The 144,179-nt window shown below is 46.3% G+C and overlaps 2 protein-coding genes across 3 annotated transcripts in view; both read left to right on the top strand.

Annotated features, from left to right (window-relative positions):
* PTP4A2 (protein tyrosine phosphatase 4A2) overlaps nucleotides 1–43,277 on the top strand; it is a 45,732-nt gene extending 2,455 nt beyond the window's left edge. Inside the window, exons 2-6 of the mRNA XM_029619350.1 lie at nucleotides 20,721–21,331; nucleotides 21,657–21,749; nucleotides 33,682–33,812; nucleotides 35,273–35,347; nucleotides 41,468–43,277. Coding sequence (XP_029475210.1) covers nucleotides 21,236–21,331; nucleotides 21,657–21,749; nucleotides 33,682–33,812; nucleotides 35,273–35,347; nucleotides 41,468–41,579 — 507 coding nt within the window. The 5' untranslated portion in view covers nucleotides 20,721–21,235 and the 3' untranslated portion in view covers nucleotides 41,580–43,277. The remainder of the gene's footprint in view (nucleotides 1–20,720; nucleotides 21,332–21,656; nucleotides 21,750–33,681; nucleotides 33,813–35,272; nucleotides 35,348–41,467) is intronic.
* Nucleotides 43,278–60,751: 17,474 nt separating this feature from the next.
* On the top strand, nucleotides 60,752–122,168 carry SPOCD1 (SPOC domain containing 1). Of its 2 annotated transcripts, none has more exons than XM_029571914.1 (13): nucleotides 60,752–63,122; nucleotides 74,651–74,797; nucleotides 75,063–75,186; nucleotides 75,613–75,760; nucleotides 94,927–95,086; nucleotides 105,728–105,844; nucleotides 106,769–106,894; nucleotides 109,156–109,324; nucleotides 114,823–114,943; nucleotides 115,359–115,497; nucleotides 116,048–116,137; nucleotides 117,013–117,199; nucleotides 120,554–122,168. In XM_029571914.1, the coding sequence occupies exons 1-13, from the start codon at nucleotides 61,047–61,049 to the stop codon at nucleotides 121,579–121,581; spliced, it is 4,632 nt and encodes a 1,543-aa protein (XP_029427774.1). In that variant the 5' UTR covers nucleotides 60,752–61,046; the 3' UTR covers nucleotides 121,582–122,168. The 2 variants fall into 2 exon arrangements, with proteins under 2 accessions (XP_029427774.1, XP_029427773.1); XM_029571913.1 differs by having other exon boundaries at nucleotides 75,610–75,760.
* Nucleotides 122,169–144,179: the final 22,011 nt, after the last annotated feature.

The following is a 144,179-nucleotide window of genomic DNA, read 5'->3' as shown; positions in this document are numbered from 1 at the left end:
AAATTTATTGCATCGTCCCTTTAGGGCCCTAATATTCTAAATATTTTCCCCCCTAGACAAAGAATGAGGGAAAACCTTTAGTAAATTGGCCTCCAAGTTGGTACCTGAGGCAGTGGTGTGTGAAGTGATTTGCCCAAGGTCATAAGGCGTAACTGGGGGATAGAGACAACATGTACCTGGGATTTACATGAAAAGCCATATGAGATGAAACAGATGGTCCTGAATATGTATTCCCTGCAGAGGAGAAGATACTGTGGAGATATTAATACCTTTCAGGTATTTAAAAGTCAGTATTATAATGCACAAGAATCAAACCTTTTCTGATGGAAAGGAAGCTGTAGAACTAGGGATTATGATATAAAATTCCAAGTGGGAGAATAAGGAACAACATTGGGAAATATTTCTTCACGTAAAGGAGGGTGGATGCATTGCATACACTGCGGAAGAGGTGGTGAAGACAAAAATAGGTGTGGGATAGACACAGAGGATTCCTAGTGAAGAAAAGTAACCTGGCGTAACTTTTCTGCATGGAGGGTAACCTGCATGGTGTGGAAGTTACTACTCTAAACAACTTGGTGGGCAGCCCGGAATGACCAGCTGGGTCTTTATCTTCCATCGTTCCCTGGTTTACAGCTCTAACCTGCACTCCGGATCAATTTTCTGCCTTTTTGAATGAATTCCATTCTGCTTGTCTGTGTTGAATAGATTGTAAGCTCTATGGATAAGGCACTATACACCTATAGAAATAAGTAGCCTGATGCATCAACACCCCTTTCTCCATCATACTATTGCTGTAATGTATTTAGGGACTTCCATTTTCAATTTTTATTTTTTTCCCCAGAAATTTATCAGTATTTATTAGAACAAACAAAAATGGGAGAAAATTCATTGGAAAAATTGACACTTTTTTTCCCTCCCATTTTTGTTAGTTATAGTAAACACTGATACACATTTCTGGGAAAAATAAAAACTGAAAAGGAAGCTCCCTATGTGTATTCTATGATTCATTTGTATTTTCTGGCAAATGTCATCTCTTGCTCTGATTTGCTCATTCTGTTTAGTCCTGAGGGAAGGGAGTGTTAAATCCTGAAGCAATTCAAGAAATGTATTACGTTAGTCCAATACAAATGCATTACCCTGTATATTAGTTTTTGTTTGATAACCTTTTATTTCCATGCATCATTTTGCAGAAAGAAAGTGTTTTTGTTTTGTCAGCAGTTGGGTTCTGCAGAACCAGATGGTTTTATGCTTCGATTTTGTGTAAGGGTGCAGTTTTATATTATTCATACATTGTACTTTGAACAGGGTGGCTATTATTACCATCTTCTTTTATATTTACAAACAGGTTTCAGATCATTTTCAGGGGTAGGGATTTCTGGGTGCAAGTGTTTGTTCCAGCAGTTTCATCCAGTAGCTTTATGTGACATTTTTATTTTCACTTAAGTTTATATAAGCTTTGCATTGACTCCCTGTCCTGGTTCATGCACTGTTCAAAAGCTTGATACTATCTTCAGGGCTTTCCAAGATTTGGGTCCAGCCTATTTGAGGGAAAATCTAAACCTCTAGAAGCCAACCAAAAACCTGTGCTTGTCCCAAGGTGTCTTGTTAGAGCTACCACTAGTTAAAGCACCAGGAGTGGGACCTTCTGTAATCATGCAGGCCCCAAATCCTGGAATGATATTCCTAGGATAGATCTTTTAGAATCCTAATCTCTTTAGGATCTCCTGGCTTCTAGAAAACATTTCTGTTCAGGACTGATGTGTAATGCCGGCTGCTTTCACTTTTGTACGAAGGTGCTGCATTATCTCAGCCTGCGGTTCTGTTTCAGATGTCCTAGGTCCAGGGGGAAGAGTATGGTAGGACTGGAGGGATATTTTGCATGGGGGGGGGAGTATAGCACTTTTGGGATGATTTTATAAGGTCATTGTCCTGTCTTCTCACTTTGTGTGCTGGCTTGTAATTATTTTCTAAATGGTTGATGGTTTTTATTTTATTTCATATCTTCTTGTACACCATTAAAAATTCTCAGTTCATAACTCTTTGAACATTGCATTTTTTAATGAAGCAAAACAGAAATGTCAGTAAATAAACTATATTATCACAGGACAGCTGGTTAGAGTCTCTCTCTCTCTCTCTATATATATATCTATATATAGATATATATGATCTGTGCTGCCAAGTGATGTATGGGATGTGCACTATATTTTTATCAGATATTTTTATTTAAATATATATTCTGCAAAGAGAACAAACCATTACAAGATTTACATGTGAGAAAATTTTGAAAGCATACATTATATACATTTTGTCAGGTACAAATGCAGGGCCTGATTTACTAAGCATTTTCCCCATAGACACAGAATGAGAGAAACCTTGTAGTAAATAAGCCCCTTAGACTGAGTCCTCTGGGGACAGGGAAAATACTTACTGTACCTGAATGTAAGTGACCTTGCGATAAACGATTTAGTATTCTGATGTTGTAGGAGAGAACCTGTTGCACAAGAATTCTAGCTTGCAGTACCACTACTTGCTTTCCCCATTCCAAAAAACTAAACACATTTCATGCTGGGCTACTCGAAGAATAAGAAAATTGCTGTGTGGCCTTTTTCTGTTATTTCTTGGAGCAGCGATTGTTTGCTTTCCCATGAAGAGAGATGCCAGATGCTCCTGGTTACTTTAAAAGGAGGTGTGCTATAATTCAAGCTGTCCTCGTGACAAATTTGAGTTTTCCTGTCAATAAGAGCTGCTTTTATTTCCTCTTCCCAGTTTTGGCTGCAACCTGACTAGAAAAAGCAGAAATATATACTGAACCAATAGTTTTGCTTCATGAGTGTTCACAGAAGAAGGATTTTATTTATTTATTTATATTTTGCTTTTCACACTTTTTACAGCACTTCAAAGTGGATTACATTCAGGTACTGTAGGTATTTCCCTATCCCCAGAGGGCTTACAATCTAACAGGCCGATACAGTATAGTATCTGATGGAGCGCACTGTTAACCCGCCACTGGGCGCTCGTTTTCCCTTACCCCTTATTCAGTAAGGGGCCGAAAACGCACGTCCAACCCGCGGCACCTAATAGCGCCCTCCCGCACGATACAGAAAGTAAAATGTGCAGCCAAGCCGCACATTTTACTTTCAGAAATTAGTGCCTACCCAAAGGTAGGCGCTAATTTCTTCAGGCACCGGGTGATATTAAGTCGGAGGTCCCGAAACTTTCCAAAATTAAAAAAGAAAAAAAAAATTTTTGAAGTCGGCCAGCGGCTGTCGGGTCAAAAACCGGATGTTCAATTTTGCTGGCGTCCGGTATCCGAGCCTGTGGCTGTCAGCGGGCTTGAGAACTGACGCCGGCAAAATTGAATGTCGGCTGTCAAACCCGCTGACAGCCGCCGCTCCTGTCCAAAAGGAGGCGCTAGGGACGCACTAGTGTCCCTAGCGCCTCCTTTTGCCCGTTTTTACCGCCAGGGCCTCATTTAAATACAGAATTGCGCGTACAGGAGAGTGGCTTGTGTGCGCGCCGGGAGAGCAGGTGTTCGCCCACTCTCCCACGGACTTTACTGAATCGGGCCCATAAGTTTGTACCTGAGGCAATGGAGGGTAAAGTGACTTGCCCAAGGTCACAAGGAGCAACAGTGGGACTCGAACCCAGTCTCCTGGTTTATAGCCCCCACTGCTCTAACCACTAGGCTACTCCTCCAGGATCACAAATATATGGCAGGAGTACATGTGGTAGAAGACTATTTATTTAAAAAACATATATTCTGCAGATCCACAGTTCTCAGCAGATTACAAATCATATACACTCCATTTACATAAGGGCTCAGGGGCTGGTCTGGGATTATCCAGGGGTCCACATCCATTGGCTTGCAGGATTCCTGGAGGCACAGCTTATCCCGAGGCACTCCTAAGGGGGAAGGATCTGGACTTTCCTCAGTGTCTAACTTCAAGGAGAAGGGAGCTTATTCCTCTGAGGAGTCTTCCCTTATCGTGGATGTGATGGCAGTCTTCTCATTTCCAGTGGTAAGAGGGGGGAGACCATGAATTATTTGGTCCCCAGAGACCACAGAAGGCCTTTCTGCTACATGAGGCCCTAAGAAATAGAACCACAACAACCTCAGGGTGGGCAGATTATATTCTCTGCCCTTGGAAGAAAAATAAATTGTTTAGAATTCCCAAGGTGGATGCCCTAGTTTCTGTGGTCACTAAGAAAACCACTGTCCCGATCAAGGGCAGCACAGCGCTCGAAGATCCACGCGATAGGAGGATTGAAGCAAGGATTCACCTCTAGCGCTATGGCCATCCAAAATCCACCCCAGCGTTGAGCCGGTAAACAGCGCCATTCCACCTGGCGCTGAGGCGGAGGGGGCTGCCCACCAGCACCGGGCACTTTTGAGAAAAGCTCAAAAAAAAGAAAAAAATCAGCTTTAAAATGTGAATGGAGATCGCTATGAAAAAAAACAGTGAGCATGAGGCCCGCCCCCTTGTGATGTCATCCAGGCCAGCGTCGAGCCGGTAAACGGCGCCATTTCACCTGGCGTCGCGCGACAAAGGGGCACTCCCCTTTGTGCACCCCTTCGTGCAACCCTTGTGCAACCTTTTTTGTTTTTTTTCTTTTTAACTTCTATGTTTCTTCCACTTTTGTTTACCTTTCTCCATGTTTTTCTTAGTTGTTATCCCTTGTTAACAATTTTCATTGTTATTAATGTTAAATGTATTTGACAAAGGTAACTTTTTTCCCTGCATCTCCTGTTTTAATGTAAACAGGTATTTATTTTATTTATTTATTTATTATTATTTTTATATACCGACATTCGATCTCAATCGAGATATCACATTGGTTTACATTCAGGTACTGCAGGTATTTCTCTATCCCCAGAGGGCTCACAATCTAAATTTTTGTACCTGAGGCAATGGAGGGTAAAGGGACCTGCCCAAGGTCACAAGGAGTGACAGCGGGACTCGAACCCTGGTCTCCTGGTTCATAGCCCCCCCTGCTCTAACCACTAGGCTATTCCTCCTCCAATACATACAAATCCGGTATGATTTGTATGTATATTTATTCATTTATTTAAAATCTTTTCGGTACCGTCACAACGGTTTACAGTAAGGCACATAAAGTAATGCAATTAACATCTTTCAGTTTACATAGGTGCCATAAGGTTCGGTAACATAGTTTTTAATAAATGTAAATTGATAAATGTGAAAAAACATCATGTCCAGGTCAATTCTATAGCAGTTTTGAGTACAAGACTCGTTTTCTAATTGTAACTTATCCTTTAGTGATGCGCTCTCTATTAAAACAAAAACTGCACACTTGGTGATTACTGTTGTGTGTATGGGTGTTCCTTGCGCTTCCCTGGTTTCTATTCTCCCTTCTCTATTTGAAAAGCTTGTTTAAACAGCCAGGTTTTTAGATTTTTCCTAAAGGTTTTGTTTTCTCTTTGTAACCTTAACTCCAGGGGCATGGAGTTCCATAGTATGGGTCCCGCTAGGGATAATGCTCTCTCTCTTACCTGGGTTAGTCGTGCTGTTTTGACTGATGGAATAGTTAGCAGTGCTTTGTTGGCCGATCTTAAGTTTCTGTTGGGGATGTGTACACGAAGGGCCGTGTTTAGCCAGTCTGCGTTTTCATTGTGTATTAATTTGTGTATGGTGCATAGCGTTTTGTACTGTATTCTTTGTTCAATGGGAAGCCAGTGTAATTCAGCCAGTGTTTCGGTGATGTGGTCTCTTTTACTCTTGCCAGTTAATACTCTTGCCGCTGTGTTTTGCAACATTTGTAGTGGTCTTATGGAGGTGTATGGTAAACCCAGTAGAAGGGCATTACAATAATCAGTGCTTGCGAATATCAATGCCTGTAGTACTGATCGAAAGTTGGCTGTTGTTAGAGGTGGTTTAAGTTTTTTGAGGACCATGATTTTGGCGTATCCTTCCTTTACTTTTAGGGATATATGCTGTTTTAGGCTTAGTTCTGTGTCGATTATTACTCCTAGATTCCATACTTTCTCTGCTAGTATTATTTGTTTGTTGTTATTGAGTGTGATAGGGCTCTGTGAGATCTCCATATTTTTTTTTCCGTTCTAAATGTAGGAATTCTGTCTTCTCTTTATTAATCATTAGCTCCATTTGGTTCAGTAGCTGCTTGATAATATCTAGATACATGTTCGCTATGTTTAATGTATTTTCAATTGTATCATCAATGGGTAATATTAATTGAATATCATCTGCGTATATATAGTGTGTGATTCCCAGATCAGCTAACAGGTGGCATAATGGTAGCAGGTATATGTTGAAAAGTGTAGCAGATAGGGCGGATCCCTTTGGTACTCCTGTATGGAGGTCTATTTTGTCTGAGATAGAATCCTTGATTTGCACTTGAAAGTATCTGTTGCTTAGATATGATCTAAACCAGCTGATTGTTTTGTTGTTTAATCCTATTTCTTCTAGTCTATTTAAAAGTATGTTGTGATTTACCGTATCAAACACTGCTGAGAGGTCTAGCATCACTAGAATGTAATGTTTACCATTATCAAATCCCCTCATGATGTTATCTGTTAGCGCAAGTAGGAGTGTCTCTGTGCTATAGTGTGTTCGAAAGCCATGTTGTGAGGGATATAGGATGTTATTGTTATCTAGGTGTTCTGCTAGTTGCTTTTGTATAGTTTTTTCTATTAATTTTGCAATTAAGGGTAGGTTTGATACTGGTCTGTAGTTGTTCAGGTTAAGTGGGTCGCTGCTTTTCTTCTTTAAAATCGGTTTTACTATTGCACCTTTTAGTGCATCTAGCATGGATCCTTCCTCTAAGGATAGATTAACGATCTTTGCCAGTGTCTGGGATACAGTGTTGGCTACTTTTTTTTATGTCTGCGGTTGTTATACAAGAATGTCGGTATATAAAAATTAAAAATAAATAAATAAATACATCTAGAACAGTTTGGCTTTAGCAGAGGTAGATCGCTGAACAGATCTGATAAATTTCATTTACTAGGTGACCAAAGGTACTGGATATGGTCTATTTAGATTTCAGGAAGGCCTGTGCTGGAGGCTTATAAATAGAGTAGCCTACGGGTGAGTCCTACTTGACAGGATTAGAAATTGTTTAACTGGTAAGATTGCAGAGGGAGTTTTTCCAAGGAAAGGGAGGTTAGAGATTTTGCCAGTGTCCAGTTCTGTTCAATATTTTCACAAGTGATTTTGCTGCGGCATCGGTAGGAAAGGTTTGGCTTTTTGTAAATGATACTAAGTTCTGCAACAGAGGGGACACGCCAGATAGCATAGAATAGATGAGTGATCTAGGAAGGCTTGAGGAGTGGCCAAATAATTGGCAGCTATTTTAATACAAAAAAAGGATAGTCATGCTTTTGGGGTAGAGAATTCTGAGAGCAGAAAATGGGACGTGAGATATGATGTGTATCAAACAGGAGAGAGATGGGATGATCAAAACAGTGTGACAAGGCGATGGCGGGAGCCAGAAGAATAGTAGCGTGATAGGGCAATGTATTAGTAGAAACAAAAAGTTGCACACAGCTAGCTAATGGATCCTACTTTCCTGGACATTTGCACATCGTACCCACAAGACCCTTGACATGTCCTGAAAGAAAGACATACCCAGATGTTTCATAAGGACCTAATTATGTATTCTCTGTACGTACCCGAATCAGTCCAGACTCCTGGGTTTTGCCTCCCTACCAGCAGATGGAGTCAGAGAAGTTTTGACCGACTCTGCCTTATATCCTAAAGTGCCACCTACAGTCCCGTCAGTATTTTTCTGTCTCCAGCCGATGGTGGAGGTGCAAAGCCTGCAGTCTGGTCTGGTTCCTTAGTTTAAAATAATATTCTTATATTAATCTTAGGCAGCTAGGTAAAAAAAAATAATAATAAACAAGGAAAATGTAAAGAAGATTCTGATCAGCATCCCAGGGGGTTGCTAGGTCCTGAGGGGATCATCCCCCCTGGTTGCAGAGGCAGCTGCGGCTAGGACCTGAGAGCTGTTAGTAGCAGCGCTGGGAGTGAAACCGGGGAGCCCGGCTCACTCACCCCAGACGGTACAGGGCCCACAGATGACCGGGCAAGTTTTCACTTACTTCAATTTAATTGGTTGATTTAAAAAAAAAAAACCAAAACCAAAACAAAACGTTCAGTCTCTCTTTCGGACTCTCCTTTCCCTCGGGGTCGCAGACAGGTTCCATCCATTTTTTGTTTTTTTTTGGGGGGGGGGTGTTACAGCTTTCATTTGCAAAGAGGAGATTTTCTCTCTTCTTTTCTCTTATTTATTTATTTAAAAACTCTTCTATACCGTCGTTAAGTTAGATAACCATCGCAATGGTTTACAGAAAGGCACAATAAGGAAAATTCCAAGTGGTATAGATTACAAATTAAGCATGTGCCATCATAGTGCGGTAACATATTTTAATACAATGAACTATGTGTTTAAGTTAAGCCTATACGTTAGTAAGGAAATTGTTAAGCGGTTCCACGGAGGTCAGCCTGTCGCGTGCGCGACTCTCTAAAGATGGTTTGTGCGGGGGAGAGGGAGCCTCCACAGCCCCCGGGAGGGTCGTGGTTTGGGTACAGATGGTCACTGGAGCCTCCTTCTCTGGGTCCGTTCCCACGCCATTTTCGATCCCGTCACGTCAGCAATGAGGTCAGCGGCGCTGGCGGGGGAGGGGATTCTCCCGCTGGCCTTATCTCCCCAGCAAATGGCCCCTGAGGGGGGGCAAATCAATGGGGATTGCCGCTAAAACCACAGAGGACTGCCCCGAGGGGGATACTGATTCCTCATCTTCTTCCGCCTTTTCGTCGGATTTTGTCTTATTGCATAAAGATTTTAAAGCCAGAAAGGCAGGTAAGAAGAGGTCAGCTGATAAATCTTTGTTTGCTGAACCGCTCACCAAGCACAGAAAAAGGTCCAGGTGAAGGGAAAGCACCCCTGACTGGTACGGATACATCTTCAGAGGTTTCTGACCAGGATGATCCACAACTTCCATCCCAGCCTCCGTGGGGGGGGGTTGAAGGGGATATGGACCAGACACATGGTGCTGCACGGGGGTCTCATGCGACGACCTAACGGTGGATCGCCTCTTCCGAAAGGAGGAGCTAGGGCCCCTTATTCCCTGTTATACGGGTTCTGTTCCCATTTGGGGTTAGTGATCCATGTTGGTTTAAGGGTCAAGTGTATATAGTTATTTTGCTTCTGTACCATTCTGCTTTAACACTGAGTAATACTGATGGACTGTAGGTGGCACCTTAGGATATAAAGCAGAGTCGGTCAAAACTTCTCGGACTCCATCTGCTGGAAGGGAGGCAAAACCCCGGAGTCTGGACTGATCCGTGGTACTACAGGAACGAAAATTAGCAGGTAAGAACCAATTTTCTTTTCTGTAGTCAGAGGATGCAATAGAGACATTTGAATTCTTGGTCAGAAGGAAGGAAATTGAAAGGGCAGTGGATACATGGAGCAGGCTCCCAGTGGAGCCGGTGCAGTGGGAAACAGCCTGGGATAAGCAATAAAGCAAAAGGAAAGCCAGAGATTGGGGTTTTTGGACAGTTCAGGTCTCATGTTCCATCAAGGGCTGTGTTTGCCTCAGGAAGGGATTGTATAAACAATTTAGGGAGATGTATGTACCTACATGTTTGTTTATTTTATCTATTTCCGTGTTGTTAGTAGCTCCCAGCGAGGAGCAGACCCAGTCCTAAAATCATGGAATCAACTAATACCCCCCCTTCCGGTTTACTTTGGTGCGCAGATAAGAAGAGCCACCTCAGAGCTTTTCAGCATTTATGGGATCTAAAATGTCCTCCTTGCAGCCTGGAGGGGCACATGCTCACCTGTTTTTCAGGTTAAGCTGCACTTTTGACCTAGTATTGAAACAGAACTGTGTCTGGCCTGCTGGGTCCTAGTGCAGTGAATTTCTTTTCTTTATACATCTTCATTGGTAATTTTGATCTCTCACTGTGATGGCAATATTTCACATGGTTTTGGGATTTTGCAGCAGTTTGGCTGGGCTCCCCTTTCCTTATGTTTGTAATACCTTCAACTGAGCTGTTTAACATCCTTCCTAACATCAGGTATCTGACTGCAGGGGTTCCAAAGGAACTCCAGCATTTCCTATTCATTACAGTAACAATAGAATTCATGCTAGTCTTACACTTTCAGAATTATACCAAATTAATCATTTGAATTTAACCCAGAGAAGAGGGAAACGTGGTTCACAGAATCCTCCATCCCATGGAAACGACCTTTCGCTCTATAGGACTTCACGCTGAATACAAAAAGTGTGGAAGAATGAGATCTGAAAACAAAATGGCAAGCCTGCGATATCTCTGCAGCGCCTTAGTCACCACTGGACTTCCACTTGAAAGCTGAAAAGTTTTGATTGTGCAACAGGAGCATGTGACAGAGCACTGAGAGCTTTAACTTCCTTGTGAAGACACCGTGCAATTATGCAGACTACAGCAAACTTTCATGCAATTAACCCGAACAAACAGGCCGATACAGAAAAACCTGCGGGAGAGCTAGCGAGTGCCTGCTCTCCCGGGCGCGCGATTCAGTAAAAAAAATATGTAAATGAGGGCCCGCGGTAAAAGGAGGCGGCAGCTGTCAGCGGGTTTGACAGCCAATGCTCAATTTTTCCGGTGTCGGTTCTTGAGCCCGCTGACAGCCACAGGTTCGGAAAACAGACACCGGCTAAATTGAGCGTCCGTCTTCCAACCCACGGGCAGATTTTACATTTTTTTTACTTTTGGGGCCTCTGACTTAATATCGCCATGATATTAAGTCAGAGGGTGTACAGAAAAGCAGTTTTTTATGCTTTTCTGTACACTTCCCCGGTGCCGGACAAAATTAAAATGTGCGGCTTGGCTGCACATTTTGCTTTCTGGATCACGCGGGAATGACTAATAAGCCTATTAACATGCATTTGCATGTTGCGGGCGCTATTAGTTTCGGGGGGGGGGGGGGTGACGCGCTATTACCCCTTACTGTATAAGGGGTAAAAGTAGCGCGTCAAACGCGGGCTAACTGCGCTCCGCTGGAGCGCACTTTACTGTATCGGCCCGAAAGTAAGCATGGGCTAGGCATGAGGGCATAAGGAAAACAATTGTTTCCCCATCACGCCTGCTTCTGCTGGTGACTGTGAATGAAAAGTGACCCAATTAGTTTTCTACAAGACTGGGTAATGACATATGTATCCTTCCTAAAGAACCGGAGGTACCGAATTGGATAAAAGGGAATGTGTCAATATCAGATGAAATACATTTTATTAAAGAACAATCGGATTTAAACCTGGCAATAATGAGAGAAAACAAGCTCTCACGTTGGAACAAAGATTATTGCATCAAAGCTCTAAGTCTCTTGCAGCAGTCTCTGCACATGGGTTCTATGCCGGTAGGTGTGAGAGAGGATTGCGCAGTGGATGCCTGGCTTCAGTTGCAGCTGATAAGAATGCGCTGTACATTATAGAGATTATAGCTGTGGCACATGCCCGCCTGACTGAAGCCACGTTGTGTGGCAGGTACTGGGACAGCGTGAGGTCACAGGGCAGGGAAATGAACCCCAGGCTGAAGCAGATACAATCCAGCTAGTAGCTCAGATCTGGGAGCTGCTCCTTTAGCTCCGTTATGGGCTTTGATTTGGAGCCAGGTAATTGTAATCTAATAAACCATAGATTTATACTAAAGAAAGAGTATTGTAGCTGCAATATTCCTTACAGCAGCAAGGAGCAGTAAGCACAACGTTATCATTTCAAGCTGTTAATTTTGACTTTTAAGGCTTTGAAATTGGTTGTCCCTTCTTATTTGGCTTGTAAACTGGGCTGATAGCATTAGGCCTTGCATTCGTGCAAGAGAAATGGCTGATTGTTCCTATTAGCTGGGAAATTCAGAGCTCCAGAGCTCAGGCTTGCTTGATTCTTGCACGGCCCCATTGTGGAATAAACTACCTCGCCTTGCAGGACCTCGAGAGCTGACCTGCTTATTTGGGAGGAAAGTTTTTTGGGAGTTGGGTATGGTTAGCAGCAGGTTACTGACAGGAAGGAGTGATGTGGTTTTTTTTAATTGTATTTTTCTTTCGCTGTACATTTATTGTTATATGCTATGTTGATCTGCTTTGTCCAAGCATTTTCTTGTAAATTGCAGAATACAAATGTTGACATTTAAATTAGCTGCTGGTTCTCTAGTATATTTTGAAGGGGTTTTGCTCTGCGAGGGTGAAGACATCTTGTGACTTCTACAGGTATTTCATTAGATTAGTGCTGAATAATTATTGGAAAACAGTTATAAATTAGATCCCTGGTGATCTTGGGTTTCTTCCTATAGAACTATTTCTATATTGAGAATCAGAGGTGGATTAAGGGTGCCTATAGACCCAAGTGGTACTATAGGGTTGGGCTCTAGGTGATTGTCCCATCTGCTGTATCTGGAAAGTGGTGGATGAATGGTGGAAAGGATTAAAGCTTTATTTTCCAAGGCTGGGATTATTTGTGAGTTTCATAGCTGGGAATTGAGATTTGCAGGGTCATACCAAATAAAATAGCATAAGATATGCCATACTGGGTCAAACCAAGGGTCCATTAAGTCCAGTATCCTGTTTCCATCTGTGGCCAATCCAAGTCACAGGTACCTGGCAAGTACCCAAACATTAAATGAATAGATCCCAAGCTACTATTCCTTATTGATTAATAACAGGTTATGAACTTCTGCACTAGGATATTATCCAAACCCTTTTTAAACCCAGCTACACTAACTACCGTAACCCATCCTCTGGCAGTTAACTCCAGAGCTTAATTATGTGTTGAGTGAAAAAGAATTTTCTTCAATTTGTTTTAAATTTATTTATTTATTTATTTATTTATTGTTTTTGTTATACCGAGTTTCATGATAGGCATCACATCAACCCGGTTTACAAATAACAAGGAGTGTAAAGCATAACGTAACGTAAAAAACAATATTTTCAATAAGAACCTTGAACTTTAAATACAGTGAATCAGAAAAAGGGAGAGGGAAAGTTACAAAAAACAAGGAAAATAAACTTGGGATGGAAGGGGAGAAATTGAACAGCACAATATTTACATTTCAGCCTATTGATACAAATACAAATACATTTCAGCCTATTGATACAAATGAGCTACTTACTAACTTAATGGAGTGCCCCCTAGTCCTCGTATTATCTGAAAGTAAATAACTGATTTACATTTACCCATTCTAGTTCTCTCATGAATTTATAGACCTCTATCATATCCCCCCTCAGCCGTCTCTTCTCCAAGCTGAACAGCCCTAACCTCTTTAGTCTTTCCTCATAGGGGAGCTGTTCCATCCCCTTTATTATTTTGGTCGCACTTCTGTGTACTTTCTCCAGTGCAACTATTTCTTTTTTGAGATGCAGCGACCAGAACTGCACACAGTATTCAAGGAGCGATACAGAGGCATTATGACATTTTCCGTTTTATTCACCATTCCCTTCCTAATAATTCCTAACATTCTGTTTGCTTTTTTGACTGCCGCAGCACACTGAGCCAACTTTCAGTGTATTATCCACTATGACACCTAGATCTTTTTCCTGGGTGGTAGTTCCTAATATGGAACCTAACATCGTGTAACTATAGCAAGGATTACTTTTCCCTATATGCATCACCTTACACTTGTCCACATTAAATTTCATAGAAACATAGAAACATAGAAATGACGGCAGAAAAGAACCAAATGGTCCATCCAGTCTGCCCAGCAAGCTTATGGTAGCATTGGCATGCGTACACATACCCCATAAAGGTATCATCAGGGGGGTGGCATCTGCCTTGCAAGTTACCCCCCATACTTATTTTCCCAATCGTTAAACCTCAGGGCCCTTGCTGGGTTCTGTCTGAGTCCAGTTCCCTTTCATCTCTTGCCATTGAAGCAGAGAGCAATGTTGGCGTTACCTCACAAGTATAAGGCTTATTGGTTAAGGGTAGTAATAGTCACATCAACAAGTTACCCCCATGCTTATTTGTTTTCCCAGACTGTAAAATTCATATCCTTCTTGGTTGATGTGTGAAATTAATTCTCCTTTTCTTCTTTTCAACTGCTGTTAAAGCAGAGAGCAATAATGAGTTGTATATCAGTATGATATTTGGATGCCCAATCTTCCAGTCTCACAAGGTCCTCCTGCAATTTATCACAATCTTCTTGAGATTTAACTACTCTGCATAATTTTGTATCATCCGTAAATTTAAGTACCTCACTTGCGTACCTCTTTCCAGATCATTTATATATATATATTGAAAAGCACCGGTCCAAGTACGGATCCCTGAGGCACTCCACTGTTTACCCCTTTTCCACTGAGAAAATTGACCATTTAATCCTACTCTCTGTTTCCTCTCTTTTAACCAGTTTGTAATCCACGAAAGGACATCACCTCCTATCCCATGACTTTTTAGTTTTCTTAGAAGCCTTTCATGACGGACTTTGTCAAATGCCTTCTGCAAATTCAAATACACTTCATCTACCGGTTCACCTTTGTTGACATGTTTATTCATCCCTTAAAAAAAAAAAAAGATTTGTTAGGCAAGACTTCCCTTGGGTAAATCCATGTTGGCTGTGTCCCATTAAACCATGTCTGTCTAAATGTTCTGTGATTTTATTCTTTATAACAGTTTCCATGATTCTTCCCGGCACTGAAGTCAGGCTCACTGGTCTGTAGTTTCCCGGATCGCCCCTGGAGCCTTTTTTAAATATTGGGGTTACATTTGCTATCCTCCAGTCTTCAGGTACAATGGATGATTTTAATGACAGGTTACAAATTTTTACTAATAGGTCTGAAATTTCATTTTTCAGTTCCTTCAGAACCCTGGGGTGTATACCATCCGGTCCAGGTGATTTACTACTCTTCAGTTTGTCAGTCAGGCCTGCCACATCTACAGGTTCACCGTGATTTGCTTCAGTTCATCTGAAAATCTCCGGAATGGGTATCTCTCCAACATCCTCTTCAGTAAATACCAAAGCAAGGAATTCATTTAGTCTTTCCGCAATGGCCTTATCTTCCCAAAATGCAGAAAATATTACTTGGTTTGCTTTTCAAAATAGTGTGTTGCAAAGACTAGTCATCCTAGCAAATTCCAAAGAAAAGTGTCCCACACTCTGACTAGGGGTGAGATATACTCCGCTGTTCTGCTTTGCTAAACTCCAATAAAGATGCTATTAGAAACACAAAGTTAAGTTTTGCCAAACATAATCCCCATGCAGCACCTTTCACCCTCTGTCTAACTTACGGGACACTTGCTGTCCAGTATTTATAGAGCAGGAGTATATACACTGTATAATCGCTTTAATTTAATGCTTTAACAAGGTCTCAATACTTTCAGCTCCATTACCTTGACATTAAAAAATAATTCAGAAACGCTTCACCTGCTGCTCTGTGTAACTGTTTACCTCTAGATGCAGAGACAGCGTGTGTAGAGGGACTGGAGCTAGGAATAGCTCATTCTTCCTCTGGCTAAGTCAGAAGTTTCCCATGAAATTGGGACAGACGTGTAGATGTGGAAAACTGGGATTTTCCATCCAGGAGCTTAGTACAGATGAATTGTAAAATTGCTTTCTCTCTGTATTGTACACTTACGACGCTAACTTTAAACCAAGTATGCGGGCACCCATACGCTGGAATTCTAAATCGTGTACGTACCCGAGTATGTGTGCTCCTAATTTTAAGCCATTACTCGAGCAAACGTATTTCGCATATGTTCTTCGGACTTTGTCAGCTTCAACACTGAGGCAAGCAGATTTTAAAACATGCGCGTGAAGGACATTCCCAGTTTTACCACTTAGTCCACCAGTTTGCCCAGTCCGTGTTGCGGTCACCCAGAGCCCTCTAGTTCTTCAGCTCGCACTGCCTCCAGTTGACACAGACTTACACTTCCGCGTGCTGCAATGCCAAATTTAAAATATGGATTTACACATGTAAATTTTGGTCATGCCCCAACACACCTCCAACTCCGCCTTCACACATATATGCGCGTAATTTGCAGCTTTTAAAATGTGTGCTGCTCGTGCGTAGCCCATATTGTCACGTATATGGGCCTTTCAATGAGAGCAATGCTTTTAAAAGTCACCCCTTAGATTTTAGTGTTTTTCAGAAATTTAAATAGCGCTGTTATTTTAAGTTTGAGTTGATATCCGGTCATCTGTCTGTCCAAGGAGCTGAGCATGGTGCTGGACAGCAGGGAGCCTGGTGGAAATGGGTTGGAATTGGCAGGAGATGATGGGCATGGATAAGGCTGGGGGGGGGGGGAGGGGAAGTTGGAGGGTTACGGTACAGGCTGATGAGGGGGAAGGGCATGGATCCAGGGCTGGCCTTTTGGGGCTCATAGGCAGAGACGCATAGCAATGCTCCTTTGAGGCTCTGCCAGCATATGGCCCTAGAGCAAGCAGAAACAGGCTCCAATTTGGCCCAAATATTTTGTACCCTCAAAATCTGTTGCCTAGGCATTTGCCTATGTCTAAATCCAGGCCTACATGGATCGCGCTAGGCTGGGTGTGTGTGGATCAGTCTGCTGGTAGTGGTGATGGTGGAGGGAAAGGAGTAAAGCAGAGATGTAGATTTAAATTGAGTAAACTGCTAAATTATCTGCAAAACCTGCGCATTTCTAGATTTATTTTCCTTATATCAGGGTTTCTTAATCCAGTCCGATGGATGCTCTTAGCCAGTCAGCTTTCAGGACGTCCATAATGAATATGCACAGGATGGATTAGCATACAACGGAGGCACTGCATGCTAATGTATTTCATGCCTATTCATTGTGGACATCCTGAAAATCTGCCTGGGTTGGCAACCCCTGCGGTACATTAATAAATGGAAAACGTTTTCCTTGAGCAGCTAGTTAGCTAGTTACCTCTTGGAAGTCTGCCAAGTGTCTAAAAAGGCTTTGTGTGAAGTCAGGCAGCCCTCGGATCAGCAGGAGCTTCCTAGAACCCGCTGGTGAGATCTTGTTTCTCCCTCTTAGCAGCTTGAAGTTTGGAAACTGATCTGCCTTGATTCAAAGTTTAAGGATTTATTAAACTTGATATATCACTTGTATGAAACAAACCAAGTGGCTCACAGGATCTGCTGCATGTAACTTGCCTTGGGATATCCTAGTTTTTTCTGTTCTATTGTCAGCAGTGCAGTGTTTCTAGGTGACATCAAGGACGAGCAGTGCCACTATGGAGCTGAGACGAGGCCTGCTATGCAGTTTATTTAAAGCTAGCACAGAAGTGTGGGTTTTCATTTGTTTATTGTCTTTTTCTAGGACCGGTGCATCTCATGAGTACACTGCTGCAAACAGGCTTGAATGCAGAAATTCAGCCTTTGTCAACGTTTAAAAGAATACCTTCCTTCTAGAAATGACATACATTCATTGTACTTTTACTATTTTTATTTGGTTTTGATGAGCTTGCTATGTACTTTGTGTAATATTTCAGTCTGTACACTGCACTGTGCACGGCCAAGCTTTAAATACCTGTTAGCTCCTGAGAGAGGCGCCTTTTCTGGTCTTTGATGCTGACCAGCAGGCTGAAGCTCATCCGATACTCGCAAACTGGAATCCTATTTTGCCTCCTTGAAAGCTTAAGCAAGTCACTTATTTAACTTTATAACTCGCTCCTCCCCAAAGGCCCAAGGTAAAGATATGTAACATGAAACATAACCAATAATACAATAAGGTCTAACCATGCCCAATGCTAAACAGCAGAAACCTGAAAGCTGATCTGGCCTGGTAACCAGTTGTGCAGCCTTCATAGCCATGTGTGGTTTGTTCTGTTTGCTTGGAGTTTTTGTGCAGAAGAATCAGATCAGACACTTTTCTTGCTTAAGTTGACAGCTATGATGATTCCTGTGAGCAAGCCTTGCCATGGGATAGATTATATAGTGCAATCAATGAGTGAGAAAGCAGAGGCATTACAGACCATGGTGGTGTGGAGATGAAAGGTCACAGCTCGGAGAGCGCTGGAACTCAGGCGGGGCACATTTCATAGACTACAAATGCAGGCAGTATACTGGTGGTGCTAGCAAAGGATTGTTTAATTGGATGTCAATCAATGACTTATGGGCTAATCACAAAAACAAATCAGGAAATCGGCAACATTGTAATTGCAAACTAATCATGTTTCGGTCCACTGTATATGCACCTTACTGGTAGGGGCTTTTCTGCAAAATGTAAAATCCTGAGATAAACTCCTTCTAGCCTAGCCAGTCCCAGGCTCTCAGCAACTGCACTCATTGTATTCGTTTTTATAATCTTGCTCTGTGAAAAACTCACTGCTTCCTTCTTGCCTTCTTCAGTCCAGTAATTTGTATTAGCTCTGCAGGAAGTAAGTCTCAAATTCAATCAATTGAAACTTATACAAAATTCAGTTTTTTTTTCCTGTGGGTTTTAATGGTAAATAAGGGTTGGAGAATGGTGTTTTGACACACATTTGGTATCTTTGAAGCTCCGCTTATTCACCTCAAGGAGGGGGTGCGATAGAGCTTGTGACTGAGAAACCAAAATTGATGCTGCCTGCATTAACATGTTATAGAGCAGGGCAGCAACTCATGATGCTCATTTATGTATTGATTTGCCCTTTGCGAGTGACGCAGCTGTACACAGTATACATGTGTGTACCTCATAACTTGTACTCATGTATGTATTGTTTCATCCTTTGAGTGATGCAGCTGTACACAGTATACATGTGGGTATCTCATAACTTGTACTCATGTATGTATTGTTTCATCCTTTGTGAGTGACGCAGCTGTACACAGTATACATGTGGGTATCTCATAACTTGTACTCATGTATGTATTGTTTCATCCTTTGTGAGTGACGCAGCTGTACACAGTATACATGTGGGTATCTCATAACTTGTACTCATGTATGTATTGTTTCATCCTTTGTGAGTGACGCAGCTGTACACAGTATACATGTGGGTATCTCATAACTTGTACTCATGTATGTATTGTTTCATCCTTTGTGAGTGACGCAGCTGTACACAGTATACATGTGGGTATCTCATAACTTGTACTCATGTATGTATTGTTTCATCCTTTGTGAGTGACGCAGCTGTACACAGTATACATGTGGGTATCTCATAACTTGTACTCATGTATGTATTGTTTCATCCTTTGTGAGTGACGCAGCTGTACACAGTATACATGTGGGTATCTCATAACTTGTACTCATGTATGTATTGTTTCATCCTTTGTGAGTGACGCAGCTGTACACAGTATACATGTGGGTATCTCATAACTTGTACTCATGTATGTATTGATTCATCCTTTGAGTGATGCAGCTGTACACAGTATACATGTGTGTACCTCATAACTTGTACTCATGTATGTATTGTTTCATCCTTTGAGTGATGCAGCTGTACACAGTATACATGTGGGTATCTCATAACTTGTACTCATGTATGTATTGTTTCATCCTTTGTGAGTGACGCAGCTGTACACAGTATACATGTGGGTATCTCATAACTTGTACTCATGTATGTATTGTTTCATCCTTTGTGAGTGACGCAGCTGTACACAGTATACATGTGGGTATCTCATAACTTGTACTCATGTATGTATTGTTTCATCCTTTGTGAGTGACGCAGCTGTACACAGAATACATGTGGGTACCTCATAACTTGTACTCATGTATGTATTGTTTCATCCTTTGTGAGTGACGCAGCTGTACACAGTATACATGTGGGTATCTCATAACTTGTACTCATGTATGTATTGTTTCATCCTTTGCGAGTGACGCGGCTGTACACAGTATACATGTGGGTATCTCATAACTTGTACTCATGTATGTATTGATTCATCCTTTGAGTGACGCAGCTGTACACAGTATACATGTGGGTATCTCATAACTTGTACTCATGTATGTATTGTTTCATCCTTTGTGAGTGACGCAGCTGTACACAGTATACATGTGGGTACCTCATAACTTGTACTCATGTATGTATTGTTTCATCCTTTGTGAGTGACGCAGCTGTACACAGTATACATGTGGGTACCTCATAACTTGTACTCATGTATGTATTGTTTCATCCTTTGAGAGTGATGCGGCTGTACACAGTATACATGTGGGTACCTCATAACTTGTACTCATGTATGTATTGATTCATCCTTTGTGAGTGACGCAGCTGTACACAGTATACATGTGGGTACCTCATAACTTGTACTCATGTATGTATTGATTCATCCTTTGTGAGTGACGCGGCTGTACACAGTATACATGTGGGTACCTCATAACTTGTACTCATGTATGTATTGATTCATCCTTTGTGAGTGGCGCGGCTGTACACAGTATACATGTGGGTACCTCATAACTTGTACTCATGTATGTATTGTTTCATCCTTTGTGAGTGACGCGGCTGTACACAGTATACATGTGGGTACCTCATAACTTGTACTCATGTATGTATTGTTTCATCCTTTGTGAGTGACGCGGCTGTACACAGTATACATGTGGGTACCTCATAACTTGTACTCATGTATGTATTGTTTCATCCTTTGTGAGTGACGCGGCTGTACACAGTATACATGTGGGTATCTCATAACTTGTACTCATGTATGTATTGTTTCATCCTTTGTGAGTGACGCGGCTGTACACAGTATACATGTGGGTACCTCATAACTTGTACTCATGTATGTATTGTTTCATCCTTTGTGAGTGACGCGGCTGTACACAGTATACATGTGGGTACCTCATAACTTGTACTGATGCTGTTTTTTTTCCCACCCTTTAGGCTTCCTGTTGGAATATCTGTCGCACATTTATGGCGATTTTGAGCATCAGGGCAGACTTCTGCCAAGCGCAGCACAGCATTGTGGCTGACAAGTGAGCTCAGGGTTCCCACGTGCCATTATTACTTTGCCTTGAAGTTTTCTCAGCACACCAGAAGCAGCATCTAAGTATCTGAGGTTTTTATATTTTTGTTTTTTCCCTCTTTTTTGTATTTTTGGAATATTTTTCCTGATTTTTGCAAGTTAAGCATCAGGAATCAAGAGTGGAGATCTGCTTTGCACTTGATGTTGTCTCCACAGTGCCTGCGTGCTCTGAGATTTCCAGGATATGACGCATAATATCCGCTACGTTTGAGACCTGAGAGTGGAGGTGGATCCCACCCTAGAACCGCTCCATCCATTCGTGAAGCAGACAGGAGGAGAATAGGAGGGGAAAGATTTTGATGTTCTCTGCTGTGAAATTTTTTAAAGTTTTTTGATTTTCCACCACCCTTTTTTCCCTCCTCCATTTGCCATTATGAACCGTCCAGCTCCAGTGGAGATCACCTATGAAAGCATGCGGTTTCTAATTACCCACAATCCAACTAATGCCACACTGGGCAAGTTCATAGAGGTAAGTTCTGCAGAAGCTTTAGTAGGCTGCCTTATAGAAATTAAAAATAAATGAGGGGGTGCAAGTGTTCAACATTTCCACCTCCCTTCCCTCAAGCACCCCTGTCTAGGTCTGAAGAAAGAGTTGGAGGCAGGCCTGCAGGTTTCCTGGCTCTGTGCTCTCAGTGGGCTCCACACTTCATTTACTGGGATCCCTTGATTCTATTCTTGAAGAAGGAAACTTGCATTATTATTGTTAAAGGGTTTAATTTTATAATTAGCATGTTTACCTCTTTGACCTCTCAAAAAAAAAAAAAAGAACAGTTTTTGTCTCTCTCTCTTTCTAGGAGCTGAAGAAGTATGGTGTGACTACTTTGGTGCGAGTTTGTGATTCTACTTATGATAAAGCACCTATAGAACAGGAGGACATCCAGGTTCTTGTGAGTATCGGCATTGACCATGCAGTCTGCCCATTTAACAGTTTGTGTGGATTCTTGGAAGGAAATGTCAAGTTGGAAGTCCTGTGCACTGTCTGGTATAAATAGAGCAGTGGTGCCGATCCCTGTCCTCATCCTTCCATAGCCCGGGTCTGCTAGTTTGAACATAGGACATGACGGCAGATAAGGTTCCAGCTATGAACTGAGGGGAAAAGAAATGAAGTAACTAGCCAGCATTTATGCAAGACTTTGGAATATTTTGAAGGTTTACAATACAGAAGAAGAAGTAAGCTAGCATGCCTGGCAATTTCTTTAAGGGATTGTACCTGCCACAAAATCTGAGCAATGCTGTCCATGACAAATGAGGTTACCCATGAAGTCAGTTGGCAGGGTGATCTGACCGGCATGGCGCAAAGTGCCAGGAAATTTAGCTCTACCCCGCTTTGGAGAAGAGGCTGCTGGTAGATTACAGTAAGAAACCAGGCAGGGATTTAGAGTGGGATCAAGGCCAGCTCTTTAAATAGAGGTCACACCCTGAGAAGCGCATGATTCTCTGATCACATCACCCTGTCCGGTCTGATACAGGGGAAGGCATCATGGTGCCAATAATCAGCACATAAGCTCTATAAAAAAAACCAAAAATACCATCCTAAACTCTGCAGATTCAGAAAGACAAGTGACATGTGATTGTTAATCTGTTCCCTTTGAAACAGTAGGACAAGCAAAAAATAATAATGTTAAGATATCAGTTCCTTTTATCATTCTGACTTTTAGTCTTCAGGACATTTTAAAGTTTTTGAAACAAGAGGCCATTGTGAAGATCCTCATCAGAGCTCATGTAACCATCTGAAGTGACTGATGGGCAAATCTGGGGAAGGATATTTGGAGAAATATAATGAAGTTTACCCTTTCTTTCCTGTGTAAGAAGCTAAAATATAAGAACAAGACTGGAGGTGGTAGGAAGTGGGCGACTCTGCCAGTTGAATAATGGTGAACCAGAGAGTGTACGGATTGCTTCCTTGGCAGGGTGGCAAAGGAATTTCTCACCTGGTAAATGCAGCTGAAGTTTTCTTCAGAATAACTGCAACCAGTTTCTAATTTGTGGGTAACTGAAAGATGTTTAAGCTGAAGACATGTTATCTTTTCACCAAATAAGTGTCTGACGTGCTCTGCCTCTTTCTGTGTAAGCAGCGGAAAGGCCTGTAATAAAGCGCCATTATCTTAGGTTCAGTCAGCTTCACTCGATCTTATCGAGTGATTTTTGTTCTGAAGACACTGGACATCCACAAGAAATGAGAAGTTTCAGTGATTCTAAGCATGATGGCCACCACTTAGGAAAGGTGGTTGATAAATCCAAGTCAGTAAATGAATAAAATAAAATAAACGGATGTGCGCTTTCCCTATTAAAGGTTAGAAAATGAAGTTTGTCGATTTTTCTAGTGGCGTGCACCAGGGATCTGTACTGGGACCAGTGTTTAATGTATTCATTGATATGGAAAAAGGAACGACGTCTGTAGATGATGCAGTGATTCAGAGTAGTTAAAACATGAGCAGACTTTGAGGAATTGCAGGAGAGCCTTGCACTTCTATACGCAAGTGAATGTACAAAATTGCCAACTTGGGCCATGTAATATCCAAATATTGCAGCACGTAGAAAGAAAATGACAGCAGCTAAGGTCCATCGGATAGATCTAGACTGCCTGTTCCACAGAGCCTGCCTAATCTCAGGCTTTATCCTCACAGCCAAGAGTATAGCCAGGGTGTCTGGAATTCTGTTACACATGATCTCCAGCGGGAGGCTGGTCCATGTGTCCTCCACCCTTTTTGGGAAGAGATAAGTCTCTTTTTCTGAGCCTACCTCCTGGTGAGATGCTTGCTTCTTGTGCATTATTTAGATCTTTCAGGTATTTGAAAGTCTCTCTAGTGCCCCACCATGTCCTCTTCTAGTGTACATATGTAGGTGTTTAGGGTTTATGATGCAGACATGCTCAAAGTGATGCACATAGAGAGGAAGAATGCCAAGTAAATGTACTCTGTGGCGGTCTAGGTTTATCTACTTAACCTTTTAGACCATGTTATCATTTGTAGCCCATAATGTTTCCATGCAAGCAGTAAAATAATCGGCTGATTGTGTAGCAGCAGTGAAATAGAATGTTAGGAATTAGAAAGGAACTGAGAATAAATCTGAGAATATCGTGCGCAGTTCTGCTGGCCCCATCTCCAACTAGAAACGATGCTGACGGGGATGGAATGATTCTGTTATGAGGAATGGCTAAAGAGGCACGAGCTCTTCAACATGGAGAAGAGATGATAGAGGTCTGTAAAACTGTCTGTGGCACTCCATGAAACTAGCTGGTAGCAGATTTAAAACAAATTGAATTGTGTTTTTCAGTCAACACACAATCAAGATGTAGAATTTGTTACTGTAGATGTGGTCAAGGTAAGTATTATAGCTGGGCTTTAAAAAGGTTTGGACAAGTTTCCAGAGGACAAGCTCATTACCAGCTATTAGGCAGGTAGATTTGGGGATCAGCACCCCTTTTGGGAGTGAACAGCAGGGAATAGATCTCCCAGGTATTTCCAACTGACTGTATCGGTCACCTTTTGGAGATAAATGCTCTGTTGGTCTGACCCAGCATGGCACTTTTGTTCCCAGAAATACAGAGCACGATGGCAGATAAAGACCACACGGCCCATTCAGTCTGCCCATTTACATCTCCTGCCCAGCTTTATAGTCTCCCTCAAGAGATCCCCCCCGTGCTTGTCCCCTGTCTCCACCACCTCCACTGGGAGACTGTTCCATCTGTAAAGAAATATTTCCTTACATTACTCCTCAGCCTTACCCCCCTTTCACCCTCATCTCAATATATTCTTCCAGAGTCTCCATTTTGTTGAAAGAGGCTCGCTTCCTTAAACATCTCTATTATATCCCCCCTATCCTGCCTTGTGGGGTAAGTCTCTCCATATATTGTATTATGAAGACCATTTCAGTAGTTATGCTCTAGACTGACTCTCTTAAATTTCTATCCTTTGCTCTCTAGAGTTGTACACAGTGCTCCAAATGAGCTGGCACCAAAGACATACAGAGACCGTATCACCTCCCATATCCTACTGGCTATTCCTTTCCCTATGCACCCAAGGAGCCTTCTGGCTTTTGTTGTCACCTTAGCTGCCTCTCTTGTTTTATGCACAGAAAAACTTCACTCCTATCCTGTTCTGCTCCCTTGGGTGTTTGCAGCCCAAATGCATGATTGAGCATTTTTAGCATTAAATCTTAGCTACCAGACGCTAGACTATTCCTCAAGCTTCACTAGATCTCCCCTCATGATTCCACATGGTATCAGAATCTGCATAGAGGCAAACTTTTCATGATAGCCCTTTCGCAATATCATTTATTATTATTTAATTTGATTAACCACCATTCCATACAGTATCATCAGCAGTTTACAGAATAAATACAATAATTTACATAAAATACAATTGAAAACAAACAAAATACATGCATCTAGCCAGACCAATCCAGACATACTGGTTATGTCCACCAGTCAGCAGATGGAGACAGAGACTTACCAATCCCAAAAAACTTTTCATCAAATAATTATAAACTGATCAACCAATATTCACAAGGCCAAATTTATTCATGTATGGAGGATAAGGTCTCAGAACCAAGCATGTATTGTTCTTTGAACCATATAAACATGCTATAGAAAATTAAATCAGTGGTCAAAATACCTCCAGGACGTCCCAAAATTTAATTATTTAAAAAATATTTGGTTTTTTTTCTAGTTATAAATCTTATCTTATTAGACTGTGCTCCTGAATTTAAAGCTCATAGCTGCTAACGTTGGCCAGCATTTTGCCATCGTGGTTGTTTCAGGACGACATCTAAAAAAAATAAACTTGAATGAGTTTCAGTTCAGCGAACATGTTATAAATTCAACAATACAATACATATTCACTCTGCTGTAAGATTCAGCACTTCCTGTACATGGAGCAGTGTGCTTCCCTCTGACGACATGCGCGGTAGATACATTCAACAATACAATACATATTCACTCTGCTGTAAGATTCAGCACTTCCTGTACATGGAGCAGTGTGCTTCCCTCTGACAAGACAAGCGCAGTAGATACATTCAACAATACAATACGTATTCACTCTGCTGTAAGATTCAGCACTTCCTGTACATGGAGCAGTGTGCATCCCTCTGACAAGACATGCGCGGTAGATAAATTCAACAATACAATACATATTCACTCTGCTGTAAGATTCAGCACTTCCTGTACATGGAGCAGTGTGCTTCCCTCTGACAAGACATGCGCGGTAGATACATTCAACAATACAATACATTTCACTCTGCTGTAAGATTCAGCACTTCCTGTACATGGAGCAGTGTGCTTCCCTCTGACAAGACATGCGCGGTAGATACATTCAACAATACAATACATTTCACTCTGCTGTAAGATTCAGCACTTCCTGTACATGGAGCAGTGTGCTTCCCTCTGACAAGACATGCGCGGTAGATACATTCAACAATACAATACATTTCACTCTGCTGTAAGATTCAGCACTTCCTGTACATGGAGCAGTGTGCTTCCCTCTGACAAGACATGCGCGGTAGATACATTCAACAATACAATACATTTCACTCTGCTGTAAGATTCAGCACTTCCTGTACATGGAGCAGTGTGCTTCCCTCTGACAAGACATGCGCGGTAGATACATTCAACAATGCAATACATATTCACTCTGCTGTAAGATTCAGCACTTCCTGTACATGGAGCAGTGTGCTTCCCTCTGACAAGACAAGCGCGGTAGATAAATTCAACAATACAATACATATTCACTCTGCTGTAAGATTCAGCACTTCCTGTACATGGAGCAGTGTGCTTCCCTCTGACAAGACATGCGCGGTAGATAAATTCAACAATACAATACATATTCACTCTGCTGTAAGATTCAGCACTTCCTGTACATGGAGCAGTGTGCTTCCCTCTGACAAGACATGCGCAGTAGATACATTCAACAATACAATACATATTCACTCTGCTGTAAGATTCAGCACTTCCTGTACATGGAGCAGTGTGCTTCCCTCTGACAAGACATGCGCAGTAGATACATTCAACAATGCAATACATATTCACTCTGCTGTAAGATTCAGCACTTCCTGTACATGGAGCAGTGTGCTTCCCTCTGACAAGACATGCGCAGTAGATACATTCAACAATGCAATACATATTCACTCTGCTGTAAGATTCAGCACTTCCTGTACATGGAGCAGTGTGCTTCCCTCTGACAAGACATGCGCGGTAGATAAATTCAACAATACAATACATATTCACTCTGCTGTAAGATTCAGCACTTCCTGTACATGGAGCAGTGTGCTTCCCTCTGACAAGACATGCGCGGTAGATACATTCAACAATACAATACATTTCACTCTGCTGTAAGATTCAGCACTTCCTGTACATGGAGCAGTGTGCTTCCCTCTGACAAGGCATGCGCGGTAGATACATTCAACAATACAATACATTTCACTCTGCTGTAAGATTCAGCACTTCCTGTACATGGAGCAGTGTGCTTCCCTCTGACAAGGCATGCGCGGTAGATACATTCAACAATACAATACATATTCACTCTGCTGTAAGATTCAGCACTTCCTGTACATGGAGCAGTGTGCTTCCCTCTGACAAGGCATGCGCGGTAGATAAATTCAACAATACAATACATATTCACTCTGCTGTAAGATTCAGCACTTCCTGTACATGGAGCAGTGTGCTTCCCTCTGACAAGGCATGCGCGGTAGATACATTCAACAATACAATACATATTCACTCTGCTGTAAGATTCAGCACTTCCTGTACATGGAGCAGTGTGCTTCCCTCTGACAAGGCATGCGCGGTAGATACATTCAACAATACAATACATATTCACTCTGCTGTAAGATTCAGCACTTCCTGTACATGGAGCAGTGTGCTTCCCTCTGACAAGACAAGCGCAGTAGATACATTCAACAATGCAATACATATTCACTCTGCTGTAAGATTCAGCACTTCCTGTACATGGAGCAGTGTGCTTCCCTCTGACAAGACATGCGCGGTAGATAAATTCAACAATACAATACGTATTCACTCTGCTGTAAGATTCAGCACTTCCTGTACATGGAGCAGTGTGCTTCCCTCTGACAAGACATGCGCGGTAGATACATTCAACAATGCAATACATATTCACTCTGCTGTAAGATTCAGCACTTCCTGTACATGGAGCAGTGTGCTTCCCTCTGACAAGGCATGCGCGGTAGATACATTCAACAATGCAATACATATTCACTCTGCTGTAAGATTCAGCACTTCCTGTACATGGAGCAATGTGCTTCCCTCTGACAAGACATGCGCGGTAGATACATTCAACAATACAATACATATTCACTCTGCTGTAAGATTCAGCACTTCCTGTACATGGAGCAGTGTGCTTCCCTCTGACAAGGCATGCGCGGTAGATACATTCAACAATACAATACGTATTCACTCTGCTGTAAGATTCAGCACTTCCTGTACATGGAGCAGTGTGCTTCCCTCTGACAAGGCATGCGCGGTAGATAAATTCAACAATACAATACATATTCACTCTGCTGTAAGATTCAGCACTTCCTGTACATGGAGCAGTGTGCTTCCCTCTGACAAGACATGCGCGGTAGATAAATTCAACAATACAATACATATTCACTCTGCTGTAAGATTCAGCACTTCCTGTACATGGAGCAGTGTGCTTCCCTCTGACAAGACATGCGCAGTAGATAAATTCAACAATACAATACATATTCACTCTGCTGTAAGATTCAGCACTTCCTGTACATGGAGCAGTGTGCTTCCCTCTGACAAGACATGCGCAGTAGATAAATTCAACAATACAATACATTTCACTCTGCTGTAAGATTCAGCACTTCCTGTACATGGAGCAGTGTGCTTCCCTCTGACAAGACATGCGCAGTAGATAAATTCAACAATACAATACATATTCACTCTGCTGTAAGATTCAGCACTTCCTGTACATGGAGCAGTGTGCTTCCCTCTGACAAGACATGCGCGGTAGATAAATTCAACAATACAATACATATTCACTCTGCTGTAAGATTCAGCACTTCCTGTACATGGAGCAGTGTGCTTCCCTCTGACAAGACATGCGCGGTAGATACATTCAACAATACAATACATTTCACTCTGCTGTAAGATTCAGCACTTCCTGTACATGGAGCAGTGTGCTTCCCTCTGACAAGACATGCGCGGTAGATACATTCAACAATACAATACATTTCACTCTGCTGTAAGATTCAGCACTTCCTGTACATGGAGCAGTGTGCTTCCCTCTGACAAGACATGCGCGGTAGATACATTCAACAATACAATACATTTCACTCTGCTGTAAGATTCAGCACTTCCTGTACATGGAGCAGTGTGCTTCCCTCTGACAAGACATGCGCGGTAGATACATTCAACAATACAATACATTTCACTCTGCTGTAAGATTCAGCACTTCCTGTACATGGAGCAGTGTGCTTCCCTCTGACAAGACATGCGCGGTAGATAAATTCAACAATGCAATACATATTCACTCTGCTGTAAGATTCAGCACTTCCTGTACATGGAGCAGTGTGCTTCCCTCTGACAAGACATGCGCGGTAGATAAATTCAACAATACAATACATATTCACTCTGCTGTAAGATTCAGCACTTCCTGTACATGGAGCAGTGTGCTTCCCTCTGACAAGACATGCGCGGTAGATAAATTCAACAATACAATACATATTCACTCTGCTGTAAGATTCAGCACTTCCTGTACATGGAGCAGTGTGCTTCCCTCTGACAAGACATGCGCAGTAGATACATTCAACAATACAATACATATTCACTCTGCTGTAAGATTCAGCACTTCCTGTACATGGAGCAGTGTGCTTCCCTCTGACAAGACATGCGCAGTAGATACATTCAACAATGCAATACATATTCACTCTGCTGTAAGATTCAGCACTTCCTGTACATGGAGCAGTGTGCTTCCCTCTGACAAGACATGCGCAGTAGATACATTCAACAATGCAATACATATTCACTCTGCTGTAAGATTCAGCACTTCCTGTACATGGAGCAGTGTGCTTCCCTCTGACAAGACATGCGCGGTAGATAAATTCAACAATACAATACATATTCACTCTGCTGTAAGATTCAGCACTTCCTGTACATGGAGCAGTGTGCTTCCCTCTGACAAGACATGCGCGGTAGATACATTCAACAATACAATACATTTCACTCTGCTGTAAGATTCAGCACTTCCTGTACATGGAGCAGTGTGCTTCCCTCTGACAAGGCATGCGCGGTAGATACATTCAACAATACAATACATTTCACTCTGCTGTAAGATTCAGCACTTCCTGTACATGGAGCAGTGTGCTTCCCTCTGACAAGGCATGCGCGGTAGATACATTCAACAATACAATACATATTCACTCTGCTGTAAGATTCAGCACTTCCTGTACATGGAGCAGTGTGCTTCCCTCTGACAAGGCATGCGCGGTAGATAAATTCAACAATACAATACATATTCACTCTGCTGTAAGATTCAGCACTTCCTGTACATGGAGCAGTGTGCTTCCCTCTGACAAGGCATGCGCGGTAGATACATTCAACAATACAATACATATTCACTCTGCTGTAAGATTCAGCACTTCCTGTACATGGAGCAGTGTGCTTCCCTCTGACAAGGCATGCGCGGTAGATACATTCAACAATACAATACATATTCACTCTGCTGTAAGATTCAGCACTTCCTGTACATGGAGCAGTGTGCTTCCCTCTGACAAGACAAGCGCGGTAGATACATTCAACAATGCAATACATATTCACTCTGCTGTAAGATTCAGCACTTCCTGTACATGGAGCAGTGTGCTTCCCTCTGACAAGACATGCGCGGTAGATAAATTCAACAATACAATACGTATTCACTCTGCTGTAAGATTCAGCACTTCCTGTACATGGAGCAGTGTGCTTCCCTCTGACAAGACATGCGCGGTAGATACATTCAACAATGCAATACATATTCACTCTGCTGTAAGATTCAGCACTTCCTGTACATGGAGCAGTGTGCTTCCCTCTGACAAGGCATGCGCGGTAGATACATTCAACAATGCAATACATATTCACTCTGCTGTAAGATTCAGCACTTCCTGTACATGGAGCAGTGTGCTTCCCTCTGACAAGACATGCGCGGTAGATACATTCAACAATACAATACATATTCACTCTGCTGTAAGATTCAGCACTTCCTGTACATGGAGCAGTGTGCTTCCCTCTGACAAGGCATGCGCGGTAGATACATTCAACAATACAATACGTATTCACTCTGCTGTAAGATTCAGCACTTCCTGTACATGGAGCAGTGTGCTTCCCTCTGACAAGGCATGCGCGGTAGATAAATTCAACAATACAATACATATTCACTCTGCTGTAAGATTCAGCACTTCCTGTACATGGAGCAGTGTGCTTCCCTCTGACAAGACATGCGCGGTAGATAAATTCAACAATACAATACATATTCACTCTGCTGTAAGATTCAGCACTTCCTGTACATGGAGCAGTGTGCTTCCCTCTGACAAGACATGCGCAGTAGATAAATTCAACAATACAATACATATTCACTCTGCTGTAAGATTCAGCACTTCCTGTACATGGAGCAGTGTGCTTCCCTCTGACAAGACATGCGCAGTAGATAAATTCAACAATACAATACATTTCACTCTGCTGTAAGATTCAGCACTTCCTGTACATGGAGCAGTGTGCTTCCCTCTGACAAGACATGCGCAGTAGATAAATTCAACAATACAATACATATTCACTCTGCTGTAAGATTCAGCACTTCCTGTACATGGAGCAGTGTGCTTCCCTCTGACAAGACATGCGCAGTAGATAAATTCAACAATACAATACATATTCACTCTGCTGTAAGATTCAGCACTTCCTGTACATGGAGCAGTGTGCTTCCCTCTGACAAGGCATGCGCGGTAGATACATTCAACAATACAATACATATTCACTCTGCTGTAAGATTCAGCACTTCCTGTACATGGAGCAGTGTGCTTCCCTCTGACAAGACAAGCGCAGTAGATACATTCAACAATGCAATACATATTCACTCTGCTGTAAGATTCAGCACTTCCTGTACATGGAGCAGTGTGCTTCCCTCTGACAAGACATGCGCGGTAGATAAATTCAACAATACAATACGTATTCACTCTGCTGTAAGATTCAGCACTTCCTGTACATGGAGCAGTGTGCTTCCCTCTGACAAGACATGCGCGGTAGATACATTGAACAATGCAATACATATTCACTCTGCTGTAAGATTCAGCACTTCCTGTACATGGAGCAGTGTGCTTCCCTCTGACAAGGCATGCGCGGTAGATACATTCAACAATGCAATACATATTCACTCTGCTGTAAGATTCAGCACTTCCTGTACATGGAGCAGTGTGCTTCCCTCTGACAAGACATGCGCGGTAGATACATTCAACAATACAATACATATTCACTCTGCTGTAAGATTCAGCACTTCCTGTACATGGAGCAGTGTGCTTCCCTCTGACAAGGCATGCGCGGTAGATACATTCAACAATACAATACGTATTCACTCTGCTGTAAGATTCAGCACTTCCTGTACATGGAGCAGTGTGCTTCCCTCTGACAAGGCATGCGCGGTAGATAAATTCAACAATACAATACATATTCACTCTGCTGTAAGATTCAGCACTTCCTGTACATGGAGCAGTGTGCTTCCCTCTGACAAGACATGCGCGGTAGATAAATTCAACAATACAATACATATTCACTCTGCTGTAAGATTCAGCACTTCCTGTACATGGAGCAGTGTGCTTCCCTCTGACAAGACATGCGCAGTAGATAAATTCAACAATACAATACATATTCACTCTGCTGTAAGATTCAGCACTTCCTGTACATGGAGCAGTGTGCTTCCCTCTGACAAGACATGCGCAGTAGATTTTATGTTGCTTATCCTCAGAGCCTGCACACATTCTTGTTGTTCGTCAGTGTCAATCACACAGACTTAACTGACACTATCAAATTAAAACCAAAATACAGAATGCTAAGCAAAATCTCTGTGGGGGGGAAGCAGCAAGGGTGCAGGTGATGCCCTGGCTGGAAATGATGGGGCGCCTGATCCCTACGCCCACAGCCTTGAGGGACGACAGTTTTGGCGCACATTGCAGCGTTCTAAAGATTCCTGTTTTCATCAAACTCCTGATCACGTTCAGAAGAAGACCGGGTTCGCTGCTGATATATCACCCCAAACCTTCTGACAAATTCAGTGGTACGAGATAACCTCCATACATGCATAAGAGATATTTCATAGAGCCCCTGATGCAGCCCCAGTGTGAGGGCAAAACTCGGCCTGAGTCGGGCTTTTTTATTGCATTAACAAGTCTCCAAATAAAGATTCTGCACAGACATTCCTTGGCATCTATCGATTGTGTTGCTTTGTTAGATCGCCTACTTCCTTGTTTTATCAGCCCCCTCATTCAGAACTGCAGTAGTTTGTTGATAGAAAAATTGTAGTGTTGCTGTTATAACTCATAACTGGAGGTTATGATTTCTGCATTTCTCTGAGCAGCATGGCAGTGGGATGTGCGTATCAAACCTTTCTTAATAAGAAATAAGCAGGGCTTATGTCTTAACCTTTACAGTAAAATCTTCATAATGCAAAACTGTTATTTGTTGCTTTGGAGCCCTTTGTGTAATAGATTTGAGATTTGCAGAGATCCAGAGGTTCTTCTGTTTGAAAATGGCTGTCGTTTGGACTGAATTTCCATTTTAGTCTACTGTGTTAAGTAAGCAGATTATTGCAGACAGTAATGCTCTTTTTCACCCCCAAGGATTGGCCCTTTGATGATGGAGCCCCACCCCCAACTCAAATCGTTGATGACTGGCTAAACCTCTTAAAAACCAAATTTCGTGAAGAGCCAGGATGCTGCATTGCTGTGCACTGTGTGGCGGGCCTGGGAAGGTGAGGCATCTCTTTCAGTCTGCTAGCCTTCATATTCACTGCACGGCCGTGCACTGTGTGGCGGGCCTGGGAAGGTGAGGCATCTCTTTCAGTCTGCTAGCCTTCATATTCACTGCACGGCCGTGCACTGTGTGGCGGGCCTGGGAAGGTGGGGCATCTCTTTCTCACAGGACAAGCAGGATGGTAGTCCTCACATATGGGTGACATCACAGGATGGAGCCCAATCATGGAACACTTCTGTCAACCTGGAGTCGATGCATCGCCTTGTCAATGGCCTCCTGAACCATCCGGTCCAGTTCTTCTCGGAGACCTGGAGCAAGCAGCCCCGGCTCTGGAACAGAAGGAGGAGGCAGAGGCATAGCCGGAGGGACCACCGTTAAAGGCGGGTGAGGGTCGCCTTGGTGACCCGGTCGCCGAAAAGGTCGGTGCCTTTTCTGGACGGGGCTTCTTCGGCGGCTCGGACGATGGCGAGGTCGATGATTTCATTCCCTCGATGGTCCGAGACTTTCGATGCCGGTGGCGATGTTTATCTCTACGATCCCCTTGGTCTTGAGGGGGAGTAGAGGGTGTCAAAGGCCGAGAAGTCGTCGATGCCGAACGGTCACCAGCCGGAGGTCAATGCTGGCGCGAAGTTGACGGTGCCGGTTCGTATGACGTTGGGGTTTGAGCACGGAAGAGAAGTTCCATCTTCTCCATTCTAGCCTTGCGACCTTTTGGTGTCATAAGGGCACATTTGGTACAGGTTATGGCATCGTGCTCACATCCGAGACACATTACACAGACTTTGTGAGGGTCTGTGATGGACATGGTGCGATTACAGTCCGGGCAACGGTGGAACCCCGACGCCATGGCCATGAAAAAATTGAGCCACGGTACGGTCGACGGCCAGTAGGCCGCGAGGGCCAAACTCGATGGTAATCGACGGAAAACGAGTAAAAAACTTACCGGAGTACCACGACTTGAAAAAGTTGAAGGAGGGACCCCTGTGGGGTAAATTAAATTTTAGTAATTCCGTCAGGAAAATTCCTGTCAGGAATCTCTGCAGAGCTCCTTAACCCGCGTGGCTACTGCTGTGCGGAAAAAAGAAGACTGAAGGGGGACCCCTGCTGGCTGCAGGGTTGGTGCCACGCTGGGCATGCCCGGTAGGGGCCAGTCAAAGTTCTGGAAACTTTGACAGAAGTTTTCCATGATTGGGCTCCATCCTGATGATGTCACCCATATGTGAGGACTAACATCCTGCTTGTCCTGAGAGAACACCTGTTACAGGTAAGCAACACTTGCTTTCAGTCTGCTAGCCTCCATACTCTCTGCATTTAAAAGATTAGCATAACAAGTTCTTTGGTCAGGATTTACTTTAAATGCTGTGTTGCCAAAATGTGTTGGATGGATGTGGGTCTTTCACACAGCAAATTCCTCTGGGGCTCCAGGTGTTTATTAAACCCAGCTTAACTCTCTTCTAGGGCTCCGGTGCTGGTTGCACTTGCTCTCATTGAGTGTGGCATGAAGTATGAGGATGCAGTCCAGTTTATAAGGCAGTAAGTATAGTGACTTACATAGAATAAAACAGCAGATAAAGACCACACAGCCCATCCATTCTACCTATCAGCATCTTCGTTCAGCTTTAGAGTCCTTTCCTCTCCTTTGGGCTTTTTCCACGTTTTCTTGAATTCTGATATTGTCCTTTTATCCACCACCTCTACGGGGAGGTTGTTCCATTAATCTTCCACCCTCTCCGTAAAGAAATATTTCCTTAGATTACTCCTGAGTTCCTTTTCACCCTGCTGCCATGACCTAGAGTTTCCTTTCCACTGAAAGAGGCTCTCTTCCTGTGCATTCATTCCTTGGAAGTATTTAAAGGTCTCTCATAATCTCCCCTTTCCATCCTTTCCTCTAGGGCAGCGATTCTGAACTGGTGTGTCGCGACACAGCAGTGTGTCGTGATGCACAGTGTCCCCTGGCCCCAGTTATGCTTCCCTGCTCCTCAGGGGGGGACTGGCCTATCAGGGGATTGATCATCCCCAGGTGGGCTGATGCAGTTAATAGATGAGTAATGCTGCGAACCGCCTGCAGGGCCTGAAGAGCGGAGTCGTGATGCTGTGCCCCCCCCTCCGGAGGTCAGGCCGGCGGCAGCTGAAGAGCAGAGTCGTGATGCTGTGCCCCCCCTCCGGAGGTCAGGCCGGCGGCAGCTGAAGAGCAGAGTCGTGATGCTGTGCCCCCCCCTCCGGAGGTCAGGCCGGCGGCAGCTGAAGAGCGGAGTCGTGATGCTGTGCCCCCCCCTCCGGAGGCCAGGCCGGCGGCAGCTGAAGAGCGGAGTCGTGATGCTGTGCCCCGCCACCGGAGGCCAGGCCGGCGGCAGCTGAAGAGCGGAGTCGTGATGCTGTGCCCCCCCTCCGGAGGTCAGGCCGGCGGCAGCTGAAGAGCAGAGTCGTGATGCTGTGCCCCCCCTCCGGAGGTCAGGCCGGCGGCAGCTGAAGAGCGGAGTCGTGATGCTGTGCCCCCCCTCCGGAGGTCAGGCCGGCGGCAGCTGAAGAGCGGAGTCGTGATGCTGTGCCCCCCCCTCCGGAGGCCAGGCCAGTGGCAGCTGAAGAGCAGAGGATGGGCTTACTGGGCCAAACAATGAGAAGAGGCTCCATGTGAGATAGGAAACTTGCTTTTGTGTGGGGTAGAATGGGTGCCTGGGTGCGTGAGTGGCAGCTTTGTGGATTGTAGTAGAATGGGAGCAAGAGCATTTGTGTGTGATTGAGAGAGACTGGTCAGGGAGGTGACGTATTTCTGAGTGAGAGAGACTGGTCAGGGAGGGAACATGTGTGTGACAGACTGTGTGTGAGTGACTACTTGTGGGCCCTAAGGAAGAGGACTGTGAGGACAGAGCTTCAGCAGCCACTGCTGCTTCTGGTGCGTGCTTTTGGCCTGGAAGGGAAAGGAGTAGGAGAACTGCTGGAGAGGATAAGTAAAGGTGGCTTTTTAAGTTTATTTTTCTTGATTGACTGCCATTTTAATTATTGGGTATTATGTGATGTGTCTGCTGTTTTGAAATATTTTATTGATATTTGGACAATTTTTAATAATTTTTATGAGTTTTAATTGTTGGATGTTATTCTGTTCATCAGCTGTTTTGAAACATTTATTAATATAGTTTTACAGTTATTTCTGTGTGGGGATCTATAGCAGCTTGGCTTGTTCTGTTTTCCTAATAGAAGGTGCATTAGTGTTTAGGACCTGATTTAATATTTGTAGTGTTGCCTTTTCATAGATAGGGTTGTTATGTGATCCATAATGCAGGTGTAACTTTGTGCGGGTTAGTTTGTGTGCATTATTGCAGATCCTGGGACTGTGTTAGGTGCTATATTTCTCTTTCCATTTATCCAGGGTTGCACTGCATGCAGCGTGGCTGTTTTGGTTTTCCATTCCAGTTTCTCTTTCCATATTTATAATTTGTGGTCTTTCTGTACTTGATCAAGGTCAGTTCTGGGTGTGTGACCGAGGTGAGGTATTTTACTAGCATGGAGGCATTTGTATCAATCTTATTTGTTGAGTTTTCTCAATAGGACATGCATTAGTGGTAAATTACTGTCTTTTCATAAGGAGGGATATTGCGCCTGGTAGTAAAGGGAGTTTGTTTTGCTTTTACTGAGATGTCATCAGAATCAGAATATCTTTTTTGTATGGTGAGCTGTACGGGTAATGCCCTAGTTCTGCTCTGCATCCATTGTTGGGGGTCCAGGGGGCTCCTGAGGATTCAGAATGTATATTTATATTTAGCCACGTGACGGTCATATGTTCAGTGTGTCACGCATGTGAGAACCATCTGTCAGGTGTGTCCCGGCCGAAAAAAAGGTTGAGAACCACTGCTGTAGGGTGTTCATGTTTAGATCTCTAAGTCTATCCCCATGTGCTTTAGAATGAAGATCACTGGCCATGTTAGCAGCCTCCCTCTGGCCCAACTCCATCCTGTTTCTATCCTTTTGAAGGTGGAGTCTCAGTATTCCAGGTGAGGTCTCACCAGGGACCTATACAGGAGCAGCATCACCTCCCTTTTTCTGCTGACCAGTCCTCTCCCTATGCAGCCAAGCATCTTTCTGGCGTTTCATGTTGCCTTGCCTGTGTTAGACACCTTGAGGTTATCAGATATGATCACTTGTTTTGTGCACTGTTCTCCCTTGAGGAATGCAATAACACGGGCTGCTGCTCAGGCTTGTTAAATTGCATATAACTTCCTTCAAGCAATGCCTTGTTGATTTACACTTAAAAAAAAAGCAAACTCTGTAATAGAAAACATAAGTTTCAGGTTTAGGAGAACAATGAGTGAAATTAGACAGAATGCTCTTTGCTTGGTGATGCACAAATTTACCTTTTCCACATTCTGCTGTCAGTGATCAGTTCATTTAAAAATAAGCTGCAATTCATCCAGTACCCAGACTATAACTGATAATCTTGCTAGCAGCTGTGCTTCCTGCAGTCTGCATATTACCAGAGAGCACGCAACATGGCACTGTGAAGAGATGTCGACAATCACTCTGACCCTGAGCGGGGGGGCCAGTCACAAAACAGGCGAATACTACTGCTAACATGCCGTGCTGGACAGACACATTTATTTATTGCTTCCGTCCTTAGGAAAGTGCTCAGGGTGGGGTACAGTAAGAGACAGTCCCTGTTCCAAGGAGCTTGCAGTCTACTTCAGACACAGACAAGACAAATCTGTAGTAGTCACTTCACTATTATAGTAATCATGTTTAGAGTGAGATGGATAAGATTTGAAAGAGTCAGCAGTTTTGGATTTAAAAGCAATCTAAAAAAAAAGTAGGCTTTTAAGTAGAATTTGAAAATGCCCAGAGCACGAGCAAGATGCATTCCCTGTACGTAAGCAGATCATTCCAGAGTCCTGGGTTTTGCCTCCCTTCCAGCAGATGGAGACAGAGAAAGTTTTGCAGATACCTCCTCTTAACCCGGTGTGCCACCTGCAGCTCCTCAGTATTTCTCTGCCTCCAGCAGATGAAGGAGATACAAAACCTGCAGTTCTGTGCCTAGTTAAAAAAAAAACCCCCAGGATAGCCTTTGGAAGGATTCCCTCCCAGGAGGTTGGCAGGTCCTGGTGGGACCATCCCTCCTGGTTTTAGAGGAGGATGAGCAGGGGCTGGGGACCCTCCGGTGCTCGTGGATGTTCACTGATCCACACCGGGGGTAACAACTGGTGGTCCAGTTCCCTCACCCTCGAGCCTGAAGAGAAGCCTCTTCTACCTTCAGATAAGTCTTTAGATAGTTTTCTGCTTTTTCTTTTAATCCTGGTTGCTAATGTTATTGGGCGGGGGGAAGGAGAGAAGGGAAGACTTGGGTTTTTTTTCTGTTAGCTTATTGGAACTGTTCCCTGATTGTGGCAGCAGTTTGTGGGGAGGTAGGCTTTCGGTGCGCAGGCTTTTCTTTTGGGGAGTCTCCCAGGTGCGCACTGGCTCTGCTGGGTGCCGCATGGTCAGCCGTTCACAGCCATGCCGGGGGCCGGAAGATGTGCTACTTGTGGAGAGAGTGCCGCATGCCTCTCAGGCCGGCCGCTGTCATTGATGCCTCTCAGACAGGCCGATGCAGTACAGTGCACTGTTAGTGTGTTATTGGACACACGTTTTCCCTTACCCCTTATTCAGTAAGGGGTAAGGGAAAACGCGCATCCAACCCGCGGCACCTAATAGGGCCCTCAACATGCAAATGCATGTTGAGGGCCCTATTAGGTATGTGCGCGGGATACAGAAAGTAAAATGTGCAGCCAAGCTGCACATTTTACTTTCAGAAATTAGCGCCGATCCAAAGGTAGGCGCTAATTACTTCCGGCACCGGTGCCGGAAAAGAGGCCTAGCGAAGGGTTTATCCTTTAGTTTCCTGAGAGTGCAGGTCTCGGCCTTGGCTTGCTTGTGGGGCAAGGTTCGGTGTCTCCCTCCGGATGTGGTGAGTTTTCTCCCGGGGGGGGGGGCGGGCGAAGCATTTGTGCCTCCCGTTTGTACAGTGTGTCCTCCTTGGAACCTTAGCTTGATCATTAAGGTGTTGTGTCAAGCACCATTTGAGCCTCTTAAGAGGGTCACCATAAAGGATCTCACTTTGAAAGTGGTGTTTTTGGTAGCAAGGTGTCTGAACTTCGGGCCATGTTGTGCAGGGATCCATTTTTGCAGATTTCGGAGGCTCTTTGCATATGGTCCCGTCTTTTTTGCCAAAGGTGGTTTCGGCGTTCCATTTAAATCAGTCAGTGGAGCTTCCGGCCTTTACTGATCTGGAGGTGGGGGTCTCCTCATGCGAAGGAATTAAGACGTCTGGATGTCAGAAGGGCTTTGTTGCACTATCTAGAGGTTATGAACAGTTTCTGATTGTCAGATCACCTTTTTGTGCTATGGTGTGGTGCAAAAAAGGGACAAAAGGCTTCAAAAGCCACAATTGCGAGGTGGGAAGGAAGCTATTAGTTCAGCTTACTGCTGTCAAGGTTGTCCTATCCCGGAGGGGTTAAGGGTTCATTCTACTTGGAAGTCTTTGTATACTTTTGGCAGACACTACCAAATGGACGTCCAGGCCTCAGGCATCAGCAATTTTGATGCAAGTGTACTTCGAGCGGGACTCTCGCAGTCCCGCCCCGGTTAGGGAAGCTTTGCTACATCCCAGGAGTCTGGACTGATCCTAGGTATGTAAATGGAAAGGAAAATTGGTTCTTACCTGCTAATTTTTGTTCCTGTAATACCACAGATCAGTCCAGAGTCCCACCTGATGGTAGAGAAAAGAGTCCGTTCAAGAGTTTATAATACTGATTCTGAGGATTTCTGAAGAATGGCATGGGTTTCTCATGGGTGTTTGTTTTCAGATACAAAGTTTTTCCTCTTTCCTCTGCTCGTTCTGGGGAAATTTCTTAATAGGTCTGGTTATAATAATTTTGCTTGGGTACTGAGTAATACTGAGGAGCTGCTGGTGGCACACCGGGTTAAGAGGCAGTGTCTGCAAAACGTTCTCTGTCTCCATCTTCTGGCAGGGAGGCAAAACCCCGCAGTCTGCACTGATCTGTGGTACTGCAGGCATGGAAATTAGCAGGTAAGAACCAATTTTCCTGTATCTGGGGAAAGGCTTTTCTAGCATGTGGTTCTGTAAGACATATAAAATGGAGTCCTGGGAAGCAGGAGTTTCCTTCTCTGTGACTTCATACAAGGAAGAAAGCACAGCGGAAGGGAAGAGGTGGGTGGTGAACTCCAGCTGAAGCAGGTGAACCTTGTCATGAAAGAAATCAGCCACTGGGCAGAGAGAAAAGGGGAGGAGAGAGGCAAAGGTGTTTGCCAGATGGATATAGTAAGTTTGCTTAGCAAGTGTAATAGCAGACTGGAGGGCGCCAAGCATGCATTAGAAATGCAGGAAGCCAGCCTGTAAATGAACGTTAGCCAGGGATGCTCAGCAGAGCAAACCGATTGTGGGGCGAGCCAAGGTCTTACAGAACAGGGGAGCGGTGAGGAGCAGAGCTTTTTACCACAGTCTGTATTTGTTGGTTTATTGGTGATGTGGGCGTGTAATGGAGCAGAGCAGAGCTCCTGGGTCATGGCTTGGTAGCACGAGCCTTCAAGAGAGCAAGCCCATGCACTGTAAGAGCTTTTAAAGCAGAATTGCAGGGGCTAAAACATTGCATTTATGTGTGATTTCAGGAAGAGGAGGGGAGCCTTCAATTCCAAACAGCTGCTGTACCTTGAGAAGTACCGACCCAAGATGCGGCTACGCTTCAGAGACACCAATGGTGGACACTGCTGCGTCCAGTAGAAAGGATTGAAAAGCAAAGGCTGGGTTTAACCTGGCTTCTTTTTTTTTTTTAATGTTTTTATCTTTTAGCGCCTGGAAATGTGAATCTGAGATTCAACTGCAATGTTAAATTGGTGGTGGAGTAGGGGGTTGCTATCCTCTGTCTCACAGATAACCTCAGCAGTAAAAGGAGAACATCCAAACAAAAAGACAAAAAATAAAATAAAACCATTGTTCAAACCATGTTTCAGTGAAGGATTGTTTGCTTTCAGTGTTACCATGGAACACAAAAATGCTTTTTCACTTTATAAAAATGGAATAAAGTACCTGCGGGATCTCAGGATGGGGCACCTGGACTGCCCTCGGTCATTGCTGCGTTCCCGAGTGGTTTTAGGCAGCTGATTGACCACTAGAAATGAAAATAAAGGTGGCCTTTGGGCTCTGTGCATAATGTGAAGTAGCCTTAAACCCAGATTGGTGTCTTACCTTGCAAATCTGCTTTCCAGTTGCTGGTAGCAGGATGCCCTTGGCAAATGTGTTTATCTAAGGAGTTACTGCTGTATCTGCTGAAAGCTTTTAAATACTGGGGAGTAAGAATCCTCCTCCCTTCCCTGCAATCTGTGCTTCCAGGATAGGGACCTGCTCCTCAGAAATAAAAAGGCACAAATGCTCTCCACGTGCTTTACAGTGGTAAGGGGAGAGTTTTGTTCTGCAGCAGCGCACAAAGTGTGGGAGAATGTCTGCTGGGTGCTCCCACTCCACAGCTCCTACTAAGAGTGGTTTCCTTCCCTCATTTTCTGACATACTGCCCCCCCCCCCCCCCCCAAAAAAAAATAAATTGGTGGTTAATCAAGAATCTCAACAAATTCTGTACAAATGCTTTGCATTCACATCATGTTGTCTCTATTTTTTTCAACTATAATTTAAAAAACACTCAAAACAATAAAGCACATGTTATTGTGCAACAGTTCTTGGTCCCTGCTGGACAAGGTCAGTCGTTAAGGGTCCTTGGCTTTGTTTTAGCTCTTCCGCATTGCAAGAGTGTCACGTCCATCCAGGACCGTTTCTTACCTGCTGCATATTACGCACGACATGCGGAGGAGGACTTGTGGGATGAGGCTCTGTTAGATGTGTGGTACACCCAGAATAATCTGGCACCAGGAGACTTACCTTTAAGGGTCTATGCTATTTTTTTTGTTTAAAGCCGGTGAGAATTACTGGTACGTCCGTTGCTCCCTTTAAGGCAGGGTGCAATGATAACCTTTGGGACTTGCTTCACTTGCATGCGTTGCCATGCACAGGTAGAGGCCCCGGCTCAGATACGATGATGCTGTAGCAGCAGATTGTACAGCCCAATAATGAATCTCTTCTTATGCTTTCCTCCTTTTAACATGCTTTGTGATGTATAAATGGGGGAAGAGTAAGCAACCAATACTCTTTTTAAGACACACAGCATATATCTGCTGTTGGATTCTGGGGTTGTGACGTCTGATGCTCTAAGTATCTACCAGAGGTCAGCTTCTCACCTGCAAACTCATCTTAATAAAAGTGTTCTTACAACTGGACTATTGTTGCTGTTTGCAAAAGGAAAGTAGATATTTTTGGAGCTGTTTTGGCAGCTAGTGAAATAGATGTCAGGTTTAAACAGATATGCAACCTGAGAATAAAACAAACCAACCCTGAAACTTTCAAAGAATAACAATAAAGTATTTTACACAACATGTTTGTACGCTTTTCTTGTTGCCTGTCTACATTCTACGTGTGTGTTTCCAAATCTGCCTTACATTAAACAGACCAGCTGTTTGCAAAGGGGAGCAGCTCTCTAGTGAAAGTTTTAGGCCTCATGAATCCCGTGTTCCCCAGGCACTACAGCGGAGAATTTTTAAATGCATTATGACACACTGCAAGGAATCAAACCTCCCTATAAAGCATCAATGATCATGGGTCGATCCGCTTGAAATCAAATAGCGCAAACTTGTAACCCCATTATTTGCTTAGGATGGATTCCTGGTTATAAGGGGCAGGTCTGAGATGAACTATTTTAGAAGTCAGAAGTTCAATATATGACTTTGCTATCAGAATACCGTTTTTTGTTAAAAAGGAAATCTTTTAGTTGACATTTTAATGTTTATTTTTCTACAGGAGGCCAATATATTTGTGACAGAAGAAATTTCTTGAGGATGGAGAATTTTTTTACTGCAGTTATAACAATTATATTTTATTATTGTGATTACTTGGTACTGCTAATGCCTCCTTATACGTTTGGTGGTATTTTGTATTTTTAATGGCTTCAAAACAGAAAATAAAATTGGTTAAATGTGTTATCAGGGTTCCTGTTTGTATTATACCAGCTGCAAAACATTGCTTTATTTTAGTTTTTCCACCTTTCAGTGCTAATATTGCTAGATATAGTTTTGAGTGTGCTCTCTGGGTGCAGACTCGAAAACTCTGCTGCTTATCCAACAAGGTCCTCTAAATACCATGTAACAGAAGAGACCAGGTGTTTTCAGTTCACATCAGGTCGTCTCTCTGTATTTTTTAATCTATAATTTGCAAAAAAAAATTTTGAACAATAAAGCAAATGTTATTTTTTCCTAGGACAAGTAGGATGGTAGTCCTCACAGATGGAGCCCAGCACGGAAAACTTTTGTCAAAGTTTCTAGAACTTTGGCACACTGAGCATGTCCAGCATGCCACTATCCGCGTGTCCAAGCAAGGTCCCCCTTCAGTCTCTTTTTTTCCCCACAGTGTTAGTGGCCTTGTGGTTTGGAGCTCTGCTCTTATTGGAATTTCTTTCTTCACATTTTTCCCGTTTTCAGGGTCGGGTCCCCCTTCTCCAATCGTTGTGCCTCTGCCAGCGTGGTAGGTTTATTTTTACCTTCTTTGTGGTCTATTCCCAGTGCTTCACTCCTCAGTGGCCACCAGCCATCGACTGCTCGCTGGTTGTTTTTCATGGCATTGTCTGTTTTTTGGCGGTGCCTCCAGTGCCTGCGGACCATGTCTATTACTAATCTGCACTAGGTTTGCATTCTCTGCCTGGGGGCATTGCACATGTTCGAGGGTGTCAGCTGTGCGATCAGATGACCCCCAAGGGCTGTTGTGCTTGGCTGGATAATATGGAGAAACTGTTAGGTTCCAACAGTTTACCTATTTGTACAGCATTACCTTGGTTTCCCTTATCCTTCTTCCCCCCTTCCCCTCCCCCTCACTAGTTCTTTTATCAGTTTCATTGTAAAGCCCTGTTGGCTACTTTTTGTTCCATGGAAACCGATGTGATGTTTTCTTAACGAATGTCGGTATACAAAAACTTTAAATAAATAAATAAGTCTACTCCATCCACGCCGGCATCGGAGACGTCTACGCCTAGGGGCCGCTTAATATCCTGTCCCTATCCACTCCTCCAGCAAGTTCATCCAGGAAAAGGGGCTGCCGATAGGCCACCTCTGCTGTTGACGCTCTCAAAGACATTGGGATCTTCAGCTTCTTTGGCACCGGGGAAAAACTGGGCCGAGCACTGCGAGAAGTCCCGCAAGCACGGTCACTGGTCTGTGCACGGCTCTGGAACTGGGTGCGGCACCGGCAGCTGCTGTGCCACCACCAAAGTGACCCTATGGTGAGGAGGCCCTATCCTCTTTCAGACCTGGGAGTCCCAGGCATTCCCCATTGATATCGGTACCAGGCTCAGAGGAGGTTCCAGTGACACCTCGTCCTCCTCCATCTTTCCTAGTTTCACCAGACTTTCAGGAGAAGTTAGACCGCAGGGTACAGAGTGTGATGCTCTGAGCCCTGCGGGTCATCAAACCACTCCCAGTGCCGGAGCCTGCACTGTCTCTGTTGGTGCTCCTGCTAGAGTGGACGTCCTTCTCGGTGTCCTTCCAATGCAACTGGTACCTCGGGGACCCTCAATTCCCCAACGGCCACCGATGCCCTCCTCTGGAGCAATTCCCATTATCGCGGCCTACGAGGAGGAAAACTTGTTGCAGCTACCAGCACCGTTGGGTCCATTGGTCTGCAACCAGAGTTCCCTGATCCCGTGCCTGGGGCATCGAGAACCTCTTTACCAGCAGTGCCTTTGCCTCCCTCAAGGCTACTAGAACCCTCGGTGCCCAGACCAAGGAGCTTGGACAGGGCCCACTCAAGCAGGCCCCCCAGGGACCTTAGCAAGGAGGAGGGCCTATATGACCCCTAGCGAGATGATACTTCAGAGTCTTCTTCTGAGGACCCCGGTGATCTCCTATCAGAACTTTTGCTGCCAGATGAAAGGGGTAGGTCTCCCCCGGAAATCTCTCCTTTGCTGGTTTCATCCAGGCCATGGCTGAAGCTATCCCCTTCCAGCTCCTCACAAAGGAGGATGCTTGACATAAGATGCTGGAAGTGTTCCAGTTTGTCGATGCCCCAAAGGAGATAGTGGCTGTCCCAGTCCATGATATCTTTTTTTTTTTTTTTTTATTGAAGTTTCAATTGCAAATACATTGAAAACATTGTTAAGAGAAAATAAGTGAAAATACAGGTGACTCAAATATATAAATCAGGAAATATGATTAATTACATATTGTAAGAATAGTGGGAGAACCAAATAACAAGTGGATTCACAAGCAAGTAATCATAATAATAATAAGCTGTATCACCATGTCATGCAGCAGATATTTTCATAAACCAACCCCTCATAGAGCAATTTAAGAGTGTGAGTCCAAGTATACGCGTAGTTGTGAATCTGAAAAGATATATTTATCATTTTGATATATCAGTATACACCGACAAGGGAACCTTAAATAGAATTTGGCACCCTGCGAGAGCACCTCACTTTTCATTGAAAGAAAGGACTTCCTTTTTTCCTGCGTCTTTTTTGTAATGTCAGGAAAAACTCTTATTTGATATCCATAGAAAAGCTGTTGTAGTTTCCTGAATGATGATCTCAGTATGTTATCTCTGTCCAGAGCCTGCATAAAGGTCACAAACAAAGTTGCCCTTGCTTCAATCTTGGCTTCTTAAGATTTTTCCAAAAAATCTGTGTGATTATCATAAGCAGTATTATTCCGTTCCTCTTGTTGTAGATTTACTTCCTTGCCAGGGAGGTAATAGATTTTGGAAATCTCAGGCAAATTATTTTCTGAAAAACCCAGGATATTGGTTAAATAGCTTTTAAGGAGATCTTTGGGTTCGCCCATTTTGTTTTAGGAAAGTTAAGAAATCTTAGATTATTTCTCCTTATCTCATTTTCCAAGAAATCCATCCTCTTCGTTACCAAATCCTCGAATTTTATTAAATTAAATTGAACTTCTCTTATATCCTTAATTTCCATTTCAGCTTTATTTAGAGACTTTTCAACCATCTGTAACTTATTTTCCAGGTTATGTGTTACCTCCATGTTACATTTTACAGCATTAGTTAAATCATTCATAGAAGTATTCATTTTTGTAAGAACTTTCCAAATTTCAGCAAGGGTTATTTTGTCCGGCATTTCCAATGCAGTATTTAATACTACTTGTATCTCAGTCTCCTTACCTCTTGTCTCCATGAGGCCCTCCTTGCCTAGATCCACTCGCCGTGCTTCATCCTTGTTCTCCCTGGAGCCCAAATCTAGCGGGTTCTCCGAAGTCGATGGAAAATTCCCATCTCTTCTCTGGAAGTCTCCAAGGCTTTTCAGATGGTTGTAGCCGCGGCGGTGTTCTTAGATGTTCCATCTCCCCTTCAATCTGGGGCCTGTAGGACAAGAAGGGAACTGTTGGTGCACCGGGGCTGAGTGTCACTTCCTCGGCCTGGGCGTCTGACGGCCGCTTCCCGTCAGCAACACCAGCGGCCTCGCCCTCCATGTGTCTGCTGCATGGTCTGAAAAACCTCTTCTATCTGCGTTTGTCGCATGGAGGCATCAGGAGTTGAGGTAAGGATCTCACGAATCCTTGCCTTTCTTTTCGAGTGAGGCATCAGAGAAATAAAGGCAATATACAACAAGGCAGGGATTCTAACAAGAAAACCCGCGGAGCAGAGAGGCTTCTGTGCTTATGGTGCGGCAGCCATCTTGGTTCTCTCTCAAGTCCACGATATCTTTAAGGAGCTTCTCCGGATTTGGGAACATCCGGTATCAGTTCCTCCAGTAAACAGGAAGGCAGATGCCATCTATTTGGTCCAACAGGCACTGGGATTTGAGAGGCACCACCTCCCTCACCAATCAGTGGTGATAGAGTCCGCTCTCAAAAAGCCAAGCGTTCCCGCACCTATGCCTCCGCCCCTCCGGGCCGGGTTCACAGAGCACCAGATGTCCTAGGTAGAAATGTATTTCAGGGCACTATGCTCATCACCCGCATCGCCTCCTATCAATTGTATATGACCCATTACAACCGTAAGCTGTGGAAGCAGGTCCAGGAGCTCTCAGAATGCCTGCCACAGCATCAGCAAGATGCATTCTCTGCGGTGATATAGCAAGGTCTGGAGGTGGGAAAACATGAGGTGAAGTCCACCTACAAAGTTTTTGAGACAGCAGCAAGAGTAGCTGCAGTGAGCATTGACGCTCGCAGGATGGCTTGGCTCCATGCCTCAGACCTCTGGCCGGCGGTCCAGGAAAAGCTAACTGATCTACCCTGCACGGGAGAGAATCTCTTTGGGGACAAGGTCAGGGATGCGGTATCCCAATTGAAGGACCACCATGAAACTCTTCAACAGCTATCGGCTAGAGCTTCCGATGCGCCATCCTCTGTCAGGACGTCCTCGCGACAAGGTTTGAGGAAATCCTACCGTCAAAGGAAATATTACCCTCCTACCTCCTCGGCACATATACCTTGTGCTGGTTCCAGGGGTCGTTCTCGACAGCAACGGACTACCAGCCCCCCAGCAGCGCCCGCCATGGGGTTTTGACTGGGGACAAGGGAGCATGCCATACCTCCGCCATCCTGTCCTCTAGTTGGAGGCAGGCCACTTTGCCCACCACTGGCCACTCGTTACATTGGACCAGTGGGCTCTCTCAATCATCCACCAGGGGTATTGGCTGAATTTCAGGGATGTCCCTGTGGACTTTGCCCCATGTCCATCGTGGCGTTCATCCGCTCCACAGGAAATACGTTTGACAGAGCTCTCCGCCCTTCTAATGGCAGGAGCAGTAGAACCCGTTCCCCTCTGCCAATAGGCCGAGTCCTCATACCAAAGAGGACTGGGGGCCTACGCCCCATTCTCGACCTCAGAGCCTTGAAAAAATTCCTTCAGAGGGAAAAGTTCAAAATGGTCTCTCTGGGCACCCTGATTCCACTCCTCAGAAGAGGAGATGGGCTCTGCTTCCTTGACCTGAAGGATGCCTATGCCCACATTGCAATCTTCCCAAGTCACAGGAACTATCTTCGCTTTGTGGTTGGAGAAGCTCACTACCGGTATTGAGATCTACCGTTTTGACCTGGCCTCAGCCCCTCGGGTCTTCACCAAGTGCCTAGCAGTGGTGGGGGCACACCTCAGATGTCAGGGGGTATATGTGTTCCCATACTTGGGACGACTGGCTGGTCAAAAGCAACTTCCAGCAGGGAGCGCTGCACTCTTTAAGTCTGATCATGTGAGTGCTGCAAACTCCGGGGTTTGTCATCAATTACCCAAAGTCCCACCTTTGCCTGTTGCCCCGCCTGGACTTCATAGGAGCCAGACTGGACACGATTCAGGCCAAGGCATTTCTGCCTCTTGATCGGGCGCTTGCCCTGTCATTGCTAGCGAGATTGGTCCGCAACCAACGACAGGTTCCTGCTCATCTGCTGCTCCATATTTTGGACCACATGGCTGTTTCTGTCCATGTCACTCCGTTTGCCCGCCTCTGCATGCGCAGAGCCCAGTGGACCTTACGGTTGCAATGGCAACAGTCGTCCCAGAACCTAGAGGTACGTGTCCCCATCACGCCACCTCTGTAGGTTTCCCTGTCCTGGTGGGAGAATCTCCAATCTGGAGCAGGGAACCCCTTTTCAGGCTGCCCCGCCCCCCACAGTTGGGGGGCCAATGTGGACAACCTCCACACGCAGGGTCAGTGGACAACTCAGGAATTCTATGCCAGATACATTTCCTGGAGCTTCGGGTGATTCGAGACTTCTTGTTCCTCAAGGCAGTCCTGATTTAGACAGACAATCAGGTAGCCATGCGGTACTTCAACCAGCAGGGAGACATGGGATCATTCCTCCTCTGCCAGGAGGCGGAACAGATTTGGTCCTGGGCTCTGTCACAGGGCATGTCCCTGAGAGCGATGTATCTAGCCGGAGCAATGAACGTGGTTGCGGACTGCTTGAGCTGTGCGTTTCAGCCACATGAATGGTCACTAAATCTGGCAGTGGCAGCCTGGATTTTCAATCAGTGGAGAACTCCAGATGTGGATCTCTTTGCCTCCCTGTGCAACTGCAAGGTGAGCAACTTCTGCTCCCTATTCAGGATGGACAGAATTCCAGCCTCAGACACCTTTGCCCACCATTGGGGCACAGGTCTCCTGTACATGTATCTTCCTCTTCAGCTGGTCATGAAGACTCTTCTGAAGCTCCAGAATGACTGGGAAGCCATGATTCTCGTGGCCCCATTCTGACCCAGACAAGTCTGGTTCCCACTCCTTCGGGACCTGTCAGTCAGAGACCCTATCAGTCTGGGGATGGCGCCCAATCTGATAGCACAGGATCGGGGCAGATTGCAACCTCCAAACCTCCAAGTGTTATTCTTCTCGGCCTGGATGTTGAGCGCCTAGTCCTGCAGCCCCTCGTCTTATCTGACGACGTGCCTCAGGTGCCGGTAGCTTCCAGGAAACCTTCGACTGAAGTGGAGGTTTTCCATCTGATGTGAGGGTCATGGCTTAGATCCATTTACCTCCGAGGTTGTTGGACTATTTGTGGCACCTCTCTGAAGTTGGGCTGAAGACCACCTTGATCAGGGTGGCACGCCCATCTCTGTGCAACCCATAGAGGGATGCTTTTTTGCGGGGGCCTGCTTCAACTGAAGCCCCAGCCTCCTGTTGTGACCTGGGACCTCAACGTAGTGTTAGCGTGGCTCATGCAAGATCCTTTTGACCCTATGCGCTCCTGCGATCTGAAGTTCCTCCCCTGGAAGGTTCTATTCCTGGTGGTGATCACTTTGGCTTATAGCGTTACTGAACTTCAGGCCTTTGTTACGTACCCGCCCTATACAAAGTTCTTCCATGATAGGGTGGTCCTGCGTACACATCTCAAGTTCCTTCCGAAGGTGGTGACTGATTTTCACCTCAATCAGTCTATTGTTCTGCCCACCTTTTTTCCGAGGCCCCATTCACATCTGGGCAAATGGGCTCTATACATGTTGGATTGCAAGAGGGCCTTAGCCTTCTATTTAGAACACACAGCAGGCCACAGGCAATCCACTCAGCTCTTCATATCTTTCAACAAGAAAGGTTGCAGTGGGCAAACAAACCCTGTCCAATTGGCTAGCAGATTCTATCTCCTGTTATGCACAAGCGGGCCTTCAGCTGGGAGGCCGAGTCAAAGCTTACGCTGTGAGGGCTATGGCGGCGTTGGTAGCCCACTTACGGGCTGTTCCAGTCGCCAACATCTGCAGGGCTACGACATGGAGTTCTCTACACACGTTTGTGACCCACTATTGCTTGGACAAGGATGTTCAGCTAGACAGGAGCTTCGGCCAATCCGTCCTTCGCAGTCTCTTCCAGGCTTAAACCCAACTCTCCCTACCTAGGGCCCATTGTTCGGGTTCAGGCTGTCTCCCTTAGTTACCAACAGGACCATAGTTATTATTTTTGTGCCCGTTGGCACCCGTTTTGGTGCCTGTTGGTCATGGTTGCCACCAGGAGCAGCCTGTACCTTGGTATTTACCCATCTGTGAGGACTACCATCCTGCTTGTCCTAGAAGAAAGAAGAGTTAGTCCTCAGGAAACCCGCCCGCCACCCCACAGAGTTGGGTTCTCCTACAGTTTGCTATTTTATTTTTTTGCTCGTGAATTCTATGTTAAGAGACTGAAAGGGGACCCCATGTGGACGCATGAATAATGACATGCTGGGCATGCTCAGTGTGCTAGTCAAAGTTCTAGAAACTTTGACAAAAGTTTTCCACGCCGGGCCCCATCTGATGATGTCACCCATCTGTGAGGACTACCATCCTGCTGTCCTAGGAGAACACCTGTTACAGGTAAGCAACTCTGCTTTCTTAATAGGTTTTGGTCCCTGATGGACATGGAGGTCAGTCATGAGTTATAATATAGAAATGAAGAATTGCTATGTTAGTGATTGAATGTTGCGGTATCTCAGCAATCTGCTCTTCTGACACAGAATGCGAGGATTATTGCAGTTGGAGGCTGCAACTTCTCTAGCCCTCCTCTGGTTACAAGTATGAGGATCATCGCAGCCCATCTGAAGCGAGGCCCAGGTTGTCACTTTTCTAGCCTTTTCATTTTTAACAAAGCTTTCCATAAACTTTCTTCCTTTTACAGTCTTTTCCATGTGGTCTTACATTCACTTAAACTGCATTCTGCTAGTTCCCAGCTTTGGGGGAAATGTCCCAGCGGTCAAGGCCACCTCGATAAAATCCCTGGGGGTATGGAACAAGTGGCGTGTTGTTTTCCCTTCATGACATTCGTAAGGCTTTGATTCTGCACCATTCTTGAACTGTGTACATGGATATTCAGTTCCATTGTCCATCTGCAGTATCAGTGACCAAGCAGAATTTAAGAAATCCGTGAAAACATATCTTTCATCAGGCATTGGCAACGGATTCTTGTCTTTGCTTTCCTTTGCAGACATTGTTCACTGAACATCATACACTGTCCTTCTTTTTATTAGTTTGCTGTTGGTTTTTAGGTTGTGACTTTTCAATTTTATGTATGTAAACCTGTGCCCCATCCCTGAACTTTGGAGGCTGCGTGATATAAATAAATATTCCGAGCATCGGAATCTTTACTTTTGTCCCATGGAGATTTTCTTCTCTGTATAATTTTTGCACCTCCTGAATATCATCGAGGCCAAATTCCCTGAATGCTGGCACTTTTATCACAATGATTGTCTTCAAGGACGGAGAGCACTGTTTGTTTCAGAGCAGGATGAGCTGGGCTTGGAATACCCAACAGCAGGGTTGCTCTGAAGGCTATAAGGTTCAAAGTGGCAGTGATGCCTATTTAACATTTTCCATAAATTATACAAATTATCTCTCATTCAGAAATAACACTCCTTCTGTGGAGATGGGCAAAGTTGTACAGCAAATATTCTTTGCATATGTCAGGTGCTAAGTAGAAAATTCCGTGAGCCTTGAGAATTCTAACCATCTTAAAGCAAGGTTCTCCTATAGTGAATGTGTTTCTGTGATGGAGAGAGGACTGTGCATTAGGCAAAGACAAGGGTGCCTCCAATGTTTTGCCTCCCATAATTATCTGGTCATCTGCCTATCATACTATCTCCCTGTCTGTCACCTGCAGCATAGGCTTACACATGTGCTAACAGGTAACATATAATTCCATATCACTCAGAACCGGTCCCACTGCATCTACTAATACTGCTATTAAATATTTATTAATAATCCCTGCTTTGTGGAGATTACAATCTGTCTTTCTTTTCTTAGAGAAAGTGGAACTTATCCTGAGCTGTGCTGTTTGCTCTCTTGACAGGCTGATTCTGTAAAGTGCGCTCGGCCGTGCACACTGTTCAACTCAGGTTTGGCAGCGTGTTTTCAATGGGCGTCTATTACCCCTTATACTGTAAGGGGTTAGCGCCTTGAAAACGCGTGGCCAAACCCCCTGAAAACACATGCAAATGCATGCTGATGAGGCTATTGTCAACCCGGAAAAGTGTACAGAAAAGCAGTAAATACTGCTTTTCTGGACCCACAAAACAGTATGGTAAGCAGTCTAGAAAAGCCACGGATGTGAAAAAACAAAGCAAGACCGGAGCCTTGGAAAGAAGATTTATTGATTGATTATATACAGCCCGACTCTGGTCAAAGTTTCGCCTTTTATGGCTGCATCAGGGGCTCTTGATTCTGAGTAGAATATGGATTGTGTATCCAGGCACTATATGTGGTTATGGAATGTTTTACTTGTTTAATCACTTGTGATATAGGTTGGTGGCTAATCCTTAAAATATAACTTGGAAGGAATAGTGATATTTCTCCAATCAATGACAAATAATATGCGTGATAAATATTTGCATATGATGGAGGCATTGTATGTAAATATACGTCATTCATATTCATTATGGATATCCTGAAAGCCAAACGTGTTGTAGCATTTCAGGACCTGCGTTGTCATAAGCCGCAGGCTAACAACGCCCATCTCCCCAGACTAGCCTTAGGCCTCGGTCCTGGGCCCTCCTCTCTGATCTCCTCCCATGGCTTTCAACACCATCTTTATGATGATGATCCCACACCATAAATTTCATCAGGAATCCAGTCCCAGATCTCCGCCTGCTTGTCTGGCCTTGCTGCCTGGATGTCCTGCTGCCACCTTAAACAATATGGCCAAGATAGGGCTCCTTATCTCCCCCCTCCCCCAGCCCACTTTCTCTTCCCCTTTATTTATTTCTGTGGATTACACGGTCATCTTCCCAGTCCCCTCACCTTTTAACTTGGAGGTTATCTTCAACAACTCTACACACATTGAAAACATTGCTAAAATGTGTTGTGGTTTTCTCTGTAATCAATAAAATCCATCTCTTCCTTTCTCGGCACACTTCCAGCACTCTTCTACTCTCATCACCTCCTGCTTAGATTCTTGCAACCTGCTCCTCACAGGTCTCCCAGCGAGCCGCCTCTCCCCACCACAATCCATCCAAAATAATTACCCTCCCCGCCATAGTTCAGAGTAGGGTATAAAATGTACATCGTTAACATAATCAGACATTAAATGCACATTATTACAACAAAACGATACAACATAGGCCTCTGTCAACCTAAAGGATGAGAAACAGACAACAAAGGAATAGCTACAAAAGGAAATAAGACAGCATTATATGCCAGCTTCAACACGGGTCCTGAGGCCTTCTTAAAAGCGTTTCCATCCTTATATTGCTAATAGTGCTGGGAGGGAGTTCCACAAAATTGGGCCGGCTGTTGAAAATGCCCTTTCCTTTGTCTCATCAAGATGGGCAACTTTTGGTAAGGGGACATCTAAGGGACCTTGACTGGAAGATCTGAGAAATTGTATTGGAGTGTATATTTTAAAGGTTGAAGAAATCCAAGGAGAGGATAAGTTATTTAATAAATTGTGTATGGTGACTGCCAATTTATATTGGATGTGCCACATGAAGAGACTGAAGCATCAGTTAACAAGTGGCAACAGAATTTTCCAAAAAGTCTTAAGGTATATTGGAAGCCGACATAAAGACAGTTGCAGTAATCAAGTCCTGGGAATTTCCAGTTCTGTAGATCTGTATGGAAATCACTCAACGCATTTAAACTCTGGAATTTGTTTCCAGGGGATGTGGTTAGTGCAGTTAGTGTAGCTGTGTTTAAAAAAGGATTGGATCAATGTGAACAACTTCGTTGCAAACCTTTGATGTATAACCTACAGCAGATAACGGTTTTGTTTTCATATCCGGGCTGTTTCTTAAGCATGTTGTTCTCCTGATTATATGGTCCGGTCTGTAGGTTGCTTTATGTTGTTGTTTCAATAAAAATCTTTAAATTAAAAAAAAAAAAAAGGATTGGATAAGTTCATGGAGGAGAAGTTCATTACCTGCTATTAATTAAGTTGACTTAGAAAATAGCCACTGTAATTACTATCATCAGTAACATGGGATAGACTTAAGTTTTTGGGTACTTGCCATGTTCTTATGGCCTGGATTGGCCACTGTTGGAAACAGGATGTTGGGCTTGATGGACCCTTGGTCTGACCCAGTGTGGCATGTTCTTATGTTCTTATGGGTCAAGTAGCAGTTTTAAGCGATGCCAAAATCATAGCTTAGCAAAAGATGCCTAAACTGAGTTTTTATATAAGCATGCATAGAAAGCGATGGATCAATCAGAACACCAAGGTTATGTACAGTATTGAGTTTATGAATATGATGACCATCAAAGACCAGAGCAAGTGGCATACTGCAGGGAGGGAAACGCGATAGAATGATAATTTCCAATTTACTGATGTTAAGTGAGAGTTTATTGTGTTGCAACCAGCTTTTAATTCTAGATAAACAGAGTGATGCAAATTACTCTGTCAGAGCCCCAGGATGATTTCAAAGGAAAGAAGTGCTGATCGTCAGCATACAACTTGTGTACCCCAAGGCTAGCAAGCAGACCCCTCAGAATTGTGACTTGTGTATGGTGAGATAAATAATACTTAAACCAAGAAAGAATACCACCAGATAATCCCAGGGCAGAAAGACAGGAAAGCAAAAGCTGTTACAGCCATATAACCCCTCTTCTGAAGTCACTACCCCCTATAACCCCTCTTCTGAAGTCACTACCCCCCTATAACTCCTCTTCTGAAGTCACTACCCCCTATAACCCCTCTTCTCAAGTCGCTACACTGGCTTCCTATTCATTTCCTCTGACTCACCTACAAGAGCCTTCACTCGGCAGCTCTTCTCTTAACCCTCCTTGTGAAATCCACTCATCAGGCAAGTCTCTCCTATCTGTGCCCTATCACCACCAGCTCCTGACTGTGCTTTGCACCCTGTGCCTGTGCCTGGAATAGTCTTCTTGGATCGCTGTGTCATATTTTCTGGCCTTATTCAAAGCCAGTCTAAAAACTCTCCTTTTTGAAACTGCTTTTAAATCTTAACCCCTGATTATCTGTTGCGACCCCGGGTCGTTCCCGGCCGCTCCTCTTACCGCCGCGGGCTTCCGGGGCTTCCCGGCCCCCCTCGGGCCTCCGGGGGCTCTTGCCGCCACACTTTCGGCGTCCCCTCGCGGCGCCCGGGCCTGCCCTCGCTCCCACCGCGCGGCCTCTGCACCGCCGGAGCAGCCGGCGTCTCGCCGCGGCTGGCTCCGCCCCCTAGGGGCACGCGCGCGTCTCGGCCCGAGATTTAAAGGGCCAGGCGCGGGAAACCTGTCTTCCGCCTCCAAGTGACGTCAGACGCTGCAGGGCTACTTAAGCCCTGCAGTCCCTCTCCTCAGGGCCTTGCAACGAGGTTCCCAGGCTTGCTCCTGTCTCCAGTTGCTGCGTTCGTGCTGTCTCATCTTCCACTTGGCTCCTGACTCGGATTGGCATACGTTTCTTCTTGGCTTCTGACCCCGGACTGGTATTTGGATTTCCTCTGGCTTCTGACCTCGGACCGGCTTCCGTTTACCCCCTGGCTTCTGACCTCGGACCGGCTTACGTGGATTCTCTGGCTTCTGACCTCGGACCGGCTTACGTGGATTCTCTGGCTTCTGACCTCGGACTGGCTGACGGTGATCCATCGGTTCCTGACTCCGGACTGGCGAGCAACGACCCTTCGGCACTCAACCTTGGACTGCAGCTGACCAGGCCCCCGTGGGCCCTCCTAAGTCCCAGCGGCCGGGTTCCTATGGGCTCCTCCTGGGGGGACTCCGGCTTCCAGGGTGAATCTCCTAAGTCCCAGCGGCCGAACTCCTACGAGCTCCTCTCGGGGGAGGATCGGCTTCCAGGGCGAAGGTTCTCTCAACACAGTGCCAGCGCCTTCATCTCCGCCTTCCTCGCCAGAGCTCTTGGTCGCATAGGGCTCCCAGAGTTCCACCTTCGGCCAGCCACTAGTCTGTCAGCTCCGCCTCCCAGTCGGGGTCGCTGCTACAAACATCTACAGCAGCTCCTCTTCTGGCTCCGATCGGCCCAAGGGTCCACGACTCCAACATTATCCTGCCATATTCAGAAAAAGGCATTTCTCTGTACGTATCCAGATCAGTCCAGACCCCTGGGTTTTGCCTCCCTGCCAGCAGATGGAGACAGAGAGTCTCACAGACACTGCTATATTACCCGAGGTGCTACCTGCAGTCCCTCAGTACTTCTCTGTCTCCAGCAGACAGTAGACAGTGCAAAACCTGTAGTTCTGCAGTCTGGGCAATTTTTTTATTTTTGAGCCTTCCTCCTGGGGGTTTTTGGATCCTGGCGGGTCCTTCCCTGTCTGGTTGAGGTGGATGAGTTGGAGGTTGGTGACCCTTTCGTTTGCTCAATCCTTGCGAACGTGGGGTGTAAATCTGGTGGTCCAGATCCTTCCCCTTCACGAGGCCACTCCACGGCTGCAGGCTCAGGGACTGATTCCCCTTTTGAAGCTGAATGTTTCCCTGGGTTTTATTTATCCAGGGTTGCTAGCTTCATAAAATAAAAAAAAACAAAAACAAAGAAAATTGGAACGAGAAGTAGGCTGAGCAGTTATTTGCTTGGTGATTCTTCCTCCGTGGTTCAGGTCAGTGTTCGCGGCTTTCCAGGTCCTCGGTTAGTGTGCGATGGGGCGCTTGTCGGTCTGCTGTGTGTATGGCTCAGTGCGCTCCCGGTTGAACAGGCAGGGCCTCTGTGCGATGTGTACCATGGCGAAGGAGGGGCCTTCCGAGGGTCGGGGCAGGGCAAAACACCTGCGTTTGGCTTCTCTGCCGCATTTGGAGTCTCATCAGGCAGCACGGCAGGGGGAAGATCCCTTTCCCCTCAGCGCAGGAGCGGCGGCCATTTTTCTTTTTTGGCTGTTCCTGCTCGCACAGGGAGGAGGTGGTGCCCCTCCCACCTGCATCTGTCTCTGATCCGTGGCAGTATTGAACAGGGTCAGAGTGACTCTGATGTGGATGAGGACCCAGACACCGCTCTACCTGCGCAGTCTTAGCTGTTTTCGGCTGATTTTGTACTTTTGCTGCATGAGGCCTATCTGGCCAGCCAGCAGGCGTGTCTGCCTGCTCGGGATCATGGCGATCGATCAGAGGGGCACAGGAGGGATCCAATCGCTGCTTGGGACTTGGCTGGTTGTGTTCCTGCAGTCCCGGAGGGGGGAGAATTCGGATGGTTCTATTGGTTCCCCTATGGGGGCAGGGATTCTTCCTACACTTGATTTGCCTTTAGACCCTGGCCCAGGAGGGACTGAGCAGGGCACAGATATGGATGACATTCCAGTTTCTGAAGGCGACGACCTGAAGGTTGTACCTTTGTTCAGTAAGGAGGAGTTAGGCCCGTTGATTCCTCAGGTTCTTCAGGAGCTGGGTCTGAAGGTGCTGCAGAGCGATTCGGATCTGAATGGGGCTGATCCGGTTCTCGATGGTTTAAGGGGACTGCCAAGGGCTTTTCCTTATCACAAGCCTGTGTGTATAAATAAGAGAAAGAGCATGTGTGTGTGTGTGTAATTGAGAGCTGGTTTACGTGAGAGAGCATGTCAGTATGTGATTGAGAGCCTGTGTGAAAGTGAGAATGAGAGAGCATGTTTGTAAGCATGTGAATGAGAGTCTGTGTGTGAGAGAAAAAGACAGCATGTATGTGTGTGATTGAAAGCCTGTGTGTGTACGTTTGAGATTGCAAACCTGTTTGGGTGAAAGAGTATGTGTGTATGATTGAGATCCTTTGTGTGTGAGAGAGATCATGTGTATGTATGATTAAGAGCCTGTGTGTATAAGTAAGAGAGAGAGCATGTGTGTCTGTGTGTGATTGAGAGCTGGTTTAGGTGAGAGAGCATGTCAGTATGTGATTGAGAGCCTGTGTGTAAATGAGAGAAAGAGAGAGCAGGTGTGTCTGTGTGTGATTGAGAGCTGGTTTAGGTGAGGGAGCATGTCAGTATGTGATTGAGAGCCTGTGTGTAAATGAGAGAAAGAGAGAGAGCATGTTTGTAAGCATGTGAATGAGAGTCTGTGTGTGAGAGAAAAAGACAGCATGTATGTGTGTGATTGAAAGCCTGTGTGTAAGTGTGAAAAGACAGACATGTGTGTAAATGTGTAATTAAGAGCCTATATAAGTGAGAGAAAAGCATGTGTATATGTGAGTGACAGAGCATGTGTGTATAGGTGTGTAATTGAGAGCCAGTGTGAGAGAGCGCTGGTATGTGACTGAGAGAGGAGAACGTTCCAAGCAAACCACCCCTCCTCCTGCTAATTCAAAACAATCTCAGGACACCTGGATATCAAACGTTTCCAGGTATGCAGAGCAAAAAAAGTTTTGTATCCTTATTTTTCATTACTGGGTCTTTGTGTCTGCTATTTTGAAATATTTTATTGGTATCTGGAAATTTTTTATATGAGTTTTTAGTTATTGGATATTCCACTCATCAGCTGTTTCGAAATAATCTGTTCTTTTTGATAGTATGGGTTACTGCTACTGATTTTATATTTCTTGATTTGTTTTATAAGGATGGGTGATGGTTTTTTTTCCTTTGTTGCACTGCATACAGAGATTCTGGCTTGTTGCACTTTCCAGTTCAGTTTTTGTCTGCATGCTTCTTGTTAAGCGTTTTGGTCTCTTTATTCTTTGTTAGGTGAGGGTCAGCACATGTGATTCAGGTGAGGTTCTCTGCTGGCGTGTAGTTTCTGTGTAGGGCTCTATAGCAGCCTGACTTGGTCCGTTTTCCTAATAGGAAATGTATTGGTGTCTTAAGGCCTAGTGTAATATTTCAGTGTTGCCTTTTCTTAGGTAAGGTGGTTACTGTTGCTGTTTTGGTGTGGGATGTTTACTATTTATGCAATTTCTGTTCAGACAGAATATGTATCTTTTCCTTGTGTCATTTTAAACAATAAAAATAATTACCGGACCTTTACTTTTTGTTTCCGCCGTGAATTGTAATGAGCAGTGGGTCACACATGTGAGCGTGGCCTGTCAGGTGTGTCCCGATGGGGAAAAGGTTGAGAACCACTGCTGTATTTGCACAGGAAAGGAGCATCGGTGGGGGTATAGGCTTAATGAGTGATTCTGTATTACCTAACACCCGGTGACATTCACTGGAGGGCGTTATTTTACCTCTTTTCAGGTGAAGAGCAAAATAGAGCTTGAAAATGTTTTAATTTGTTTCAAACTAATTGGAAGAATTTTACGACCCAAATTCACATTTTCAATCTTTGAAAAGCTAAGGGTATTTAAAAACGGGCACCAGTGCGGAATAAACTGTAATTGATTGTAGCCCACTTACCCCTCCCTCCTCCTCCTCCCTATCTGCCGCCCCTCGCTCCCCTCCCTGCACGTGCGCTGACGCATCATCGCTTCCCCTCCGCCAGGCGCAGGCGCGGGAAGAAGGCGGGAAGGGCGCGCACGGGCCGAGAGCGGCGCGAGGGAGGAGTCCGCTGGGCAGCCGTTGAGTGTAAGGCCGAAGAGGGGGTGGGGTGCGGTGCATTGTGGGATTTGTAGTGCTCGCTCCCCTCTTTGCCTCGCAGGCCCCTGGGGCCCCCGGAGTCTGTGCTGAAGGGAGGGGCTGGGCGAGTCTCCTCCCCCCCCTCTCCCGCCCAGCGCAGGGACCGCAGGGCGGCCTCGCAGTGATCCCTAATAATGGGATTGGCACTGTAAGGAGAAAGGCCGTGGGAGAGCCTCCTGGCGGGAGGGATTGCTGAGTGCACGGCCACGTGCTGCGCCCTCCCGGGCTCCCTTCTCTGCTAGTAATTTGGGACTTAAGGGACCTTGTCCTGGGATTGTCCGAAGGCTTGACCTAAGGTCTCACCAAGGAGATGAGACTGAAAGAGAAAGGCGCTGGGAAGAGAAGGCAGGATGAGCCGAAAAGGCTTCAGGCTGTGGGGAGTGAGCCGCCATCCCCGTCCGACAGGAATAAGCCACCTCCCGCCAAAAGCTCAAGGGGAAGGACAGAGAGGCGCCTGCCCCTCACGCCTCCATCTCTGGAGGCGATGAAGACCCGAGCGTCCAAAACCAGAAAGCCGAGGTCAGCCCGGGACAGGCAGGAGGAGGAGGAGGAAGGAGAAGGAACCGAAAAGATTGGGCTGGCACCCGGTGATACCGCTGCCTCGCGATTAGAAAACAACAAACGTGCCGCCTTCCTTCCTAAAGAGCCTTCAGAGCAGAAGGTGGCGTCGACCAGCGGGTGCAGAGGATCAGAAGCCGGGCTGCCGGGTGCAGGCGCTAAAAGCAGAGGCGCCGAGAAAGAAGGAGGCCAGCGTCAGCAAGAGATGGGCAGGGACAAGCAAGTCCCGATGAAGAAGAGCCGTGGAGAGAACAAGGCTCCAAACTCTGCCCTCTCACTGCAGGCGGTGGCTGTGGCCTGCAAAGAAAGTGAGCCAAAGGAACATCACTCAGCAAGCCAAAAGGGAACAGAAGAGCCCCAAGCAAAGGAAACGGTGGCCAGGAAGACAGATCTGGTAGATACGTTTGCAGACGAGGCGTGTGGCATTGTCCCTCCTGCTGAATGTGCAGGTTTTGGTGAAAATCCTAGAAACGTTCAAGAGAATGAGAACCTGGAGATATGGAGGATAGAGAGACTATCACCTAACCTGAATTGTCCAAAAGAAGGGAATGTGCCTATACAACAATGCAGCCCAGATACCACCAATGCTAAAAAACTACTCAAGGTGGAGCCTTCCCAGCAGGAAGAGACCCCAAGCCACGCAAAAGTTGTTTCAGAAGATTTTTCAGATATAATTGAGCAAGGCATTTTCTTCAGGTTTTCCAGCTTCCTTGGAGTTGAACCTTCTGTATCCTGTCTCAATTTCCCCAGAGGAGAAGAGTTGTTGCAGGCACCAAGTTTAGGCTTGGTTTCTGAGACCGAAAATAATGAAAGGCAGGCCCTTCCCAGCAAGATATGTAAGAAGATGAGCATGCACAAGAAACAAATAGATAAGGGGGCAGCCTGTAGTGCTCCACCAGGACACCAGATTCCAGCAAAGCTTGCTTCTGGCAAGCTGGGAGAACCTTCCTCTAGTAGCAGTATTCTGTTAAATGAAACTAGCCAGGAATCCAACTTTAATATGAGCTCTGCACAGCCAGAGGAAACGGCAGCACTAACCATTTCTATAGGAGGTTCAGTTGCAGAAAGTGAAGCTGACTGGAACTCAGAATCCAGTGTCAGAAAGCAGTCAGCCTCTTGTTCGTCCATGTTGTGCTCCGACCCTTTTGTTTCTCTCTGCCCACTGAACAAGACTGTGACCTGGAAACTCAGCTACAAGGAGCCTGCTGCAGAAGGACCAGTAGTAGTGGACCCAGAACTGTCAACCCCAGCACCAAACCCCGAGGTGAATCTTATGGAATCCTCTCGTCATAGCCTATCAAGCTGCAGGGTGCTTGCCACAGCTTCTCACTCCTTGCAAGAAGCTACCCAGAAGCAACCAAATGTCAAAGAACGAGATGCATCAGACACACAAGAGGATGAAGCAACCGGCGGCAGCTCCAATTTGATAGCTGTTACTCAGACCCTAAAGCTTGTGAACATGGAGGAGGAACAAGTCTGTCTGAATGGTGACAAAGCTGTGCATCATCTGCTTTCTGCCTTGAAGCCTGCAAACAGCACAGAATTGGTGCAAGTTCATGAGTCTGGAAGGGTCACTGCTAGAAATGACCTGTACCCAGTGACTGCTGAGAGAGGGAATGGTTCTCTAGGGAGAGCTGATACGGAGAAATCACGAAGGGCAGATGTGAAAACTTTTCTGAGTTTTATGTCCCCGGTTGCTGAGGATACGGGACAGACTGGAAGCCCTGAGATGCACAGTGGCACAGCACTGGGTTATCTGGAGCAGCTCAGAGATGGAAATGTCTTTAGCACAGAAGAAACATGGATGACCAACACAGATTGTGCACAGGTATGTCTGCAACTTTTTTTATGTATATATTTTTCTTAAAATATGTGTGTAGGGAATTTGATGAGATGCACATTCTCTGTAGGACAACAAATATTCCTGTGTCGGACATTGTAGTTTTCCTTATACCTGTTCTCGCCCTTCCTCCTGTAAGTCCAATTACATTTATCTTTTCTGCACTTTGTTATAAATCTAAGTCAGATGTAGAAGGGGATACCTTGGATTTAGTACAATCCTAACCAGCTAAGTGGACCTTTCGTTTTATTTTTTTTCTCTTCTGAAAGTTTCACATGAAAGCTATGCCTCACTCAGCCCGGGAGCGTCGGGCTGGAGAAAGGCTAGTGATGGAAGGAACAACAGTAGCTCCTGTATTGGGCCCAGTGGATGCCCACATCAGGCTATGATTCCGGGTGACTCAGTAATATCACTCTCCCCGGCAGTGAGAACCCCGCCACCATAAGAGCAGTATCCAGTGTGGAAAACCCGTCCCCTTTGAGGGGAATCCCGGAACATCGAAGATACCACTCGCGGAGGGGCAGATGCCACACCAAGCAGAATCTAACATTATTTTGATATTGAGCCTATAGTTAGACCGTCTGTATTCTCTTTAGAAACCGTATGGGATACTTTAGTAGTGATTAATAAAAATCTTACTTTATCTTTAAGACCATTGGTAAAAGGAATAGAAAATGTCCATGCTAGAGTAAATAATGTAATGGCTGATAAGGTTAAAAGAGATCAGGCAGTAGAGTCAACTAAGCTAGAGATAAAGAAATTGGGTGAACAGAATACATTGCTAATAAAAGAAAATCCATGTGTGGCAAGGAAAATGGAGAATCTTGAAAAGCGTATCAGAAATAAGAATTTAAGGTTGCTAAACTTTCCCAAGTTACCAGAGATTTCTGCAAAAGAAATGTGGAATAAATTACCACTGGAATTTTTAAAAAATTCCTCAGCAAACTTTGCCACCATTGAATCAAATTTACTCTCTTCCTTGGTGAAGAAAAAGAGAAGGAAAAGGATCAGGGTTTTCAAGAGATTTCTCCTTTGAATGTATGAGAAATCCTGGAATCATCTCATGTAGGGGAGGCCCAACCGGCTACAGCTAGAGATTGGGTCTTAAGGCCGTATTTTAGAAATATTGAGGAAAACTTCTACCAGTTAAATGTGAGAATTTTTCCAGATGTCACAAAAGAAACACAAATAAGAAGAAAGCAATTTACATTAAGGTTTCCATGTAAATCTTGCATATTCTATCAAAATGTTAGGTATTGTTTCTTCCGACCCTCGCCGTTGACAGAATTCATTATGGATAGAACTGAGGATGAAGGCTTGGAGTTAGGGATAGTTCTCCATATAATAAAGTAACTCCCTAGTTAGGAAGGTACTTACCGTATTTCCTTAATTTTTTTTGTATAGGTATTAATAACCTTTTAGTAATTTAAGGTAAACCCCTTCTATTTGAGGACTTTGGAAAATTATGGTTAAAATAGTTTTTTTCTCTCCATTATAAAATGTATGAAATTAAGAATAATTTCTGTTAAACTATATAATATGTTATATATCAAGAGGTACTTGGTTATGTAATGTGTAAAACTGATAAATAAAATAAATCTAAGTCAGATGTATTATTTTTGCTATTGAAGAACTGCACCCAGGTAGAATAGTTCAAATGGAGCCTCCTAAAAAAACCCGATGAAGCGTCAGGTGGTGATATAATTGCATGGTAGATCCACCTGATGCTTCATCATTTATACTTTAGGAGCCTCCAGTTCAACTCTTCCACTGGATGTCATTGTGTCAGAAGCAAAAATAAAGTCAGATTCTTAGACTTATGTTTATAACAAAGGTAAAGCTGAAAGAGACAAAGAAATCAGGATTCTAAAAGCCTAAGAACATAAGAAATTGTCATGCTGGGTCAGACCAAGGGTCCATCAAGCCCAGCATCCTGTTTCCAACAGTGGCCAATCCAGGCCATAAGAACCTGGCAATTACCCCAAAACTAAGAAGATCCCATGCTAATGATGCAATTAATAGCAGTGGCTATTTATTTATTTATTTAATTTATTTAAAAACATTTCTATATCATCTTTCAAAAGCGAATAGCTGACCAAAACGGTTTACAATAAAATATAAAATAAGCAAGAGTTGTTTTTTTTTTTTTTTAATATAAATAAAATAAAATAAGATAAATAAAATAAAATAGGAGATAGTATCAACTAAATTAAGTAAATAAAATAAAATAAACTGAAAACAGTAAAAACTATAAAGCAAAAATAGTAGAAGTAGGAAAAAATACAATTAATGAATTCATTAAACCCTAAATCTAGTAATTATCTCCTTAATAATTAAAGTTAACTATACTAAATTTTACAAAGACAGAATGAAGTAAAAAATCAATAAGAATAAAAATCAAACTGATGAGTATAATTGATTAATAGCCATTAATGGACTTCTCCTCCAAGAACTTATCTAAACCTTTTTTAAACCCAGCTACACTAACTGCACTAACCACATCCTCTGGCAACAAATTCCAGAGCTTAATTGTGCGTTGAGTGAAAAAGAATTTTCTCCGATTAGTCTTAAATGTGCTACTTGCTAACTTCATGGAATGCCCCCTAGTCCTTCTATTATCCAAAGTGTAAATAACCGATTCACATCTACCCTTTCTAGACCTCTCATGATCTTAAAGACCTCTATCATATCCCCCCTCAGCCATCTCTTCTCCAAGCTGAACAGCCCTAACCTCTTCAGCCTTTCCTCATAGGGGAGCTGTTCCATCCCCTTTATCATTTTGGTTGCCCTTCTCTGTACCTTCTCCATCGCAATTATATCTTTTTTGAGATGCAGCGACCAGAATTGTACACAGTATTCAAGGTGCAGTCTCACCATGGAGCGATATAGAGGCATTATGACATTTTCCGTTTTATTAACCATTCCTTTCCTAATAATTCCTAATATTCTATTTGCTTTTTTGACTGCTGCAGCACACTGATCCGACGATTTAAATGTGTTATCCACTATGATGCCTAGATGAAGTGCAGCTCATGCAGAGCAAAGGGACTTTTTGCCAAGGCAAGCTCTGTCTGTCAGAGCTTGCCTTATATAGGAAACGGAAGGAGACGTCATCAGGTGGGGCCACCGGAGGCCCTTTAAAACTGTGAGAGCGCCGCACATGCGCGCCTAGGGGTGGTGACCGGTCAGGAGGGACGGCGATAGCGGCAGTTCGGCGGTGTGCAAGAGGGAGCTCGGCCCCGGAGAGGCTGCCGAACCAGCAGCAGGGCAGGAGGTAGGCAGAGTCGTGCGACCGGGCCTGGTATCGGAGAGTGAGAGAAACCAACCGCAGTTGTTTGGCCTGCCTTCCACCATTTTTATGTGTGGAATACATCTTTCCTGGGCTTCCAAGATGGTATTCTTGAATAGTGTCCATGCCTGATGTAAAGTCTTAACCTTTCAGTTCTTTCCTAACCATTTTTCTCATTTTCTCATAATTTCCCTTTTGAACATGAAATGCTATCGCAGTAGATTTCCTTAATGTCCTCCCTCCATTTATCAAGTCAAATTTGATCGTGTTATGATCACTATTGCCAAGTGGCCCCAGCATTATTACATCTCACACCAAATCATGTGTTCCACTAAGGATCAGATCTAAAATAGCTCCCCCTATTATGGGTTCTTGTTCCGGCTGCTCCATGAAGCAGTCATTTATTTCATCCAGGAACTTCACGTCCTTGGCATGTCCTGATGTCAGTGGCCAGGGTAATTGAAGTCACCCATTATTAATGTTTTGCTAATTTTGTTTGCTTCCCTAATTTCTTTTAGCATTTCATAATTTTTCTGTTCATTCTGCTCATGTGGCACTCCCACGTTATTCTGTTCTCCACTACATTTTGTCTCTTGCAGAACTTTTATCCTGTTTGACTCTGCCCTCTTTAACATATAGCACCACACCTCCCCCAAACTGAAGCAGTAATTGGATCCTGGTATCAGTGTCCCATTGGTTATCCTCCTTCCACCGGGTCTCTGAGATGCCAATTATATCTGTCACAGATGTGAGCCCTTCGGCTGTGACATGGTTGATGCAACCTAGCAGGCAAACCCGCTAGGCCCACGCCGACAGTAGGTGGACTTGCTCTTATGGGAACTGGAGCTTCATCTATACCAGCCCCATTCCCTGCAGGTTAAGCCCTTGGGATCCAGGGGCCAGCAGGGTTTAGGCAAAAGTCCCATAAGGAGCAGTCAAACAAAAGTCAGGATAAGGGCCAAGGTCAGGGCAGGCAGAGGTCCAAGGAGTAGGTTTCCATAGCAGAGGTCAGTACCAGGCGGCTTGTGAGGGAGAGTCAGAATCCGTAACAATCAGGCCAAGGCAGACAGGACGGACACAAAGGACCAAGGCAAGGCAGGGTGGACTGGGCAAGGCAACAGAGAGGCAGGGTAAGGCAGGAACAAGACCAGGAGGCACAGCAGGACAATAAGGCAAGGCAGGAGGACCTGTTGCTGAGCATAACTGAGCCTTAAATGCCCCGGACTGGCTGATGTCGCAGAAGAGCAGCGGGGCAGAGTTCTCTCCCCAGGGCCGCACTGCATTCGCACGTGCCTAGGGAGGCCAGGAGCTGAACCAGCGTGATGGTGTCCTGGCCACATCGGAGGAGCATGGCGTCAGGCCCGGGCAGGAGGCATTCTGAGGCGAGTGCCGCCGTTACAAAATCTATCTCTTCATTCAGCGCTATATGTTCTTATTCTCCCCTCTTATTTTTCAGACTTCCAAGAAAACAAAGAGGTAGGCGATCTTTGATAGCCGTCAGGATAAACACAAAAATAGATGCCTTGATCTTTTTCAATTGTTTATTAAAACAGAGACGTGTTCACAAATTGCCCGACTCAGGCCGAGGTTCGCGGTTCAAAAACCGCTGCCTCAGGGGCTACAAACAAACCAAAAATAAATTAACATTAGTATCTAAGAACAATAAACAAATTAGCAACATCTTTCAGATCTTATAAATATTAAAAAGTCATTATTAAAAAAATAAAAACTTTTTAAATCCTTCACTAAGATCTCAGATATTGATAAAAAACATTAATTAAAATTTAAAAGATGTAGATTCCTAAAATGATGACAAAAGTTCAATTACATATCAAACATACCCAGAAAATGTATTATCCATTCCTGCTTAAGAAAATAATATTTAACAATATATCCACTTCTCAGCAGGTACAAAGATAAATTTACCTTAAACATTAAAATTAAATAATAACAAAAGTACCCAGAAATTGTTTTATCCATTCCTGCTTAAGAAATTAATATTTAACAATATATCTACTTCTCAGCAGGTACAAAGATAAATTTACCTTACGCACTCCACAGTCGGGAAAAAATCTCAGTAGTGTATTTCTCTTCCAATATACAGTCAGTGATTATCAGCAATGCTTAAAATAACTAGAGAAAATATAAGACAAACTTAAAAACTGAAATCTCATCCCAATGCCTGCCAGGCATTCTTAATATATTCCTGATGGTAAAAAGGCAGAGAAACCAGTTAAAACAATGCTAAATGAAATAAATAAAATTTTTGGACATCATGTCTTAACATAAATCAGACATCCAAACATATGAATGAACATATCAATGAAATAAATACAGCTTCCTTTTTGGACATCATGTCTTAACATAAATCAAACATCCAAGCATATCAATGAACTGTACTCATTATTTAAATTTGTTACAAATAGTGATAATAATAAGCAAATAAACACATAACATGCCATTGAGGGTATTACAAACATATTTTAACTACTCTTTACTTTCAAAACATGGTGATCACTTGCCAAATATTTTCCTTAACATTTAAAACTCAGGTGCACTAAAAAGGAGAGGAGGAGATCTAGACAAAATGTTATTGCAGATAGAGCAGAAATACATTTATGAGTTTGACACAATGACACCAAATGGTTTAAACATGGAAACAGATCTATCTGTATTCCTTTGATCTGTATTGGCTGTAATAAAGTATATGAGAAAATTCTGCTATAAACCTATTTTTCAATTTAGATTAATTCCAAGTTATTTGGCAATATCCAGTATTATTACAAATTATTGTTTAAATGGCATTGAAATCGGTAAAACATGCTATATGATATTCCATTTATGATTTTAGATATTTCATCCACTGCATTCATTTAATTGTTTTTAAAAAAAACATGTTTTTACAATAAATTATATTTTTTTAAAAAGTGGTGATATTTACATATCATATGTAATTTTTCTTATAAATGATTTTCATGTTTTTATTTTTTTTTTACATGCCATTGACCAAATTACTAGCTCTCTCTCTGAATCGGATGTGGTTCATTCATACGATGTTTTACAAAAGAACACACCCACTTAGTTGATTGGCATCTGAGGAAACGCCCACTGAATTGATTACAATCGTTTTTTTCAAATAGTTTAAAGAATTTAATATCTAATAGACTTTTTCTGCTTTTTAGATTGAATTTGAGGTTTGTTAGAAACTGGGATAAAATAATTTTATTAATCTCTGGTCCCGATTTTTGGCGCCAAAATTGGCGATTTAAAATGGTGGATATCCAGCGCTGAGCTTAGCTTTAGCAGAGACCTGGAGTGATGTGCTGTTTGCAGAAGGTAAAACGTCTTTATTTACTATATTTTAGCACTTTTTAATTAGATTTTTTAGCGATTTGAGTTATGAAGGGCATCCTTCCATGAACATAACTTTGTAGTTTTAATTAGAGTTTTCTGCCGTTTTAGTACATCGTAGTGTCTTTTGCCTTTTTAGTGCACCTGAGTTTTAAATGTTAAGGAAAATATTTGGCAAGTGATCACCATGTTTTGAAAGTAAAGAGTAGTTAAAATATGTTTGTAATACCCTCAATGGCATGTTATGTGTTTATTTGCTTATTATTATCACTATTTTTAACAAATTTAAATAATGAGTACAGTTCATTGATATGCTTGGATGTTTGATTTATGTTAAGACATGATGTCCAAAAAGGAAGCTGTATTTATTTCATTGATATGTTCATTCATATGTTTGGATGTCTGATTTATGTTAAGACATGATGTCCAAAAATTTTATTTATTTCATTTAGCATTGTTTTAACTGGTTTCTCTGCCTTTTTACCATCAGGAATATATTAAGAATGCCTGGCAGGCATTGGGATGAGATTTAAGTTTTTAAGTTTGTCTTATATTTTCTCTAGTTATTTTAAGCATTGCTGATAATCACTGACTGTATATTGGAAGAGAAATACACTACTGAGATTTTTTCACGACTGTGGAGTGTGTAAGGTAAATTTATCTTTGTACCTGCTGAGAAGTAGATATATTGTTAAATATTAATTTCTTAAGCAGGAATGGATAAAACAATTTCTGGGTACTTTTGTTATTATTTAATTTTAATGTTTAAGGTAAATTTATCTTTGTACCTGCTGAGAAGTGGATATATTGTTAAATATTATTTTCTTAAGCAGGAATGGATAATACATTTTCTGGGTATGTTTGATATGTAATTGAACTTTTGTCATCATTTTAGGAATCTACATCTTTTAAATTTTAATTAATGTTTTTTATCAATATCTGAGATCTTAGTGAAGGATTTAAAAAGTTTTTATTTTTTTAATAATGACTTTTTGATTTATTTATTTATTTATTTAACACCGGGATTCCTGTAAATTTTACATATCGTCTCGGTTTACATTGTAACTGAAAAACAGGCATGTGAAATGCAATTACAGAGAACAGGGCATAAAACTTGGATCAGGTTACATGGGGAGAAACTTGGCACATAATTACAAGGGGGGAGAGCAAACGCAAATTGATATTAAAAGGCGCATAATTTAATATGAGAGGAATAAAGCTATGGGGTAGCTGAAGAAGAGTAGGGTTACTAAATTGTAAGGGTGGCATGAATGGAGAGTTGGCTGGTGTGATGGGGTTGTCGTACTTAGAATGCTTGCTCTAAGATCTGAAAGATGTTGCTAATTTGTTTATTGCTCTTAGATATTGATGTTAATTTATTTTTGGTTTGTTTGTAGCCCCTGAGGCAGCGGTTTTTGAACCTTCTAGCATTTGCATACAGACATTTCAAAGTATAACTTTTGTTTTGCATTAACAGTCTGCTTATCTGTTGACAGGGAACTTTGGGATCTTTTTGCTCTGCCTGCTCTTCACTTAAGACCGCTAGGTTACGTTAGCATTTAATGCAAGCTCTGTATCAGGATGCCCTAACTTCTCTTTTCTGTTAGTATCCTTCAAAGGTAAATAGTTCCAAACCATGCACTTCTGCACGACTGTCGGCTTTCCCCCATCATCTGGTTTCAAAGCTGCTCTGTGCCAGCAGCTTGGTTCCACTCTGCTTAAAGTGAAGCCCATCCCGCCAGAATAGGTTTCCCTTTCCCCAGAATGTTCCCCAGTTCCTAACAAATGTAAAACCCACTTTCCTGCACAGTCGTCTCATCCATGCATTGAGACTCTGGGTCTTGCATTTAGAGCGGGGAGCCATTCTAAGAATGCAGCCCTGGAGGTTCTGGATTTCAGTTTCTTACCTAAGAGCCTAAATTTGGCCTCCAGAACCTCCCTCTCGCACCTTCCTATGTCATTGATACTCACATGTGTAATGGCAGCACTCTCTAAAATCTTATTTAGGTGGCGCATGAAAACCGCTACATTTGCCCCAGGCAAGTTACCAAGTGATCCTCATGCTCACCAGTCACACAGCTATCAATATTTCTAATGATCGAATCATGCACTATAGTGGTCGTCCTAACCCTTCCCTCCTGGGCACCCAGCCTTGGAGACGCATCCTCGGTGTGAGAGGTTTCAGTACGTATCCAGATTAGTCCAAACTCCTGGGTTTTGCATCCCTGCCAGCAGATGGAGACAGAGAAAGTTTTACTGAGACTCTGCCACTATTCAGGAAAGTATTCTTTTTCTTTTATTCCTTGTTGGGGGCAGTAAAGCTTGTTAAAAAAAAACTTTAAAGAATTTTTAAGATAAAGAGATAAGAGGTGACAAACTGAGAGCTGTGTCTGTGTGGGGATCAAGGTTCCTGCAGCTCCTTTGGGTACAGTGCAACAGACCAGGAGGCTTCAGACGGTAGCAGGGGGGACGGGGACGAGCCTGTTAGACCGCGGCAGTGTGCTGCAGCGCTCAAGTGCCGCTTGACTGAAGTTGGGACCATTCTACTATGTCCTTGAAAGTCTCCACTATATCTCTCTATCTGCCTCAGGTCTGACACTCTGGCCTTCAGAGATCAGACTCATTCTCTGAGAGCCAGGAGCTCTTTGCACCGGGTGCACACATTCAGCACCTCACCAACAGGTAGATAGTCTTACATGTGGCACTTGGTGCAGAAGACCTTGGAGTGATAGCGCTTGACGATCTCAAGGTAGCGAACAGAGTGACAAGGGCTAAAGGGATGGTGGGCTGCATAGAGAGAGGCCTTTGATGTGGCCTCATCTAGAATACCATGTTCCATTAAGACGTAGGATAGTAGCAGTCCTGAAAGAGGCAACCAAAATGAGGTGGTGTCTGCACCAAAAACTCTAAGAGATGAGAATCTAATTATATATAATCTATAGGAGAGGAGAGGTAGGGGGATATGATGCACAAGAAACAAACCTTGTCCAGTGAGAAAGAAACTCTAGAACTAGGGTTTAAGATATGAATCTCCAGGCGGGTAGACTCGAGAACAATGTCAGGAAATATTTTTTCTCAGAAGGGGTAATAGATACCTGGAATGCCATCTTGGAAAAGGTGGTGAAGACAAAAATGGAGACAGAATTCAAATGGGCATGGGATAAACATAGATGGCTTCCTAGTAGCAAGAAGAAGGAAATAAAGAACTAGGGATAACTTGTGGTAACTTTCCTGCATGGCGTAACCTGCACAGAGCGGCAATTAGAACCCTAAACACTTTCCAGGGCAGACTGAACGGACCATTTTGGTCTTTTTTGTCATTTACTATGAAACTGTGTTAGATGGTGCAGAAAAAGACCAAACTGCCCTATCCAGTCTGTGCAGAGTGTGGTATCACACGGGGGAACAGCGGTACATGTGCATGTCATCAGTGCAAGTGCTATGTATGTTTTCCCCATTGAGGTTTTTCATTTTCAGAAAAAAAATAGTTACAAGGCACGTGTGAACGAGAAATCCTTATAATCAGTGTCATACAAAGTTCTGTAATTTTGTATAAATGATTTTTCTCATGCTGTGAGAGACATAACTTGCTGTCTGTACTAGCGTATGTTGCAACGTATTTTCACTGATGTATTTCTGGAAGCCTTATTAAATATTAATAGTTATATTTTCTTCATGTCAAAGGATGAAGAGGGACCCTTTGCCTATCAACCTTTTGGTGCCAAGCTTATGTACTATGTATGTTTCCAGTTTCAGTTTTTCTGTCTCTAATTTTGCATGCATTATCAACTCTGAACAGTTTGATAAGGATGACAATCAGCTTATGGAAGGCATGCACTAAGAATACTGACACCGGTAGACCTATGTTATCCTTAACTAATGCTCTGTACGTGTTACGCAGCAAAGGGGGGAACTGTCAGGCTTGCTTTTCATGCCTTGCCATGTGGGTTAGTGGTGGTGAGAGGAAGGTTGTGTTTTTTGGAAGCCCGACCGGAGCTAGTATCCGGTCGGGCAAGGTATTGTGGGGCCCGGGCCAGCGCGAGCAGGGTAGGGCAAAGTGGGGGGGGGGGGGAATAGGGCGTGCCGTTGGGGTCAGCGCGCGGACAGAAGGGAAGGGGGGGGGGGGAAGGAGGAGAACGCCGTAGGGGGCGAATTGATTGGCCACCAGGGCGCGTTGCTAAGGCAACGATCGGCCCTGGTCGGCGCAGGGGCAGCACGTGGGGAGCAGGGAAGGGAGATCCTGAGCGCGCGTGCCTGCAGGGGGATTCGTGCGGCAGAGCAGCGGCGAGAGGAAGGGTTTTCGTTCCCGCCCACCCTCCCGATATCGATAGATTTGTTTTCATGGTGGTGAAAAGTTTAGGGTTGTCGCAGCGGGGGAGGGCGGTTGGCCCGAGCCATAATGTTTGTTATTGTTACACAAAAGGGGGTTTCAGCTCGAAGCAGACGAAGGTTGACAACTGGGGGCTGTTGTCAGCGGTGGGGGGCTCCTTGCTGGTAAGGCGGCGGGAGACTCTGGGCCTGGCTCCTTGCAGGTTGGCGGCGGGAGTCCACCCGGGTTTGGCTCCTTGCAGGCAGGTGGCGGGAGTCATAACCCGGCGTGAGAGGCCGGAACATCGAGCCGGATGGCTGGTATGGACTGTCCTGCCGGGGGAGCGGCGGATGGTTGGGGGGCTGGAGGCTGAAACCGTGTTGCATTGTATATTGTATATGTTGGCTCGGGCCTGTATGTCAATAAAGCTGCGGCCTTATTTCATCCAGCTAATGTCTGTTGTGAATTATTGTGAGATGGAAGGGGAGGGGGAACGAGTGTGGTCACGGGTGCCCATATTATCCTTGCTTGTGTTGTTTATTAAACAAGCTTTTGTCTTCTCTGCAGAATATGGTTGGAGCAGCTTGTAGACTCCATGAAGCCTTGGACATTGCAGTAGGACAAGAGGAGCTCTGCAGACTGGAGGAGCTGGAGACTGTGTCGCTTGAGAATGAATCTGAACCAGACCAGGCACATTCCCCTTACCTGGATGAGGTAGGGGTAGATCCCACGCCATCTCTTGCCTGGGTAAAGTGTGAGGATCTGCCTTAGGTGGTACTAGATAGCTGAGGTGCCTCCAACAATGGGTCAAGGTGGAAGTATCCCAGAGTGACCTCATTTCAATTCCAGGACTCCTGGAGCAAATTTGCTTGTTGTGTAACTTTCCTTTTTATATTGAGCTGCCTTCAAAGTAAAGTTCTTTCTCTTTGTTTTTTCATTCTCATCTGTTGATACCTGTCTTCTGTTATTGGGAAACAAGATGAACAAAGGCTGTGATGACACTTTTTCCTGCAACAAGGAAGCAAAGCTGCTTCTGAGGCCGTATGGTGCTAACTTGTTTTTTAAAAAGCCAGTGAAGTCAGTCCTAAACACCGACACACAAGGTAAGTTATACTGGGCTTAATAGTCCGTCCCACTGTCTCTGGAGCACACTGTATATATCATGTTATGTAATTGTGTGATGTTAGAATGATAAACTTACTTTATGGAGCATCTTCCACTTAAACATGTCATGAAACATTTTATATTCACAATCAGTTCATAGATTCTTTCAAAATTTCTGAAACCTTCACAATTGGCGCTACTGCTCATAACTTTCAAACCTGTGCTAATTTATTCCCTTTTCGTGTTTGTTACCATTATATGCACACACATTTTCTGTCATCTTACTATGAGATAGCAAGAGAACACCAAGGAGGCTGTTCCCTGGGATTTTATATCTCTCAGGTCTTTATCAGTGTAATTAACCCCCACCTCTAGAGAGAGCAGCTGATTGTTTTTAATTAAAGCCTTCTGTTTTGTTGAAGAAGGTGTTCCAAAGGAGAAGAAACAGCCAAGAGAGAGGAAAAGAATGCTTAGAGACAGGTGTCTTTCCTCACCTGAGGTGCTGCCAGTGCTATGTGAAGAGCAGGTGCGAGGGACTGCTGTTCAGACGCTGTATGATGTTTTGCTGAAGAGGTGAGGTCTGGCCTTATTCACTCTCTTTTGCATGTACCTCCTCTGTAATTTGATTTGTAATCATTTCACATTTATCAATTCTGTTTTTCCACTTTAAAACCATCCCTTCCACTTCTGTAAAAACTGAGCAAAAGTATTTAAAATTTCCCTGTACGTACCCAGATCAGTCCAGACTGCTGGGCTATGCCTCCCTTCCAGCAGATGGAGACAGAGAAAAACTTGAAGAGCATCCTCTCTTAACCTGGTGTGCCACCTGCATCTCTTCAGTATTTCTCTGTCTCCAGCAGATGGAGGTGGTGCAAACCCTTCGGTCTTGCCCTATTCTTAGGGGTTAAGGCAATCTTTAGTGAAAGAGAAAAAAAAAAGAAAAGAGATAGGTTCAAGCAGGACAAACAGGCACAACCTCCCAGGGGGTAGGCAGGTCCTACTGGGGCCATTCCCCTGGTAATGGGTTTGAGGAGCTGGGGTTGGTGACCCTGCGGGGCTCCTGAACGGCAAGGCGCCCGGGGTGATTACCAGTGGTCCAGTCCCTCCCCCCTTTATCCCCGTCCCAGTCAAAAAAAAAAAAAAAGGCAGCCTGTCAGCCTTCTTTGTTTTTTTAGCGGCTGCTGCGGCTGAAGTAAGTTTGACAAAAAAAAGTTTCAAGGTCGATCGGGCTCCGGGTTGCTTACGGGCAGTTTTTTTCATTTTTTGGTTTGCTGAAGCGACGTTTCTCCGGTGCTCCGACTGCAGTCGCGTATTCTCCTCTGTCCCGTCGGCGCCTCCCCGTGCTTCCCCTGCCGTGTCCGACGTGCTGTGCTGCCTGTGGGGTGTCCGTTTCGCGGCTCTCCCGCTCAGGGCTTTGTGTTAGGTGCCTCCCCGGTGGGGAAGGTACCTCGGATAAAGGGCCGTGGTTGACAGCTAAGTCCCATGGTGCAATGAAGAGATCTGCCTCTCAGGAAGCTCAGGCTGATCCATTCCCACTGAGCGCGGGAACGGCGGCCATCTTGACTTGTTTTGCAGATGCGCGGGCCAAGGCATCGGGGGGAGGGGATCTCCCTCCCGATTTGTCTCCGATTCCCGGCAGTCCTGAGGACCTTTTAGATCCCTGCCAGGACTTTTCTGAGGGTGAGCCCGATCCCCTGGTGGGGGAAAGGAGCGGCACTAATGCCTTCTCATTGGATTTTGTGCTTTTAATGCACAAAGCCTTTCTGGCTACCCAGGCTCAGCAGAGCGGGGCTTCGCAACAGAGACATCCTGAGGAGCCTCCCCAGAAGATTCCTAGGTGCCTAGAATCCCAGGGATCCCTTTGTGTGAAGAAGCTGCGGGGCTCCTCGCTCCCAGACGGGCTCGCCATCCCGGAGACGGCAAGCGCTGGTGCTCCGGACCCGCTCGTGGTTCCTTTGCCCCTGCTGGGGGCGGATCCAGATGAGTACCTAGGGAAGGTGACTCCTTTGGAAGGTGATGACCTGAAGATTGTTCGCCTGTTCCACAGGGAAGAATTAGACCCACTTATCTCGTGGGTCTTGTTGGAGCTCGGGGTGGAGCTTCCCCAGGAAGTTTTGCCCCAGGATTCGATGGACCCGGTCTTGGTGGGATTGATGATCTGGGAATGGGATGTGCCAGAGGCAGGCCTGCGAGTGGGTCGGGCTATGGACAAACTTTATCCTTTTCCCAAAGAGACCCTTGAGCTGTTGAAGTTCCCTAAGGTGGATGCCTCATTGTCGGCGGTGACAAAGAGAACCACAATCCCGTTAGCAGGAGCGGCAGCCCTCAAGGACCTCCAGGATAGAAAACTCAAGGTTCTCCTAAAGTGGATATTCGATGTTTTGGCTCTGGATATTCGAGTGGCCGTTTGTAGTAGTTTCATGCTCTGGACAGACCTCCGCTGGGTACAACAGTTATTGACTTCCAGAGACCTTCCACTTCAGGAATCAGCACAGGCGGAGTGCTTGGAGGCAGCGGTTGCATATGGAGCGGATGCCTTGTATGGTCTTTTGCATATTTCCTCAAGGAACATGGCATCTGCAGTTTCTGCGAGGAAGCTCCTGTGGCTATGCAATTGTTCGGCCGATGTCTCTTCCAAAGCCCAGTTTAGTGCGTTGACTTTCAAGGGGAAGTTTCTCTTTGGCGAAGATTTGGAGCAGCTGATTAAGTCCCTGGGAGAGAACAATCTTCACAAGCTCCCGGAGGAAAAGCCTAAGCCTTCCAGAGGCTTCCTCCCGGCCCATTCTTGTTTTCGGGGACAGCGGAGATTCCGTCAGAGCAGGGCGCAGACTTCGGGTCAGAGGCAGCCTGTGAGCAAGCAGCAAGCCTGGTCTCATTCTTTCGGGGCCGTAGGCCCTCTCGCGACAGGGTTGCTTCCGCATCGCTTGGAGCCAAGTCCTCTCAATGAGATGCGGTTGGCCCATCCCTCGGTTCCTCGTGTGGGGGAACGGCTGTCCAATTTCTACAAGGAATGGGTCAAAATAACCTCCAATCAGTGGGTTTTATGCATCATAGAATATGGCTACGCTTTGGAATTTGCTCGGCCTCTCCAAGACCTTTTTATGGTTTCCCCTTGCGGCTCTCGCATGAAAGAGCAGATCATTTGACAGACCCTCGACTGGCTGAGCTCTCTGGGAGCTATATTTCCCGTTCCCCAGGCGGAGTGGAAGAAAGGGCGCTACTCAATCTATTTCGTGGTCCCGAAGAAGGAGGGGTCCTTCCGACTGATCTTCGACTTGAAGAAGGTGAACAGGGCACTCAAAATTCCACATTTCCAGATGGAGACTCTGCGCTTGGTCGTTGCGACAGTCCGCAGCGGCGAGTTCCTGGCTTCCCTGGATTTAACAGAAGCGTACTTGCACATAGCCATCCGCAAGGATCACCAGAAGTTTCTTCGCTTCATGATCCTTGGCATGCATTTCCAGTTCTGTGCCCTGCTGTTCGGTCTGGCTATGGTGCCTCACACATTCACCAAGGTGCTCTCAGGAGGGCAGGGGTATTGGTTCACTCATATCTGGACGACTGGCTCATCCGAGTGAAGTTGAGAGCCCTTTGTGATACAGCGGTCATCAAAGTCGTGAGTCTTCTGGAATCTCTCGGCTGCGTTGTCAAATCAGGCCAAGAGCAACCTCCTCCCATCTCAGATGCTGGACTTACTGGGAGCCAGGTTCGACACCAGTGTGGGGAAGGTGTTCCTCCAGCCAGACCGGATCACCAAATTGACGCAGCAGGTCTGTCGTCTCTTGTCGCTTCCATGCCCCAAGATCTGGGACTACTTGCAGGTCCTCGGTTCCATGGCGTCCACCCTGGAGTTGGTCCTGTGGGCATTTGCTCGTATAAGACCATTACAGAGAGCGCTACTCTCCCATTGGGATCCAAAGTTGGAGGAATTTCAGGTCCCCTTACCTCTCACAGATTCAGCCAGGTCCAGTCTTAGCTGGTGGCTTGTCTTGGAGCACCTGAGTTGCAGTGTGGTCATCAGAGGAGGCAAACTGGTCTATCAATCGCCTGGAGACCAAGGCAGTTCGGTTGGCGCTGCGGCACTTCCTACCACTGATACACAACCGGGTGGTCAGAGTCCTGTCCAACAATGCGACAACGGTGGCCTAATTCAATCGTAAGGGTGGCACCAAGAGTCAGGCAGTGGCCGCCGAAGCGGAACAACTTATGGCCTGGGCAGAGAGGCATCTCGCCCTTCTTGTGGCATCCCACATCGCCGGAATCGACAACATACAGGCGGATTTCCTGAGTCGGCAGCGGATCGATCCAGGAGAGTCGGAACTTTCTGACAAAGCAATGGACCTCATCTCTCGCAAATGGGGGCCTCCCCACCCTGACGTGATGGCTACTCAAAGAAATGCCAAAACTCTGTGTTTCTTCAGTCGCAGAAGGGAACTCAGATTGGAGGGAGTCGACGCGCTGGTACTTCTGTGGCCGACCAAAGTACTCCTCTATGCCTTCCCTCCCTGGCCTCTGATCGGCAAGATTCTCCGACGGATAGAGGTCCATCTGGGGAAGGTAATTCTAGTGGCCCCGGAGTGGCCCCAACGGCCGTGGTTTGCGGACCTGGTCAACATCTCGACCCCTCAGGAATTGGCTGATCATCTGTGGACATCCTATCCATTTAAATGGACCGCAACTAAGATAAAATATCTGGGCATCTATCTAGGAAACCAGAAATCCAGTTAAACTATCCTCCCTTAATGACAAAAATTTACAAAGATCTGGAGGAATGGGACCGATACCATATCTCTTGGTTGGGGCGATTAGCAGTTATAAAGATGAACGTCCTCCCATGGATCTTATATTTGATGCAAACGTTGCCAATTGTAATACTGGCTAAAACTCTTGATAAATGGCAGCGTCGATTGCTTAAATTTTTATGGCAGGGTCGCGAAAGCGAAAGCGACACTCTTCTTACCTAAAAGGCAGGGGGGAATGGGGATGCCCAGCTTACATTATTATCAAGGAGTGACCTAACTTAAAGCTGCACTTGAATGGCACGCCCTCAAAAGACAGAAACCTTGGGTACTATTGGAACAGGTGTTACTGAGTCCCCTACCTATTACCGCATTATTGTGGTAACCACGCTGTACGTGGCGACACTTACCGGCCACTGTTTGGGCTGCTCTCCAGATTTATTTATTTAACAACTTTTTTTATACCGGTATTCGTGGGTACATCATATCGGTTTAGATGTGGGAAAAGTGGCAATACTGTCTGGTGGGGGACAGAACCTTCTTTTTAAGTATGCATTTATTCCATCATCTTGCCTTTCAGCCAGCTACCCAAGTGCAGGCTTTCAGGAGTTGGATAACGAATGATATAACACAACTTGCAAATGTTTGGGAGCCGGGGGCCATGCTCTCTTTTCAGTCTATATGTGATAGGTACCAATTAGGCCCGAATGAAATGTTTAGATACTTACGACTAAGACATTTTATAATACAAAATAATGTAATGGCGGACTTTACACAGGGAATACCCCCTTTTGAAACGCTGTGGGTAAGCACATCTCAAAAATTTATGTTTTACTGACTAGAGGCTTTCAGATGGATGCTGCTCACATTAATGCATGGGAATGGGACTTAAAGATCGGGTGGCTGGCGGAAGACTGGAAACAGTTATTTTTGCAAATGGGGAAGGGATTGATCTCAGCTCAACACATTGAAAATGGATATGAAATGTATTTTCAGTGGTATGTCACGCCTGACAAATTGCACCATGTGAATCCGAGACTTTCTGACTCTTGCTGGAAATTATGCCGAAGGAAAGGAACTTTCTTGCACTTATGGTGGGACTGCATCAAAATACAACAGCTATGGCAAGAGATATCGACATGGCTCACTACAGTTTAAAAGAGCCCAATCAATCTTACTCCCCCACAAGCTTTGTTGAGCCAGGCAGTTCCAGGATGGAATAAACCGCAGAACTATTTCATTAAATATGTGGCGACTGCAACCAGATGTTGTATTGCTAAACTTTGGAAAGACACGAGGGCGCCCACGCTACAGGAAGTCCAGCAGTATGTATTAAGCATGCACACTCTGGGAAAGATTACTGCATTTGAACACAAGACGATCTCCAATTTTTCTGCCATTTGGTCGAGCTACGAAACCTGACTGACAACTGGACATCCATGAAACGACTTGCTACATCTCCGTCTTAGGATATTAATCCAAATCTTTGTGCCTTATGTATCCAATGGCTGTATGCTGACACATACCACTCATTTGACTTAAAGTTTACTGAAATATGTGGGGGGGAGGGGGGAAGGATGTGTCGGGATTGCTTTATTATTATTATTGTTTTATTGGTTTCTAAAATGGTTAAGACATTACCCATCGGTTAAGATATAATATTTAATACTGTTTTATTCAACACTATATCTTTATATCTGTACTGCTCGGGCACTCGGGTACAGTTACTATTATGTTACTATTTAATATTTGCCAATAAAAGTTCATAAAAAAAGAAAAAAAAAAAAGGTTTGCCAGCTCACACGCGTTTTCGTGGCCAAAGGCATTTCTGTCAGAACAGAGTTTTATTTATTTAAATTTATTTAAAAGCTTTTCTATACCGTCATTCATAGTTACATCACAACGGTGTACAATATGTTTATATCTTTAAGATATTCACAGAGTCAGACTTCGGGGAGGTCTCAACCTTGGTCGCAATCCTTTCGTCGGCGCAGGGCCAACTGAGAGGGCTCCAGCCAGGGAGCAGGTGGTGCCATGTCCTCACAATGAGACGCCGCCGGCCCACTCCTCGGTTCTGCTTATTAGGGGTTGGCTAGCTCTTTTTTACCAGGAGTGGGTCAAGATCTCATCGGACCAGTGGGTTCAAAGCATCATAGAACACGGCTACGTGTTAGTTTGCTCGACCGCTCAGAAACCTGTTTCTAGTGTCTCCCTGTGGGTCCCCCACAAAGATGCTCGTTGTTCAGCAGACCATCCAGAGGCTCCAGAGTCTGGGGGCCATTGTTCCCATTCCCCACGAAGAACAAGGGAAGGGAAGGTATTCCATTTATTTTGTGGTACCAAAGAAGGAAGGAATTTTCCGTCTGATTCTGGATTTAAAGAAGATAAATGTGGCTCTGAAAGTGCCCAGGTTTTGGATGGAGACTCTTTGGTCTGTCATTTCGGCAGTGTGAAAGGGAGAGTTCCTGGCTTCCCTGGATTTGACAGAAGCATATTTGCACATTGGGATCCGTAGGGACCATCAAAGATTCCTCAGGTTCATGATTCTTGGACAGCATTTCCAGTTTTGCACGCTTCCGTTCGGCCTGGCCACAGCCCCACGAACCTTCATCAAGGTGATAATAGTAGTGGTAGCTGCCCTAAGGAGAGAGGGGATTTTGGTTCACCCCTATCTGGACAACTGGCTAATACAGGCGAAGTCGGAGGAATTATGCAATCAGGAGGAAGAGACAGTGTTGCTCTGCCTGAGATCCCTGGGCTGGATTGTCAACCTGGCCAAGAGTCATCTAGCTCCTTCCCAGGTTCTGGAGTTTCTGGGAGCTTAATTCAATACTCGTGTGGGCAAAGTCTTCCTCTCAGAGGAGAGGGTTCTGAAGCTGCGAGCCCAAGTCCGGAACCTGTTTCAAACCCGAGTGCCCAGGGTCTGGACTACTTGCAGGTTCTTGGATCCATGGCATCGACCTTGGAGCTGGTCTCGTGGGCTTTGCACATATGAGACCTCTGCAGAGTGCGTTGCTGTCCCATTGGAACCTGTTGTCGGAACAATTTCATCTTCCACTATCACTTACAGAAGTCGCCAGGTCCAGTCTTTCACGGTGGCTTGGTGAGAGCATTTGGAACTCGGTGTGGACCTCGAGGTGACTCAATGGATGGTGGTGATGACCGATGCCAGTCTCTCAGCTGGGGTGTGTGTGGGCGCAGGCGATGCAGGGCCAATGGTCCCAGGAGGAGGCGACTTGGTCGATCAATCGCCTGGAGACAAGGGCGGTGAGGTTGGCTCTGGCGAGCTTTCTTACACTCCTGCGCATCCGGGTAGCCAGAATCTTGTCAGACAATGCAACGACGGTGGCTTATATCAACCAGCAGTGTGGAACCAAGAGCCGTTCGGTAGCTCTAGAAGCAGAGATGCTGATGTCCTGGATGGAGTGACATCTGACAATGCTAGCGGCATCACATATAGCGGGGACCTCCAATGTGCAAGCGGATTTTCTTAGCTGTCAACAATTGGATCCGGGGAATGAAAGTTGTCGGAGAATGCCATGGACCTAATCTTCCACAAGTGGGACCGGCCTCATGTGAACCTGATGGCAACTCAATTGAATGCCAAGGTGCATCACTTCTTCAGATGCAGAAGAGAACATGGGGCGGAAGCTGTCGATGCGCTCATTGTCTCTTGGCCCCAGGAAGTTCTCTTTTATGTGCTTCCTCCATGACCCCTGGTAGGCAAGGTGATCAGGAGAATAGAAGTTCACCCAGGCCAAGAGATCCTCTTGGCTCCCGAGTGACCGCGTCAACCATGGTTTGTGGACCTGGTTAACCTGTTGATGGACAGACCCCTGCGGTTAGGTTATCTACCAAATCTCCTGTGACAAGGTCGTATATTTTTTGATCAAGCGGATCACTTTTGTCTTCCGGCCTGGCTTTTGAGAGGAGGCAGTTGAGGGTTATCCAGAGGATGTAATATCTACTCTATTGGGAACTCGGAAGCTCTCTACTTCCATAGCATATATTTGTGTTTGGAGGTTCATTGCAGGAGACTGATCCTTGCTGAGCTTCGGTGGCCATGGTTCTGTCTTTCTTACAGAGAGGTCTTGCAAAGAGTTTATTTTTTAATTCTTTGTGGGCCCAGGCTGCAGCCTTAGGATGTTTAAGTGGCAAAATTCATAGTTCCGCTCTCTCGGCTCATCCGGATGTGATGCATTTTCTTCGAGGAGTGAAGCATTTGCGACCACCTATACGTAGAGTATGCCCCTCATGGAGCTTAAATCTGGTCCTTAAGGGTTTGTGTGAAGCACCTTTTGAACTGCTTATTTGAACCTTTTGAACCGCTTAAGAAAGCCTCATTGAAGGATCTGACTTTGAAAGTGGTGCTCTTGGTAGCGATTTGTTCAGCCAGGAGAGTGTCTGAACTTCAAGCGTTGTCGTGTAGGGAACCATTCTTGAGAATTTCGGATTCCGGAGTCTCTTTGAGAACAGTTCTGTCTTTTCTACCGAAGGTAGTATCATCCTTTCATCTGAGTCAATCAGTGGAGCTTCAGCCTTTTCAGAATCAGAGCTTAATACTTCTCATGCAAGGGAACTGAGATGCCTGGATATCAGGAGAGCTTTACTGTGCTATCTGGAGGTTATGAATAGTTTCCGATTGTTGGATCATCTTTTTGTATTGTGGCATGGTGCAAAGAAAGGGCAGAAGGCTTCAAATGCTACTATAGCGCGTTGGTTGAAGGAGGCTTTCAGTTCTGCCTATATCTGTCATGGTCGCCCAGTCCCGGAGGGATTAAGGGTTCATTCTACACGTTCACAGGCGGTTTTCTGGGCGGAATGTCAACTGGTCTTGCCGCAAGAAATTTGCATGGCGGCTACTTGGAAGTCTATACACACCTTTGCTAGACACTACTGGTTGGACGTCCAGGCTTCGGACGTTTGCAGTTTCGGTGAAAGTGTCCTTCTCGCGGGACTCTCGCAGTCCCACCCCGATTAGGGAAGCTTTGGTACATCCCAGCTGTCTGGACTAATCCGGGTATGTACAGGGAATGGAAAATTGGTTCTTACTTGCTAATTTTTGTTCCTGTAGTACCACAGATCAGTCCAGATGCCCTCCCACTGCAGAGGTTCGGATTTTTGGGTGAAACTGTAGGTGAGGAGAATCCGCTCAGTCTAATTTTTCTGGCTTTTCTGATGAATGGCATAGGTTCTGAAGATTCCTTTTAGAAAATTATTCAGTTTTTAAGTTTTTCCTGATCCTCTGCTCGTTCCTGGGGATAGGTTTAGAGTTAATCCATATAAAGTTGTTTGTTCACTAAGTTTTTCTGCTTGGGTACTGATAAATACTGAAGAGTAGCAGATAGCACACTGGGTTATAAGGCAGTGCCTGTGAAACTTTCTCTGTCTCTATCTGCTGTTACATAGGGCCTCGGAAGGCCTTGCATTCTGTTACATAATGGGTGTTTTAGTGTGCCCTTGGGCCTCAGCCCGACCCCAGACGGATCCAGGACAGAACCAAGGGTTGACGGCGTGTTCCAGCATGGCGTGACTACGGTCTTACCCTCTGCCGGGCCTGCAAGCTCCCAGAACCAACAACATGATGATGTTGGTAGGGGAACGGTCCTCCGACTGTTCCGAGCCCTTTTGGACCTGCCGCTTGGATCGGCATGGAGCAGCAGGCTGGCCTGAGGATGAGGACAGGCGGAGGCCTTGACATGAAGACATGACACCAAGGTTGATGCAACGGCATCAAAGACGAGGGTTGTTGAAGACATGACACCAGGGCTGTTGAAGACATGACACCAGGACTGTTGAAGACATGACACCAGGGCTGATGCGAAGACATCACCGACCAGGGTCGATGCGACGACATCACGGACCAGGGTCGATGCGACGACATCAGAGACAAGGAATTTGATGAAGTCGAGACGAGACGAGAAGCTGGGCAGGAGGACATTGGCACTGTCTCTCAGGGCGCCCTACTCAGCCCACCTTCCCGGGTGGACCCAATGGGCTGGTCGCGGATCACCCTGTCCCAATGCGCACCCTACACAGCCCGAGGAGGCTGGTCACAGACCAGGCGGAGAGCAGGACAAGTGCAGGGAAGAATCCAGCCGAGGCAGAACTTCGACGACGGAGCCATATGTCATCCGGAGCTCCACAAAGGCTGGCAGGACAAGATGGCTCAGGAGCACAGGAACGAATTCCACCTGCAGGCCACTCCAAGCTCAGGAAAGACGTCATCTGAGGGACCAAGGCCTGAAAGGACCAGAAGGCTCAGGAGCGCTGAAGACATAAGAGCAGGACACCAAGGAACTAGGAACATAAGGAAGCAGGATGTCCGAAGAAGAGACACCAGGACACTTGGACGGGGACCTCAGGCAATCAAGACATGACGTGACGAGAAGACGAGACGATGAGGAGCTCCACGAAGAAGACCTGACGGAGCTCTGGCAGGCAGGAGCCTCCAGAGTGAAGTAGCTCTGGTGCAAGGCCAGGAACAATGACAAGACCAGTCCTTTTATAGGGCTGCAGCAGGAAATAGTCCATAGGTGGGGCCCAGGGCATATCCGGCCATGGGCCCTTTAAATATATAAGAGAGGCGCGGCCGCGCGCCTAGAGGGAGCAGGAAGAAGCTGTGCAGGACCATGGACAGTGGTCCTGCCGACGTCAGCACACAGAGAGCAGGGCTGGGCCAGGACGCAGGCCTCGATGACGGCAGCAGCTCCAGCAGCTGCAGGAGGCCCCAGGGGCGGCTCCAGCCCCTAATCCAGGCCGGGGCTTGCGGCCTCTGGCCGCAAAGATGTCATGGACGTCGGGGGTGGCTCCGGCCACGAAGAGGGACAGGAAGTCCACGGCTTCGGCTGCGGTGAAGAGGAAACTCGATGGGTAGCCTCCAGGCCGCAGGGGAAATTGAGTCTGCGGCTCCAGCCGCACAAAAAGGCCCGACTTCAGCGGCGTCCGTGCCGCGTCGGGTGAAGCATGGGAAAAGGTGAGAGCTTGATCATGGGGGTTAGCTCCGCGGCAGGGTTCATAACATCTGCTGGAAGGGAGGCAAAACCCAGGAGTCTGGACTGATCTGTGGTACTTCAGGAATGAAAATGAACCTGTTCTGGTTAAAGTTGTCATCTGGGCAAAGTTTCTTCTTTTTCCACCGAGACAGTGTTTTTGGCCTGTCAGCATACTTGTCAGCATCCCTCTTTGGCTATTATGATTCATATTGGGTGCTTTCAGTGGTTTTACATGGGATCTCTCCCTAAAAGAGAGAGAGCTTCCTCCCAGTGAGTTGCAAGGTCCTGGTGGGACCATCCTCCTTGGTTTGAGGCGGATGAGCTGGGGGTTGGTGACCCTTTAGTGTGCTCGGTCTGTGTTCCAGCCTAACCCAGGAGAGTAGGTATTCTTACCTTTGTTTTGAGATGGTAAAGTTATTTTGAAAAAAAAAAAAGAGGTTTCTGCTTTCCTGCTCGGGGCGGCTGGGGTATTTTGAGACCGCTTGTTCTCAGCGGCAGAGCGTGCAAGGTGGGCAGCTATTACGGAGAGGATGCCCCAGCCACTTGTAACATAGCATGCGGCTTGGTCTGCCTTGCTTGCAGGTCAGCTCAGTCGCGTCTCAACCAGGCCAGGTTGTGCACCAGCTGTTTGTCGGGTGGTGAGGGCAAAGTAAAACAGGCTCTCACCACCCTTCTTAGCTCTCTTTGGTTTTCCTCATAATTCTGCCTGTCCTACTCTATCTGTGTTTGCTAACCTCTGTGTTTTTACCATTTCCGTCACCTGAGACAACCTTATTGGTTTCTCTTTCTTGTCCATAAGGAGAGCATCATAAGTGCAGATGGTAAAGGAAGAGTTACTGTAATAATCTTTGCTTCTTCTGGGAGATTTTGTGGGAGGAGGATGGAAGCCAGTAAGCGTTGTCTTTGTAATGAATTGCAAGAAATCTGTGGAGACTGATGCTTCACATCTCCAATGAATGAATGGCTTCGTTCCTGTAATAACCCAGATCAGTCCAGACAAGTGGTTTATTCATCCCTGCCAGCAGATGGAGGCAGAGGACAAAACTTTGAGACACTGCTACATAATGAGAGCGCCGCCTGCAGTCCCTCAGTATTTCTCTGACTCCAGCAGATGGAGGCAGAGGACAGAACTTCGAGACACTGCTACATAACGAGAGTGCCGCCTGCAGTCCTTCAGTATTTCTCTGACTCCAGCAGATGGAGGCAGAGGACAGAACTTCGAGACACTGCTACATAATGAGAGCGCCGCCTGCAGTCCCTCAGTATTTCTCTGACTCCAGCAGATGGAGGCAGAGGACAGAACTTCGAGACACTGCTACATAACGAGAGTGCCGCCTGCAGTCCTTCAGTATTTCTCTGACTCCAGCAGATGGAGGCAGAGGACAGAACTTCGAGACACTGCTACATAACCCAGGGGCGCCGCCTGCAGTCCCTCAGTGTTTCTTTGCCTCCAGCAGATGGTGGAGGTGCAAACCTGCAGTCCTGACTGATCTGGAGTTGTGGAGATTGGGTGCTCCCCGAGGTGCCAGGTTCCTGTCGAGAGCCATTCCTAGGATTGAGCCAGGCGAATGGGGGGTTGGATATCCCCGGCGGTTGTAGCCTGAGAGTCCCGGGGCCACTGATAGCCAGGGGACTGGTTCCCTCTGTGGGCCCGCAAAGTCCCCTCCTGTTAGCTTTTGGCTCGCCTTCAGGAAAGTATCCCCTTCAGGGACTTTCATTCTTTTTGTTATTTTGGTGCTTAATTAAGTTTAAAAAAAAAAAAGGTAAAAGCAGCCTCTTTGCAGGCTCTGAGCTGGGCAGCCAAGACAAGCGGCCTGCTTGGCAGCGCCGGGAGACCCTGGAGGTGACGGGTGTGTGCAGGGGGGGGAACGGCTGGGACTGGAGTGGTGGAAGGTTCCCTGCTGGGGAGTAACTCTCTTGGGTGCCATTCTCTGTGCGGCAGCGCCGGGAGCAATCGACCCTGGAGGTGACGGGTGTGTGCAGGGGGGGGAACGGCTGGGACTGGAGTGGTGGAAGGTTCCCTGCTGGGGAGTAACTCTCTTGGGGTGCCATTCTCTGTGCGGCAGCGCCGGGAGCAATCGACCCTGGAGGTGACGGGTGTGTGCAGGGGGGGGGAACGGCTGGGACTGGAGTGGTGGAAGGTTCCCTGCTGGGGAGTAACTCTCTTGGGTGCCATTCTCTGTGCGGCAGCGCCGGGAGCAATCAACCCTGGAGGTGACGGGTGTGTGCAGGGGGGGGAACGGCTGGGGACTGGAGTGGTGGAAGGTTCCCTGCTGGGGAGTAACTCTCTTGGGGTGCCATTCTCTGGGCGGCAGCGCTGGGAGCAATCGACCCTGGAGGTGACGGGTGTGTGCAGGGGGGGGGGAACGGCTGGGGACTGGAGTGGTGGAAGGTTCCCTGCGGGGGAGTAACTCTCTTGGGTGCCATTCTCTGTGCGGCAGCGCCGGGAGCAATCGACCCTGGAGGTGACGGGTGTGTGCAGGGGGGGGGAACGGCTGGGACTGGAGTGGTGGAAGGTTCCCTGCTGGGGAGTAACTCTCTTGGGTGCCATTCTCTGTGCGGCAGCGCCGGGAGCAATCGACCCTGGAGGTGACGGGTGTGTGCAGGGGGGGGAACGGCTGGGACTGGAGTGGTGGAAGGTTCCCTGCTGGGGAGTAACTCTCTTGGGTGCCATTCTCTGTGCGGCAGCGCCGGGAGCAATCGACCCTGGAGGTGACGGGTGTGTGCAGGGGGGGGGGAATGGCTGGGGCTGGAGTGGTGGAAGGTTCCCTGCTGGGGAGTAACTCTCTTGGGTGCCATTCTCTGTGCGGCAGCGCCTGGGAGCAATCGACCCTGGAGGTGACGGGTGTGTGCAGGGGGGGGGAACGGCTGGGACTGGAGTGGTGGAAGGTTCCCTGCTGGGGAGTAACTCTCTTGGGGTGCCATTCTCTGTGCGGCAGCGCCGGGAGCAATCGACCCTGGAGGTGACGGGTGTGTGCAGGGGGGGGGAACGGCTGGGGCCGGAGTGGTGGAAGGTTCCCTGCTGGGGAGTAACTCTCTTGGGTGCCATTCTCTGTGCGGCAGCGCTGGGAGCAATCGACCCTGGAGGTGACGGGTGTGTGCAGGGGGGGGAACGGCTGGGACTGGAGTGGTGGAAGGTTCCCTGCTGGGGAGTAACTCTCTTGGGTGCCATTCTCTGGGCGGCAGCGCCGGGAGCAATCGACCCTGGAGGTGACGGGTGTGTGCAGGGGGGGGAACGGCTGGGACTGGAGTGGTGGAAGGTTCCCTGCTGGGGAGTAACTCTCTTGGGTGCCATTCTCTGTGCGGCAGCGCTGGGAGCAATCGACCCTGGAGGTGACGGGTGTGTGCAGGGGGGGGAACGGCTGGGACTGGAGTGGTGGAAGGTTCCCTGCTGGGGAGTAACTCTCTTGGGTGCCATTCTCTGTGCGGCAGCGCCGGGAGCAATCGACCCTGGAGGTGACGGGTGTGTGCAGGGGGGGGAACGGCTGGGACTGGAGTGGTGGAAGGTTCCCTGCTGGGGAGTAACTCTCTTGGGTGCCATTCTCTGTGCGGCAGCGCCGGGAGCAATCGACCCTGGAGGTGACGGGTGTGTGCAGGGGGGGGGAACGGCTGGGACTGGAGTGGTGGAAGGTTCCCTGCTGGGGAGTAACTCTCTTGGGTGCCATTCTCTGTGCGGCAGCGCTGGGAGCAATCGACCCTGGAGGTGACGGGTGTGTGCAGGGGGGGGAACGGCTGGGACTGGAGTGGTGGAAGGTTCCCTGCTGGGGAGTAACTCTCTTGGGGTGCCATTCTCTGTGCGGCAGCGCTGGGAGCAATCGACCCTGGAGGTGACGGGTGTGTGCAGGGGGGGGGACGGCTGGGACTGGAGTGGTGGAAGGTTCCCTGCTGGGGAGTAACTCTCTTGGGTGCCATTCTCTGGGCGGCAGCGCTGGGAGCAATCGACCCTGGAGGTGACGGGTGTGTGCAGGGGGGGGAACGGCTGGGACTGGAGTGGTGGAAGGTTCCCTGCTGGGGAGTAACTCTCTTGGGTGCCATTCTCTGGGCGGCAGCGCTGGGAGCAATCGACCCTGGAGGTGACGGGTGTGTGCAGGGGGGGGAACGGCTGGGGCCGGAGTGGTGGAAGGTTCCCTGCTGGGGAGTAACTCTCTTGGGGTGCCATTCTCTGGGCGGCAGCGCTGGGAGCAATCGACCCTGGAGGTGACGGGTGTGTGCAGGGGGGGGAACGGCTGGGACTGGAGTGGTGGAAGGTTCCCTGCTGGGGAGTAACTCTCTTGGGTGCCATTCTCTGTGCGGCAGCGCTGGGAGCAATCGACCCTGGAGGTGACGGGTGTGTGCAGGGGGGGGGAACGGCTGGGACTGGAGTGGTGGAAGGTTCCCTGCTGGGGAGTAACTCTCTTGGGTGCCATTCTCTGTGCGGCAGCGCTGGGAGCAATCGACCCTGGAGGTGACGGGTGTGTGCAGGGGGGGGAACGGCTGGGACTGGAGTGGTGGAAGGTTCCCTGCTGGGGAGTAACTCTCTTGGGGTGCCATTCTCTGTGCGGCAGCGCCGGGAGCAATCGACCCTGGAGGTGACGGGTGTGTGCAGGGGGGGGAACGGCTGGGACTGGAGTGGTGGAAGGTTCCCTGCTGGGGAGTAACTCTCTTGGGGTGCCATTCTCTGTGCGGCAGCGCCGGGAGCAATCGACCCTGGAGGTGACGGGTGTGTGCAGGGGGGGGAACGGCTGGGACTGGAGTGGTGGAAGGTTCCCTGCTGGGGAGTAACTCTCTTGGGTGCCATTCTCTGTGCGGCAGCGCTGGGAGCAATCGACCCTGGAGGTGACGGGTGTGTGCAGGGGGGGGGAACGGCTGGGACTGGAGTGGTGGAAGGTTCCCTGCTGGGGAGTAACTCTCTTGGGGTGCCATTCTCTGGGCGGCAGCGCTGGGAGCAATCGACCCTGGAGGTGACGGGTGTGTGCAGGGGGGGGAACGGCTGGGACTGGAGTGGTGGAAGGTTCCCTGCTGGGGAGTAACTCTCTTGGGTGCCATTCTCTGTGCGGCAGCGCCGGGAGCAATCGACCCTGGAGGTGACGGGTGTGTGCAGGGGGGGGGGAACGGCTGGGACTGGAGTGGTGGAAGGTTCCCTGCTGGGGAGTAACTCTCTTGGGTGCCATTCTCTGGGCGGCAGCGCTGGGAGCAATCGACCCTGGAGGTGACGGGTGTGTGCAGGGGGGGGAACGGCTGGGACTGGAGTGGTGGAAGGTTCCCTGCTGGGGAGTAACTCTCTTGGGTGCCATTCTCTGTGCGGCAGCGCGGGGAGCAATCGACCCTGGAGGTGACGGGTGTGTGCAGGGGGGGGGAACGGCTGGGGACTGGAGTGGTGGAAGGTTCCCTGCTGGGGAGTAACTCTCTTGGGTGCCATTCTCTGTGCGGCAGCGCTGGGAGCAATCGACCCTGGAGGTGACGGGTGTGTGCAGGGGGGGGGAACGGCTGGGACTGGAGTGGTGGAAGGTTCCCTGCTGGGGAGTAACTCTCTTGGGTGCCATTCTCTGGGCGGCAGCGCTGGGAGCAATCGACCCTGGAGGTGACGGGTGTGTGCAGGGGGGGGGAACGGCTGGGACTGGAGTGGTGGAAGGTTCCCTGCTGGGGAGTAACTCTCTTGGGTGCCATTCTCTGTGCGGCAGCGCCGGGAGCAATCGACCCTGGAGGTGACGGGTGTGTGCAGGGGGGGGGGAACGGCTGGGGACTGGGGTGGTGGAAGGTTCCCTGCTGGGGAGTAACTCTCTTGGGTGCCATTCTCTGTGCGGCAGCGCTGGGAGCAATCGACCCTGGAGGTGACGGGTGTGTGCAGGGGGGGGAACGGCTGGGACTGGAGTGGTGGAAGGTTCCCTGCTGGGGAGTAACTCTCTTGGGTGCCATTCTCTGGGCGGCAGCGCCGGGAGCAATCGACCCTGGAGGTGACGGGTGTGTGCAGGGGGGGGGAACGGCTGGGACTGGAGTGGTGGAAGGTTCCCTGCTGGGGAGTAACTCTCTTGGGTGCCATTCTCTGTGCGGCAGCGCCGGGAGCAATCGACCCTGGAGGTGACGGGTGTGTGCAGGGGGGGGGAACGGCTGGGACTGGAGTGGTGGAAGGTTCCCTGCTGGGGAGTAACTCTCTTGGGTGCCATTCTCTGGGCGGCAGCGCTGGGAGCAATCGACCCTGGAGGTGACGGGTGTGTGCAGGGGGGGGGAACGGCTGGGACTGGAGTGGTGGAAGGTTCCCTGCTGGGGAGTAACTCTCTTGGGTGCCATTCTCTGGGCGGCAGCGCCGGGAGCAATCGACCCTGGAGGTGACGGGTGTGTGCAGGGGGGGGGAACGGCTGGGACTGGAGTGGTGGAAGGTTCCCTGCTGGGGAGTAACTCTCTTGGGTGCCATTCTCTGTGCGGCAGCGCCGGGAGCAATCGACCCTGGAGGTGACGGGTGTGTGCAGGGGGGGGGAACGGCTGGGACTGGAGTGGTGGAAGGTTCCCTGCTGGGGAGTAACTCTCTTGGGGTGCCATTCTCTGTGCGGCAGCGCCGGGAGCAATCGACCCTGGAGGTGACGGGTGTGTGCAGGGGGGGGGAACGGCTGGGACTGAGTGGTGGAAGGTTCCCTGCTGGGGAGTAACTCTCTTGGGGTGCCATTCTCTGTGCGGCAGCGCCGGGAGCAATCGACCCTGGAGGTGACGGGTGTGTGCAGGGGGGGGGGAACGGCTGGGACTGGAGTGGTGGAAGGTTCCCTGCTGGGGAGTAACTCTCTTGGGTGCCATTCTCTGTGCGGCAGCGCCGGGAGCAATCGACCCTGGAGGTGACGGGTGTGTGCAGGGGGGGGAACGGCTGGGACTGGAGTGGTGGAAGGTTCCCTGCTGGGGAGTAACTCTCTTGGGTGCCATTCTCTGGGCGGCAGCGCTGGGAGCAATCGACCCTGGAGGTGACGGGTGTGTGCAGGGGGGGGAACGGCTGGGACTGGAGTGGTGGAAGGTTCCCTGCTGGGGAGTAACTCTCTTGGGTGCCATTCTCTGTGCGGCAGCGCCGGGAGCAATCGACCCTGGAGGTGACGGGTGTGTGCAGGGGGGGGGGGAACGGCTGGGACTGGAGTGGTGGAAGGTTCCCTGCTGGGGAGTAACTCTCTTGGGTGCCATTCTCTGGGCGGCTGCCAGCCTGCACGTTTCCCGCCACTGCCGTCCTTGCTGCCCGCTGCTGGGAACAGCTGCGGCGCGTTTCTTTCAGTCTTCTGACTGTGAGCATGTGATGCGCCCCTTCTTTCGCCGTTTTCTCTGTCTGCTGGCGGGGTGGAGCGAAGCCTGCCCGATATCTGACAAGCCGCAGGGGGACCTCACGCTCGACAGGGGGCTGCGGTGGGCCCCAGGTACCTGCTCCCACTTCGGTGGAGGTGGACCTCGGACAGGGGGCCCAGTTATTCTGGGGGTCTGGGGACTACCCCCCGCCTCTCTCTCCTGTGGTTCAGCAGAAAGATGAGGCAAATGCGAGTCAGACCCCAGTAGACCGAGGGGACTTCTGGGGGTCCCTCGGGAAGTGCTTGCAAGCATCGGGGGCCACGTTTCACGCGAGCTGGCTTGGATGGAGGAGATCTAAATGACTCCGATGAGCCTCTGTGTGATGGTGGCTCCTCGCCTGTGGCGGATCTGGATGGGAACCAGCACCCAGACCTTGATGGGCCTAGGGACGATCAGGTCGTGGTCAAGGGGCCCGATGCTGATGGAGACAACCCTCGTGTGGTTCACCTTTTTAAGAAGGAGGAACTATGGCCTCTTATTCCCCAGGTGTTGGAGGAATTAGGGGTGAAACTCACTCAGGAGGAGTTGGATAGGGAGGGAGTTACTGTAATAATCTTCTTTGCTTCTCCTGGGAGATGTTGGGGATGGAGGATGAAAGCCAGTAAACGTTGTCTTTGTAATGAACTGCAAGCGGTTTGTGGAGATTGATGCTTCACATCTCCAGTGAATAAATGGCCTTGTTAAACCTTTGCTGCCATCATTGTGTTTGTAGGGTTCAGGAGTCCCCAGATCTGGATGTACAGGAAGAAACAGTCCGGAGAGTGGCAGGGAATGTGGAGAGAGAGATGTTCGCTCTCTTCCCCTGCAGTGACCTTCGTTACAAGAACAAATATCGCAGTCTCATTTTTAACCTGCGAGACCCAAAAAACACGGTGAGTAGCCTTGAAAACAAGCGGACACCTATATCAGTATCCCTGCAGTCCCATACCCCAGTGCACCTGCTGGGACACAGATCACTCCTGCACACCATGGTCACAAACAGCTGAGCAGCTTGGACTGTATCCCATTTGGTTTTGGGTGGAGCAGAGTTTTAGATAAACAGTGGGAAGGGAAGCAGGCTTATTAAGAAACTTCATTCCATCCTCCAGCACTTCATCTTTTTAAGTGGGATTGGACTGAATGATGTTCCTGTCCTGTGCCTTGCCTTTCCAGCGGAGGACAGACAGCCTTGGAGGCTGTGACTGTGATTCCTCTTCTCAGAACCTCTGCAGGTGGAAGGAGACTGAGCACTGCATAGGTGCTTGGTAAAATTAGGGAGAACATGATAGGGTGAAGGCTGAAGTGTCCTGTATGTGATGAAGTCTCTAGGAAGGGAGTTTGCATATACCTCGCTGACAGGTGAAAACACATAGCATGTGTGTATTTTATTTTTAAACTTTCTATTTATAAACTTTTCGGCATACAAAATAAAACATACAGGATCAAAGAAACAACAGTCAGCGAGTACAGCTTTACACATAATGCTGATGGGAAATATTCCAGATCGAATGGTATTAAACAGTTGACCCTTCAGAGCATATCGAAGCCGTTCCAAGTCCACCACCTCTTTCACTTGGGTTTTCCAATAAGAAACTTTGGGAACAAATTTCCAAAAAATTGCAATGGTAAATCTGGCTGCTAACAATAATTGAGCAATCAGTTTACAAGGATTCAAAGGTACCAAAAGGCTGCATTGCCTTACGATTTGCTGTTGTTTTAATTACAGAGCTCCGTGTTGACAGAGTTACTCGATGGAGGCCACAGGTTATCGTTTTTTTGTTTGGGTTTCAACCTCGGCCGCTAGTTAGCTCTGTTCTCATGGGCTTGGGTACAGGTCAATACTGAGGGACTGCAGGTGGCACAGACCAATACTGAGGGACTGCAGGTGGCAGTGCCCAAAAGTTGTAATTGTTCTCTGACTCCACCTGCTGGTAGGGATACACAACCCACTTTTCTGGACTGATCTGTGGTATTACAGGAACGAAAATTAGCAGGTAAGAACCAATTTTCATTTCAAATCGAGTGTCAAAAGTTATGTTTTTGAGACTGCTTTTTAATCCTAACCACTCCTCCATAATTAAATGAACTTCCCATAGAGATTTGTTTGTAGTGCATGCTCATCTTGACTAGACTGAAAGCTTCATGTAGCAAGGATTGTCTCATGAACCTGTACAGTGCTATGTATGACTTGTAGGGCTTAAAAATGATAATTCCCTGGCTTACCATCATTTAAGAAGGGTATTAGCCCCATTTCCCCTAGAAGTATCTGAAGACGAAGCAGTATTATTAGCCATCATCTACCTTAATAATTAATACCCCTTGACTGAAATTGGTTTAGAACCCTTGCCATCCACAGCTGTATTATCTCTTGGACATATGACTGCCACAAGTGAATTAGGACTGTCCATACAGTGAGTGCTTTCACTGCTACAGGTTGTTGTCCTAATACTGGATAGCACTATAAATACCCTATAGAATTAGTATGATGTTTCAGACTTTTGCTATGCCTTTGCCTATCATGCATATGCTTTTGTATTTGATCTTCCATCACTACAGCATATGACTAGAATATGTCTTATGCTTTGCAACACTTTTACATCATGTATGCACAACACAGTATGAGTTCTTCTATAGATTCTTGGTTTTCTTCTATTTTATTGGTTTCTTTACTTTTCTGGTAAGGTGCATTGATTATATCCCTGTTTGCCATTTTAATGAATATTATCCTGGGTAGTTGTTCATAATGAGAGTACTATTCATTGAAAAGATTTGCCCAGTATACCTAGTATTATATGGGAAACATAGTATTTTCATACTAGTCTCTCTGTGTACTTATCTTTACATATCTTTACATGTTATATCATTATTATGTACTTACTTGATTCTGAAAGATAACATATGTGATTATGTTATTATGAAGTAGGGCCTTTTTATAATGCAGGTATCTGTATAGCTCCATTATAGAGCTAATAGCTACCTAGTGAAAATTAGTTTTGCTGTTATTGTTTGATTAACTAGTGAATGCTTGTGGGAGTATCATTCATATTCAGTAGGAATCTAGAGGGACACACACCTATGCACTACACCTGATAAATACCAAGGTTAGTGGTTAGGACACATTTTAAGTTCCTTTGTCATGGCTTAGCATCGAAGACTGTGACACCTGTCCATTAAAGGTGTCCCATAGAGGGAAATGAAGAATAGGCTGAGCAGATAACCAAGAATTCCCAGATGCCTTTGCGGTATTGTAGCCTGTCAAAGGTGAATGAACTTTGAGTGTTTTTCTGAGCATGACTTGCAGAATATCCCTGAGATCGACCTACTGGCAGGCTCTGCAAAGCCTATAATTACAGGCCAGGAAGGCATCAATGACAATATCTGCACCACAATACATGGAAACTTATTTTGCAGGAAATCAGGATGCAGGCTTTTGTCTTGCAGATGCCTAGTTCAACTGACAGGAGCCAGGTAAATGAAGATGTCCCTGAGGTGACAGTTTTAATTAAATCCTAGTGCCACAAAACGGAATTCATGCTGAGCTTCTATTCAAAAAACCAGACTTGTTACCTGTTTATACAACAAAGAATATCAAGAGAAGAACAGAAGAACAAAGCCAGCAAAGTCATTGATAAAGGAACTTTTATCATGGGAGGAGGAACAGGGTTAGAATAATTCTTAGTTGAGGGAGGTCCTCACAAGCATTTCCTATACAGGATAGATTGTCATGACAACAGTATCATGTGTTTGTGGGCGGATACACCTTTCTGGAAGCTTCGGGAATGTTGTAGTTTGATTATATAAGTCAGGGCATGGCAGAGATTCACTGAGATGCTACTTATTACAGATAGAGGGCATATTGCATCTCACAAGAACACTTGTCTTTGCCTCTTCTTTAAAAAAGCCAAATAAACTAAATTTTAAAACCTCTTGCTGAATCGCAGTGTTCTTGTGCCCTAAGCTTTAAGTCCAGAAAAAATTAGACAGTACCCAGATCGGTCCAGACTCCTGGGTTTTGCTTCCCTTCCAACAGATGGAGACAGAGAAAGTTTTACTGATACTGCTACTTAACCACGTGTGCATTCTGCAGTTCCCCACTATTTTCTGCTACAGCAGATAGTAGATGGTGCAAAACCTGCAGTTCTGCAGTCTGGGCAATTTTTTGATTTTTGAGCCTTCCTCCCGGGGGTTATTGGATCCTGGCGGGTCCTTCCCTGTCTGGTTGAGGTGGACGAGCTGGGGGTTGCTGACCCTTTAGTTCGCTCGATCCTTGCGAACGTGGGGTGTAAATCTGGTGGTCCCAATCCCTCTCCTTCACAAGGCCGCTTAGGCGGCTGTAGGCTCGGGGTAATTTTTCCTTCTGAGGCTATTTTTGTGTAAAGTTAAAAAAAACAAAAAACAAAAACAGAGTCTCAGGCAGCAGCGCTGCTCTGCTATGCAGGCGAATTCCTCCTCTTGATTTGGCAGCTGGGGTGTTTGGCTTGCCAACGCGTGTTGTTTTCCTGCTCTGAGGTAGGTTTCTTGGCGCCAGAGATGGGTCGCGGGTCAGCGTGCCACGCCTGAGGCTTGGCGCAGTCGTGGCTTAATAGGCTCGGCTTGTGTTCCAGCTGTTTGGCGGGCGATGAGCGCTCGTCCGACAGCCGGGTATGCGCAAAAAGGAGGCAGAGGGCTCCCGCTCCTACTCTAGCATCACCATGAGGTTCACGCCGGGGTAAACATCCCTTTCCGCTCAGCATGGGAGCGGCGGCCATTTTAAATTTGCTTTCCGATGTTTCCGCGTCAGTAGGGGGAAGGGGAAGCCTCCCTGCAGTTGTCACAAATGTGTTCAGGCTGTGGGGAGGATCAGGGAGGCTCAGAGGGAGAAAAGGTTCCCATGCTTCCCTTCCCTGATCCTTCTCCTGCTGGGGCTGGGGTTTCTAAGCTGTTTTCGGCTGACTTTGTGTTGCTGCTGCATGAGGCCTATTTGGCGAAGCAGCAAGCAGATTGTTCTGGCGTGGATTCCCGGCTCCAGTTGTCGGAGGGATGTGCTGTACGGCCGAAGCCGAGTTCTTTGGGTAGAAAGTGCGCTTCCCATGTGGAGAAATGTTTGGGGCCTCAGTTGGGTTCAGGACCAGCTGGCAATGACTCGAAAGACTCTGAGGATGCCCCAGTGGGGACAGGAGACCCTGCAGACCCTGCTGGTAATGACTTGCCAGTAGATCCGGCAGCAGGAGGTGTGGCTCTGGGGAATGACCCGGAGGGAATCTTGGTCCTCGAGGGGGATGACCAGAAGGTAGTTCGTCTTTTTAGAAAAAAGGAACTCATTCTGTTAATTCCTCAGGCTATTCAGGTGCTGGGAGTTAAAGTTCCTCAGGAGGAGTTTGATTTGGAGGGGGCAGATCCGGTCCTGGATGGGCTGCGGAGTCCTCCAATGGCCTTCGCTTATCACAAGTTGGTGAAGAGGTTGGTTGACAGTGAGTGGGAAACTCCTGACTCAGGTTTAAAGGTGGGAAGGGCCATGGCGAAACTCTATCCATTGCCTGAGCAGACGCTGGGGCTTTTCGCACTTCCTAAGGTCGATGCTGCAGTTTCAGTGGTTACTAAAAAGGCTACCATCCCGATGGTAGGATCCACGGCGTTGAAAGACGTTTGGGATCCTAAACTGGCGGTACACCTCAAGAGGATATCTGAGGTGTCAGCCCTGAGTTTGCGCGCTGCTATTTGTACTAGTTTTATGCAGCATGCTTGCCTGTGCTGGGTACAGCAGATGCAGGAAAGTCTGCCGAAGTCAGGCAAGGAGGCGGACAGGCTGAGCGTTTTAAGGTGGCAGTGGCTTACAGGGTGGATGCTATGTATGATTTGGTTCGGATGTCCTCTCAGATTATGGTGTCTGCGGTTTTGGCCAGAACGTTGCTTTGGTTGCGTAACTGGTCGGCAGATGTATCTTCTAAGTCTCAGCTAGGTTCACTGCCCTTTAAAGGCTGGCTCTGGTTTGGAAAGGACCTAGAATGCAGTCTCTAGGTGATAATAAGGTTCTCAGGTTGCTGGTATATAAGCCTAAGGGCAAGAGATTTTTTCAGGTTCGTTCCCATTTTCAGGATGTTCTGAAGTCTCATCCAGCAAGGGCCGTGCAGGGTCTGCAAAAGCAGTTTTCCTTGGGGTGACAGCCCTGGGGTCAGCCCTTTTCAAGCGCCCGGAGGCTGATCAGAGGAGTTGCCAGTGCTAGCGGAGCTGGAGTTTAGTCCTCGCAATGAGATGAGGCTGGTCCACTCCATTGTTCCTAGTATAGGGGGTCACCTAGCACTGTTTTATGTGGAGTGGGCCAAAATTCTTCAGGACCAGTGGGTTCTCAGTGTGGTAAGAGATGGCTACACTTTAGAATTTGCTCATCTGGTCCGAGATTTGTTTCTGGTTTCCCCTTGCAGCTCCATAGCAAAACAAGTGGCGCATCGAGAGACCCTGGACCAGCTGCTAAGACTGGGGCAGTGATTCCCGTTCCTCGCGGGGAACTAGGCTTGGGAAGGTATTCCATTTACTTTGTGGTTCTGAAGAAGGAAGGCACTTTCCGCCCGATTCTCGACTTGAAAAAGGTAAATGCAGCACTCAAGGTACCGCGTTTCCATATGGAGACCCTAAGGTCTGTGATTACAGCCTTTCGCAAGGGAGAGTTTCTGGCATCTCTGGATCTGATGGAGGCATATCTGCACATTCCCATTCGTCCATAATCCCAGTGTTTTCTGTGGTTCATGATTCTGGGTTGCCATTTTCAGTTTCAGGCCCTTCCTTTTGGATTAGCAAAAGCACCTCGCACCTTTACCAAGGTGATGATGGTGGTGGCAACGGCTTTGCGTCAGGAAGGTGTTCTGGTGCATCCTTATCTGGGCAAAGTCAGAGGTTCTTTGTCACCAATCGGTTCAGAAGGTGATTGGTATTCTCCAGTCACTCGGCTGGGTAGAAAATTTGCTGAAGAGTCTCATGCAGCCATCACAGTCCCTAGAGTATCTGGGAGCCCGATTCGACACTCTGGAAGGCAAAGTGTATCTCATGGAGGAGCGTATTCAGAAGCTGCAGGGACAGATTCGGCGCTTGTTAGGGTTACCAGTGCCCAAGGTCTGGGACTATTTGCACGTTCTGGGCTCTGTGGCTTCAATTCTGGAATTGATATTGTGGGCGTTTGCTCATATGAGCCCCTTACAGAGGGTTCTTTTGGCACGGTGGAACCCAGTCTTGGAGGAATTTCATCTTCCTTTGCCACCCGAGGGTATCGTGCGGGAGAGTCTGTCCTGGTGGCTGCTAATAGCTGTCCTGATGTAGTCATTGCTACGTTGTTATAAGCCAAGAGAAGATGTACTAATCTTTCGTCCGTTCAGGTATGGAAGGTTTTTGCTCTAATATGATTCGGGTTTCTCAAATCTTCAGTCTTTGACATTTTGTCTTTTCTGCAAGAAGGTTTGATCAAAGGGTTGTCTCTGAGCTCGCTTAGGGTCCAGGTGGCAGCTCTGGGTTGTCTTCAAAGCAGGGCACTACTTTATCGGCTCTTCCAGATGTGGTTTGCTTCCTTCGGGGAACGAAGAACCTACGCCCACCAGTACGGAAGGTTTGTTCATCCTGGAATCTTAATCTGGTCCTCAGAGGTTTGTGTGAGGCTCCTTTTGAACTGCTCAGAAGAGCTACTCTTAAGGACTTAACTCTTAAGGTTGTTTTTCTGGTGGCCAAATGCTCAGCTATGAGAATTTCTGAGTCACGGGCTTTGTCGTGCTGTGATTTGTTCCTTCAGATTTCGGATTCGTGGGTGTCATTGCAGACAGTACCTTCTTTTTTACCTAAGGTGGTTTCTGCATTTCACATGAATCAGTCAGTGGATCTTTCCGCTTTTTCTAAGATGGATGTTTCCGCCCCTCCTGCGAGGGAACTCCAGTTCTTGGATGTCAGGAAAGTACTATTGAGATATCTCAAGGTGACTAATGACTTCAGAAGGTCGGATCATCTCTTTGTTCTGTGGAGTGGGCCGAACAAAGGTTTGAAGGCATCTAAGGCTACTATTGCTCGTTGGCTTAAGGAAGCTATTGGATTCACTTATATTACTAAGGGCTGGCCGGTTCCTGAGGGCTTGCGTGCCCATTCTATTTGTTCTCAGGCGGCCTTGAGGACGGAGGCGCAACTAGTTTCTCCGCAGGAGATTTGCAGAGCAGCGATGTGGAAGACGCTATATCCTTTTGCAAGGCACTATCAGCTGAATTTGGGGGATACGGGTTCCCCATCTTTTGGTGAAAGTGTTCTGCAAGCTGGACTCTCCAGGTTCCACCCCACGTAGAGAAGCTTTGGTACATCCCAGCAGTCTGGACTGATCTGGGTGCGTACAGGGAAAGGAAAATTGGTTCTTACCTGCTAATTTTTGTTCCTGTAGTACCACAGATCAGTTCAGAACCCGCCTGATCTGTACCTTTATCCATAGGTTTATTAACTCCTTCAAAAAAGTGAAGCAGATTTGTGAGACAAGACTTGCCCTGGGTAAAGCCATGCTGACTTTGTTCCATTAAACCATGTCTTTCTATATGTTCTGTGATTTTGATGTTTAGAACACTTTCCACTATTTTTCCTGGCACTGAAGTCAGGCTAACCGGTCTGTAGTTTCCCGGATCGCCCCTGGAGCCCTTTTTAAATATTGGGGTTACATTTGCTATCCTCCAGTCTTCAGGAACAATGGATGATTTTAATGATAGGTTACAAATTTTTACTAATAGGTCTGAAATTTCATTTTTTAGTTCCTTCAGAACTCTGGGGTATATACCATCCGGTCCGGGTGATTTACTACTCTTCAGTTTGTCAATCAAGCCTACAACATCTTCTAGGTTCACTGTGATTTGATTCAGTCCATTTGAATCATTACCCATGAAAACCTTCTCCATTACGGATACCTCCCCAACATCCTCTTCAGTAAACACCGAAGCAAAGAAATCATTTAATCTTTCCACTATGGCCTTATCTTCTCTAGGTGCCCCTTTAACCCCTCGATCATCTAACGGTCCAACTCACTTCCTCACAGGCTTTCTGCTTCGGATATATTTTAAAAAGTTTTTACTGTGAGTTTTTGCCTCTACAGCCAACTTCTTTTCAAATTCTCTCTTAGCCTGTCTTATCAATGTCTTACATTTAGCTGCCAATGTTTATGCTTTATCCTATCTTCTTCTGTTGGATCCTTCTTCCAGTTTTTGAATGAAGATCTTTTGGCTAAAAATAGCTTCTTTCACCTCCCCTTTTAACCATGCCGGTAATCGTTTTGCCTTCTTTTCACCTTTCTTAATGTGTGGAATACCTCTAGAATGTGCTTCTAGAATGGTATTTTTTAACAATGACCATGCCTCTTGGACATTTTTTACTTTTGTAGCTGCTCCTTTCAGTTTTTTTTTAACAATTTTTCTCATTTTATCAAAGTTTCCCTTTTGAAAGTTTAGCATGAGAGCCTTGGATTTGCACACTGTTCCTCTTCCAGTCATTAATTCAAATTTGATCATATTATGATCACTATTGCCAAGCGACCCCACCACCATTACCTCTCTCACCAAGTCCTGTGCTCCACTGAGAATTAGATCTAAAATTGCTCCCTCTCTCGTCGGTTCCTGAACCAATTGCTCCATAAAGCTATCATTTATTCCATCCAGGAACGTTATCTCTCTAGCGTGACCCGATGATACATTTACCCAGTCTATATTGGGGTAATTGAAGTCTCCCATTATTACTGCACTACCAATTTGGTTAGCTTCCCTGATTTCTCTAAGCATTTCACTGTCCGTCTCACCATCTTGACCAGGTGGATGGTAGTATACCCCTATCACTGTAGTCTTCCCTGACACACAAGGGATTTCTACCCATAAAGATTCAATTTTGTATTTAGTCTCATGCAGGATGTTTATCCTGTTGGACTCTATGCCATCCCGGACATAAAGCGCCACCCCGCCTCCCAGATGCTCCTCTCTGTCATTGCGATATAATTTGTACCCCGGTATAGCACTGTCCCATTGGTTATCCTCCTTCCACCATGTCTGTGAGATGCCAATTAAGTCTATGTCATCATTCACTGCTATACATTCTAATTCTCCCATCTTACTTCTTAGACTTCTGGCATTAGCATACAAACATTTCAAAATTTGTTTTTTGTTTGTATTTTCATTCTGCTTTTTAATTGATAGGGATAAGTTAGAATGTTTTAGCTCAGGTGAGTTTTTAGTTACAGGCACTTGGACTCCTTTTCTAATTATTTGAACCTCACTGTCGGGATTCCCTAATTCTAATGCATCATTAGTATCCTTTGAAGATACCTCTCTCCGAACCATGCGCTGCTGAGCGACTGTCGGCTTTCCCCTTTGTTATAGTTTAAAAGCTGCTCTATCTCCTTTTTAAAGGTTAGCGCCAGCAGTCTGGTTCCACCCTTCGAAAGAGTCTCTCCCTTCCCCGAAAGGTTCCCCAGTTCCTAACAAAACTGAATCCCTCTTCCTTGCACCATCGTGTCATCCACGTTTTTAAGGTTTTGAAAGTTTTGGAAAGATGTTTGGATTGCCTAGTTTTTTGCTTGGGTATAGTTAAATCCTGAGGAACTTCAGGTGGCACAAGTGGTTAAGTAACAGTTGGGCCGATACAGAAAACCTCGCGGGAGAGCCGGCGAGCGCCCGCTCTCCCGACGCGCACCCAGGCCACTCTCCTGGGCGCGCAATTCAGGAAGCCAAGGTATGCAAATTAGGGCCTGCGGTAAAAAGGAGGCACTAGGGTCACTAGCATGTCCCTAGCACCTCCTTTTTGACAGAAGCGGTGGCTGTCAGCGGGTTTGACAGTTGACGCCTAATTTTACCGGCGTCGGTTGTCGAACCCGCTGACAGCCACGGGTTCAGAAAACAGACGCCACAAAATTGAGCATCCGTCTTCCAACCTGCGGGCTCGGGGCCAGTTTTTTTTTTTAGATTTTTTATTTTTTTGTTATCTTTGGGGCCTCCGACTTATTATCGCTATGATATTAAGTCGGAGTGTGTACAGAAAAGCCGGCCGAAATTAACTTCTGCCTTTGGGCAGGCGTTAATTTCTGAAAGCAAAATGTGCGGCTTGGCTGCACATTTTACTTTCTGTATCGCGTGGGAATAACTAATAGGCCTATTAACATGCATTTGCATGTTGCGGGCGCTATTAGTTTCAGGGGGGGGTGGCCACGCGTTTTCCACGCGCTATTACCCCTTACTGTATAAGGGGTAAAAATAGCACGTCGAAAACGCGCGGCCAAACCGGGGCTAAAGGTGCGCTCGGCCGAGCGCACCATACTGAATCGGCCCGAGTGTCAGTAAAACTTTCTCTGTCTCCATCTGCTGGAAGGGAGGCAAAACGCAGGAGTCTGGACTGATCTCTGGTACTACAGGAATGAAAATTAGCAGGTAAGAACCGATTTTCCTATCGTAGCAGTATACTGGAGTGTCCTGTGTCCTCGCTTGAGGATGTCCTGTGTCTGCTGGACTCTGTGTCCTCACATGGGGCTGGGGTGTTCCTTGTGTGACAGAATCTGTGTTCTGTTTCAGCATCTCTTTCGTCAGGTGGTGCTGGGGGAGATGACACCACAGTGTTTGGTCCTCATGAGCCCCATTGAGCTGGCACCCCAAGAGCTGGTAGAGTGGCGAGACAAAGAGAAAAAGCGTGTAAGTAACCAGTTATCATTTCCATGTATCCTGCCTGCTGTTACTAGCTGGTATTGGCATCACATGCAGTGTGCATTGTGGTGGAAGGTAGGAAGCCAGAACTGGGCAAGAAGCACACAAAAGCTACAGATTCTGAACAGTGGAGTTAGTATTATTTTAACGTATTTTGGAATTTGTGGGCAGTTTTGGTTTTAGCCAGAATTTCTTGCACATTTTTTTCTGTTTTCTATCTTCTTCTTCATGTCCTCTCTCCTGTGATTCTCATCATGGTCTTTCACCTTATTCATTCCTTTCATGCTCTCCTCAAGCAGCCACTCTCTGTCATCCTAAGGCCAGCTTTTCTCCATAGGCATCCCAGCTCAAGCTAGAAAAGAAACACTTTTATCAAGCAGAAACAATCGGGTTTTCTCCCAGGCTTTGCTTCTCGGAGCAGTTCTTTTGCCTCTGTGGACCTCTGTGTCCTGCATTAAGTTAGCACAACCAAGAAGAGTGCTAAGAGCAAGTTTCACATAGTCCAGTTAATCAGTTTTATTTTTATTGTCACATGGCAACTCCACTGTAAATATTATTGCATTTCAAAGGGTCCCCCAACACGGACCCGTGTTTCGCTGAGGCTGCGTCGGGAGGGACAAGCAGGTAACATCAATAATTTCTTTATGTAATTTTAAAGTGATGCGGCAGGGAGTCCCTCCCGACGCAGCCTCGGCGAAACACGGGTCCGTGTCGGGGGACCCTTTGAAATGCAATAATATTTACAGTGGAGTTGCCGTGTGAACAAAAAAAAATAAAACTGATTAACTGGACTATGTGAAACTTGCTCTTAGCACTCTTCTTGGTTGTGCTATATGATACTGAGTGCTGTCTCTGCTCCTTTGTACTACTGCATTAAGTTAGCACATAAAGTGATCCTTCCTTTGCTTCTAGGCGCTGGATATTATAGAGAAGGCACAGCGGCAGACACAGAAGAGCCAAGTCATGAAACTGACACACAAAGGGTTAATTGAGGTAGAGCAAGCCCCAGATCAGAACTTCTCTCTGGAAGACTTGGGGGTGAGTGAATCCACGTAGGTTAATATTTGTTTTGTGAGCGTGGCAGCTTCCTCCTGTTTCATTTCATTTCATTCTGAATGGTGCTGGGATTTGCCACTAGCCAGGACTTTTTCCTGTATTTTATATTCCCTCTCGTGATGGGCCAGGCACCAGGGCTCCTTGCAGAGCCCTGCAGTCATGCCAGCCACTAGCTGTCACCATTGCATAATGACTGGGACTGCCCCCAGCAAAATATATGAATGCTGCCTCCTCTCCCCAGCCCCAGTTCAGGAATCAAGCTCAGAGCCGCTGCACTGCCACTGAGCCACAAGCACTGCTTGGTGTTGTGAAGAAAAAGGGAAGAGGAATGACTCTGGTGATTGAATGTGTCTGTGAGGCTCTTTGGGTGTTGCAGTTTAGAAAGGTATCAGCACCATGTTGTTAATTGATTACATGTCCACCTCATTAGGCAGAAAAGTTCATTACCAGTGAGACCGCACCTGGAATAACGTGTGCAGTTCTGGTCACCGTATCTCAGAAAGGATATAGTGGCACTGGAGAAGGTACAGAGAAGGGCGACCAAAATGATAAAGGGATGGAACAGCTCCCCTATGAGGAAAGGCTGAAGAGGTTAGGGCTGTTCAGTTTGGAGAAGAGACGGCTGAAGGGGGATATGATAGAGGTCTTTAAGGTCTTGAGCGAGTTAATGTAAATCGGTTTTCCCTGTACGTACCTGGATCAGTCCAGACTCCTGGGTTTTTGCATCCTTGCCAGCAGAGGGAGACAGAACTTTCAGATAATAGAAGGACCAGGGGGCACACCATGAAGTTTGCAAGCAGCTCATTTAAAACAAATAGAAGAAAATTCTTTTTCATTCAGTACATAGTTAAACTCTGGAATTCATTACCAGAGGATGTGGTTACAGCAGTTAGTGTAACTGGGTTTAAAAAAGGTTTGGATAAGTTCCTAAAGGATAAATCCATAAACTGCTATGACAGTAATTAATAAGCAATAGTAGCTTGGGATCTATTCATTTAATGTTTGGGTACTTGCCAGGTACTTGGATTGGCCACTGATGGACCCTGGTCTGACCCAGTATGGCAGGTCTTATGTTCTTACAAGCCGTTAACGGGCTACATTAAATTTTTTTTCAGTCCATTTTCGAACACATCACCCTTCTACACTTTTTCTCCCTCACTCCCCCTTCCCCTTGTTCACTCACCCCCTTCCCGCCACTCAGTCTTACTCACCCTCTGTCTCCCACTGCCTCCCTCCCCTCACTCTCACCTCCCTTCCCCTTCAGTCACTCCCCACCCTCTCTCAATCCCATCCCCTCTCCCTCAGCCCTACTCCACTCCCTTTTTCTCTGCGCCACAACTTCTTACCCTTCCACTTACTCACATCCCTCTGTCTCTCACCTCCCCCTCATTCTCCCTCTCCCCTCACTCCTCCCCACCTCTCCCCACCTCTCCCCTCTCTCCCACCCCTGCCTCCCTCCCCTCTCTCCCACCACTCTCCTCCCTCCCTCTCACCTCCCTCCCCTCACTCTCTCCTCCCTCACTCCCACTTTCTCCTCCCTCTCACTCTCTCCCTCCTCTCACCTCCCTCCTGTCACTCTCTCCTCCCTCCCCACCGAGTTTGCCGCTCCTCGTCGCCGCCATGTTGATATTGCAGCCCGTAACAAAGGGCTACTCTGACCCTCCCACCCCTCCGTCTCACTGTCTCCTCCCTCCCACCCCTCTCACTCACCCTCCCTCTCTCTTTCTCTCTCACCCTCCCTCCCTCCCTCTCTCTCCCTCCCACCCCTCCCCTCACTCTCACCATCCCTCCCACCCTCTCCCACCTCTCCTCACTCTCACCATCCCTCCCACCCTCTCCCACCTCCCCTCACTCTCTCCTCCCTCACCACCGGGTTCGCTGCTTCTCGCTGAGGCCACTACTGCTCGCCGCCTCCTCTACTGCCCCTCGCTGATGCCGCTGCTACATCTCCTCGCTGCAGCCGCCATGTTTTCAAACAGCTGACGCTCGCTGAGACCGATGTGCTCGCCCGCACGTGTGCAGTAGAGCTGCTCTCTACTGCGCATTTGCGGCACGTCGGTCAAGCTTCATTTATTAGGTTGATGTTTGTTATGTTCAGTGGATGAGGAGTGGAAACTATATGTACAATTTTGCCAGTCATAATGATAGACACTAAATTTGTAGCCCTGTAAGGGCTCTTTTTCTCAGTCTTGTAGTGCTGTGTATGAGAGAAAGACAAGAGTTACAGGTGTATTTCTCTGCAGGGCTCTTTGCTAAGTGAGAGCAGAGTCTTACGTGAAGAGACAGAGTGTGTTGCAGACCTCGGGAGAAGCTGTACAGTTCAGCACAGGAGTTGTCTGTTGGACTCTGACTGTCTCATCTGCCTTGGTGAGACATGGACCATGGAAGGAGTCCAAAATGCTTCGGCTGAAAGTAAGTAATGCAGGGATGTCAGACAGCGTTTACAGAGCAGTGCAGAATTACAGTGATGGTATTAATTATAAATACTTCTTTTGTTTTCATCCAGTCAGAGCACTGGGTTAATCACACCAACCAGCAGATGGAGACAGAGATCTCCCTTCTATACCTCCATGCTGACACCAGCCTGCCGGTATCTTTTGTCGCCAGCAGATGGAGACAGAGATCTCCCTTCTATACCTCCATGCTGACACCAGCCTGCTGGTATCTTTTGTCGCCAGCAGATGGAGACAGAGATCTCCCTTCTATACCTCCATGCTGACACCAGCCTGCCGGTATCTTTTGTCTCCAGCAGATGGTGGGCATGCATCCGGTGCTGTGTGTTGAGGCTTGATGGGCTTTTTGGCTTGGTTTTTGGACTGCGGGTGATTTCTGCAGTAGCCTTGTGTTCCTTCCCCCAGTTCAGCAGGGGGCTTCCAGTTTCGACTAGAATAGGCTTTTGTTTAGCCTCCCTCCCCCTTCTCTCCCTTGCACCTCTCTCTGAGCTTGGAATCCTCTTGGAAGATTTTAAAATCCCTTTGGTCCCTGCTTTGTTGATAAAGGTGAAAAAAACCCAAGTAGAAAGATAGCTGAAGTGGGAGAATTCTTCCAGCAGCAGCTCTCTGGATGAGTCAGCCTTTGATTTTGGGATCCCGGTTTTGGCGGTGCTACCTAGGCTGAGCAGGGAAGCAGAGACACATGTCTGCGGTGCCTGGGCGCAGGAAGGGACTGAACATTGTAAACCGGCATGATGTGCTCCACGAATGTCGGTAAATAAAAGTTAATAAATAAATAAATAAATAAATAAACTTGGCTGCAGTGTTTTTTGGCAGCTAACTGGAGGGGACTCTACTCTTGACTTGATTTCTTGGTGGATAGAGGAGTTGCTCCAGCCCTCGATTCTCTGAAAGTCCAGGTAGTGGCAGTTGCCTGTTATAGAGGTCTTGTGTTAGTTGGCCTTTATCCTTTCATCCAGATGTCTCTCGTGTCCTCAGGGGGAGTGAAGCACATCAGGCCTTTGGTAAAGGACCCAATTCCTTCTTGGAATTTGAATTCACCTTTCCCTGTATGTACCCAGATCAGTCCAGACTCCTGGGTTTTGCCTCCTATCCAGCAGAGGGAGACAGAGAAAATTTTCACAGCCACCGGCACATAACCAGACATAGAACCTGCAGTCCTTTGGTATTTCTTTGTCTCCAGCAGATGGAGGAGGTTCAAAACCTGCAGTTCTGAACCTTAAAAAAAAAAAAAGGGAGGAAAACAAACTTTTCATAGGAGTTTGTTCTCCTTTGGCTTTCTCCACAGAGGTTGGCAGGTCCTGGTGGTCAGGGAGTGGGATACTCCGGAGACTGGCATCAAGGTGAGCAGAGCTATGGATAAGCTGTATCAGCTGCGGTTTCAGCGGTCACAAAGAGGACCACCATTCCCATGGCTGGAGCCATGGTGCTGAAGGATGTGCAGGATAAGAAGCTGGAGATCCACCTTAAGAAGATTTTTGAGGTCTTGATGCTGGGGATTTGGACCATGGTTTGTAGTAGCTTTATACTTCATGCATCTCTGCGATGGGTGTAGAAGCTGCAAGCGGACAGGAACTTATCGACCTCGGAGTCACAGCAGGCGGAGCATCTGGAAGCTGTCGTCGCTTATCACGTGGATGCCTTGTATGATCTCATCCATACTTCTTCCAGAACAATGATGTCCGCAGTCTTGGCCGGGAGACTTCTTTGGTTGTGGAATTGGTCGGCGGATGGCTCATCAAAGGCACAACTTGGTGCCTTACCGTTTAAGGGCAGGCTTCTTTTTGGAGAGGATCTGGGACAGCTTATCAAGCTCTTGGGTGAGAATAAGGTGCACAAGTTGCCTGAGGATAGACCCAAGGTGTCCTTCCCAGTGCGCTCTCAATATCGGGCCCAGAGGCGTTATCAGTAAAGCAGACCTCCAGTGACCGGGCAAAGGTAGCTTCAGGGAGATCGCAGGCCTGGAACCAGCCCTTTCGAGCCCATAGAGCAGGCAGAGATGGCTCCAGCCAGGGGTCTGGAGGTCCTAAATCTGCACAGTGAGGGGAGGCGGGCTCACTCCTCAGTTCCCGTAATAGGGGATCGTCTTACCCAATTTTATGAGGAGTGGGCCAAGATCATGTCGGACCGGTGGGTTCTAAGCATGATAGAATATGGTTAAGAACATAAGAAAATGCCATACTGGGTCAGACCAAGGGTCCATCAAACCCAGCATCCTGTTTCCAACAGTGGCCAATCCAGGCCATAAGAACCTGGCAAGTACCCAAAAACTAAGTCAACTTAATTAATAGCAGGTAATGGACTTCTCCTCCAAGAACTTATCCAATCCTTTTTTAAACACAGCTATACTAACTGCACTAACCACATCCTCTGGTAACAAATTCCAGAGCTTTATTGTGCGTTGAGTAAAAAAGAACTTTCTCCGATTAGTTTTAAATGTGCCCCATGCTAACTTCATGGAGTGCCCCCTAGTCTTTCTATTATCCGAAAGAGTAAATAACCGATTCACATCTACCCGTTCTAGACCTCTCATGATTTTAAACACCTCTATCATATCCCCCCTCAGTCGTCTCTTCTCCAAGCTGAAAAGTCCTAACCTCTTTAGTCTTTCCTCATAGGGGAGTTGTTCCATTCCCCTTATCATTTTGGTAGCCCTTCTCTGTACCTTCTCCATCGCAATTATATCTTTTTTGAGATGCGGCGACCAGAATTGTACACAGTATTCAAGGTGCGGTCTCACCATGGAGCGATAGAGGCATTATGACATTTTCCATTTTATTCACCATTCCCTTCCTAATAATTCCCAACATTCTGTTTGCTTTTTCGATTGCTGCAGCACACTGAACCAACAATTTCAATGTATTATCTTTCTTGGGTTGTAGCACCTAATATGGAACCTAACATTGTGTAACTATAGCATGGGTAATTTTTCCCTATATGCATCGCTTTCACTTATCCACATTAAAATTTCATCTGCCATTTGGATGTCCATTTTTCCAGTCTCACAAGGTCTTCCTGCAATTTATCACAATCCGTTTGTGATTTAACTACTCTGAATAATTTTGTATCGTCCGCAAATTTGATTACCTCACTCATCGTATTCCTTTCCAGATCATTTATAAATATATTGAAAAGCACTGGTCCTCCACTGTTTACCCTTTTCCATTTAGAAAATTGTCCATTTAATCCTACTCTCTGTTTCCTGTCTTTTAACCAGTTTGTAATCCATGAAAGGACATCGTCTCCTATCCCATAACTTTTTAGTTTTCTTAGAAGCCTCTCATGAGGGACTTTGTCAAAAGCCTTCTGAAAATCTGTTAGGATCCTGCCTGCGAGCCTAGCCACAAGTAGTCCCTCACCTTCCGCAGCCTAGCGCCGCCACCCGGATTGCTGCTGCTCCTGCTCCTTCGCGGCATGAAGCCACTGCCGAAGACACCACTGGGATCCTTTCATCCTGTGGCAGGACGCCGCCGCCACTTCCTGTCGTCGTGGCAATAAGCCACCTAAGGCTTTGCTTCTTCACGGCATGGAGCCGCTGCCATCGTCGTCCTCCCTGCGGCCTAGTTGTAGCCGCCGACTTCCATCCTCCTGGCCTTCCCTAGGCGCGGGCACGCACCTCTTTGGCACACTTAAAGGGTCAGCGGTGGGAAAATCCCTGCGGCCCTCATTGATGATGCCATCAGCCTTTGCCTGGATCAGCCCTATAAAAGGGCTCTACTTCTGTTCCTCAGGGCCTTCGGATCTGGTCTGCACAGTGGTCTGTGGTCTTCCTTCCGGTCCAGGTCCTCCGTGGTCTTCCTGTGTCTTGATGGCTCTTCGTTCCATGTTCCTCATGTTCCTGGTCTCCTTCGTCTTGATGTTCCTGGTCTCATCCCTTGTCGGAGCTCCATCATCGCTTGTTCCTTGTTCCTGATGTTCCAAATGTCCTGATGTTCCAGATGTCCCTGATGTCTGATGTTCCAGCTCTGAACCCATCTTCCTCATCTCCAGCTCTTCGTCCAGTTCCCAGGTTCCTTGTCTGTTCACCTTTCCTGGCGTGCCACCGTCGTGGCTGGAGAGCAGAGGGTTGGGGACCCTAAAAACTACCGTGGCGGAGGGTGATACCGGGAGTCCCAGCTCACTCACCCTCAGCCAGCCTGACTTCGACCAGGTAAACAGATCAAAAAAAAAAAAAAATCAGAAAAGTTACTTTTTGAGTGTAAGAACCTTCCGGCCGGGGTTCGCTCCATTTTTGCCGCGTTTTGGTGCATTTTCGACGCTTTCCCGGCCTGTTGTTCGACTGGGAAATTCACCCGATCACTGTGGTTCTTTTTTTGGGGAACCTAAAATCGAGCCCGGGGATATGCCGCGTGGTGCGGCCTGCTCTGCCTGTGGCAGTGCGCGCGCGCGGATTTCCCGCGCGGGAGTTTGTATGGCCTGTCTCTCCGGCAGGGAAGGCCCTTCGCAGGAATTTCAGCACCAGGCCGCGTCGGGAGCCGAGGGGGCCCGATTGGGGGAGGCAGAACTCAGATCCTTTCCTGCTGAGTGCAGGATCGGAGGCCCCGGATCAGTCCAGACGCCCGCCCGGGGAGAAAATGGAGAGTCTGCTCGGCCGGTAGCTGGTCAATATTACTGCAAGTCTTACTGACTTCCTCCCTTTCAGGGAAAGGTTTTGGGCATGTTTTGTTCATTCATGAAGTTTTTCGGCGTTTTCATCCCCTCTGCTCTTCAGGAGGAAGTGGTTTTATGGTTGCAGTTATGGTTTATATCTTTTCTGCTTGGGTACAGTATAATACTGGCAGACACCAGGTGGCACCTCAGGGGTATAGGACAGAGTCCGCAAAGTCTTCTTCTGTCTCCATCTGCTGGAGGGGAGGCAAAACCCAGCTGTCCTGGACTGATCCGTGGTACTACAGGAACGAAAATTAGCAGGTAAGAACCAATTTTCCTATTCACATTTACCCATTCAAGTCCTCTCATGATTTATTTTAAAGCTTTTCTATACCGTCGTTTGGAGGAGACCGTCACAACGGTTTACATTGAGGCTCATAAAATTAATGATACTGTAATTTGCACATTTACAAGAGTGCCATAAGGTTCGGTAACATAGTTAGTGATCAATAATGTTAAATGTAACTAATCATGTCCATGTCTGTATCTCGGTAGAGGTCTTAAAGACCTCTATCACATCCCCCCTCAGCCGTCTCTTCTCCCAACTGAAGAGCCCTAACCTCTTCAGCCTTTCTTAATAGGTGAGCCGTTCCATCCCCTTTATCCCTCCTTGTGATAAACAGGAAGATTTTATTATTATATTTGAAACTGCCTTTCCAGCATGGCAGGCAAAGTGATGTACAACAAAATCAAAGATACCTGGATTTGTCCTCTAGTTTTTCAGCTTTCCATTTCCTGGTCTTTCTGTTGCAAGTTTCGGGTCTTGCTGGAGTTGTGTGTAAGCATATTTGTCCTTTCTTTACTCAGGGCAGGTGACCCCACCCATCCAACACAAGGCCAAGGTCAGATCGAGGAGGAAGATTGCTGCCACTTTGAGAACCATCCTTACCCCTGAAGGAGAGGGGAGAGACGCCCGGAATAGGGGCAGGTTAGTGTCAGCAGAGGAGGGACCGAGATACTCGTCCTTTGGCAGACATTTTTCAGTGTTTGGCAGAGTGTTGGAAGGTCCCACATTGGGAAATGAGCTTAAGAGAAAGTATATACAGAATATTTGTGATAGCTGCAGATGTCAGTGGTCTCGTTAGTTCCTATTGGCAGGATACAAGTATAGAGGGAACGTGTGTATGTGATGGCAAATAAGGACACAAGGCTTATCTGCTCTTACCATGGTGTCTACCCGATCTCTTCCTCATATCTATGGACTCTCTCTGCCTGCCCCAGGTTTTCTTGAATTCTCTTACTGTTTTGGTTATTTATTTATTTGTATTTGTATTCCGCTTATTCCAAGGCCCGCAGCTGCTCTGTATGGAAAGTGTTTTTACTTGTATATGTGTCTGTTGCAGAGCTGCCTCCTGGACAAGCATCCAGCAGAAGCAACAGGTTGTAGCACTGTGGGAAGGCTCCATCCAGATGTTCAGCATTAAAAAGTTTGGGGTGAAAGCCTATCTTGTTTCAGGCTGCAGCAGCAGCCTCCTCTCTCAGGTGCTTCACTCTTTTTTTTTTCTCAGTGGAGCAGATTGTTGCATGTTCTCTGGCTCCCCAATGTTGGAGGGAGAGGATTGATCAACCAACCTCCAAAAATGTGCAGTCAAAACCACATTTGAGTATTTAGAAACACAAGAAAAGACTTTTCAGTTTTTTTCCTGTAGAGGCTTTCTCTGGGGATTTCAAGGAGGGAACTAATTGGGGCACAGAGAGTCCTTGGGCAGGAAACCCAGGGGAATTTAGGGATTGCGTGCTAATTATTGGTAACATTTGGGGCCTGCTTTGCTGCTGATGTAGTTTTGTGGCTGTTTGATGTAAGGTTTTACACAACAAAGCTGGGAGTCTTGTTGAGCTGAGAGGAAGTGCTGAGACTGTGCTCTCTTTCACAGCCATACTGGAAATTCATGTCCCTATTTTAGTCCTTATAAGGGTAAAAGTACTGCACCAGGGCAACAGTAGCTAAGACAGCGGGACGTGCCTGATGTGCTTTCAGTCCTCAGCCAGAGAGAATTGCCTCTGTCAGTGCCTGCTGTTTGCTTGTCTGCAGGTGCTTCCACAGGTGATCGAGTCTCGGGGATTCATTCTTCCTGCCACTGTCTGGGAATATGTGGATCACATCTGGCCAGCTGAAGCCAAGGTAACTCATGTTCTGAGTCTTCCTGTTTCTATGATTTTTCAGTACTGTTGGTTATCATTAAGGGGCACAGTGGAAACTCTGTCTCGGCTGGCTTTCATCAAGGATCTATGAAACAGCATCTTTGATTCGTTCTTTCCATCCATCATTCAGCCATCGTGCTTAGCCATCAGTGCTTTCTCTTCTTGCCCTGCATTGATAATCTGGGGGTGAGAGAACAGGATGCAGTTCCTGCAACCTGAGGTTGTCAGTGCAATAGCCATATCAGATCTCCCTCTGTTTTGCTGCCCTAGGCTGTGCCGTTAAACAGGATAAGTTGGTGACCTTGCATGGTGTCATGCTCAGACTGTGGCTTTGGACAGCTTACATGGTAAATGTTCTGGTCTTGTAGAGGTGTCATCTTGGCAGCTTTCAAAAGCCATTGACCTGGATAAAAGGGCTTACCCTGTACATGGGTAAAAGGGAAAGGAGATGGGCTCAGAGACAACTTGAGGTCAGGAGAGACCCTGTACATAGTTTGTCATTTTTAGATCCAAGTACATTGTTTTCCAGGAAAATAAGATATGCACAGAAAAAGCATGTGCACATCTTTATGGGTATGTTTTTCCCAGGGTAATTTTCCTTTGACAATTGGTGCAGAGTTCATGGGTAAATGTTTGGTAGACTTTGCTCCTACCTGCATAGTTTTGAAGACTGCACCTTGTATGTGTCATGATAGTAGTCTTGAGTGGTACAGTACTCTAGCAGCAGATTTTGTGCAGTGTATATGTTCTGCAGCTGGTAGCTGCTGGCCAACTTTCTCTCCCTTCCTGTGTCTGTGCTGGAGATGAGCTTGGTTGCTCAGTCACACTTTCCTATTTTGCTCCTGGGCTGTGCAGGCAATGAGCTTGATCCGGTTCAATAGCAACAGCAGCAGGGATTCTCAGGCGTACACTATGCTGTACTCGTACCTGAACAGCAAGCAGAGATATGGCACAGTGAACAGTGACAGAATGGATATATATATTATGCCGCTACCAGCCTTCCAACCAATCCCATCTAAACTGCGTTCTCTTGCGGGCCCAGGTATGTACACTGTGCTTTCTATACAGGGTCCATATGTGCACGCAAAGTTTTATCTGTAGAATTTCAGGTATGTACTTATTGCTGTCTCTGAGTGCAGTAATGAGCTTTCCCTGGAGATTGCAGGCTCATTTTCAAAGAGAAACTCCTTTTCCTGCTCATACCCTAGATCAGTCCAGACTCCTGGGTTTTGCCTCCCTGCCAGCAGATGGAGACAGAGAGAGTCTCACTGACACCGTACATAACCCAGTGTGCCACCTGCAGTTCCTCAGTATCTCTCTGTCTCCAGCAGATGGTAGAAGTGCTAGGTTCCTTCGTGGGCCATCCCTTAGGTTGAGCTGGGCAAGCGGGGGGGGGGGGGGGGGGGGGGGGGGATTGGAGAGCCCTGGCTATCTTGGCCCGAAGCCATCAGAGGACTTGAAAGCCAGGGGTCCAGGCTCCCTTGGTCCCTCGGAATCCCCCTCACCTATTCCTGGCTGCAAGACTCAGGAAGTATTCCTGTTATTGTCTTGCTTGTTCTAAGTATACTGCCTTGCCTTTTTTGTGTTTGAAAAAAAAAAAGGTGAAAGTGAAGGGATCTGCCAGTGCATGTGAGGTATTGCTCTGCAGGAACAGGGGTGAAGAAGGAGACTGCAGCTGCACACCTGAGGTCTGGCAGGGCTCAGCAAGGCTTGGTGCAGGCAGTATCATGTGCGTTGGGAGGCCGCATTAGCACAGCCGAGGTCTGGGAGAGCTCGACAGGATTTTGTGCGATCTGTGTGGTGCGAGTTTGGAGGCACTCAACCAGTGTCCGGGAGGGCTCAGAGAAGCGGGGGCTGTTGGCGCGGTGCACGTGTGAGAGCAGCATGGCGCCGGTTGCATAGCACGTCAAATCTTGCAGGGCCTGCGGGGAGAAGTGTTTGCGCCTCAAGGCAGGTATGCGAAGACAGCTCCTCGAGGGCAGCAGGCAAGCATATCACCTATTCTTCAGGTACTGGTAAGGAGACTGCCAGAGACAAGAAGGAGGCAGCAGCCATCTTGCCTCCACATATAGGAGGCAGATGGAGTCGGAGGAAGACAGGGATTCCCCGTTCCAACTCTCACCAATGATAAGGAAGCTCCTGAGGACTGGGAGAGCAGGGAAGAGCCGGATGAGGAGATTGCTGAGGATACCAGTGATCCCGAGGAGTTTCTTTTTCTGATTCTGTCCTGCTCCTGCATAAGGCTTATTTAGCCAGGCGGGGGTCAGGGGTGTAGTGTCCACGCATTAAGCCGGCTAAGGTACGCAGGCAGGAGCCTGCAAGAAAGTCTGGGGGGCTGCTCTGTTGCTTGGGCTTTGGACGTTCTTTGGCAGATGATGAGAGATCCATCTCTGATTCGGATGCTTCGGAGAATCCTCAAAGGGGTGCTGGTGATGACCCTGGGGAGGATCCTGGGGATCACCCGGTAGATGAGGTTCCGGCTGCAGATAAGCCCCTATCGGACCCGGAGGAGGTTCCGGTGGTGGAAGGAGAGAATCCCTAGGGTGGTCCATCTGTCCCATTAGGAGGAGTTGCGTCCCTTCATCCCTCAGATTCTGGGGGTGTAACAAGTTCTGGATGGGCTTCAAAAAGTTTGCTTTACTGAAAAAGGTGAAGAAGCTGGTGAGCCGGGAGTGGGATGTTCCAGAGGCTGGTCTTAAGGTCAGCAGGGCAATGGTGAAGCTTTATCCCTTGCCTGAGGAGACTTTGGAGCTCCTGATGCTTTCGAAAGTGGATGCTTCGGTTTCCGCTGTGACCAAAAAGGTGACCATTCTGGTAGCGGGGTCGACTGCACGTTGGAGATTCAATTGAAGAGGATGTATGAGGTCTCAGCTTTGAGTCTTTGAGCGGCAGGCAGCGAGTCTGCTTGGGCTGGGTATGGAAGACACGGGAGAGAGGTTCTAGGTTTTCAGCCAGGTCCAAGCAGGCAGCCCATTTAGAAGCAGGGGAGGCTTATGTGGCAGATGCACTGTTTGATTTGGTCAGGATTTCTGCCAGAAGCATGACTCGAAGGCTTTTGCGATTGCATAACTGGTCGACCGATGTGTGGTCCAAGTCGCAGCTTGGACCACACATCTCTTAAAGAGAAGTTGTTAGGGGAAGAGCTAGAAAAATTGATGAAGCATTTGGGTGAATCAAAGGGAAATAAATTGCCAGAGGATACGATGGTCGGCAAAAAGAATTCCCCGTTTTCGAGATGCACATAGATTTAGGGATGCTGCTGCCTTGGCGCAGAGACAAGCCTTGGGGCGGCAGCAGTCCTTTTGAGGGGCTTATAGGGTCTCCCATGATAGTTCTGGTCAAGGAACAGGTTGACTGTTTTATAAGGAGTGGCCCCAGATTATTTATTTATTTATTTATTTAACATTTTCTATATCGACCTTCATGAAAAGATTCATATCAAACCGGTTTACATGGAACTTAGGGACTAACTAAATAACAATATAACAAGAAGGCTAAAGCACAGTTACATATAACAAGGAGATTGAACTTGGGGGCTAGAGTAGCCAGGAAGTAGAGGACAGCAAAAACTAGAGGTTAAATACCTAGGTATATACTGGGGCTGGTCCGAGAGTCTAGTCAGTTGGGCTGAGTCTGGTTGAGAAGTATGTTGACATTTTAGAAATTAAGGGAAGTTCTTTTTCACTCAACGCACAATTAAACTCTGGAATTTGTTGCCAGAGGACGTGGTTAGTGCAGTTAGTATAGCTGTGTTTAAAAAAGGATTGGATAAGTTCTTGGAGGAGAAGTCCATTACCTGCTATTAAGTTCACTTAGAGAATAGCCACTGCCATTAGCAATGGTAACATGGAATAGACTTAGTTTTTGGGATCCTGCCAGGTACTTGTGGCCTGGATTGGCCACTGTTGGAAACAGGATGCTGGGCTTGATGGACCCTTGGTCTGACCCAGTATGGCATGTTCTTATGTTCTTAGGTTATTTGTGGCGGGGTTCATCTTGGCTTGGGTACAGGTCAGTACTGAGGGACTGCAGGTGGCATTCTCAGTTTTGTAGCAGTGTCTGAAAAATTGTTTTCTGCCTCCATCTGCTGGTAGGGATGCAAAACCCACTTGTCTGGACTGATCTGCGGTATTGCAGGAATGAAAATGAGCAGATAAAAAGCAGTTTTCCTGGAGCTTGCGCAGTATGAGCACAGAGTACTGTAAGGTAGGAATGTACATTCGTTTCTTCCATTTTGGCGGGTATGTGCGTATCTGCGGGGGGAGGAATATCTTATGTAAAGGGCCCTTTAGCAGAGCTTACCTAGTATAACGTTCACCTGGCTCCAAAGTGACAGGGGCTTAAGTGCATGAATTTGTCTGGGAACCTGAATCCCATCCTTGTTTTTCTTGGCTAGGACTGGAAGCCACACACAGCAGCCTGTTACTGGCACTCATCCTACCGCGGATCTCCCCCTCAGCACCTGCTGCAAACAGTGGTGGGTCCGGCAAGCTGAAAAAGAGAAAAGTCACATTTCAGGATCAGACAATGGGGAAACATCAGGTCTCATCTCCTGCCCATGGGTTCCAAAACACCAAACCAAAACAAATGCTATACACACAGTCCTGCAATCTTCCAGAAAGTCTGGGAATCTGTAGTGAAGAGCCCCCTGGCCTGGGGGAGCAAGATGCATTCATGGACTGCTTGGATGAGATGCTGTGGGCTTTGGACAGAGAGCAAAGAATGGCTGCAGAGGATGAGAGACCTTCTAGTGCAGACTCTCCTAGTAGAGAGACAATCCATGCACTCTCAGCGCTCTATGCATATCCCCAGGAAAGTCCGCCTAGTGAGAATGCAGTAGAGGAAGCCACTAGGTCAAGCTTGCAGGATGTACTGCAGTCACTTAGCAGTAGCCTTCTCCTGATAGGCCAGCAGCATGATTTGCCACCTGGAGAAGTACCAGGTGGGCTGCAGGGTATGAGGCCTGGTGAATCAGCAGAGTTTCAAGCTGCAAAAAGGCCACCGGTAGCCTCCAGCTGCAGTTTTCTAGGGATGCCGCCTTCCCTCCCTTTGGATGTCTTAGACTGTAATAGTTATTCACCCTCTGGTCCTGTCCAGTTGCATGACTTGTTACACTATTTCAGCTGCCTGGGTACTATTCCCCCCCACAGATTCTCACAAGAACCCACCTCAGCAGACCCTGCTTCTGACCCATCTTCATCCACTGCCTTTTCTGGTAATAATGATGATCCACAGCAGGCTGGTGCCATAAGGGAAGCAGAAGTAGCAATTGCATCTGTGTTACAGAGCCTGTTCAGTCTGAACTCTCAGTTTCAACCATTGGACCCTTCTGCTCCTATGCAAGGGATTAGGACAGGGTCATCTAGTACTCCAGGAGGTCCGTGGTCTCCCCCGGCTCCTCCAGAAGAAAGATTTTTTTCCTAGCTGCAAGTTAGTTTTCTGCCCAACCAGACAACTCCTAATCTCTGTCCCAGACAGTGCACGGCTGAGCTGTTGTCAAACCCCAGGAACACATGACGTACATCCCTACCAGCTCATCCAACTCTATTTTTGTTTTTAGTTATTTATTACTACGTAGTATTATTATCAACATTTTATAGCATTTTAATTTTTTATTCTTGTATTGTTTTAAAGATGAATGTCTCCTCGCCTGTTTTTTCATGGCTTGGGGTCTTGTTTTCATTTCCGGAGTGCTTCAGAGTGGAGCCTGTCACCCTCAGTTTAGTCCTGCAAGCTGAAAATGCCAGATCCAGGAGGTATTGGCACTAAGTGACAAGGGACTGCCTTTTCTCTTGCCATTTTGGTTCGTTGGTTCCAATGAAAAGGGAGTTTTGTATAATCCCTCCTTGCTCATCTGTTGTGTGTGGCTCTGCTGCTGGTCTCCTGGAGGCAGTGTCTGTTTCTTAGTGATAGTTTATTTCTGCATTGGAGTGAAGTATCCGATGGAGCTTTCTTCATTCCTCTAAGTGCGTTACCTGATTGTTAATATAGCTCCATAATTCTGAAGAATGTTGTGTGGTTCATATTGAATAAAAGCAATTTTGAAAAATGACATATGAAAGTTTTTGTATTTTCGAGACGTTGTTGAGGGGTCAAATGTTTGTAAGTTTCTTGTAACTCTTATTGTAAGGTTTGTGAGGGAGAGGGACAGGTGAGATAGCACTGTGTCCACATTCAGCACGTGGGCGAGGAACGTGGGAATTTCCCCAGGGTTCTCTGATTATCTCATGTTTCCTGTTCATTCCCCACATCAGTCCAGATTCATGAATTTATTAGCAGGTAAGAACTAATTTTCCTTTCTACCATGGCTAACAGTTTTTAAAAGCATTCCTCACGCAAAAACGGCCCCATACATGCGTATGTAGGCAAAGCACGAGCAACGTGAATTTTAAGCTGCCACGAAGTACACGTATACATACCTGTGTACGCATCAAGAGCAAGGGAGGAGTGGGGCAAGAGTTATGCGCATAACTCTAAACTTTAGAAAAGCTTTTCTGCTAGTCCTGATGAGGAGCAAATCTGGAGTTCTCAAGTTTTTTAGGGATTTTCAAGACTGCTGAACTACAATAAAGAGAGAAACTGTAGGAGAGACAATATAACACTATATATCTTCACTATAAGAGGGGCACTTTTTACTTAGGGTGGCTTTCAGTCATAAAAACCTTATCCAAACCTTTTTTAAACCCAGTTTCACTAACTGCCGTAACCACATCCTCTGGCAATGAATTTCAGAGCTTAATTGTGCATTGAGTGAAAAAGAATTTTCTCTGATTTGTTTTAAATGAGCTACTTGCTAACTTCATGGAGTGCCCCCTAGTCCTATTGTCTGAGAGAGTAAATAACTGATTTACATTTATCTGTTCAAGTGCTTCATTCTTTTCCCCATGGCCAGAGTGCAAGGGTCTGTAGTGCACCAATGTAACACTGCACCCCCACCCCAAACCCACCTTGAGCTGAAAGTGCCCCTCTTACAGTGGTAGATATATATCTATATATATATAGTGTCTCTTTACAGTTTTCTCTCACTCCCCCCCCATAAATTCATGAATCTTGTGAGCATACGTGTGTAAAAGCCGCATATCTCTGCTTGTGTGTTTAAGGGTGCACAGTAAGTGAGCAAACGGCTCAGGTCTCTTCATAATGAACATTTGTCAGTCCCTATAAGGAGGGTCCACACGTCTGCATGTAACACAGCACAGTTGCAGATGTGTACAGGAATTTTACCCACACATACAGCAATCACCTTTTCAAGCCTCGTAGTTTGTCAATCTGATCTATTAAATCCTCAATTGTCCCTGATGTTTGTTGCAGTTCACCATTAAAGAATGTTTCAGGCGTGGATATGTTCTTAAAATTCTCATATATTAAGAGCAAAACAAAGAATTCTGTTTCTCTGCCATTTCCTTGTCCTGCCTGAGCTCCCCTTTTGCTCCTTGGTCATCTAACACCCTCACAGGGAGTACATTTGCTTTAAATGTACTTGAAACACTTTTTATTATGAATTTTTGCCTCACTGGCCTCTCGTGGCCTGTTTAACTGTTTTTATATCTAAGTGCTTATGCTCCTGTCTTATTTTTTCATTTGGGTCTGCTTTCCATTTTTTGAACAATGCCTTTTTAGCTTTAACTGCCTCTGTTATCTTAGGGTGGGAGTCGTTTGCTCTTCCTTCGAACATTTTTAATGTAAGTGTTGTGAAGGGGGTGTTTTCCTGTGCCCTCAGGCCTCAGCCTGACCCCCGACGAGTCCAGGGCCGAAGCGAGGGTAAGACCGTCTGCCATGCTGGAACACGCCGTCAACCCTGGCTTCGGCCCTGGACTCGTCGGGGGTCGGGCTGAGGCCCGAGGGCACAGGAAAACAGGGTAAGACCGTCTGCCATGCTGGAACACGCCGTCAACCCTGGCTTCGGCCCTGGACTCGTCGGGGGTCGGGCTGAGGCCCGAGGGCACAGGAAAACACCCCCTTCACAACAGAATGCAAGGCCATGTGTCCGGCGATGATCCACCTTCTTCCAGAGTCTTCTTTGTTCCTGGACTGCTTATGGGACTGAAAAGTTTTTCAGGATTTTGTGTACTTGACCCGCTGGAGGCGCCAGCTGTGCCATTGCTACGACCCGCAGGAGGCGCCAGCTGTGCCATTGCTACGACCCGCTGGAGGCGCCAGCTGTGCCATTGCTACCACCTGCTGGAGGCGCCAGCTGTCTGGATAATTCGACCCGCAGGAGGCGCCTGCACCCCTACTGGTTTTGCTGGTTTTGCTTGCCCACCCTGGGTTCCCTTCCCCAGGTCTTCTTGGTGTTTCTTGTGGGTCTTGTCTTGTTTATGCTTTTGTTCTTTGTTTGTTGCTCGTTTGTCTTGTTCTCTGTTTGTTGTTCATTTGTTTTGGTTCCCACCTGTTGCTTTCCATTCTCATGTTTCCCGTCCTCCTCGTTCCCGTGTTTCGCTCCTTCGCTTTCCGCTCTCTCTCTCTCCGCTCCCTTGCTCTCCGTTCCCTTGCTCTCTATTCCCTTGCTCTCCGTTCCCTTGCTCCCTCTTTTATGTTTTTTGTATTGTCGGTCGCGCGGTCACTGTTCGCCGGTCACCGCTCGCTCGGTCTCCGTTCGCTCGGTCTCCGTTCGCTCGGTCTCTATTTGCTCTGTCACCGCTCCCTCGGTCACCGTTTGCTCGGTCACCGCTCCCTCGGTCTTGTGTGCTTTGGACTCTCGTTGTTGTCTTCTTGTGTTCTGTAGTTTCCTACTGCTTTGCTGTGTTTCTGCTGTTCTTGTCTGTTTCATGCTGTCCCTGGATATACCAGCTTCCATTTTTGGACCCTCGAATACCTCCATTCGGTATGGATTGATACCCTTTACCCTCGGATTGTTGACAGGAGGTTTGAGGAGGGGGTACTGTCATGAACCCTGCCCGCAGAGCTAATCCCCGCGAGCAGGCCCTGCTCACCTCGTTTCTGTTGTCTTCTGCCCAACGTGGCTGGTGCCGCCGGAGTTGGGCCTTCAGTGCGGCCGGAGCCGCGGACTCGCCTTCTCCTGCGGCCCGGAGGCCGCCCCTCATGCCTGCCCTTTACCGCAGCCGGAGCCGTGGACTCTAATCCCTTCACTGCGGCCGGAAGTCGCGCTTCATGTCCATCTTCATGGCTGGAGTCGCTGTCGACGTTCCTGCCATCTTCGCGGCCGGAGGCCGCAAGCCCTGAGCTGGAGTGGCGGCTGGAGCCGCCCTCGGGGTCTCCTGCAGCGGCTGGAGCCACTGCCGACTTCGGGGCCTGAGTTCAGGCCCAGCCCTGCTGCCTGTGACGCTGACGTCGGTGCAGGCCGCTGTCCATGGTCCTGCACAAGCTCCTGCTTCTTCCTCTAGGCATGCAGCCGCGCCTCTCTTCAGGATTTAAAGGGCCAGACATAGGAAGTGTTGCTGGCCCCACCTATGGACTATTTCCTGTGCTAGCCCTATAAAAGGGCTGTCTTTGCACTACGTCTTTGCCTTGCATCAGAGTTACTTCACTCTGGAGGCTCCTGCCTGCCAGAGCTCCGTCAGGTCTTCTATCTTCTCCATGAAATTCCTTGTCTTGTCTGTTTCTCGTCATGCCATGTCTTCATGCCTGAGGTCCTCGTCCAGGTGTCCTGGTGTTTCGTCTCCTGGTGTTTCGCCTCCTGGTGTCCTGCCCTTCTTGGTGTTCGCTTCAGCGCTCCTGAGCCTTCTGGTCCTGTCAGGCCGTGCTTCCTCAGATGACGTCTTTCCCGAGCGTGGAGTGGCCTACAGGTGGAATTCGTTCCTGTGCTCCTGAGCCGTCATGTCCTGCCAGCCTTTGTGGTGCTTCGGACGACATCTGGCTCCGTCGTCGGAGTCCCACCTCGGCTGGATTCTTCCCTGCGCTCGTCCCGCTCTCCGCGTGGTCCGTGATCAGCCTCCTCGGGCTGTGTAGGGCGCGCAGTGGGACAGGGTGGTCCGTGACCAGCCCATTGGGTCCGCCCATGAAGGTGGGCTGAGTAGGGCGCCCTGAGAGACGGTGCCAATGTCCTCCTGTCCAGCTTCTCATCTTGTCTGGACTTTGTCAAGTTCCTCGTCATGTCTCTGATGTCGTCGCATCGACCCTGGTCCGTGATGTCTTCGCATCAGCCCTGGTGTCATGTCTTCAATAGACCTGGTGTCATGTCTTCAACAACTTTGGTGTCATGTCTTCAACAACCCTCGTCTGTGATGCCGTTGCATCAACCTTGGTGTCATGTCTTCATGTCAAGGCCCATCTGCTCTCATCCTCAGGCCAGGCCTGCTGCTCCATGCTGATCCAAGCGGCAGGTCCGAAAGGGCTTGGAATGGTCGGATGACCATTCACATTCCAAAATCTCCTGTTGGCCTTGGGAGGTTGCAGGCCTGGCAGAGGGTAAGACCGTCTGCCATGCTGGAACACGCCGTCAACCCTCGGTTCGGTCCTGGATCCGTCTGGGGTCGGGCTGAGGCCCAAGGGCACACTAAAACACCCCATTACATAACAGTAAGGAATACATTTTATTTGGGCTTCTAAAATGGTATTTTTTTAAACAATGCCCACGCTTTATTTAAAGTTTTAACCCTTGCAACTACTTCTTTTAGTTTTTTCTAACTAATCTCTTCATTGAAGCATATTCTCGCTTTTTAAAGTAATAGGCTACCATAGTAGCCTATTACTCAACATTTACCTCACTCCCCTCTGCCACCTCCTCACTGACCTTAAACTCAAATTCTACCTTTATGCTGATGATGTACAGATCATCATTCCCATTCACAACTCCATATCTGACGCCCTCGAGCACTGGGAAAAGTGCCTTGCAGCCATCAACGCCCTCCTCACCAACCTTCAGCTTGCTCTCAACACCAACAAAACAGAACTCCTTCACATCTCCTCGCACCCCCCTGACCTCCTACCTAACGACCCTAAACTTAACCTCCTCACAGCTCAACCCTCCGTTAGAGACCTCGGAGTCCTTCTTGATCCCAACCTAAGTATGAAACCTCACATCAACTCCATCCTCAAAACTGGCTTCTTCAAGCTAAATGTACTAAAGAAACTCAGACCCCTGCTCTACGCCCATGACCTCCGCACAGTGATCCAAGCTACCCTCACCTCCAAACTAGATTACTGTAATGCCCTCCTCTTAGGGCTCCCATTGTCTTCTATCAAACCCCTTCAACTTCTGCAAAATGCTACTGCAAGACTCATTACAAACACACGCAAACATGACCATATTACCCCCATCCTCAAGGATTTACATTGGCTCCCCATAATGTCCCGTATACACTACAAAACTCTGACCATAATTCACAAGTCCATTTACACCCACAACTCCAACTGGCTCAACCTCCCTTTCACTGCCCCCCTGTCCACCCGAGCCACCAGATCTACCAACAAAGGCACCCTACACGTTCAATCCTTGAAACAGGCACATCTCTCCTCCACCCGAGACCGTGCCATCTCTATTGCCGGGCCCGTTCTCTGGAATACACTACCTGTCCACATGCGACTTGAACCCTGTGCATTTAAATTCAAAAAGAAATTAAAAACTCTCCTGTTCAACCATGCTTACACAGAATAACTCCTTCCACTCCCCCTCGCAGTCCCCTTTCAGGTAACCTCCTTATTAAGGAGACTTTCATTGTAAATTGTTTTGGTTATTACCTTCTTGTTCTCCTATCCTTCCTACTGCCTTTCTGTTCTTCCCCCCGCCCAGTTACATTCCCCTCTTGCAATGTATTTTCCAATCTTTCAGTTACTATGTGAACCGGTATGATGTCCCCACAAATACCGGTATATAAAAGTTTCTAAATAAAAATAAATAGTAGTTTTGCGTAATGTCCTCCCTCCAGTGATTACGTTAAATTTGATAGCATTATGATCATTATTGCTGAGTGTCCCCACCACAATAACATCTTGTATTGGTTATGCACATTGCTGAGGACTAGATCTAAAGCAGATGCCCCTTCATTTGTTCTAGTACCATCTAGAAACTTAAAAGTTTAGATGAGCTATAGACCAAATCAATACCAGGGTAATTGAAATCTCCTATCATTATTGTGAACTAGATTCACCACTGTCAGAGAGAAGATGCTGAGCTTGATGGACCTTTGATGTGACCCAGTATAGCATTTCTTATGATTCTTAAGGAATACGGTGTGATAGATCAATGGGTGTTGTGAGGAAGGGTATTTGTGATAGGTAGATTTTGTGAGAAAGGGTGTGTGTGGTAGAGTAATGGGTGTTGTAAAAAAGGGTGTGTGTGATAGATCGATGGGTGTTGCAAGGAAATTGGTGTGTGATAGAGAACTGGATATTGTGAGGAATGGGGTGTGTGATAGAGCAATAGGTGTGAGGAATGAGGCATGTGATAGGTGGATACTGAGGAAAGGTGTGTGTTATAGAGTAAAGGGTGTTGTGAGGAATGGAGTGTATGATAGAGGAATGGGTGTTGTGAGGAATGGGGTATATGATAGAGGAATGGGTATTGTGAGGAATGGTGTGTGTGATAGGTATCAAATGGGGTGTGTGATAGGTGGATATTGAGGAAAGGGGTGTATGACAGAGTAAAAGGTGTTGTGAGGAATGGGGTGTATGATAGAGGAATGGGTGTTGTGAGGAAAGGGGTGTATGACAGAGTAAAAGGTGTTGTGAGGAATGGGGTGTATGATAGGTATCGAATGGGGTGTGTGATAGGTGGATATTGAGGAAAGGGGTGTATGACAGAGTAAAGGGTGTTGTGAGGAATGGGGTGTATGATAGAGGAATGGGTGTTGTGAGGAATGGGGTGTGTGATAGGTGGATATTAAGGAAAGAGGTGTATGATGTAAGAAGTGCAGAGTCATGCATTGGGGTGTGGAAATCCAAAGGAACTGTATTCCATGGGGGGAGAAGGGCTGATGTGCACAGGGCAGGAGAGAGACCTTGGGGTGATGGTGTCTAATGATCTGAAGTCGGGGAAACAATGTGACAAGGCGATAGCTAAAGCCAGAAGAATGCTGGGCTGCATAGAGAGAGGAATATAGAGTAAGAAAAGGGAAGTAATTATCCCCTTGTACAGGGCCTTGGTGAGGCCTCACCTGGAGTACTGTGTTCAGTTCTGAAGTGGTGAAGGGACAGAGACAGGATGGAGGCAGTCCAGAGAAGGGCGACCAAAAAGGTGGATGGTCTTCATCGAATGACTTTTGAGGAGAGATTAAGATTCTAAATATGTACATCCTGGAGGAAAGGAGGAGCAGGGGTGATATGATACAGACTTTCAGATACTTGAAAGGTTTTAATGATCCAAAGACAACACCAAACCTTTTCCGTTGCAAAAAAATCAGCAGAACCAGGGGTCACGATTTAAAACTCCAGGGAGGAAGACTAAGAATCAATGTCAGGAAGTATTTCTTCATGGAGAGGGTGGTGGATACCTGGAACGCCCTTCCGGAGGAAGTGGTGAAGACCAAAACTGTGAAGGATTTCAAAGGGGCGTGGGATAAATACTGTGGATCCATAAAGTCTAGAGGATATGAATGAAGAGAAGAGGCATGGGGGTGTCTTATGGGAATGACGGCTACTACCTGGAGATGAATATCCTTATTCAATAAACATACACACGGTTAATGCGACTCCAACATTGCTCTATGCTTCAACGGCAAGAGGAAATGTGGAAAAAAGGATTTGCATCCACATAAAAGCAGGGGAGTAGCTTGCTTGTTATGGCAGTTACTACCCCAAACCAAAAATGCCTAATGCTTCACTTTCAATGCATATCCAGCATAGCTCTCTGCTTCAACGGCAGGGGGAATGAAGAAAAGATGTTTTATATTCAGACATCTACCAACAAGGACTGAATTACATAGTCTGGGTAAAACAAATAAGCATGGGTGTAGCTTGCTTGTTACGGCGGTTACTACCCCAAATCAAGCCTGATACTTCACTTAGAATGCATATCCAGCGCAGCTCACTGCTTCAATGGCAGGGGGAATGAAAGGAGGATTTATATTCAAACAACCAACAAAGACTGAATTCACAGGCTGGATAAACAAGCATGGGAGTAGCTTGCTTATTACGGCAGTTACTACCCCAACCAATTAGCTGGATACTTCACTCAGATGCAGCTCGAGCACTGCTATCTACGATGGCGGGGGTGGAAGGGAAATAGAACCAAAAAAGTTATTTAAAGGGACAAGAGAAACAGAAAAGTATGAAAAAAAAGTGTGAAAGCTTGCTGGGCAGACTGGATGGATCATTTGGTCTTCTGCTGTCATTTCTATGTTTCTATGATAGAGTAAAGGGTATTGTGAGTAATGGAGTGAATGATAGGTGGATATTGAGGAAAGGGGTGTATGATAGAGCAATGGATGTTGTGAGGAATGGGGTGAATGATAGGTGGATATTGAGGAAAGGGGTGTATGATAGAGCAATGGGTGTTGTGAGGAATGGGGTGAATGATAGGTGGATATTGAGGAAAGGGATGTATGATAGAGCAATGGGTGTTGTGATGAATGAAGTGGATATTGAGGAAAGGGGTGTATGATAGAGCAATGGGTGTTGTGAGGAATGGGGTGCATGATAGGTGGATATTGAGGAAAGGGGTGTATGATAGAGCAATGGGTGTTGTGAGGAATGGGGTGCATGATAGGTGGATATTGAGGAAAGGGGTGTATGATAGAGCAATGGGTGTTGTGAGGAATGGGGTACATGATAGGTGGATATTGAGGAAAGTGGTGTATGATAGAGCAATGGGTGTTGTGAGGAATGGGGGTGCATGATAGGTGGATATTGAGGAAAGGGGTGTATGATAGAGCAATGGGTGTTGTGAGGAATGGGGTACATGATAGGTGGATATTGAGGAAAGGGGTGTATGATAGAGCAATGGGTGTTGTGAGGAATGGGGTGCATGATAGGTGGATATTGAGGAAAGGGGTGTATGATAGAGCAATGGGTGTTGTGAGGAATGGGGTGCATATTGAGGAATGAGGTGAGTGCTAGGTAGATATTGAGGAAGGGGGTGTGTGATAGAGCAATGTGTTTGTGAGGAAGGGTGCATGTAATAAAGCCAGATCAGTAGTTAAGAAAGATTATAGTGCAGGGTAACGTTTGGTATATTGATTGTGGAAAATGTAAATTGTAGCCTTGTTTCATCCTTTGAAACCAGCAGAGGGCAGAAAAACTCGATGCTAGCAGAGTCCTCATGTCCCTGTGTGAAGTAAATTCTAACCTTCTATAGTTTTACTTTTTTCTGTGTTTTGCCCTCTTTAATCCCTGCTGAAATCCAGTAAGCTAAGAAACAAATTACATACTGTGACCTCAGGTGCATTGCTGAAGGTTTCGATAGGATCCATGTTGTACAAGTAGGGATTTTTGTAATTAGGGAACGTAGCACTGTAACTCCCAGATTGCATCCAGATGAATACCACCTGTCAGTTTCCTGTGGTCAGAAACTTGCTTTTTCTCATGGCAAGCAGCAAAGGGCACTGGAGTATTTGAATGCATTGCAATCTCCAAGATCACAGCAAACTTCAGTGCTTGCCTGGCATAGCGCACAGAGGCCAAGGAGTCGGAGATGCGCACAATGTGCTCTACAAGAGTAATATATCCAAGGACTGGGGATTAAAAAATCCTGGTGTAAAAGCTGTAAAAACAACACAAAGAGACTTCTGATTGTCCAGAGCTCCCTGCAGCTGCCATGATGTGTCTACATTCCTGCCTTTACAATACCACAACTCATCCCAGGCCTTTCCCTTCTAGTTGGGGTGAACTATGAGCGTAGAAGACAATTCCCCTCTCCCTGGGGTGAGGAGATCGGAGACTGGAGGGATGGAATCTGAATACTATGTTATCAAAAAAGCATGGAGAGGCAGCTACATCGCAAGCAGCAATGGCATGACTTCATCAGGGCTGAAAGAAGTCCTGCGAGGGATCTGGCCATGCTTGGGACAGATAGAGATCGGGTGGAACTGGTATTGGGTTGCACTGGGGAATTTTATGTGCACATAGCAAAAAAGGATTAATCTCAGCCAGAGGGACTGGAAGGGCCATTGTCGTCATTCACTGTGTTACGTCCTGCAGGAGACGGTGAGGATGTGAAGGAAGACGTCATGCTCTGGTTAGCATACTAAGCATGTCATATGGATTTAAGTGGTTGCAGGCGGGCTCCTGTTTTCTTTGCTGGGATATGAAACAAGCTCATTAGTTATGATTTCAACTTTGCAGACTCTCCTGATTGCTTTAATTGGAGGAATTGCACAGTCGGGGGAAAAAGCTTTCTCTGTGGACAAATGGGAGATATCAACCTTATGGCACCAGGATGGAAAAGCTTTCTTAGGGCCTTTCTGCACAGCTCCTGCCATGCGAGTCTCCTCAGTCCTTTCCATCCTTGTGCCTGGACATGGTAGATGATTATGAATGAGTCTTTTGGAGCCTAGGGCACTTCATGCTTATGATTTTTGTATTTTGTTTCTAAGGATGCTTTTAATATTCATTGTTTTATATTCTTTTACCGTGTGTAATTGTTAATTTTATTGTACATTGCTTTGATTTACTTATGGAAGAAAGGCAATTAATCAAATGTATATACTAAGTAACCTCAGCCCATTGGACATCAGTTGTACTGTTTTTATGACAGATTAAAATGAATATTACATTTGCCATTCTGGACATTCTGAGTGCCCCCTTTTTTATTTTTGACGCTTCTTTAGATTGATAGTTATATACGGCCACGCGCATAAAAAACAGGGGTTACGCGCGTGGCCGGGCATTAGCCACTGTCCCTGGGAAGCGCACACAGGCAGTCGGCCAGCGCTGCTTCTGCTCCAACGGAGCGGCAAGCAATAAAAAAAAGAAAGAAAGATAGGCGAAAGGGTTTAGGGGTGGGGAAGAGGGAGGGAGTATGGGTAGAGGGGTAGGGAAGTTCCCTCCCAGTCCGCTCCTTAATTGGATGGGACTGGAAACCGCATGTTATAAAATCGCCGGGAAGCGTGCGCACATGGACGCGCGCGTGCACCTTTTAAAATCTACCCCATATTTTCTTGAAAATATGCATACAAGTGTTTCCTTAAGCGAGATATGTGCATACATCAGCCATCTTCATGAAATGCCTGCTTCTAGCACAAAATGAGAATTACTACACACATGTAGGGTTGCCAACTGATTCCAGATTTTCAGGACCGGTAGATCCAGTCCTGCTTTTACCCATTGCATGCTGGGACTTATTCTGATTTCCCTAATGCATTCCCTAAGAAAAGCAAGACTATAAATAGCTGCATGCAAGGCAGTAAACCCAGAACTGGATCTACCGGTCCTAAAAATCTGAGGCCAGTTGGCAACCCTACACACACATGTAAGAATTATATAAAGTGTAAAATATAAGCACATACTTTTATAAAACAGGTGTATAAATTGGACAGATCCATACATAAAAAAATGTGCATGTATAGAAACATATGCAGCTCCCTCTGCAGCTTAGGGGCTCCTACTTATGCATGTAAAGGCTGAATTCTATATGTGATTGAAAATCATCCAGTATATGTAATTACTAAGAGAGCCATTTTTAAAGGTATTTATGCTGGTAAAATAGCCTGACTGAGAATTCCTGCCCTCAAATGCAGCTGAGCATGTCTGCAACTTGCATTGCCCATGTACTGTTAATCATATGAAACCCAGGTGTTCCTGTAGGCAAGTAAAACAGGACCTATGCTGGCGGGGCTCCCCTTCCCTCCCTCAGCTGCACAAACTGATGCCGAGCACACCAACACTTCCATAAAGTCTACATGTTAAAAGTCCTTGGTTAGTTTGAAACTAAGCAGGCTACTTGAAACTTTCCCGCAAATATCATGATTATTATGTACTGTAATCCATAGGTGCCAGCTCTATGGGTGCTTCAGCATCCACAATATTCAGCGTGGAGGGAGGGGTAAAGTACTCAGACCCCAGAATGCTGTGGGGTAGGAATTCAAACACACAGATTTCCAACAGATTTAAATGTAGAGTTTCTAGCATCTCTCTATATGTGGGTGGGTGTGTATGCACTTGGGGGGTTTAGGGTTTCATTTTAATTCCTTTTCATGGAACCTCTTGTTTGCTTTGGCCACCATCTTGTGCTGCTCATGGCACGAAGTCACAAGGTCTGTTCTCGCTGCTCTTTCCTCCTGTACCCGTGCCTGAGCACAGAGCCTGCAGCTTCTTGCCTGCTTCTTACCCCAGTCAGCCCTGGATGTGCTTGCAGGAGCCCTGCTTCCCCCTCAGCTGCGTGTGAACAGGAACTCACACTTAAATACATTTGGAAAGGAAATGTCAATAAGCCATTGTTTTTTTATTTTTTTAGATCTTGTTATTGGTATTAATTTAAATGTCAGAAGCATTATGTGGAGTTCAGTACTAATGAGGTGACGCAAGCTGCTGATAGGGAGTGGGTTCTTCTTTGAATGAAGAATACGTGTGGTACACTCTATTGGAGCAGCCAAAAGAAATTCTGCAAATATGTTATTTCTACATTAGCTTTCAGAACCTCATAGGGCTCTTCTTCAGATGTCTTTGCAAAATTACAAGAGAAGCAGATTGTTAATTGAAAGTTAATTATAAGAAAAATGTATTCCTTTGAGCATAAAATCTGCCTCCCCTCTAACTACTGCAAGTGAGAATTGCTTTTCCTGGTGATTGTTCACCTTCATCAATATCCTCCTGCTACTTGGTCTTCCAGCTCATTTAAAACTGACATTTATTGGGCTTCAGCAGCTTTATTGACAGCTAGGCAGGGATGTTTTCCTCCATTTCATATCCCCATCCTATCTCACTTATCCCAGCCATTGTGGTGACAGTCCTGCACCATTCCTCTTTGTAATCCCTCAATCAAGGGCTGCGATTGCTGCTTTGGTGGCATTCCCAGCCCTGGCTGGTCCAGAGAGCAGAAGGCCAGACCTGAGAATCAAAACCAAGTAAAGCGCAGCCCTCGGACCAGCCTCACCTTCCAGTTTTATCATCTTTCCTGTTGTCTTACTTCATCCTCATGGTCCTCAGCATCTAACTGCTCAACATTATTCCAAATCTTGTCAGGTTCTCATAGCTTTCAACTCTCCCCCTTTTATGGTTATTATATGTAAATTCAACATGCTTCTTATCCCATCAACACTTCATCTTCACGTTATCAATGTGTGCAGGAAGCAAATCATCTCTCTGTGACATCAGTAGGACCCTCTCTATCATCAGGTCATCATTGTGGCTTCTCTCAAGTCGTCTCTTTATTAAGTACTTCCTATCAGTACTGGCTTCATCAGCAAAAGCTTCGCCTCACAGCAGTAGCAGCTGCATTTCTATTACTGCATCCTTCTTTCTTCCTCACATCATCCTCATCATCACACAGACATAAATCAGATCTTCAGAGGGATAGCCCTGTTAGTCTGGTGTAGCAAAAATGACAAGAGGCGCATGGCACCTTATAGACTAACCAGTTTATAGAGGCACGAGCTTTCAAGGTCAGAGTGCACGTCGTCACATGCATGAAGTGTAGTACAGAACAGATCATTCTGGCATTTCATACTTCCACGCTTGTCCGTAGGCTGGACTATAAACTTTTAACACTCTGTTTCCCCCCCCCCCGCATCCCCATATATATATTACCCTCTGCCTGCACCTTATAGACTAACCAGTTTATAGAGGCACGAGCTTTCAAGGACAGAGTGCACCTCGTCACATGCATGAAGTGTAGTACAGAAGAGATCATTCTGGCATTTCATACTTCCATCACTTGTCCGTAGGCTGGACTATAAACTATTAACACTCTGTTTCCTCCCCCCTCCCCCCCCCCGCATCCCCATATATATATTACCCTCTGCCTGCACCTTATAGACTAACCAGTTTATAGAGGCACGAGCTTTCAAGGACAGAGTGCACGTCGTCACATGCATGAAGTGTAGTACAGAAGAGATCATTCTGGCATTTCATACTTCCACGCTTGTCCGTAGGCTGGACTATAAACTTTTAACACTCTGTTTCCCCCCCCCCCCCCCCCCGCATCCCCATATATATTACCCTCTGCCTGCACCTTATAGACTAACCAGTTTATAGAGGCACGAGCTTTCAAGGACAGAGTGCACCTCGTCACATGCATGAAGTGTAGTACAGAACAGATCATTCTGGCTTTTCATACTTCCATCGCTTGTCCGTAGGCTGGACTATAAACCATTAACGCTCTGTTTCCTCCCCCCCCCCCCCCCCACATCCCCATATATATATTACCCTCTGCCTGCACCTTATAGACTAACCAGTTTATAGAGGCACGAGCTTTCAAGGACAGAGTGCACGTCGTCACATGCATGAAGTGTAGTACAGAACAGATCATTCTGGCATTTCATACTTCCATCGCTTGTCCGTAGGCTGGAATATAAACTATTAACACTCTGTTTCCTCCCCCCTCCCCCCCCCCGCATCCCCATATATATATTACCCTCTGCCTGCACCTTATAGACTAACCAGTTTATAGAGGCACGAGCTTTCAAGGACAGAGTGCACGTCGTCACATGCATGAAGTGTAGTACAGGCAGTGGTGGGTAATATTGTATATATGTGGATGGGGGATCTGCCTGCCTAATTCAGTACTGGTTTCCTTATCTCCATGTCATACAGTATTACCCACTGCTTGTACTACACTTCTTGCATGTGATGACATGGACTCTGTCTTTGAAAGCTCATGCCTCAATAAATTGGTTAGTCTATAACGTGCCACCCTCCTCTCTTCATTTATACAGACAAAACTCAGTATATATAACCAGCAATCCTGGTTCTAATGGAAGGTGACGAGCTGTGCTTTGCAGATTTAGTTACATGCCTAGAAACACGCAACATCCTGTTGCCCACCACCCTAAGCAGCAACTGTTCTTGCTGCTGTTCTGATCCTCAGTAATTAGATTTTCAGGATGTTCTGTATCCAATTACAAAATCATAATTAAAGGAGTGTGATGTCTCTTGCTTTTAGCAATCCTGATTAATTTTGCTGGATTGCACAAGCATCCATGGATGATTACAGGATCCATCGTGAAATGAGGCTGAATGCTGATAATTAAGCTATGAGATGAGAGCTGCATCAAGGTGATGGTACAAGGGCTCCTTGTACAGCATCCGGGGAGGAGAGAGCGTGACCTGTTCTCTTGTAGGTGAAACAGTCCAGAAATGTGAAGAGGAGTGGCTAATATTCCTTTAGAAAAGAATGTACACCTCTGCTGAGCCCTTAATGGTGTGATGAATTCTCACTGTGTAGCGAGAGAAGATTAGGAGACGCAGGTACTTCTAGACCTTTCTTGGGTCTGTGCTACTGCCTTCTCTCACCGCTGGGACTCAGAACACTTCTGTGCGTCCCTGGTTTCTTCAGCTCCTCATTACCACACTGCAGCAGAGATTGTTGGTGGTGGAAGAGATTGGCACTAAAAAACAAGTCTCTTTAGTCTCAGAGTAACATGATGAAGGGTTGGGAAAAAAAGGACCAAATTGATCCACCTAGTCAGCCCATTTACAGTTCTTTCACTTTGGATAGATGAGCATATACAGTAAATTCCCAACCCCCTTCATCTTTTACCTGAATGTTCAACACTTTTTCTACCTCTGCCCTCCTTATCATTCCCAAACATGTCCAGATTTTGTGAACATTCTAGTCTTTATCACCTCCACTGGTAGATCCTTCACATCTTACTCTATCAGGTCGATTTTAAAAATGCACGTGTGCCCATAAACTATTGCAATTCCATTTTGCTAGGTCTCCCGGCCTCTACAATAAAACCTCTTCACTGGCTCCCAGTAAACTTCAGGATTCTTCATAAATCACTCACAATCATCCATAAAAACATCCACCATCAGACCCCTCTTGATCTGCTTCACCCTCTCAAATTGCACTCGACGGCCAGATCCTTAAGGGATGCCTACAAGGGATCCTTACATGTTCCTCCAATCAAAGTTGTGCACCACTCAAATATGAGAGACCGGTCATTCTCTACCGCAGGCCTCTCCATCTGGAACGCCATGCCTCCGGACCTCAGACAGGAAACCTGTCTACTAACTTTTAAAAAGAAACTAAAGACATGGCTGTTCTGCCAAGCCTTCCCCACTACAAGCTCCACAGCCTGACTTAGAATTGTTCCTTTACTCACTTATGTAAACAGACAATCACCAAATCAAGCTTACTAGCTATCAAGAGGTCGGCTCCTTGCCTCCCTCCATTGTATATAGTACTCATCTTCGTTCACCCTTTCTTTATTTCCTACTCCCAGTTAAGGCATCCTTGTTATAATGTAACTTTTATGCTCCTTTAAATTGTCTCTTGTTGATTGGTTAGTTATATTTACTGCTTAGTTCGATGTAAACCGAGTTGATTTGATTTGTATCAAGAAAGTTGGTATAAAAAGCCTTTAATAAATAAAATAAATAAATGTATCGGCGTACGAGTGGAGATACGCGGCAATTTAACATCATGCACGCAAGTACGCGCATATCATTTACAATCCCCTATCACGCATATGTCTGTGCGAAATCTTACGAGCCGGCTCGAGAAAATGTCCCGCGCATATTTCTGCTAGGGCTTTAGCGGCTTTTACGCGCGTATGCAGACATTTTAAAACCTGCTCGCGTGAGGGAAAAACAGTTTTTCCAATTAGTCCACCAGTTTGTCACGTTGATATTGAGGTCTTCAAGACCCCTCTGGATCTTCATTCTGTAAGACCCCAACTTGACCCCAAACCCTCACACTGGGTTGAAAGCCCTAAAACTCAAGATCTCTAGACTTGCTCCTCATCAGGACCAACAGCAAAGTTATGTGGATAATATGTGGATGCGCGCCATGATTGGATTTTTTTAATTTGGAGTTACACGCATAAGTCTTCGCCCTGCCCTGGAATGCCCACTCCCTGCCCATGCCCTGCACCGTTTTTGGGAAAAAAAAGTTTGTGCTTGTAGCGGGAGATACGTGTGTACGCGGGCACCTTTGAAAATCTGCATGGCACACACCGGCCTGACTTGTGTGCATATCTCCTAGTTTTGGTGTGCACAAGGCTTTTAAAATCAACCTATATGATTCTTACAAAATGCACTAAATCCAACAACCAGGTTACGTTCCATGTCATGACCAAGATTTTTACTAATCCACACAGCCAACAAAACCAGGGAAGCCATTTTCAAAACATGCTTATTGAAGTTTGGGTTTTCACCATGCAGGTTATCCCAGTGCTTTCTTGGAAGCCCAATGCAGGTTACCCCTGGGCTATCCCCAAGTTACCATTTGGTCTTGCTTCCACTATGCCTTCACTTCTTGAAAGTAAGGATCCTCTCTGTTTATCCCTTAATTTATTGAAGTTCACCCACCTTCAAAAAAAGACTTAAGACTTGGCTATTCAACCAAGCATTTTCATAACCCACTTATCCTCTCACAGACCACCACTGAAGAATTCCTCCCCTTGACACCTCCTCAATATCCTTCCATCAATAATCTCCCATGCGCACTTGCTTCTCCGAACGAATTTCACGATAGTGACTTTAGGTCTTTCCAAGACAGCTCCATTGACTTCACGTTCTGCTCTTATAAGCTTTTGTTCTTATAAGCTATTTGCATATAATTTGTTCTCCCCCTGTTCATTGTAAGTTATTATCCAAGTTTCACTCTCCCTGTTCTATGTAAGACATTATAAATTACTCTTTATATTGTCATTGTAATTGTTGAAATGTGAACCGAAGTGATTAGTAACATTGTTACCTGAACTGCGGTATATAAAACTGTTAAATAAATAAATAAATAAATAAATAAATAATAAATAATTTGAGCTTCAACCACTCGTACTAAGAGGATATTCCAGATGTTCTTGGTCTCTATGCTTTGGGCCAGATTTTAGTACCAACCCGTGGGCGTAGATTTGTGCGCGCAACTTGGCGCGCACAAATCTACGCTCGATTTTATAACATATGCACGCAGCCGCGCGCATGTTTTAAAATCTGGAGTCGGCGCGCGCAAGGGGTGCACACTTGTGCACTTGCGCGTGCCGAGGGAGCCCCGATTGCTTTCCCTGTTCCCTCCAAGGCCGCTCCAAAATCGGAGCGGCCTCGGAGGGAACTTTCCTTCCGCTCCCCCCCCCCCCCATCTTCCCCTACCTAACCCGCCCTCCAGCCCAACCTAAACCCCCCCTAACCTTTATTTTTGAAGTTGCGCCTGCCTCTGGGCAGGCGTAGGTTGCGAGCACCGGCCTCGGTCCCGCCCCCACCCCTTTCACAAAGCCCCGAGACATACGCGCGTCCCAGGGCTTGCGTGCGTCACCGGGCCTATGCAAAATAGGCTCGGCACGCATAAATCCAGCTTTTAAAAATCTGCCCCTCTGTGTATGATATCTCCCCTGACTGTGATAGTCCTGTTCTTAAATAGTAATGCACAAAGTGGCAATATAAACAATTTACACAGTTATTTTATGATTACAACTGGTGCTTACTTTGTTTTTCACTGAACGCTTGAAGAGCAACTGAGTTGATACCAGGCCAATCGAGGAATTATAGGCTTACTGATAAGTGCTGAAATTTCTCCCTCCTGCCTTGCCCCTTTATTGTACAGAACCATGTTTGATGACTATACAAATTAGGTTATGAGTGGAGATTCTGTCACTGTGAACCCATCCCCTTCCTGGAAAGAAGATGTAAAGCCTGATTTATCAAGGACCTTTCTGACAGGCATCAAATAAGAGAAAAGATGTGATAAATCAGGCTCTTAGTCTCCTGTGGCAGTGCTGTAACCTTCATTTTCTTATTACATTTTCCACTGGAGAAGAGCTTAGGCATTGGTCACTTGAAAGAAAATGTTATGCTTCTAACAGAAGTCATATCTGTGTTTATTTTATTAAGACATGGTTTACCTGTAAAAGCATCCAAAATGAGTATGAATTTTTAAAGAGGGCATACACTGTTCACCATACACCCAATACTGTATTTCGATGAAGACCAGGAAATAGAGCAACACTCAAGGTGCAACTCAGAATGGAATAAATTATAGTTTTATGGAGCAATTGGTTCAGGAACCGATGAGAGAGGGAGCAATTTTAGATCTAATTCTCAGTGGAGAACAGGATTTGGTGAGAGAGGTATTGGTGGTGGGGCCGCTAGGCAATAGTGATCATAATATGATCAAATTTGATTTAATGACTGGAAGGGGAACAGTAAGCAAATCAACGGCTCTCGTGCTAAACTTTCAAAAGGGAAACTTTGATAAAATGAGAAAAATAGTTAGAAAAACACTGAAAGGAGCAGCTACAAAGGTAAAAAGTGTGCAAGAGGCGTGGTCATTGTTAAAAAATACCATCCTAGAAGCACAATCCAGATGTATTCCACACATTAAGAAAGGTGGAAAGAAGGCAAAACGATTACCGGCATGGTTAAAAGGGGAGGTGAAAGAAGCTATTTTAGCCAAAAGATCTTCATTCAAAAACTGGAAGAAGGATCCAACAGAAGAAAATAGAATAATGCATAAACGTTGGCAAGTTAAATGTAAGACATTGATAAGACAGGCTAAGAGAGAATTTGAAAAGAAGTTGGCCGTAGAGGCAAAAACTCACAGTAAAAACTTTTAAAAATATATCCAAAGCAGAAAGCCTGTTAGGGAGTCAGTTGGACTGTTAGATGATCGAGGGGTTAATTGGGCACTTAGAGAAGATAAAATGATTTCTTTTCTTCGGTGTTTACTGAAGAGGATGTTGGGGAGGTACCCGTACTGGAGAAGGTTTTCATGGGTAATGATTCAGATGGACTGAACCAAATTACGGTGAACCTAGAAGATGTGGTAGACCTGATTGACAAACTTAAGAGTAGTAAATCACCTGGACCGGATGGTATACACCGCAGAGTTCTGAAGGAACTAAAACATGAAATTTCAGACCTATTAGTAAAAATTTGTAACCTGTCATTAAAATCATCCATTGTACCTGAAGACTGGAGGATAGCTAATATAACCCCCATATTTAAAAAGGGCTCCAGGGGCGTTCTGGGAAACTACAGTTTGGTTAGCCTGACTTCAGTGCCAGGAAAAATAGTGGAAAGTATTCTAAACATCCAAATCACAGAACATATAGAAAGACATGGTTTAATGGAACAAAGTCAGCATGGCTTTACCCAAGGCAAGTCTTGCCTCACAAATCTGCTCACATTTCGAAGGAGTTAATAAACATGTGGATAAAGGTGAACCTGTAGATGTAGTGTACTTGGATTTTCAGAAGGAATTTGACAAAGTTCCTCATGAGAGGCTTCTAGGAAAAGTAAAAAGTCATGGGATAGGTGGCGATGTCCTTTTGTGGATTACAAACTGGTTAAAAGACAGGAACCAGAGAGTAGGATTAAATGGGCAATTTTCTCAGTGGAAGGGTGTGGGCAGTGGAGTGCCTCAGGGATCTGTATTGCGACCCTTACTTTTTAATATATTTATAAATGATCTGGAAAGAAATACGACAAGTGAGGTAATCAAATTTGCAGATGATACAAAATTGTTCAGAGTAGTTAAATCACAAGCAGATTGTGATAAATTGCAAGAAGCCCCTGTGAGGCTGGAAAATTGGGCATCCAAATGGCAGATGAAATTTAATGTGGACAAGTGCAAGGTGATGCATATAGGGAAAAATAACCCATGCTATAATTACACAATGTTGGTTTCCATATTAGGTGCTACCACCCAAGAAAGAGATCTAGGCGTTATAGTGGATAACACATTGAAATCGTCGGCTCAGTGTGCTGCAGCAGTCAAAAAAGCAAACAGAATGTTGGGAATTATTAGAAAGGGAATGGTTAATAGTACGGAAAATGTCATAATGCCTCTGTATCGCTCCATGGTGAGACCGCACCTTGAATACTGTGTACAATTCTGGTCGCCGCATCTCAAAAAAGATATAATTGCGATGGAGAAGGTACAGAGAAGGGCGACCAAAATGACAAAAGGAATGGAACAGCTCCCCTATGAGGAAAGACTAAAGAGGTTAGGACTTTTCAGCTTGGAGAAGAGACTGCTGAGGGGGATATGATAGAGGTGTTTAAAATCATGAGAGGTCTAGAACGGGTAGATGTGAATCAGTTTTTTACTCTTTCGGATAGTAGAAAGACTAGGGGGCACTCCATGAAGTTAGCATGTGGCACATTTAAAACTAATCGGAGAAAGTTATTTTTTACTCAATGCACAATTAAACTCTGGAATTTGTTGCCAGAGGATGTGGTTAGTGCAGTTAATATAGCTGTGTTTAAAAAAGGATTGGATAAGTTCTTGGAGGAGAAGTCCATTACCTGCTATTAAGTTCACTTAGAGAATAGCCACTGCCATTAGCAATGGTTACATGGAATAGACTTAGTTTTTGGGTACTTGCCAGGTTCTTATGGCCTGGATTGGCCACTGTTGGAAACAGGATGCTGGGCTTGATGGACCCTTGGTCTGACCCAGTATGGCATGTTCTTATGTTCTTAATGGCTCTGCACTTCTTGGCCTCGCTGATGATGGATGTTCTTGTATGGAGGCAATTATCAAACCACTAAGTTGGAAAACAGCTGTAGGATTACAAGCCCCAGATTGCTGTTTTTAAAGAAGGTGGATAAGACACTTTTGGTCTTCTAACACATTTCCACTTTTGCCTTCTGCTTTTTAAATCCAGGATTTCCCTCAGTATTTTCTGTATTGTATATTTTCATTATTTACATAGAAACATAGAAATGACGGCAGAAGAAGACCAAACGGCCCATCCAGTCTGCCCAGCAAGCTTCACACATTTTTTCTCTCATACTTATCTGTTTCTCTTAGCTCTTGGTTCTATTTACCTTCCTCCCCCACCATTGAAATATCTATTTATTTTATTTATTTATTTATTTAAGGTCTCTTTTATACCGACATCCGTTGACACATCGCATCGGTTTACAAAAAACAAAAACATTTGGGCAGAGCCCTTACATATAACAGCGGAACAAGATTAACTTTTGGGCGGGGCCCTTACATATAACCAATAGAGTACATTAAACAGGGGGGTGAAAACTAGCTATAAATATAACTCAATATGAGTAAACCAACTATATACACA

The sequence above is a fragment of the Rhinatrema bivittatum genome, chromosome 11 (genome assembly GCF_901001135.1).
Source record: "Rhinatrema bivittatum chromosome 11, aRhiBiv1.1, whole genome shotgun sequence".
Taxonomy (NCBI): Eukaryota; Metazoa; Chordata; class Amphibia; order Gymnophiona; family Rhinatrematidae; genus Rhinatrema; species Rhinatrema bivittatum.
Note: the sequence above shows the minus strand (reverse complement) of the source record. Positions and strands in the feature narration are given on the sequence as shown.

What these genes read in the sequence shown, in the direction of transcription:
- SPOCD1 (XM_029571913.1), top strand. Translation starts at nt 61,047, where the DNA reads ATGAGACTGAAAGAGAAAGGCGCTGGGAAGAGAAGGCAGGATGAGCCG. An exon ending in CCAACACAGATTGTGCACAG is followed by an intron (nt 63,123 to 74,650) that starts GTATGTCTGCAA and finishes TCTTCTCTGCAG; the next exon opens with AATATGGTTGGAGCAGCTTG. An exon ending in TCTCTCTGGAAGACTTGGGG is followed by an intron (nt 106,895 to 109,155) that starts GTGAGTGAATCC and finishes ATTTCTCTGCAG; the next exon opens with GGCTCTTTGCTAAGTGAGAG.